The sequence below is a fragment of the Bos grunniens genome, chromosome 2 (genome assembly GCF_055505025.1).
Source record: "Bos grunniens cultivar Pamir isolate PY7600 chromosome 2, Bosgru_T2T1.0, whole genome shotgun sequence".
NCBI lineage: Eukaryota > Metazoa > Chordata > Mammalia > Artiodactyla > Bovidae > Bos > Bos grunniens.
In genome coordinates, this window is record NC_141166.1 from 24,802,428 (window position 1) to 24,946,606 (window position 144,179).

General features: G+C 41.6%; 1 protein-coding gene and 1 pseudogene across 2 annotated transcripts; both read left to right on the top strand.

Annotated features, from left to right (window-relative positions):
* The first annotated feature begins 35,051 nt into the window (after window positions 1-35,051).
* AP1S3 (adaptor related protein complex 1 subunit sigma 3) lies at window positions 35,052-102,135 on the top strand. Of its 2 annotated transcripts, XM_086365797.1 has the most exons (5): window positions 35,052-35,408; window positions 83,253-83,431; window positions 85,198-85,306; window positions 94,085-94,222; window positions 100,208-102,135. In XM_086365797.1, exons 1-5 carry the CDS (start codon window positions 35,115-35,117, stop codon window positions 100,241-100,243), a joined length of 756 nt encoding a protein of 251 aa, XP_086221923.1. In that variant the 5' UTR covers window positions 35,052-35,114; the 3' UTR covers window positions 100,244-102,135. The 2 variants fall into 2 exon arrangements, with proteins under 2 accessions (XP_086221923.1, XP_086221933.1); XM_086365807.1 differs by lacking the exons at window positions 83,253-83,431; window positions 85,198-85,306 and having other exon boundaries at window positions 35,100-35,408.
* Window positions 102,136-141,241: 39,106 nt separating this feature from the next.
* Window positions 141,242-143,193, top strand: LOC147377771 (proteasome subunit alpha type-2 pseudogene; annotated as a pseudogene).
* Window positions 143,194-144,179: the final 986 nt, after the last annotated feature.

Sequence of the window (144,179 nt, forward strand, 5' to 3'; positions counted from 1 at the left end):
TGATTTAATCCATTCAACTTGAATGGCTTCTGTTCTTACTGTTGTATTATCTTGTATAGCTCGAACACATTGCTGCCAAAGATTGTTGAAGTCAAGTTTCTTTGAGTCCTACCTATAGTTATCTAGTAATAAATACCTAGGGTTTCCAAGCATAGGTATATAAGTTACCTATAGTTTCTGGATCTTTGCTGTGCTGATTTTGGCACCATTTTATTTTTGACATCTGAATTCTCTATGATGCCAGATGATCTGTTTATTAGGAATGCCTGATAAACTACGTTTTTTTCTTAAATCTTCATAGACTTCTATTCTATGCAATAGGAGGATATTGAAAAACAGTGGCAGGGCTGGGTGAGGAGTTACTGCTGCATAAATGCCCATGTCTGCTGGACTCTTGGGTTTCCCTGGTTGCTCAGACAGTAAAGAATCTGCCTGCAATGAGGGAGACCTGGGGTCAGTCCTTGAGTTTGGAAGATCCCCTAGAGGAGGGCATGACAACCTACTTCAGTATTCTTGCCTGGAGAATCACCGTGGACTGGCAAGCTGCAGTCCATGGGGTTGCAAAGAGCTGGGCACGACTGAGCAACTAAGAACAGCACAGCACGTATAGATACCTTCCTAGACTCTTAATAGGATCACATCCCCCAAAACCCACTATTTTGGTGGGAGAATCTTTCTTCCCCAACCAGTGATTTTGGTTCTCCTTTACAGTTTTGCACATTTTGTATTAAATTTATTCCCAAATGTTTTTTTCTTTTCATTTTGTTGATTTGAAAGCTTCTCATTATATCCTCTAATTGGTAATTGTATATATGAAGGTTATTGATTTTTTTTTCTCTTTTGAAATTATACTTAGCTTCTTGACTGATTTTTTTTTTTATTGAGTGCTGACTGTTTTAAAAAATTTTGTGTTTCTGCCTCTGCTCCCAAAAAACCTGTTAGTTTTCATAAAACCTGGACATCATTGATATACAGTGATTTACTTGAAGAATTTTTCCTGCTACATTTCAACCCAACTTGTAAAAGTAGATCAATGAAAATTAAGAAATGTACATTTCAATATAGTGTTCTCTCAAATCTTCATATTTAACTAGGTTAAAAAAAAGTCAAACTTTTAACCATTGTTTATAAATATTAAACAGATTATACTTACACGAATTTGAACCACTCAAAACTTACAAAAAATATTTAATTGGAGTATAATTACTTTACAGTGTTGTTTTAGTTTTTACTTTACAACAATGTTAATCAGCCTTATGTATACATATATCTCCTCTCTCTTGAGCTTCCCTCCCACCTCCCCCATCTCACCCATCTAAGTGAGCTCCCTGTGCTATACAGCAGGTTCCACCAGCTATCTGTTTTACACACGGTAATGTATATATGTCAATGCTACTCTCTCAATTCATCCCATCCTCTCCTTCCCACCCTATGTGCAGTCCATTCTCTATGTCTGCATCTCTATTCCTACCCTGCAAAATAGGTTCATCTGTACTATTTTTCTAGATTCCATATGTCAACTACAAATTGGCACTTACCAAGGAAGGGCATTTGCTAACAACAGACTGGTTCCAAATAGGAAATGGAGTACGTAAAGGCTGTATATTGTCACTTTGCTTATTTAATTTATATGCAGAGTACATAATGAGAAACGCTGGGCTGGAAGAAGCACAAGCTGGAATCAAGATTGCTGGGAGAAATATCAATAACCTCAGATATGCAGATGACACCACCCCTATGACAGAAAGTGAAGAGGAACTAAAAAGCCTCTTGATGAAAGTGTAAGAGGAGAGTGAAAAAGTTGGCTTAAAGCTCAACATTCAGAAAATGAAGATCATGGCATCCGGTCCCATCACTTCATGGGAAATAGATGGGGAAACAGTGGAAACAGTGTCAGACTTTATTTTTGGGAGCTCCAAAATCACTGCAGATGGTGACTGCAGCCATGAAATTAAAAGACGCTTACTCCTTAGAAGGAAAGTTATGACCAACCTAGATAGCATATTCAAAAGCAGAGACATTACTTTGCCAACAAATGTCCGTCTAGTCAAGTCTATGTTTTTTCCAGTGGTCATGTATGGATGTGAGTTGGACTGTGAAGAAAGCTGAGTGCCGAAGAATTGATGCTTTTGAACTGTGGTGTTGGAGAAGAAACTCTTGAGAGTCCCTTGGACTGCAAGGAGATCCAACCAGTCCATTCTGAAGGAGATCAGCCCTGGGATTTCTTTGGAAGGAATGATGCTAAAGCTGAAACTCCAGTACTTTGGCCACCTCATACGAAGAGTTAACTCATTGGGAAAGACTCTGATGCTGGGAGGGATTGGGGGCAGGAGGAGAAGGGGATGACAGAGGATGAGATGGCTGGATGGCATCACTGACTCGATGGACATGAGTTTGAGTGAACTCTGGGAGTTGGTGATGGACAGGGAGGCCTGGCGTGCTGCATTTCATGGGATTGAAAAGAGCTGGACACGACTGAGTGACTGAACCGAACTGAACTGAACCAAAGGAAAGGCATTTGCCATCTGCCTCTGAAGGGATGGAATCCTGTGCTGCTGTAGCTGCTGACCTTCAACACACCCAAAGGGTGTTCAGGATGGGGAATGAGGCACTCTGTGCTCCAGGAAAACTGGTGCAACAGATCTTTAGATAGACATTCTCAGGAACTAATTTCATGATCCCAATCTTTGCATTTCCTCATATCTAGAAAAACACCGAATCCCTTCGTGGTGACATCAGCTTCCTGTGACTGGTAGAGTAAGATAAACACTTGATTTCATGAACTCTCCCTTAACCGAAATCACATATATTGATCTTCCCCCACTATCTCTTTAGAGCAGTCTCTCAGAGCCATCTGAGGTGCTGTCTCCCAGGCTGCAGCCCTCATTTTGCCCCAAATAAGACTTAACTTGCAATTCTCATGTTGTGCATCTTTTTTAGTCGACACGTATGCCGCAGGAAGGCAGACCCCTTCCAGGGCCCAAAAGTGGGCTTTTGTCTAACACTCGGAAATGAATTGTCCAAGGAGACACGTGATGACAAAGCAAGAGATTTTATTGGGAAAGGGTGCCAGGGCGGAGGGCAGTAGGGTAAGGGAACCCAGGAGAACTGCTCTGTCACTCTGGCTTGCAATCTGGGTTTTATGGTGATGGGATTAGTTTCCCAGTTGTCTTTAGCCAATCATTCTGACTCAGAGTCCTTCCTGGTGGTGCACGCCTTGTTCAGCCAAGATGGCTGGCAGAGAGAAGGATTCTGGGAGGCGGTTGGACATGTGGTGTCACTTTTTGACCTTTCTTGAACTCTACCGGTTGGTGGTGGCTTATTAGTTCCTTATTCCTTATCTGGACCACCTGTCGTAAAACAACTCATGCAAATGGTTACTATGGTGCCTGGCCAGGGTGGGCTGTTTCAGTGTGCTTCCCTAACACATTTATGTGTTAATATATGATATTTGTTTTTCTTTTTCTGACTTACTTCACTCTGTATGACATACTCTAGGTTCACCATTCAAAACTTGAGCAACCTATTGGGTAAAGGGTAAAGAGAAAACTCCATATATTTTTCAGATTGCCAAAAGGCAGTAGACAAAGACAGTCCCCCCCGCCCCCAATCTAAGAGTTTATGTGTTAAAGTGTATTAATTAAGGATTGTACACAATTAAGCACCTAATTGTGTTGAAAATGCAATTACACACTTAGGAGAATTCTCACTAGTTACAAAGTTGTTTCTGTAGTCCTATAATCATTTTAATTGTTCCTTAATCTCCCAATGTAAACTATTTATCTGCATCCTAATGAATTCAGTGAAAGCTTCTAATTAAATCCAGTGTTGAATATTTCCACCTATTGCCTAAGCCTCAAAACTAAGTCATGGCAGGATTCAGAAGGGCATTTACATCTCAGAAAATAAGATACCATTATAGAATTTATCTCAGTGTTTGTGCTCAGTGTCTAGAAATCAAGTATCCAAAATGCCATAAAAGGAAGTATGTGTACTTCTTAAAGCTTTGTTCCCTTTTTTAATCTTTCCCAACATCAGAGAGTTCAGAGTTAATTCAATGGAAAAAAATGTCCAATATATTCTTCTATATACCTTTGGTGAAATGAAAGAATATTGGGTTATTACTTAGAGCCGACTAGTGCTTTCAACAAAGTCAAATTAAAAAGTAGAGCATTGAAGAACCCGTTTTTCAAAGAGGGTAAATATTGATTCATGTGTTTATTTATTTATTCACTTTTTCAAATATCTTCTTCACATATTTAGTTTCTGGCACCGTTTTAAGAAAAACACTAGGAATATAGCAATGGATTTTATATCACATGACAGAATGAGGGAAATCATTCGCTGAAATTTTGGTTGTCCAGGGACTATTGATAATCTATCTGGATCTTAATTAAAATTACAGGGTCTTTGTGTGATACCCAGAGTTTAACAAGAAGGAAAAGTCCATCTTCCAGGGAAGCTTCCATTAATTGGAGATGACTCCTTAGTTGGTGTTGATACAGGAACACTGAGTAGGATATGAAGATGGTTGGCAAAGGACTAATTAGATTGGTTAGTAAAACAGCCCTATGGGATAAAGATATAGATCTATGTCTAGATATACAACTTTAATAAAGTCATTCTCTGGAAAAAATGACAAAACTGAGTAGGAAGTTATGCAGCAGCTACTGCATACTAAGGATTTTTAAAACATGGATCAGTTCAGTTCAGTCACTCAGTCATGTCCAACAGTTTGGGACTCCATGGACTGCAGCACGTTGAGTTTCCCTGTCCATCACCAACTCCTGGAGCTTGCTCAAACTCATGTCCATCAAACAGGTGATGCCATCCAACCATCTCATCCTCTGCCGTCCCCTTCTCCTCCTGTCTTCAATCTTGCACAGCATCAGGGTCTTTTCCAATGAGTCAGCTCTTTGCATGAGGTGGCCAAAGTATTGGAGTTTCAGCTTTAACATCACTCCTTCCAGTAAATATTCAGGACTGATTTCCTTTAGGATGGACTGGTTGGATCTCCTTGCTGTCCAAGAGAATCTTAAGATTCTTCTCCCACACTGCAATTCAAAAGCATCCGTTCTTCAGTGCTCAGTTTTGTTTATGGCCCAACTCTTACATCCATACATGACTACTGGAAAAACCATAGCTGTGACTAGACTACCTTTGTTGGCAAAGTAATGTCTCTGCTTTTTAATATGCTGTCTACGTTGGTCATAGGTTTTCTTCCAAGGGGTAAGTGTCTTTTAATTTCATAGCTGCAATCACCATCTGCAGTGATTTTGGAGCCCAAGAAAATAAAGTCTCTCACTGTTTCCATTGTTTCCCCATCAATATGCCATGAAGTGATGGAACCAGCTGATGGTGATTGCAGCCAAGAAATTAAAAGACACTTATTCCTTGGAAGGAAATTTCTCAGTTCATGTACTGCTGAAGCCTAGCTTGGAGAATTTTGAGCATTGTTTGCTAGTGTGTGAGATGGGTGCAATGTGTGGTGGTTTGAACATTCTTTGGCATTGCCTTTCTTTGGGATTGGAATGAAAACTGACCTTTTCCAGTCCTGTGGCCATTGCTGAGTTTTCCAAATTTGCTGGCATATTGAGTGCAGCACTTTCACAGCATCATCTTTCAGGATTTGAAATAGCTCAACTGGAATTCTATCACCTCCTCTAGGTTTGTTTGTAATGATGCTTCCTAAGGCCCATTTGACTTTGCACTCCAGGATGTCTGTTTCTAGGTGAGTAATAATACCATCATGGATATCTGGGTCATTAAGATCTTTTTTGTATAGTTCTGTGTATTCTTGCCACCTCCTCTTAATATCTTCTGCTTCTGTTAGGACCATACTGTTTCTATCCTTTATTGTGCCCATCTTTGCATGAAATGTTCCCTTGGTATCTCTAATTTCCTTGAAAAGATCTCTGGTCTTTCCCCTTCTATTGTTTTCCTCTATTTCTTTTCATTGTTCACTTAGGAAGGTTTTCTTATTTCTCCTTGCTATTCTTTGGAATGCTGCGTTTAGATAGATATATCTTTCCTTTTCTCCTTTGCCTTTTGCTTCTCTTCTTTTTTCGGCTCTTTGTAAGCCCTTCTCAGACAACCATTTAGCCTTTTTGCATTTCTTTTTTCTTGGAGATGGTTTTGATCACCACCTCCTATACAATGTTATGAACCATGAGGAGGTCCATGCCATTTCATCTTTTCATCTTTAATTTACAGCTTTTCCTACATTGGCTCCCTCTAACTGTAATCTTAAAACCCTTTAATAAGCTTGTTTCTTACCATTTGCCATATTTTTATAAAAATGAACTTGAAAATGTTCACCTTCAAAGAATAGCTTCTTGCAAGCTGAAAAAAATACCAACAACCTCACAGATAATACCACTCTAATGGTCGAAAGCAAAGAGGAACTAGAGAGCCTTTTGATGAGAGTGAAAGAGAGAGTGAAAAAGTTCACTTAAAACTTCAACATTAAAAAAATTAAGATACCTGGTCCTATTACTTCATGGCAAATACATAGGGAAAATGTGGAAACAGTGTCAGATTTCACTTTCTTGGCCTCCAAAATCAATGCAGATGGTGACTGCAGCCACAAAATTAAAAGATGGTTGTTTCTTGGAAGAATAGTTATGACAAACCTAGACAGCATATTAAAAAGCAGAGACACTACTTTGCCCACCAAGATCCACATAGTCAAAGCTATGATTTTTCCAGTAGTCATGTATGGATGTGAGAGTTGAACCATAATGAAGGCTGAGCTCCAAAGAATTGATGCTTTTGAACTGTGGTGTTGAAGAAGACTCTTGAGAGTCCCTTGGACAGCAAGGAGACCAAACTAGTCAATCCTAAAGGAAATCAGTCCTGAATATTCTTTGGAAGAACTGATGCTGAAGCTGAAGTTCCAATACTTTGGCCACCTAATGGGAAAAGCTGACTCACTGGAAAAGACCCTGCTGCTGGGAAAGACTGTCAGCAAGAGGAGAAGGGGACAACAGAGGACAAGATGTTTGAATGGCATCACTGGCTCAATGGATACGAGTTTGAGCAAACTCCTGGAAATAGTGAAGGACAGGGAAGCCTGTAGTCCTGCAGTCCATGGGGTCTCAAAGAGTCTGTCACAACTTAATGACTGAGCAACCAGCTATGCTGAAATTTGTAAAAAATGGTAAAAGTAGGCATAGAATTGAATTATATTTTGTTTTTGAATCCAGTGCTTGTGTTTTAGCATGGATGTGTGTGGGTGTGTGTGCTCAGTCGTGTCCAACTCTTTGCAACCCAATGAACTGTAACCCACTAGTTCCTCTGTCCATGGAATCTTCCAGGCAACAGTATAGTAGTGCATTGCCATTCCAGGGGATCTTCCCAGCTCAGGGATCAAACCCACATCTCTTGTGACTCATGCATTGGCAAGAAGATTCTTTACCACTGTGCCACCTTGGAAGACCTTTCAGTATGGGAACATCAGTCACTCAGTGGTGTCTGATTCTTTGCAACCTCATGGACTGTAGCCCACTAGGCAGCGGGGCTGGCCCAATTCTGACAACACAGCATCTCAGAACTCTGTGTTTTGTTATTTGTTGCTTTCTCTTTGCATGTGTGATTTTCTCTGTTGAATTTCCGGCAGTTCTTTAAAAATTTTTAGTTTTCCTGGTGGTCCGGAGATAAGGACTCAGTATTTTCCTAGCAATGGCCCTGGGTTCGCTCCCTGGTCAAGGAACTAAGCTCACAAAATCTGAGTGGTGTGGCCAAAAAAAAATTTCGAATCAGAACTTAACTAATTTCTCTACTGAAAACATATTTGCTAGCATATGATTACTTATTTTATTTCTTTAGTTGTGCTGAGTCTTCATTGAGGTTCAGGGGCTTAGTTGTCCAGCAGCATGAGGGATCTTAGTTCCCAGAAAGAAAGAAAGTGAAGTTTCTCAGTCGTGTCTGACTCTTTGCGACCCGATGGACTGTAGTTTACCGGTCTCCTCAGTCCGTGGACTTTTCTAGGCAAGAGTACTGGAGTGGGTCACCATTTCCTTCTCCAGGGGATTTTCCCAACCCAGGGATCGAACCTGGGTTTCCCGCACTACAGGCAGACGCTTTACCGTCTGAGACCAGGGATCAAACCCATGTCCCCTGCATTGGAAGGCAGGTTCTCAACCGCTGTGCCACCAGGAAAGTCCCAGCACATGATTTTAAATTGTATTCATTAGAAACCAAGCCTGTCTGGATATAAAGTTACATGTTTACACCACCTACTTCTTTTTTTTTTTTTCTTTTCTTTTACCACCACACTGCTCCTTCATCTTCCAAATGGCCTGGTGTTACTGCTTCTCTTGTGTGAGGTCCAGTTTTTGTTCACGTGTTGTCCAGAGGAGATAGAGGAGGAAAATAACGGAAGAGAAAGGGTCGTGGTGCTTATTCTTTTTTAATCTTGGTGCTAAATTCTTTATTTGGGTTTTTTCATTTAACCCTTTTAAGAACCCTTTCTGGTAGGAACTATTTTAATTCCTATTTTGCAGATAAATAAATGGTCCTTAAATACTGTTTTGTTTTGTTTTTCCTACCCAAACATTGATTCTGGCATCCTAGAGGAAGCCCAGGGGAAGTGCTAATAAGCACCTTCAAAGACAGCATGGGGTAGAAAGAGCATGTATTTTGGTTTGAATTCCAGCACTGCTGTTCACTGGCTAGGTTAACACTGGCGAGTTATGCAAACATCCTGGCTGTTCATTGCTTTAATTACCTGTAGAATCAGTGCAATAATATTGTATATGTGAAAGCATAAAGTTTTTGAAGTAGCTAGCCTAGCATTCGTACTAGATATTAGTTTCTCTCTCCTCTTTCCCTTCACTAGAAGTGATGGAGTTAAAGTGGAGATTGAACCTGCTTTGGGGAGGCTGATGGGGGATAGAGGTGTGTGTGAGACACGTTCCTTGAAGCAAGGCTCACTTTAGGGTGGAGAGTTAAGGTGTGTGGCCTGATGGCATCCTGAATTCCTGGTTCACAGCCTAAAGAGAACACTGGATGCTTTAACAAAATGCCTATACTGGGCAGGGCACGCAGGTGTTCCTTAGCCCAGGCCCAGCGGTACTTGTTATCAGTTAGAGAAAAATAAACATAAATCTGAATAAGCAGGACTGCGGATTATGGGTGAGGCCGCCTCTCCAAAGGTGGCTACGAGTGATCTGTAGTCATGAAGGGCAAACACCTTCCATGGGCCGGGAATTGACCTGCTGGCCAAGAAGCGCATAGGGGCCAGAAAGGAAGGGAAGGGGCTGGGAGAATCTGGAACCTAGGAACACTGCTCAGTGGGATCTTGAATCTTGAAGTGAGTTGCATTTTGATTCATTCAAGCATTCACTCAACATTGATTCACTCAACATGTATTCATTAAGCAGCCACTCTGCAGAGCTGTGGGGGTTCAGAGTATTGGTGGTGACCAAGACCATGGGCTGTGGAGCCGACTGCCTGGACTTGAGGTTCCTTTAGGAGCTGTGTGGTCTCAAACTGGTTATTTAACCTCTGGCTTAAGAGTTCTTTACCCAGGTGGTGGGGACAGTAATTGCCTGCGGAGGGTCTTGTAGTGAAGGTGAAATGAGTTAATATATGCAAAATGTTTTGAACATTGCCTGCCACATTCAATGCCCAATAAATTTGCACTTTTTTGATGCACCAGCCTGGGCCAGAAGATTAGAAATTCAAGGAATAATAATGTATCTCAGAGGCCTCCAAAACACTCAGAGGCCCCTCGTGCCCAGCAGGTGGAGTCTGGGAGTCCTTATCCAGGGAGAGATAGTGTCAAGCAGGTCCTCCACCCAGTTCCCAGCCCTGCTTGATGAGAGGGTATTTGAAGAGTCCAACATGCTTCCCATGGTTTCATGTCTGAATCTGTCTTCCCTGGTTCCTGACTGGCCTTTTGTACTCAGGTCTTTTTTGGGAACAGAGACCACAGTGTTCCCAAACACTGACAGCCAAGCTTGGGGAGTGCCATATATTTGGACAAGTTGCAGTGGGGACTCTTTCAGGCCTGGGAATTTGGGTAGAAGTTTTGAAAGTTACTAGTTGAACACAGCTGAGAAGAGCCTACAAGAGCACCGAATCCAATCCCCTAGTTCCTTCTTGACCCTGAGACCGGGTGAAGCTCAGTGACATAACCACCCAAGGCAAAGGCAAGACTAGAACCCAGATCTCCAGTCGTCATCACAGGCTCCTGAAAGTTGAGAGTTGAAATGGCCGCTGGATAGTACATGGACCAAATGTACTACGCTCACCGATGGTAACACCATGTCTCATCAAGGCTGAAAGACAGCTCATTACTGACCCAACTTCTTTTTTTTTTTTCCTGCAGATCCATTTATTTTATTAATGTTTTTTATTGTAAAAGTCACATAATATAATACATACTCTTTTAACCATATTTACCTGTACATTTCAGTGGCACGAAGTACATTCATATTGTTGTGCAACTCTCACTATCATCTATCTCCTGAACTTTTCACTTTCTGAACTGAAACACTGTTCCCATTAAACACTGACTCCTCGCTCCCCACCCCATTCCCAGCCCTTGGCATCTACCAATGTTCTTTCTGACTCTATGAATTTGACTATTCTAGGTACTGTCTATGGGCTTCCCAGGTGGTTCTGGTAGTAAAGAATCTGCCTGCCAATACAGGATGTAAGAGGTGCGGCTTCAATCCCTGGGTTGGGAAAATCCCCTGGAGGAGAGCACGGCAATCCACTCCAGTATTCTTGCCTGCAGAATCCCACAGATATAGGAGCCTGACGGGCCACAGTCCAGAGGGTCACAAAGAGTTGGACGTGACTGAAACAACTTAGAATGTATGCCAATGCAGGAGATGTAAGAGACACAGGTTTGATCCCTGGGTTGGGAAGTTCCCCTGGAAGAGGGCATATCAGTCCATCCAGTATTCTTGCCTAGAGAATCCCACGGACAGAGGAGCCTGGTGGGCTACAGTCCATAGGGTTGAATGTGTCAGATACAACTGAAGCAACTTGGCAGGCATGCATGCAGGTAACTTATGTAAGTGGACTCAAACTGTACTTGTCTGCACCTAATGTATATTGGAATGCATTTGTAAGGCTAACTTCCTATTTCTTAGTGCCACTGAATCTGAGCTGACTTTCTTAAGTTGTATTCGGAAATATGGCAACTAATTACAGAGAAAAAAAATAAACTTCTTAAGAATGGCTCTGGTGCATAAAGAACATTTTTACACTTCTATAATTTTCTTTTTTTTAATGTGAAATGTCACTTGTTTTTATTAATAAATAAATGGACTCTTTTCTCATATAGGTTATCACAGAATATTAGGTAGAGTTGCCTGGACTAGACAGCAGGTCCCCATCAGTCATCTGTCGTATATAGTAGTGAATTGTGTTCATTCCAAGCTCCTGATTTATTCTTTCTGTTTCTAATCAGGGGAAAACCAGGTTCATGCCAGTCGCTATTACTCAGAATGAACACACGGGGTCTCTCCTGCCATGTTTTGGCTGAAATCAGCTCACTCTTGGTCTTCTTTGAAAGCTATACTAACATCTAACTCTCCTAAGACTGTTTGAATCTAGTCTTTAAATCCAGCAGAGACAGAAAAGATTATTTATTCCTCTGAGAGCTTCATTTCACCAGAAATCAGTTCAGTTCAGTTCAGTCGCTCAGTTGTGTCCGACTGTGACCCCATGAATCGCAGCACGCCAGGCCTCCCTGTCCATCACCAACTCCCAGAGTTCGCTCAAACTCATGTCCATCGAGTCGGTGATGCCATCCAGCCATGTCATCCTCTGTCATCCCCTTCTCCTCCTGCCCCCAATCCCTCCCAGCATCAGAGTCTTTTCCAATGAGTCAACTCTTCGCATGAGGTGGCCAAAGTATTGGAGTTTCAGCTTTAGCATCAGTCCTTCCAAGGAACACCCAGGACTGATCTCCTTTAGGATGGACTGGTTGGATCTCCTTGCAGTCCAAGGGACTCTCAAGAGTCTTCTCCAACACCACAGTTCAGAAGCATCAATTCTTTGGTGCTCAGCTTTCTTCACGATCCAACTTTCACATCCATACATGATCACTGGAAAAACCATAGACTTGACTAGACGGACCTTTGTTGGCAAAGTAATGTCTCTGCTTTTGAATATGCTATCTAGGTTGGTCATAACTTTCCTTGCAAGGAGTAAACAAGCTCTGAGCTAATATGTATACTCCTCTTTTTGCCTGGAAGTGTAGTTTAATGCAAGAGAACTATGTGGGCAAATGTTCAGTGATTACATATGGAAGCAGTGGTAAATGTGGAAAACTCCCTATTCCAAGAAAAATGATTTCCTGTGTTGCTTATGGGGGACTCAGATAAGCAAATAACTCCACTGCCAAGGGCTGAGATGGGTGACACCATTTATAAAAGGATTCAGAGAAGGGAGACAGGAGTAGGGGACAAACATTCTATTCATGAATTTGTTAGTCATTGGAACTAATGAGATTTGGGTGCCATTTTGTTTTAAGTTTTTAAAAATTTTTGGCTGCCCTCTGCGGTAGGTAGGGTCTTAGTTCACCAACCAGAAATCGAACCCTGTCCCCTGCATTGGAAGCACAGAGTCTTAATCATTGGACTGCAGAGAGAAGTCTCTCCATTTGTCTCTTGTTGTTCAGTCACTAAGCCATGTCTGATTCTTTGCGACCCTATGGACTGCAGCATGCCCGGCCTCCCTGTGCCCCACCATCTCCCGGAGTTTGCCCAAGTTCATGTCCATTGCACTGATGATGCCATCCAACCATCTCATCCTCTGTTGCCCTCTTCTCCTTCTGCCTTCAATATTTCCCAGCATCAGGGTCTTTTCCAATAAGTTGGCTCTTCACATCAGGTGGCCAAAGTACTGGAGCTTCAGCTTCAGCATCAGTCCTTCCAATGAGTCTTCAGGGTTGATTTCTGTTAAGATTGACTGTTTTCATCTCGTTGCTGTCTGGGGACTCTCAAGAGTCTTCTCCAGCACCACAGTTCTGAAGTATCAATTCTTTGGCATTCTGCCTTGTTTATAGTCCAGCTGTCTCAACCGCATGTGACTGGAAAGACCATAACCTAGATTATACGCACCTTTGTCAGCAAAACGATCTCTTTGCTTTTTAACACATTGTCTAGGTTTGTCATAGCTTTCCTGCCAACAAGCAATCTTCTAATTTCCTGGCTGAAATCACCATCTGAAGTGATTTTAGAGCCCAAGAAGAGGAAAACTGTCACTGCTTCCACATTTTCCCTTTCAATAGAAAGCCATGAAGTGATGGGATTGGATGCCCATGATCTTAGCTTTTTTAACATTTAGTTTTAAGCCGGTTTTTTCACTCTCCTCCTTCACCTTTATCAATAGTTTCTTTAATTCCTGTTTGCTTTCTGCCATTAGAGTGGTATCATCTGCATATCTGAGGTTGTTGATATTTCTCCTGGTAATCTTGATTCCAGCTTATAACTCATCCAGCCCAGCATTTCTCATGATGTGCTCTGCATATAAGTTAAATAAACAGGGTGTCAGTAAACAGCCTTGTTGTATTCCTTTCTCTGTTCTGAACCAGTCAGTTGTTCCATACAAGATTCTAACTATTGTTTCTTGACCCGCATACAGGTTGCTCAGGAGACAGGTAACATAGTCTGTTATTCCCATCTCTTTAAGAGTTTTCCACAGTTTGTTATGATCCACACAGTCCAGCTCCAGGGCCAACTCAGGGGCCCAGGCACCCCTCACCAGGTCCCAGACCAACTGTTGCTTGCCCAAGGGCACCATGAACAAGGTGTACATGAACATGCCCATGAACGTCATGCTCAACTCCCAGCAAGCCAAATCGTGCCCCATCAGGGGCAGTACCTGCCTTCCTGCTTTGCAGGGTACACCATGCAGCCAGACTCAGTGCCCATCACCCCAGTGCCCCTGTTCCTGGACGGACTGCAGACGGGCTACCAGCAGATCCAGGCTCCTTTCCCTCACACTAACGGCAAACAGAAGATGTACCCAGTGGTGACCATTTAACACAGAGTGTGGCCAGGGTCCTGGACAGAAAGAGGCAATCGGGAACTATGGGCTTGGGAAGGATTCCAGCCTGGAAGTCTGTACTTGTCAGTGTTGTTTATGGCATGGTTCTGTCAGATGGCTTCATTTTCACCCAAACTGTATGAAAACATCTTTCTCCAAATGAGTGTTTCTAGATATGTTTAGGGCTTCTCTGGTAACTCAGCTGGTAAAGAATCTGCCTGCAATGCAGGAGATACCGGTTTGATTCCTGGGTTGGGAAGATCCCCTGGAGAAGGGATAGGCTACCCACTCCAGTATTCTTGGGCTTTCTGGTGGCTCAGATGATAAAGAATCTGCCTGCAATGTGGAAGACCTGGGTTCAACCCCTGGGTTGGGAAGATCCCCTGGAGGAAGGCAAGACAACCCACTCTAATATTCTTGCCTGGGGAATCACCACGGACAGAGGATCCTGGTGGGCTACAGTCCATGGGGTCACAAAGAGTTGGACACGACTGAGTGACTAAGCACAGCACAACACACAGCCAAAGGCTATAGCATAGTCAATGAAATAGAGGTATATGTTTTTCTGGAATTCCCTTGTTTTCTCTATGTTCCAGTCAGTGTTGGCAATTTGATCTTTGGTTCCTCTGTTTTTTCCAAACCCAGATTGGATGTCTGGAAGTTCTTGGTTCACATAGTGCTGTAGCCTAGAATGCAGAATTTTGAGCATGACCTTAGGAGCATGGGAGATGAATGCGATTGTCCGGTGGCTTGAACATTCTTTAAATACTGCCCTTCTTGCGAATTGGGGTGAGGACTGACTCTTTCCAGTCCTGTGGCCACTGCTGGATTTTCCAAATTTGCTCACCTATTGAGTGTAGCACTTTGATAGGGTCATCTTTTAGGATTTTATATAGCTCTGCTGGAATTCCATTGCCTCCACTAGCTTTATTGATAGCAGTGCTTCCTAAGGCCCATTTTGTTTAGAAAGGTAAAAGAAGTAAGGTTTTTTAAAAATAAAATTCTAGCTTTACCAGAGTCCTCAAGGCCTGCCTCACTTGGGACCAAGATATTCTCCAACTGATTTTGGACACACACAGCAGAAAATGTCATTGAGCAGTAGCAGGGAGCAAGATTTTAGTTCCCAGACCAGGAATCCTAAACCATTAGACCACAGAGGCCAGCAGCTAGGGTCTGGATCCCTAGTCCATGCCTGCCTTGTCAAGAAAGAATTCAGTCGAGGAAGCAGAAGGTAAGGAGAAAAGGAAGAAGTATATTGGTAAAGAAAAGTACATGCAGAAAGATCCACAGGCGGACTCAGAGAGAGAGTCACGCCTTTGGGAAGTTTAACTCCTTTATATTGTTCTGTCCCTAAATCGTGTCCGACTTTGTGCAACCTCAAGGATTGCAACTCGCCAGGCTCCTCTGTCCTCCATTATCTCCCGGAGTTCGCTCAAATGCATGTCCATTGAGTTGGTGAGGCTATCTAACCATCTCATCCTTTGCAACCCCTTCTCTTTTTGCCTTCAGTCTTTCTCAGTATCAGGATATTTTCCAATGAGTCAGCTCTTTGCATCAGGGGCTCAAAGTATTCAGTTCAGTTCAGTTGCTCAGTCGTGTCCGACTCTTTGTGACCCGATGAATCACAGCACACCAGGCCTCCCTGTCCATCACCAACTCCAGGAGTTCACTCAGACTCACGTCCATCGAGTCAGTGATGCCATCCAGCCATCTCATCCTCTGTCCTCCCCTTCTCCTCCTGCCCCCAATCCCTCCCAGCATCAGAGTCTTTTCCAATGAGTCAACTCTTCGCATGAGGTGGCCAAAGTACTGGAGTTTCAGCTTTAGCATCATTCCTTCCAAAGAAATCCCAGGGTTGATCTCCTTTAGGATGGACTGGTTGGATCTCCTTGCAGTCCAAGGGACTCTCAAGAGTTTTCTCCAACACCACAGTTCAAAAGCATCAATTCTTCGGCGCTCAGCCTTCTTCACAGTCCAACTCTCACATCCATACATGACCACAGGAAAAACCATAGCCTTGACTAGACGGACCTTTGTTGGCAAAGTAATGTCTCTGTTTTCAATGTGCTATCTAGGTGGGTCATAACTTTCCTTCCAAGGAGTAAGCGTCTTTTAATTTCATGGCTGCAGTCACCATCTGCAGTGATTTTGGAGCCCAGAAAAATAAAGTCTGACACTGTTTCCACTGTTTCCCCATCTATTTCCCATGAAGTGGTGGGACCGAATGCCATGATCTTCATTTTCTGAATGTTGAGCTTTAAGCCAACTTTTTCACTCTCCACTTTCACTTTCATCAAGAGGCTTTTGAGTTCCTCTTCACTTTCTGCCATAAGGGTGGTGTCATCTGCATATCTGAGGTTATTGATATTTCTCCTGGCAATCTTGATTCCAGCTTGTGCTTCTTCCAGCCCAGCATTTCTCATGATGTACTCTGCATATAAGTTTAATAAGCAGGGTGACAATATACAGCCTTGACGTACTCCTTTTCCTATTTGGAACCAGTCTGTTGTTTCATGTCCAGTTCTAACTGTTGCTTCCTGACCTGTATACAAATTTCTCAAGAGGCAGGTCAGGTGGTCTGGTATTCCCATCTCTTTCAGAATTTTCCACAGTTTATTGTGATCCACACAGTCAAAGGCTTTGGCATAGTCAATAAAGCAGAAATAGATGTTTTTCTGGAACTCTATTGCTTTTTCCATGATCCAGCAGATGTTGGCAATTTGATTTCTGGTTCCTCTGCCTTTTCTAAAACCAGCTTGAACATCTGGAAGTTCACGGTTCACGTATTGCTGAAGCCTGGCTTGGAGAATTTTGAGCATTACTTTACTAGCATGTGAGATGAATGCAATTGTGCAATAGTTTGAGCATTCTTTGGCATTGCCTTTCTTTGGGATTGGAATGAAAACTGACCTTTTCCAGTCCTGTGGCCACTGCTGAGTTTTCCAAATTTGCTGGCATATTGAGTGCAGCACTTTCACAGCATCATCTTTCAGGATTTGAAATAGCTCAACTGGAATTCTATCACCTCCACTAGCTTTGTTCGTAGTGATGCTTTCTAAGGCCCACTTGACTTTACATTCAAGGATGTCTGGCTCTAGATGAGTGATCACACCATCGTGATTATCTGGGTCATGAAGATCTTTTTTGTACAGTTTTTCTGTGTATTCTTGCCACCTCTTCTTAATATCTTCTGTTTCTGTTAGGTCCATACAATTTCTGTCCTTTATCGAGCCCATCTTTGCATGAAATGTTCCCTTGGTATCTCTAATTTTCTTGAAGAGATCTCTAGTCTTTCCCATTCTGTTGTTTTCCTCTATTTCTTTGCATTGATTGCTGAGGAAGGCTTTCTTATCTCTTCTTTCTAGTCTTTGGAACTCTGCATTCAGATGCTTGTATCTTTCCTTTTCTCCTTTGCTTTTCACTTCTCTTCTTTTCACAGCTATTTGTAAGGCCTCCCCAGATAGCCATTTTGCTTTTTTGCATTTCTTTTCCATGGGGATGGTCTTGATCCCTGTCTCCTGTACAGTGTCACGAACCTCATTCCATAGTTCATCAGGCACTCTATCTATCAGATCTAGGCCCTTAAATCTATTTCTCACTTCCACTGTATAATCATAAGGGTTTTGATTTAGGTCATACCTGAATGGTCTAGTGGTTTTCCCTACTTTCTTCAATTTCAGTCTGAATTTGGCAATAAGGAGTTCATAATCTGAGCCACAGTCAGCTCCTGGTCTTGTTTTTGTTGACTGTATAGAGCTTCTCCATCTTTGGTTGCAAAGAATATAATCAATCTGATTTCGGTGTTGACCATCTGGTGATGTCCATGTGTAGAGTCTTCTCTTGTGTTGTTGGAAGAGGGTGTTTGCTATGACCAGTGCATTCTCTTGGCAAAACTCTATTAGTCTTTGCCCTGCTTCATTCCGTATTCCAAGGCCAAATTTGCCTGTTACTCCCGGTGTTTCTTGACTTCCTACTTTTGCATTCCAGTCCACTATAATGAAAAGGACATCTTTTTTGGGTGTTAGTTCTAAAAGGTCTTGTAGGTCTTCATAGAACCATTCAACTTCAGCTTCTTCAGTGTTACTGGTTGGGGCATAGACTTGGATTACTGTGATATTGAATGGTTTGCCTTGGAAATGAACAGAGATCATTTTGTCATTTTTGGGATTGCATCCAAGTACTGCATTTCAGACTCTTTTGTTGACCATGATGGCTAATGCATTTCTTCTGAGCGATTCCTGCCCACAGTAGTAGATATAATGGTCACCTGAGTTAAATTCACCCATTCCAGTCCATTTTAGTTCGCTGATTCCTAGAAGGTCGATGTTCACTCTTGCCATCTCTTGTTTGACCACTTGCAATTTGCCTTGATTCATGGACCTGACATTCCAGGTTCCTATGCAATATTGCTCTTTACACCATCAGACCTTGCTTCTATCACCAGTCACATCCACAGCTCAGTATTGTTTTGCTTTGGCTCCATCCCTTCATTCTTTCTGGAGTTATTTCTCCACTGATCTCCAGTAGCATATTGGGCACCTCCTGACCTGGGGAGTTTCTCTTTCAGTATCCTATCATTTTGCCTTTTCATACTGTTCATGGGGTTTTCAAGGCAAGAATACTGAAGTGGTTTGCCATTCCCTTCTTCAGTGGACCACATTCTGTCAGATCTCTCCACCATGACCCACCCGTCTTGGGTTGCCCCACGGGCATTGCTTAGTTTCATTGAGTTAGACAAGGCTGTGGCCCTAGTGTGATTAGATTGACTAGTTTTCTGTGAGTATGGTTTCAGTGTGTCTACCCTCTGATGCCCTCTTGCAACACCTACCATCTTACTTGGGTTTCTCTTACCTTGGACATGGGGTATCTCTTCACGGCTGCTCCAGCAAAGCTCAGCCATTGCTCCTTACCTTGGACGAGGGGTATCTCCTCACCACCGTCTTTCCTGACCTTCAACGTGGGATAGCTTCTCTAGGCTCTCCTGCACCCGCGCAGCCATGGCTCCTTGGATGTGGGGTTGCTCCTCCCGGCTGCCACCCCTGTCCCGGGCGAGGGGTAGCTCCTCCTGGCCACTGCCCCTGGCCTCCGGTGTTGGGGCGTGGGGTAGCTCCTCCCGTCGGCAGCAGTCCCTCCAATGAAGACTCAGAGTTGATTTCTTTTAGGATTGACTGATTGGATCTCCTTGCAGTCCAAGGGACTCTCAAGAGTCTTCTCCAACACCACAGTTCAAAAGCATCAATCCTTTGGCACTCAGCCTTCCTTATTGTCCAACTCTCACACCCACACATGATTACTGGAAAACCATAGCTTTGACTACATGGACCTTTGTTGACAAAGTTTCTGCTTTTTAACATGCTCCCTAGGTTTGTCATAGCTTTCTTTCCAAGATGCAAGCATCTTTTAATTTCATGGCTGCGGTATATGGGGACAGTTTCTTGGGTCTTTGTCTTCCTTTAGGCCAATCATCTTGTTCTGTCCCCCTCTGGCTAATTTGTCTTAAGATACTCTCCTGAGCAGAGCACTCACTCCTCAGCCAAGATGGATCTTGACGGGAAGGCTTCTGGGAGGAGCAAGTCTGGCATTATTCTGACTTTTGACCCCAAAGAGGCTTTCTAGCATGCGTAGTGTCTCCCTTGCCCCAAGAAGTGGGGGGAGGGAGAGTGGTGATCCCTTAATCGTTTACTCAAACAGGGTTTTTTCCCTCTTTGTTCTTGCCTTGACTGTTATCTTAAGGTGTTTACAGGAGACAAAGACTGTCTACCCTGTTTCTGTTGTTATTTCTATTTTGAAATGCAAACAGGAGGCTGATGGTAAATGCGTTACCTGGAGCCCTCCTATCTCCCCTCTCAGAAAAAGCAAACAGGAGTCTAATTGTAAAAATTCAGCCTGAAGCTCAGGTCTTGGCGTCCCATGAGATGCAAACAGGAGGCCAGTTGTAAAAGTGGAACCTGGAGGATCTCCTGCCTGACAAATGCTCTGCTCCCTGGTGTGCTCCAGCTCCACCTGCCTCCCTTCTGTCCCTCCAAGCACTCATCTGTTCTCTCCCTTCCCCTTTACCTGGCAGGTCCCCTTTCAGCCCACAGGTTAAATGTCTCTTCATCAGAGAGTCTCTCCTTTTATTCCTCTTCTAGGTAGATTCCCCATTACACTCTGGTCTCTGATTTTATCCATCATAGAACTTATCACAATTTCCAGTGATAATGTTTTTGCTGGTATACTGGTTACTTTCCATTCTCTACTAGATTATGATCCACTGGGATGCTGTCTCTTTCATCCAATGGGGCTTATGCACCTAACTCAGTGCCCAGCACATAGTCAAGTCGCTCTGTCATGTCTGACTCTTGGCGACCCCATGGACTGCAGCCTACCAGGCTCCTCCGTCCTGGAATTTTCCAGGCAAGAGTACTGGAGTGGGGTGTCATTGCCTTCTCCAACTAGTAGGGGCAAAGTACAGGATAGTACAATTGGGCTTAGCAAAGAAAGGAATGGTGGCGTATTGATGTGGTGCTTGTGAATAAGGAAGTGACTCTGGGGTCTTCACAAGCTGTGAGGTCTCTAATCATTTATGTTAGAAAGTGAGGGGTAGTTTCTACCTTGCCTTTGGAGTGCTCTTGAGGAGAGCCTCCTATAGGGAGCATTCCAGACAGAAGTGAACTGAAAAATAACTGCCTTTGTGTGTGGATGCCAGGACAGAGGGCAAACTCAGAACTCCAAATTTTCTACTGGTCTTGGGGGACAGAAAGTTTGAATGAGATCTTTGTTTTTGCCTAAGAAATAAATCACAAACTTTTAGTATCAACAAGAACTGTTTTGTTTTTTTTTTTAATTTATTGGCTGCACTGCACAGCCTGTGGGATCTTAGCTTCTTGACCAAGGATCAAACCTGCTCTGCCTGCATTGGCAGCACGAAGTATTAGCCATTGGATGCGCAGTCATGTCTGACTCTTTGTGACCCCATGAACTTGTAGCCTGCTGGGCTCCTCTGTCCATGAGGATTCTCCAGTCAGGAATACTGGAGTGGATTGCCATGCCCTCCTCCAGGGCATTTTCCCAACCCAGGGGTGGAACTCAGGTCTCTCGCATTGCAGGAGGATTCTTTACCATCTGAGCCACCAGGGAAGCCCAGGGAAGTCCCCCAAACAGTTAATTTTTTTGAAGCACCCTGATGCTGGGAAAGATTGAGGGCAGGAGGAGAAGGGGACAACAGAGGATGAGATGGTTGGATGGCATCACCGACTCAATGGACATGGGTTTGGATAGACTCCAGCAGTTGGTGATGGACAGGAAGGCCTGGCGTGTTGTGGTTCATGGGGTTGCAAAGAGTCAGACACGACTGAGCGACTGAACTAAGCTGAACTGAATTATGTACCAGGGGCTTCCCAGGTGGCTCAGGGGTAAAGAATTACCTGCCAATGCAGAAGACATATGAGAGTTGGGTTCAGTCCCTGGGACAGGAAGATCCCCTGGAGGAGGAAATGGCAATCCCATTCCAGTATTCTCTACCATCTGAACCACCAGGGAAGCAGTCAATCCTAAAGGAAATCAACCCTAAATATTCATTGGAAGGACTGCTGCTAAAGCTGAAGCACCAATACTTTGGCCACCTGATGTGACGAGCCAACTTTTTGGAAAAGACCCTGATTCTGGGAAAGATTGAGGGCAGGAGGCGAAGGGGGTGACAGAGGATGAGATGGTTAGATAACATCACTGACTGAATGGACATGAATTTGAGCAATTTCCGGGAGAGAGTGAAGGACAGGGAAGCCTGGTGTGCTGTAGTACGTGGGATCTCAAGGAGTCACAATTTAGTGACTGAACAACAACTGGTATTTTTGCCTGGAAAATTCCATAGACAGGTGAACCTGGTGTGCCAAAGTTCATAGGGTCCCTGAGAGTCGGACACGGCTTAGTGATTGAAACAGCAACAACTATGTACCAGGCACCACACTAGATATTTTTCAGGTACGATTATTGTGGTTCATGGTCACAACAAGACTGAATTGTATGTTGATGTTACATCTCCATTTACAGATGAGGAAACCGAGGCACAGAGAAGCTAGGCAATCAGTCCAAGGTGGCAGAGCTAGTGTGTGGTGAGACCAGGACTGAAATCAAAGCCTGTAGTAGAATCTGAGCCCTCACTCTAAGCCCTGGAACAGAGATCCTGAGACTGCGTTTCTCTAGGCAGGGGAGAAGTAGCATGGGCTCTTCTCACTTCTGTGCCACCAAAATTTGGAGTTCAGTGGCTCTAGTGAGCAGGGCCAGAGTTCTCACAGCTTCCCACTGCAGGACCTTTCTCATGGGTTTGAGTTCACCCTTCCCATCCTTGGGACTCTGACCCATGTTTAAGGTAGAGACTGCATACCTCAGTCTGAAGAAGGGTATGAATGATGTGTGCAGGACTGGGAAGCCTCTTCAGAATTGTGGTTGAGGGCTTCCCCATGGTCCAGTGGTTAAGATTCTGAGTTTTCAACACAAGGGGTGCAGGTTCAATCCCTGGTTGGGGAACTAAGATCCCACGTGCCATGTGGCATGGCAAAACAAAACACAGAATTGTCCTCTAACGCACTGGAAGGTTTGGAGTTGGGGATGAAGGGGACAAGACTAAAGAAAGGCTCAAGTCTGGATAAAACACGTGCTGGGGGCTGAAAGATGATGGTCTTAGAAGCCACAGTTACCCAAATCTGAACCCCGGCTCTATCTGCACTTTACCACTGAGGGGATGTTAACAATTTTTCATCATTCTGAGCCTCAGTTTCCTCATGTACAAAGGAGAGATAACAGCATACACAATATCTGGAGCAATCTCAGTACTTTTCAAAATGTGTGACCAGGGTGGAAACAAAATGAAACAAGTGTGACCAGAGAGGAAATGAGTAGCCAAAGAGGAAAAGCATGTGGTTTAAGAAAATAGATAAAGAAGGGACTGAGCCTGCATAGAAAACCTCACCACTGAATGAATTCCGGCTAGTTGTTTGCTTCACCCAAGTCTTAAAATCCTAGATCAAAAGGGCAGTATGTTTATATTAAAGACAAAATTAACAGCCATTATCTAGTACCTACTAACACTATTTTTAGAGTACTGACCCATAATAGAAAAAAGCCAAGTGATTGACAAGGGCCTAATTTCCAAAATGTACAAACAGTTCACACAAATCAACAAGAGCAGCAGCAGCAACAAAAACATCCCAATCAAGAAATGAGCAAAAGACTTGAATAGACATTTCTCCAAAGAAGACATACAGTTGGCCAATAGGCAGGTGAAAAGATACTCAACTTTGCTAACTATTAGAGAAATATAAATAAAAACTACAATGAGGTATCACCTCACATCATTCAGAATGGTTATCACTAAAAACCTACAAATAATAAACGTTGGAGAAGGTATGGAGAAAAAGGAACATTCCTATATTGTTGGTGGGGATGTAAATTGGTGTAGCCACTATGTAAAACAAAATCTAAATGTATAATCCCGAAATCCCATTTCTGGGCGTACATCTAGAGGAAACTCTTATTCAAAAGGATACATGTACCCCAGTGTTTATTGCAGCACTGTTTACAATAGCCAAGACATGGAAGGAACTTAAATGTTAATCAACAGATGAATGGATAAGAAGATGCGGTATACATAAACAATGGAATACTACTCAGCCATATAAAAGAATGAAATAATGCCATTTGCAGCAGCATGGACGGACTTAGAGATTATCGTACTAAGTGAAGTAAGTCAGATAAAGACAAATATCATATGATATCACTTTTATGTGGAATCAAAAATGTGATACAAATGAACTTATTTCCAATGAACTTATTTGCAAAACGGAAATAGACTCACGAACATAGAAAACACACTATGAGAAAGCAGTGGAGGGATGAACTAGGAATTTGTAACGAACAGATACACACCAGTATATATAAAATAGTTAAACAACAAGGTCCTACTATATAGCACAGAGAACGACGTTCACTATCCTATAACAAGCCATAAAGGAAAAGAGTATGAGAAACGTAAATTTGCTGGTGGTCCAGTGGTTAGGACTCTATGCTTTTACTGCTGAAAGCCTGGGTTCAATCCCTGGTCAGGGAACAATATCCCACAAGCTGTGAGGCACTGCCAAAAATGAAAAAGAATATACACACACACACACACACACACAATGAATCACTTTGCTGTACACCAGAAATTAACACAACATTGTCAATCAATTATACTTCAATAAAAATGCAATTATAAACATATAACCCATATCAATGGATAACTGTATTAGATAAGGCAATACATTTAAAGTCTTCCACTGATATCACAGTAAGCAGTTAGTAAATGTTAATTATTATTATTTAAAAAAGCCAGCATGTAATTAAGTATTTTGATGGCATAACATTATAAGGACAGAAATTATAAGGCAGAAAACCTGATCTCTTTTAACAAAGGAGGGAAAGCATTCTCTCACAAGTTCCTGAATGCAACAGACAGTGAGCTGACATTTTCTTAGGTGATCATCTCCCCTATGCATTGACATCACTGAGCCTAAACACTCTTGAGACCATGTGATCACCCAAGTCCTGCTTGTGTGTGCAGACTGTTACTCTGCCTATTGCTTGAGTTTTGTGTGAAAGTCAAGTGTGGCTTGCACTGCTGGGGACAAGCTGGCTGGAGACACGGAGCTACCATTCCATCCCACTCAGCTCTTTCCATGGCTTTGAAATATGCTTAAAAAATTTTTTTTTTCTGTGAAACATGCTTTTAAGAAGGCACATCAGACTTTGGAAAAGGTGTTTTGATCAGTAAGGAAATAAGTCAGCTTTTAAATAAAGTTAATGCTGGACTTCCCTGGTGGTACACTAGTTGAGGGGCTCCCCCATTGCTCAGCAATAAAGAATCGCCTGCAATTCAGGAGATGCAGGAGATGAAGGAAACTTGGATTTGCTCCCTAGGTTGGGAAGATCCCCTGGAGGAATGCGTGGCAACCTGCTCCAGTATTCTTGCCAGGAAAATCTCATGGACAGAGGAGCCTGGTGGGCTATGGTCCACGGGGTCACAAAGAGTTGGACACAGCTAAAGTGATTGAGCATGCACGCACAGTGCTTGAGAGTCTGCCTGCCAGTGCTGGGGACAGGAGTTTGATTCCCTGGTCTAGGAGGATTCTACATGCCCTGGGACAATTAAGCCCATGGCATGTAGACATGCCCTGGGACAATTAAGCCATGCAACAACTACTGCAGCCTGCATTCTAGAACCCATGCTCCAGAACAAGAGAAGCCACTGCAATGAGAAACCTAGGCAGCAACAAAGACTCAGCCCAGCCAGAAATAAAAAATAAATAAATTAATTAAAAAAGATAAAGTTAACACTAATTAAATTAACTACTACTAGTAGCAGCAACTGTAATTATTGAGTGTGAACTTTTTAATCCTATGCTCAGTCACTCAGCTATGTCCACCTCTTTGTGACCCCATGGTCTATAGCCAGTGTCTTTAGTGAAAGTGAAAGTCACTCATTCGTGTCCGATTCTTTGTGACCCGATGGACCATAGCCTGCCAGGCTCCTCTGTTCATGGAATTCTCCAGGCAAGAATACTGGAGTGGGTACCCATTCCCTTTGTTCCAGGGGATCTTCCCAACCCAGGGATTGAACCCAGGTCTCCTGCATTGCAGATGGATTCTTTACCATCTGAGCCACCAGGGAATCCTAATTTCCTACGAATCCCTGGAGGCATGACAATGGTTATCTCCATTTTGGAGATGAGGAAATAGAGGTGCAGTGAGGTTAAGCATCTTGCCCAAATTCACCTGGTCTGCACTTAGGGCATCTGATTGCAGAAACTCCTCCTCCGTAAGACAATCCTAGCACATTTCCCTGGGCCATGTTAACTCTCCACTCTTTCCCTGTCCCTACTCACTTGAGGACTAGGTGATTCTGACTCTTCATCACCCTTCCCACTCCCTGCCTTGGATTTTGAAATCATTGGCTTTGAGGTTCAATCCCTTGCCCAACATATACATGGATCTAATGATTCTGAAGGCATGCTCATCCTACACATGACCATAGGATTACCTGGGGAGTTAGACTAAATCCTACAAAACCAAAGGTTGTTGCTTATCAGGAACATCAGGACTAAGGATTCTGCAGTGATATGAAATTTAAATATCAACCATGGAGTCCAGTATATTTCACAGGAGACCGGCAATGATGATGGGCTTCCCTGTTAGCTCAGATGGTAAAGAATCCACCTGCAATGCAGGAGACCTGGGTTCAATCCCTGGGTCTGGAAGATCCTCTGAAGGGAATGGCAACCCAATCCAATATTCTTGCCTGGAGAATTCCATGGACAGAGGAGCCTGGTGGGCTACAATCCATGGGGTTGCAAAGATTCGGTCATGACTGAGTGACTAACACTTGCACTTGGCAATGATGATACCACTGTGGCATTAAGCTTCAGTGAAGGCCCCTCCTCCCCAGTTATAAATCTGCCCCCAAACAACATATCTATGCCTTAGGCAACTCATCAGCATCACCACTGGATATCGTGAGTGGCCACAAGAGCTTCCTGGAGCATGGCAATTGTTTGAGCATTCAGAATTCCAAAGTAGGGTGGGAATAAGTAAGGAGAAAATGGTGGCATAAGTCAGACAAAAGTGCAGTGCTGTTGTCAGGAATTATGCCAATCCTTTGAAACCAAGGCAAGTCTCTGAACATGACTGGAGGATCAAAGGACAGCTCTCAAGGAATTGTTTCAAAGGCTCTTGAGCTTAGTTGGCATCCATTACACTGACATATTCTGCACTTTTAATCGTAATTGTAACTGCCAGCCAATGTCAAGTTGTATCCGCATTCCATTTTCTTTTCTCCTTCAGTGAAGCAGTGATAACCATCAGCCTACTTTAGTTGAAGTATCTTGTATTTGACCAGATTAACAAGATGAGAAACCCAGGAACTACTCCTCCCATTCCATTTATTTTTACTTTAGTTAGCCTTTAACCAAATTACCATTATGATTAGAAAAAAAGAATAACCTTATTCATTTCCTGACAAATCTTCTTTGATGACATTAGTAAGTCATTTATTCCAAAGATTCCAAAGTCAGATTCCAAAGATTACTTTTAAGAATTCAATAGCTATCAGGAAGCATTTTGCTTAATCTCACACACACACACACAAATGCGTACTTTGTACCTTTTTTCTTTTCTAAAGACAATCTGGAAGTTACAGTGTGATAAAGAAACATTTGAATAGTATTAATCAATATATATTAATATATCATTTGGTTAAGTACCATTAAACCTCTGAGGCAGAGATGCAGGTAACCACAGGGATATTTTCCTCATTCTTTAATAAGTTCACATTCTCAGGGATTTGCAATGTCTGCACGAATCCTTCAGTATGTCAAGATGGGATGTTAGAGCAGCCCACTCTTAGTGATATGCACATAGCTATGCTTTTAAAGCCCATTTGTGGTCTCTAGAGAAAATAGATGTAATTAACTCATGGAGGGACCAATAGGGCTTGGCAGTCCAAGACTTTCCCCGAAGAGGGAGGAGCCTACTCAAAGTACCCCCACCAAGAACTTGTAGGGGTGACGGTGAACCTACAGCATCTGACTTTCTGGCTTTCCCATCTTCCTCAAGGATCTGTCCCAACCTCACCACAGCTCTGGCTCTGGAGTTCACACCCTCTTTCTATAAATCCCTACGGCATGAAAAACATGTTGGAAACACACTTATACAGAAATGGAAACAACTTGAAAGTTTGTGTACTGCTTTCTCAGTAATCAATAAAAGACATTACCTGAAGGAACTGCTTGTGGAAACTTTGTTTTCATTGGAATATGTGTGTGTGTGTGTATGCACATGTGTGTTAATTCACATGCATGTCAGTAAATTAAATCACATTCACACACTGAATTTCTTGGCCAAGTTACTAGTTTCTCTTCAGATCTCAAAAAAGACACTTACGGTCCCACTTGATTGGGCATCCAGTTTGAACAACTCCTTCTGGCAGCATGTCCTTATGCCTTGCAGCCAAATACCTTTTCAAGTTTATCTCTTTCAAGGACAGCTTTGTTGCAGCCACACGCTGCTAACCTTTTCCACTGCTCCCCCTCCTGACATCCTTGCCCCTGCTATAAAAACATCAATAGATTCTTGTTGTCTAAAACTGAAACAGGAATTATTTGACTGACATTGTGCTGTGCTGTGCTTAGTCATGCCCGACTCTTTGCAACCCCATGGACTGTAGCTTGCCAGGCTCCTCTGTCATGGGTATTCTCCAGGCAAGAATGCTGGAGTGGGTTGCCATGCCCTCCTCCAGAAGATCTTCCCAACCAAGGGATCGAATCCAGGTCTCCTGCATTGCAGACAGATTCTTTAGCAGCTGAGCTACCAGGGAAGCCCTTGACTGACATTAGTGCCCTTCAAAAATTGGTGCAAAACCACACTAGCGGCTTTGAAACACTATCTTAATTCACACCACATCTCAGCTAAACTTGGAAGTGAGCGTGAAAATGAGAGAGGTCCAGACACTGACTTGGGTAAGTTAATGCTGTTTGCTCAGTAGCATCTGACTCTTTGTGATCCCATGGACTGTAGCCTGCCAAGCTCCTCCATCCATGGGATTCTCCAGGTGAGAATATTGGAGTGGGCTGCCATTCCCTTCAGGGGATCTTCCTGACTCAGGGATTGAAACTGTGTCTCTTAACTCTCCTGCATTGGCAGGTGGGTTCTTTACCACTAGCATCATCTGGGAGACCCCAACCTTGTTTAAACTGAACTTTTATTTTATTTATCTATTTATTTATTTTAGACTGCTTGGGATCTTGGTTGCTGCAAGTAGGCTTTCTCTAGTTGCAGGGAATGGGGGCTACTCTGTAGTTGTGATGTGCGAGAGCTTTTCATTGCAGTGGCTTCTCTTATTGCAGAGCAGGGGCTCTAGAGTGAGAGCTTCAGCGGTTGTGGAACAAGGGGTTAGTGGCCCTTCAGCACATGGGATCTTCTTGGACCAGGACTGTGTTTGCCACATTGACAGGTGGATTCTTAACCACTGGACCACCAGGAAAGTTCTGAAATTTATTCTTAATTCAAGAGTTACCTGGGGTGTTTGTTACTGGTGGGAATGTAGACCAGTATAAACTGGGACACTCTTTTTTGATGGATATATAGAGAGAGGCTTCAAAAGGTTTATTCTTTTGAAAAATAGTTTGAATTTTATGAATTTATCCTGATGTAACCAGAAACTTGGAGAAAAATTGTATGTACAAGGTTTCCATTGTAATATTCATAAGAAGTGGAAACAATCTCAGTATTTAGTTGTAAGGACTTAGATTTCTAGAATTTCATGATGGGTTTCTTATAAGGGACTAGAACATGAATAGCTCAAGAATGGACTATTAAGTATTATGTATTTTTCATTAATTTTTTTTTTTTTTGGCCCTGTCTTGTGGCATGTAGGATCTAAGTTCCCAGACCAAGGATCCAACCCACGGTCCGTGCAGTAGAAGGGCAGAGTCCTAATCACTGGACCAGCAGAGAATTCCCTGTGTATGTGTGTGTCTAACTAGAAGTTGATATTGAGAGATTCTCACAAAATAACGTTACATAAAAATGTATTACCAAGCTTCCTGGTTGAAGCTTGCATCATCTCTCACTTGAAACATTGTAAAGACCACTTAAGTCTCTTTGAATCCTCTTTTGTCTGCCGCCCATGCGGCTGTCCAAACCACAGCAAGTGGGATTGTTAATAAACATCTTTAAGCCACAATTTTGGCCCTTGTCTACTTGCAAGCCTTCAATGGCTTCTCATTTCTTGATTTCATATGCTGCATCTTTAATCCCGCCTCCGAGGCCCTGCGTGTGCTCAAGCTTCTTTGTCCAGTGCTCTGAAGCTCCATCGGCTCCAGGACCCTGCGCGCTGTTTCTTCCGTTCAGCTGCTTCCTTCACGCTGGCTTCTGCTACAGGCCTCAGGCCTCATCTTATACCTCCCTTCCTCTGAGAAACCTTTCCTGACTCATTTACTCCCTGAATCATCTTACCCAGCCAAACGGTGACAACCAAACTGGTTCAGGTAACTGCAAAATTCAGGCTTGATCTGAGACTCAAAAAGTGTCATGAGGACCTGATTATCATCTTGTCTCTTGGCCCCCATTTCTTTGGTGATGGCTTCAAAGAGATGTTCCTTCTTCATGGTGCTAAGATGGCTGCAACGGCTCCAGCTTCCTCCTTTAACTTCAAATCTAGTGGGAAAAGTGGATATACTTCTCCAAGAGGATTCCAATTAATACCCCAGAATTCAGTCTTGATGGCTTGGGTTACTTAACTCCAAGCATATGCCTGTTCCAGGACCAATCACTGTCTCTGTTGGGGAAAAACACTCTGATCTGCCAGGATGCTGTCGGGCCATGTGCTACTCCTGAAGCGAAGAGTTATGTGTATGTTGGGTCTCCAAACCAAAACTGGGATTTCAGGCAGCAGGGAGAATGGATCCTGGAGAGAAAAGTAAATGTCTGTCAGGATTTCTAACGTGTTTGCATAGCACTTTTTCTTTTTGATAATTATATACTAATGTATGTTATTTAAAAAAAATTATCTTCCCTATAGCACTGCATACTCATCTTGAGAGGGACCATTCATATCTTTCCCCCTGTCTCACTGTTCTATGCCCAAAGGCCAACACAATTCTCGGCACAAAGCAGATGCTCAATTAATATTTGTTCAGTAACTGTTGCCCTCAGCCCCCAAAAAAGCCCCAAACAAGAAAACAATCAGTAGAATATAAAAGAGTACATATGGTAGGATTCTCATTTTTGTTTTAAAAACTAAATTTTGCTCTGTCCTCTATGCCTGTAAAATGCAAATCTAAAAGGAAATACACCAACTATAACAGTGGTCATTTCTTTTTAAAAAAAAATTAATTAATTAATGCATTGTACATTGGCTGTGCTGGGTCTTCGTTGTTGCTCAAGGGCTTTCTCTAGTTGCAGTGAGCAGTGGCTATTCTCTAGTTGCTGCTCTAGTTGCTATTCTCATTGCAGTGGCTTTTCTTGTTGGAGAGCACGGGCTCTAGGGTGTGCAGACTTCAGTAGTTGTGGCGTGCAGGCTTAGTTGCCCTGCTGCAGGTGGGATCTTCCTGGACCAGGGATCGAACCCATGTCTCCTGCATTAGCAGGCGTATTCTTAACCACTGAATCACCAGGGAAGTTCCAACAGTGTTTATTTCTTGATGGTAAGATTAGGAATGAGGCTTTAGAATAACACTCTCCTATATTTTCCAAACCTACAGTGAACCTATATTATTTTTTAACTGAAAACGTTTTGAAAATATTCTTTAGAGATACATTGGATAAGGTTCTTTTATTTGGAATAAAACTGTCCAGTTTTGAAAAGAGAAGAAGTTTTCTAAAAACATAAGGTCACAAGTTTCCCCATGACAAGGTGAATTCCTAGACAATTCAGAGGGGATTACTGGGGATGTTGATTGCTTAAGACACTAATAGGAACACACTGAAGAACAGCGGGGCTTTAGTCAAATGCATGCTGCCATGGAGGAATTGCACAGGCTGGCTTTGAAGCTGGCTTCTTCTTTGTTCCTTCTATATTGTAAAACTAGCAGTTTGACTTTTCTCAATTTCCAGACAGTCAGTATTCTCGTTTATGGACTATCAGCGTTTTACTTTATTATCATGTCCTTGATTTGTAACGCCACCCCCTTCCTCTTCTGTGAACCTCATGGTGGCTTTTGTATTCTCTGTTCTTTCTGTTAATGTGCAGTTATAGAGTCATCTGAGAAGTGAAACTCACAAATCGAGTTGATCTAATACCAGGGCTTTGTGCACAGAATTACACGAATCAGCTCACAGACGACCTGATCTGAATCATGTGTCACGTACCATGCTTTCTGGCTTCTGCTTATGACAGCAGATTTAGAATCAAAGGCACTTTCAGGACCATCTCCCCAGTAAAGCATCTTGATTTACAGGGCCTCTGGGTACTCCCTGGGATTGGCCTTCTTAATAGTAGACCTGCTGTGAAGGTCAAAAGGGAGCAAAGATGGGCTAGGGAAGTCAAGACTCAAAAATGCATGCTATTCCACTACGACCCATGGGTGTTCTGAATAAACATTGTTTATTCCCCAGTGTGTGTCCTGTGTGGCTCTACCAGGTATGAGGCTTCAGTAGGAATCAACTTGAACCTCAGTGCCTTGATTCCAGGCTCAGTTCTGCCTCTGATTAGCTGTCTGTGCTTGGTTTGATCTCAATGCCTCTGAGATTCAGGCTCTCATCTGTACAGTGGGCAAAGAACTCCTTCTTTTGGAGGCTGTTTGAGGGCCAGATAAGACCACTTATGTAAAGTGTCCAGCCCCAAGAGTGATTTAGGGTGTGGAGGGAAGAACATTAGTGAGAAATAGCCCAGGAGAGCATCCTCTGCCCCTCTCAGCAAGGTCATGTGGGAAGACAGACAAAGGATGCTCTGATTCTCAAACCAAACTTTTCCTAGTCTGGGCCACATAGTAAGGGAATTTTCTTCTGCTTTTATCTTTTACTTAACTGTCATGACAAAAGCATCAAGATTTCTTTAGCTTTAAGCCTCACCTTTAGCATTCCCATCTCTTTCCAATGGCAACAATATCCTTAAAGCAGAAGCTTTGCAGAACGGGCAAGGTGAATGGGACAGGGGTGAGCCCTGAAGTCAGATAGCAAGCAGGAGGCACAAAGTTTAGACTGAAGCCCAAAATGCCCAAGATAGGAAGAAAATGAACCTTGGGGGTAGATTTTGCTTAGAAAACAGCTCTTCTAAATTTACAGTAAATTGCAGATCCTCTGTCAGGAGGCAAACTCATCCCATAGCCTGGGGTTTAATTATTTCTTAAATAATCCTCTTCTAGAGTACTCGGAGAAGGCAATGGCACCCCACTCCAGTACTCTTGCCTAGAAAATCCCATGGACGGAGGAGCCTCGTAGGCTGCAGTCCATGGGGTCACTAAGCGCTGGACATGACTGAGCGACTTCACTTTCACTTTTCACTTTCATGAATTGGAGAAGGAAATGGCAACCCACTCCAGTGTTCTTGCCTGGAAAATCCCAGGGACGGGAGAACCTGGTGGGCTACTGTCTATGGGGTCACACAGAGTCGAACACGACTGAAGCGACTTAGCAGCAGAGTACTCTGGGCAGATGCCACCACACCCGGGGTGGAAGCCATCAGGACAAGGAGGCAGTGAGCTTGTTGAGAATTTCCAGGTTTGAAACTGTAATCTTGGGGGTTTTAGTAAACGAGTTGCCTTAAGGTAGGAAAGACCCATTGCCTCTTGCCCACCTTTTGACCTCCTCTCACTTAACTCCAGCCACAGAGGTTTTCTTTGAGATCTTTGAGAAGGACAATCCTTTTTTTTCCCCTTCTTTTCTTCAGTGCACTGACATCTCACCTCCACATCTCATGTCACCTCCCTGGGGGAAGCCTTCCCAGGTGCCCCAGCTAAATAACTGTAGCTTCCCCTGTTCCTGTCCAGCAACCTGTACTCATCTTCTTGGTAATGTTCTCACCTACTTAGTATTCATTACTTTGTAATGATTTATTTACTTGTTTATTATTTGTTGAGCCAAAAGAGATTATAAGCTTCCGAAGAAAGTATCTTGCTGGTTCCCAGCTGGATCCCCTAGTCTCCTTGTGTAGGGCTCTGATTAATGTGGCTTCAACAATGCATGGACGTGGCTTGCTGTTTTTCAGTTGCTAAGCCACGTCTGACTCTTTGCAAACCCATGAACTGAAGCACACCCAGCTTTCCTGTCCTTCACTACCTCCTGGAGTTTGCTCAAACTCATATCCACTAAGACAGTGATGCCATCCAACCATCTCATCCTCTGTTGCCCCTTCTCTTCCTGCCCCGAATCTTTCCCAGCATCAGAGTCTTTTCCAATGACTTGGCTCTTCACACCAGATAGCTAAAGCATTGGAGCTTCAGCATGAGTTCTTCATGAATATACAGAGTTGATTTCCTTTAGGGTAAACTGTTTGATCTCCTTGCTGTCCAAGAGATTCCCAAGAGTCTTCTCCAGCACCACAGTTTGAAAGCATCAATTCTTTAGTGCTCAGCCTTCTTTAAGGTCCAACTTTCATATCCCTATATGACTGCTGGAAAAATCATAGGTTTGACTGTGGGACCTTTGTTGGCAAAGCAATGTCTCTGCTTTTTAATACGATGTCAAGGTTTGTCATAGCTTTTCTTCCAAGGAGCAAGCGCATGAGGGATATGGAGCTTATATCTCCAGGTCACCTGGGCTGGATCACACCGTACAAGGCAGATCTGAGGATTTTTACCAGTTTTGATTTCCAGAAACCACTCAGGCAAAGGTTCTTAACCTTTTCAGGGTCACAGATCTCTTTAGGTATTTGGTAAAACCAACCGACTCAACCAAAAGAACATAAAAATGCACTCAAAAACACGACGTACAACTTAGGGTTTGGAGACTTCTAACGCCCCAGGTGGCAACTCCAGGCTTAAGAAAAACCAAGGGGAGAAGAAGAAAGATTAGGAAGTCCACGCCGGAGTCTTAGGAGAAAGTTCTTAAAATCGGGTCTGCTTAAAATGACCTATGTTCTTGGATTGTACACACACATACACACACATACGAAGAAAAAAAACAACTCGGTGGCAAGAGATCGCTTCTGGTTCCGGCTCTACCAAATGCTTCCTCCCTTACGTGGTTCAGGAGAAGACAACCAGTGACACTTCCCGCCGCAAGTGTCTGGGGAAATCTCTTAGCCAGGTCTGATCAACGTTTGCGGAATGAATGAAATCACATTCACGGCGCGGGTGAATCAAAAGAGTAGTTTCTTTCGCGCTCCCCGCGCAGGGTTCCTCAGTGCGGAACCCGCAGAGCCCTTGGTGCTCCGCGCACCGCAGGTCGGGCCGGATGCCGAGGTCTGCGCGCAGGTGTATTCGCACCTAGGGCCGCCCGCGCGGCGCGGAGCGGGGCGGAGCCAGCTGAGGCGGGGCGGGGCCATCGGAGGCGGGGCGGGGCCATCGGAGGCGAGGTGGGGCGGGAGGAGAGAGGAGAAAGAAGGGAGTCGGGAAACTGGGAGGAGAGGGGAGGAGAAAGGAGGGTGAGAAGTGATGAGGAAAGGGGAAGAGCCGGAGGAGGGAGAGGAGGAGGGGAAGGAGGGAGGTGCGGCGGGTTGGGGGAGGAAGTGCGGTAGGGAGGGAGCAGGAGGAGCGGGAGGGGAGGGAGAGCTGCGGCGGGGGGCGGAGTCTGCAAACTTTCGCTTCGAGGGCATTGTGGGAAGCAGCCATGGTCTGATGTGGGCGCCTCACCTGTCAGCCGTGCCGGCTCCAGCGCTCGCGTCTCGCCCTCGCGTCCCCCGCGCTCGTCCCTCGCCGGCCGGGGACGGCGGCGGCCCGGCCACCATGGTGAGTGCGGGAGAGCTGGGCGGCGGCGCGGACCCCAGCGGGTGTGTGCGGGCGCCCTCCCCAAGCACCTGCCGCGCCGGGCCGGGCTAAGGGAGCAGCCCGGTCGCGCCGCGCGGTCCCCCACCCCGCCATCCCGACCCTGGCCCGGGACACCAGGGACTCCAGCTCGGGTCCCTCGCGGCCACGGGGCGCCGCTGCTTCATTCATTCGACCGTTTTTGCTGAGCGCTTAGTCTGTGCCAGGCGCGGTGCCAGGCGGCGGAGACGTCGTGGGGACCCGGTGGAGCCCTGGCTGTTGGCGGCTTATCTTCTAGGAGGAGGATGTGGAAGGAGGGAGATGAGTAATAGACCAGTAAAATCGAGATAACTTCCGAGAGTAAGTGCTGTGAAGTCTCAAGTACAACCGGATGCAGGGATGGAGAGGCAGCTATAAAAGAGGGGCAGGAAGCGAAGGCCTCCTTGAGGAGGTGACATCTGAGCTGTTGGAAGTCCTAGGGGGGCATTGCAGGTAGTGGGAGCAGAGAGAGCAAAGGCCAGAGAGGAGGAACCCTTGCTTCTAGTGGGACAGGTAGTCAGGTACCAGATAAGACATCCTCATAAGCCCAGTTAAGGAGTTTGGATTTTATTCCAACCGAGTGGAAGGGGACCAGTGATCCAGGTGAGAGACCTGGTTGCAGTTGATGGAAGCAATAGCTTCAAGCACCTCTTGATCTTGCCTTCTGTCAGGGTAGTTTTTTTTTTTTTTTTTTTTGAGTATGCAGTGGCCTGAACAGCACTGAGTTCCACTTCCCCAGGTGAGCTCACTTCCCAAATCAAAGGAGGAACAAAAGTGACCACACTCTGCACTTGAGTACCCGCTGCAGGTGGAGCAGGAAGGCCCCGAGGGTTACAAAAGTTGATGGACAAGGAGGGCAGCGGAGTGCTGAGCTCCTGGTCCAGAAGATCACAGATGGTGGTTTCTAGGTTTGGCTGCATAGACTGGAGGTGCTATTGTTGTTTGTTGAGGGTTCCTTGTAAATACAGCATGGTGCAAAAAGGAACCTGTAAATAATGGAGCAACTCTCCTGGCTTGCTCAGGTTTCCCAAGGAACACAGTGACGTATGTGCAGCACACTGCATCGTTTGCCTCATGAAGAATGGAATGAGGCCCTGGAGTTTGTGATCTGCAAAAATCTTCCATCCAGAAAGCTGGTACAAGTTCTGGACAACACTTACAGTGGAGTTTTATTTTTTCTTGCTGGTGTCAATGATGAGTTGATCAAAAATGTGCAGTTTCCCTAGTTTTTCATCAGACCTTGCCCAATGGGAGATATTGATGTTTTTGAGTACTTGTGATAACCAACTCTACCTTCTACCTTCATGATCTCAGTTCTTGCAACAAGCAACCAAATGAAAGTATTATGCTCTTTGCATTTTACCTGCTCTGGCCTGTCCCAGCAACATGGCCTTGGATCATGCCTTGACCTCTCTATGCCAGTTTGCTCATTTATAAAGTAGAGATAATAACTGATTCTAACTCATAAGGCAGTGGTTCTCAAAGTTTGGTCTGGGTACACTTAGGAGTCCCCAAGGTTTTTTAGAGTCCAGAAGGCCAAAACTCTTTTCATAATAACACAAAGGTATTATTTACCTTTTACACGTTCATTCCTACATTAGTATACATGATGTTTTCTCAAGGTTAACCTGACCTGGGAGAGTGCAGCAGAGTGAATGCAAAAGCAGTAGACCAGTCCAGCTGTCTTCTATTGAGCCAGACTTTAAGGAAATTTGCCAAAATGTAAAACAATGCCAATCTCCCCTTTTTTTTTCCTTTGGAAAATATTGTTACTGTTCATATAAGAGTTTCTGTTAATGTGTAACAGGTTGATTATAGTTTTTAAGTGAATTAATAAGTATCTAAATTTTTTCTGTACTTAAATTCACAATACAGTAAACATCAATACAACTTAAACAAAAAGTCTTTGGGGCTGAATTTTAAAAAATATATATATATATACATGTTTTGCTTTGTTGTTTCATTTAATTAATACCTTATTTTTATTATTTGGGGCTGAGTTTTTAAGAGTGAAAAGAGTCCCAGGCAGGTTCTGTGCATGAATGCAAGTGAAAGCTGGTAGACCAGCTTTGCCCATTGTAAGTGCTCAGTGACTGTCACTTCTATCTTTTATTACTGTCATGTGGCAGAGAAGCATAAGTGGCCCTCCCCTTTGCCCAGCATCTCTAGGCTTTTTAGTGAGGATTGCTTTGTTTTTCTTCTGCTTCGTTCCTGACTCTTGCTGCTAGGAAACTGGAAGATGCCAACATCATCCCGCTGGTACCTACACACAGAAAATGGTCCTTGGTTCCACTGGGCCAGTGATCTAGATTTCAAGGGCAGAAGTTTCATACACTTTGCATCTAGGGGCAGTGCTTATAGGTGGGTAGTTCTGTTTGCATCAACTTTGTACTTTTGCACCCTGCCTTTGTTTTAGAAATCTCTATCTTGGGAAATACAGCTAGGGTTATTGTGTTTTCAGAGATCCCCACTGGCTGTGAGCCCAGTGCACTTAAACACTTAACTGGGGAGAATTTACTATTGCATGGTTGCCAGTGTTGACGGAAGAAGGAGGATTTTAAAACTTTGCTCCTTTATGTATTTGTTTTCCCTTGGACAGAGGAGCCTGATGGGCTATCGTCCATGGGGTCACAAAGAGTTGGACATGACTTAGACCACCACCATCACCAAGCAGATATCAGTGAGGATTTACAGGGTGAAGTTTGAAAGGCTTTGGGAACACCCTTAATAAAAATGCATGTGGACTTTGTTTTATGTAGTCATCATGCTTCTGAAAAGTTGAGGTGACTTTTAACATCACATTGTGAACAAAATTGGGAAATTACCCATTGAAAGAATCTCGTGGTGACCCTTTTTGAAACATCAGTAAGCACCTTCTTGTGTTGCAATTCCAATTCTCATAATATATGTTATTATCTAAAGTAAAATAGACTTATGTTAAAAAAAAGTCAAGGATTTTTTTATGTGATTTTGTTCTTTGACTTGAGAGAGATACCTTCCCAAACTGAACTGTAAAGTTATTCCTTTATCAGAATTCATGTTTGAATCAGCATAAGTCCTTCCTTTTCCTAAATAGGGTAATTCCAAGCTTCCATGTGCATCATAATCTCGTTGTATTACAGAGAAATGGGAACAGTGAAAAGGAGTTGCCAAGAGTAAGGGTGGAGATATCTAACTCTGAACCTGGAGACCCTGCTGTGAGTCCCCCTCCCTACCCGATGTATCATTTTTATTGTCTCAGGTTTAAATAAATTGTAACTAGCATGTATTGTTGTTTTGGTTGGTGGTACATATCTACAATGGAATATTTCTCAGCCACTAAAAGGAATGAAATTACATCATTTCATTCCTTTGGCATGGACCAACGGCATATACATTCCATGGAATTCTCCAGGCCAGAATACTGGACTGGGTAGCCTTTCCCTTCTCCAGGAGATCTTCCCAACCTAGGGATTGAACCCAGGTCTCCTGCATTGCAGGCAGATTCTTTACCAGCTGAGCCACAAGGGAAGCCCAAGAATACTGGATGGGTAGCCTGTCCCTTCTCCAGGGGATCTTCCCAACCCAGGAATTGAACTGAGGTCTCCTGCATTGCAGGTGGATTCTTTACCAACTGACCGATGACGGAAGCCATAGCTTTACAACACTGTAAAGCAACTATCAGTTTAGTTCAGTTGCTCAGTCGTATCCTACTCTTTGTGACCTTGTAGACTGCAGCACGCCAGGCTTCCCTGTCCATCACCAACTCCCAGAGCTTGCTCAAACTCATGTCTATCGAGTTGGTGATGCCATACAACCATCTCATCCTCTGTCATCCCCTTCTCCTCCTGCCTTCAGTCTTTCCCAGCATCAGGGTCTTTTCCAAGGAGTCAGGTCTTTGCATCAGGTGGCCAAAGTATTGGAGTTTCAGCTTCAGCATCAGTCCTTCCAGTGAATATTCAGGACTGATTTCCTTTAGGATTGACTGGTTGGATCTCCTTGCAGTCCAAGGGACTCTCAAGAGTCTTCTCCAACACCACAGTTCAAAAGCATTCTTCAGTGCTCAGCTTTCTTTATAGTCCAACTCTCACATCCATACATGACTACTGGAAAAACCATAGCTTTGACTAGACGGACCTTTGTCAGCAAAGTAATGTCTCTGCATTTTAATATACTCGCTAGGTTTGTCATACCTTTTCTTCCAAGGAGCAAGCACCTTCTAATTTCATGGCTGCAGTCACCATCTGCAGTGATTTTGGAGCCCAAGAAAATAAAGTCTCTCACTGTTTCCATTGTTTCCCCATCTGTTTGCCCTGAAGTGATGGGACCAGATGCCATGATCTTTGTTTTTTGAATGTTATAATGTTTGAGTTATAAACCAACTTTTTCACTTTCCTCTTTCACTTGCATCAAGAGGCTCTTTAGTTTTTCTTCACTTTCTGCCGTAAGAGTGGTGTCATCTGCATATCTGAGGTTATTGATATTTCTCCCAGCAATCTTGATTCTAGCCTGTGCTTCCTCCAGCCCGGCATTTCTCAAGATGTACTCTGAATATAAGTTAAATAAACAGGGTGACAATATACAGCCTTGATGTACTCCTTTCCGGATTTGGAACCAGTCTATTGTTCCATGTCGGGTTCTAACTGTTGCTTCTTGACCTGCATACAGATTTCTCAGGAGGCAGGTCAGGTGGTCTTGTATTCCCATCTCTTGAAGAATTTTCCACAGTTTGTTGTGATCCACACAGTCAAAGGTTTTGGCGTAGTCAATAAAGCAGAGGTAGATGTTTTTCTGATATTCTCTTGCTTTTTCTATGATCCAGCAGATGTTGGCAATTTGATCTCTGGTTCCGCTGCCTTTTCTAAATCCAGCTTGAATATCTGGAAGTTCAGGGTTCATATACTTTTGAAGCCTGGCTTGGAGAATTTTGAGCATTACTTTGCCAGCATGTGAGATGAGTGCAATTGTGCGGTATTTGCGCATTCTTTGGTGTTGCCTTTCTTTAGGATTGGAGTGAAAATTGACCTTTTCCAGTCCTGTGGCCACTGCTGAGTTTTCCAAATTTGCTAGCATATTGAGTGCAGCACTTTCACAGCATCATCTTTTAGGATTTGTAATAGCTTAACTGGAATTCCATCACCTCCAGTAGCTTTGTTTGTAGTGATGCTTCCTAAGGCCCACTTGACTTCGCATTCTAGAATGTCTGGCTCTAGGTGAGTGATCACACCATTGTGGTTATCTGGGTATGAAGATCTTTTTTGTGTAGTTCTTCTGTGGATTCTTGCCACCTTTTCTTAATATCTTCTGCTTCTGCTAGGTCCATACAAAAAAAAAGGCAAAAAAAAAAAGCTTTTTACATCTAAAGAAAATTCCAATTTGAAGGTGAGGAAGCCTCTTAACAGTAATGACTACACTCCTCTGAGTGTGATCTGACTGCTGGCAAGTACCTACTGTGGGTAGAGGGCTTGGGAATAGACACTCTGTGATGTTCTGTTCTCCCAAGAGGGTTCATCTACAATAGGCCCTTCTCATGTGTCTCCCAGCAACACCAATGAGACTTGTATTTACCCCTCACTGGGATTGTTACTTCTGAATTCCCATGACTGGTTTTGTGACAAATACTGTCAACAGCTTACAATTTTTGTGTGGTATTTTATTAAAAACAGAGGGAAGGAAATGGTCAGCTGATTGTGTATTTGCCGCAAATACACAGCTGCTTTTAACATCTGTCCTTTCAGGTTCCATGAATTATTTTATTACAGATTAAGACATAAGGATAAAATAACCCCTAACACAAGTAAAGAAACCTCCTGTGGAAACTTCCCTGGCGGTCCAGTGGTTATAACCCTGTGCTCCCTGTGCTGGGGAAATAGGTTCAATATCTGGTTGGGTAACTAAGATCCTACATGGAAATAAAAAAAATAAAAAAAAAAAAGAAGCCTCCTGAGTCCTCAAAGATTAGCATTCCTTGACATCTCTATAAATCGTTCCTTCAATTTTATTTTCTTGTTACTACGCAGAGATTCTCCCAGTGAGCTGAGGCTTCCCTGAGGTTCCTTCTTTCCTGGAGTCTATCTTTGCGTCTCTGACAGTCTCCCTTTCTGGTGTATCTAGTTTTACTCTGATGGAATTCTTTCCCCAGGAGAAATTCCCTTTCCATGGTGTGAAGTCCCCCAAATCCTGTGATGTTAAAGAATGCACACAGAGATCAGAGGCAGACGCCCCTAAAATCCTCTCTGAAGTGTACTGAGCTGTCTTGCCAGCATTCTGAGTAGCTAGAGAAAATGAACTTCTTGCTAACATGGAATAACTTAAGAATTTTAACAGTGGAAAGGGGGTACTGAAAATTGTTTCGATTAGAAATGAAATGCGGCTGACCATTATGAGGAAGCTGGCCTTCAAAAAATCTCCCACAAAGTCCAAAGTCTGAAAACTTCCCAACAGGAAGAACTGGGTTCTAGCTCTCTCTAAATGGTTTTTGAAAACTGCCTGGGGAAAAAGAATATGACCACTCATGAGTCCCTCAGTGTGATAGAGTATAGACCTGTATTATATTCAGTCGAGAACACAGGCGTGTGGGATTCTGTGTTTTATGTCCTTGTATCTTCTCTAGCAGGGCTTCTGGGCTGGTAAGAATGGTGGGTGTGTGGCAAGGTTCAGCGGGCAGTGAGATGCTCCAGGAGTCTTCCTTCCATGCAGGGCCTATTGAGGAACTAAAGTCACATGTGGTCTGCAAACTGTGGTGCGTCTGCCCTTTGTATAACCACCCTTGTCAAGGGGGGGACTTCTAGAGATAAAAACAATCCATCCAGCTCATTGTAGATTAAAAGATTTTTTTTTTTTTGCATTAAAACATCAATGTATTTGGGTCCAAGATACAAAATTCACATAAACTTTAAAAATAAAACCCTAAGAAATAGCTTGTTTCTGACTAGTTTGTTGTTGTTCAGTCACTAAGTCATGTCTGACTCCTTACAACCTCATGAACTGCAGCTTGCTAGGCTACCCTGTCGTTCACTATCTCCTGGAGTTTGCTCAAACTCATGTCTGCTGAGTTGATGGTGTTATCTAAGGATTTCATTCTCTGCTTCCCCCTTCTCCTCCTCTCCTTAGTCTTTCCCTGAATCAGGATCTTTTCCAATGATGAGTCAGCTCTTTGCATCAGGTGGCCAGAGTATTGAAGCTTCAGTTGCTTAAGGCTAACCCTCCAGGTCTCACACACCTACCTGCCTTTTCTGCTATTACAGTTATTTGGGAAGAGAAATTTGAGACAGTGTTCTAAGGCAGATGTCTGAAACATCTTTTCTGTAAAGGGCCAGACTGTAAGTATTTCAGGCTTTCTGGGCCCTATATAGTCTCTGTCCCTATTACCCAGCCCTTCTGTTGCAGAGTGAAAGCAGCCATGGACAAGAGGCAAATGGCTTTGATTGTGTTTTAATAAAGCTTTATTTACCAAAGCAGGTGGGAGAGCCAGAATTGGCCTGGAGGCTGTGGTTTGATCTGTAGACTCATGTCCTACCTCAGGTTCCATTAATTCACTCATGTGTGTAGTTTCCCTTTTTGGGACTGCACTGCAAGACGTGCAGAACTTCCCCAACCAGGGATTGAACTCGTGTACTCTGCCTTGGAAGCACAGAGTCTTAATTACTGGACCACCAAGAAAGTTCATTCATGTGTATATTTGACAAATATATTGAACACCTGCCCTACGACAAGCAATGTTTCAGGCAGGACTAGCTATGTAATTTTTGGTGTGTGTGTGCGTGCCAATTCACTCATTCTTGTCTGACTCTTTGTGGCCCTTTGGTCTGTAGCCCACCAGATTCCTCTGTCCTTGGGGATTCTCCATGCCAGAATACTGGAGTGGGTTGCCATGCTCTTCGCCAAGGGATCTTCCTGACCCAGGGATCAACCCTGCATCTCATGTCTCCTGCTTTGGCAGGCAGGTTCTTTACCACTGGCGCCACTTGGGAAGCCCGTAATTTGTGGCACTCAGTGAAAAATGAAAATGTGGGAGCCCTTGTTCAGAATTTATTGGAAATTTCAAGATGATGTCTGCAGAGCATTAAATCAAGGATGGTGCCTTTGTGAACCTATGGCCCCAGTGTCCACAGAAACCAGCCCTGGATCTGGGCCACAGAAGTTCTATTGAATAACCCGGAAACTCTCCTGGAGGCCACTTTCTGGGTAGGGTGGTGGGTGAGGGGAGTTCTGTAAGCTTTTTTAATATATATTTTATATCAAGCACACAGAAGAGAGTTATACTCCCAAAGCATTTGTTCGTCATCATCTCATTTTTACTTCGTGAAAGTTGTAGGTGTTTCCCAGGCAGGTGGCGCAGGGACCCTAGCAGTGTTGGTTTTGGTGGCTCCGTCACATCCTGCCACCCTGTCCCTTCTTGTCCTGAGGTGGTGGGGCCGTTCGTCCAGCTGCCTCACACTGCGCTTGGTCACTTCCTGTACACGTTCCGGCTGGATGGAGAGTTCAGAGCCATATCTGTGCCCCCGCATCTGCTGTAGATTAAATCCTCAGGTTAGTGCTTCTACTACTGATGTCACGTTTGCATGCCCGTGGAGCCCTGGGCGCAGGATGCCATGTCTTCTCTAGCCCCTCCCAGTTCTGCCTGATTGTTAGGTGTAGTGTCACTTGTCAGCTTAGATCCTGTACATTATTTCCCCATTTGTGTGAAATCAGGACACACATATGCCTACATACAAATAGCAAACTTCCAGAAGAGTATGCTAGAGACACTGATTGTTTTGGGGAAGAACTTTTAGCATCTGGTGTTGAAAAAGATTCCCTTTTTATTGTGTTCTGTTAGATCCTTTAGTTTTTTTATATTTGAATGTAATACCTTTTAAATTATATGAAATGTGACTTCAAAAATATTTCCATTTATATTACTTCTTCAGCAAAACTCTATTTTTCCCTGTGTTTTATAACTTCTTAAGCTTGGGTGTGTCTGGAATTGGGATGGAAGCAGAATAAGTTTCCTTAAAATACACACACATGGACACAGATGCATATACACACACATACATGTACACACACATGCGTGCACACACCCAGACACTTTGTTCTTTTCTCTTTAAGTTGGGCTCTTGGCCAGGCTTCCAGGAGCCCTCTTTTTACCTTGCATTTGAAGGAGCATTGAGAATAGCTGAGGGGAAAAAAAGTGATCCAGCTTTCTCACTGAAATGACTCTGAAAGCTTCTGGTAATAAGATAAAATATTTCCAGTCACTTCAGCAGACGGAAGCATTAAAGCACAGATATGTTTGTCTGATGGTCTTGGGTTGGCCTTGGTGGAACGTTCTAGCAAGATTGAGAAGTCTTGTCTCTGAAAGAGTCAGGAAGGATTAGTCAAGGCTGGAACCAGATTCAGATGATCAGGGGATAGTTCAGCCCCCAGTTTTAGTGTCTGCTGCCCATTCACAGCTTCCCTTGGCTTCCTTAAATATCAGGGCAGCAACTTTTCCTTATGCAGGTGAAGCTGCTTTAGGCCTGAAATAGATAAACGTTCAAGTGTCAGAACTTCCTTGGGCTTATATACATGTTGAGCTACACGTTCCTGTGGGGGTGACATGCATACAGCGTTTCAGGAAGGCTGTCTGCATTCAGTTCTGAAGGCAGGTATGGGACATGGGTGTGATGTGGTTGGAGGAGAATGTGCTGAGGCACCCAGCCTTGGGCCCGTGTGTGCAGGCTTCGTAATCTGGGTTGCTGTGCTCTTTGCTGTTGTAACTGGGCCCACTTCCTAAATTTCCCTGAAGATTGAGTGAGCCAGTCCAATCCTGGCACACATTCCATCAGTGGTAACCAGGATATTTTTAAAAGAAATAGGAAAAAGCTAAGGAAACACTTAAAAATAGATTGCAGAGACTGGGGAGGTGGGAGAAGGTAAGGGCTGTGCGTGTGCGCGTGCTCAGTCACTTCAGTCATGTCCGACTCTTTGCACCCCTATGGACAGTAGCCTGCCCTGGCCCTCTGTCTGTGGGATTCTCCAGGCAAGAATACTGGCTACTGGAGTGGGTTGCCATACCCTTCTCCAGGGGATCTTCCTGATCCAGGGATTGGACTTGCGTCTGTTATGTCTCCTGCATTGGCAGGCAGGTTCTTTACCACTAGCACCATCTGGGAACCCTTGAAGGTAAGAGTCACTGTACAATGATATCATGTTAAAAATGTGGTTCTAAACTCAGTGTAGGACTTCCCTGGTGGTCCAGTGGTTAAGACTCTGCCTTTCAATGCAAGGGACGAAGGTTCGATTCCTGGTCAGGGAACTAAGCCTGCATGCCACAGCTACTGAGATGGCACTCCACAACCAGAGAGAAGCCCATGTACCACAACTAAGACTCGACACCACCAAAAATAAGTAAATAAAAAACAAACAAACAAAAACTCAGTGTATGTGTCTCAAATAAGTACTTGCCCTCAGTTTCTTTGTAAGAAGACAAGTTCTCGATTCTAAGTGCCCTGAGTATGAGTCCTACCTTTATAAGTGTGTTTGGCCTCAAGGTTTGGATACCTTAAGAATTCAGAAAATCTAGCCTGTGTTGACAATCTTTGCCAAAACTAAAGGGAAAGAGGGAGGCTTGACTGTATAACAAAGCAGGTCTGTCTCTCAGATTGAACCCAAACTTTCACAAAATTTGATGGTTGTACCATCTCTTAAATTTTGTTCACAACTGTCCACATGATTGTCAAGGTAGAAAGGCCCTGGGGACAGACTTTTAATGAGTGCTGAGTAGGCTGCAGCAGGAAGAAAAAAGATGGTCCTTAATAAACGTTTAAGTGGTCATTACCAGGCAGGGCGCTGAGTTTAGCATAATGATAGCCTTCTGAACAAAGTTGTTCCTGACCACAAAAAAATTCACATTAAGCAAGATCAAATAAGCATCACTATGAAATATGAATAGGGTCCCAAGTTGTTAATGTTTCATTCAACTTCAAAGTCATATTGAAAATTGCTTGGACGTTCTCCTCCCTGTTCCTAGGATCTTTTTTCTCCTTGAATGATTTGAAACAGAACCAAAGGCCTGTCTGCCTATCCGAGAGACTTCAGGAGAGAATCTAATTAGGAACATATTGACTGTAAGACAAAATTTAACTACTGATAGGTATTGTTGATAGACGCTAAGTTGATTACTCTGTCAAGAGGAAATGATAAATGAGAAAAGAATACATGAATCACTTTTCAGAGTTTTTTTTTTCCTTCTTCGTCTGTTAATCCTTGTGTTCTTAACTGGGGAGGTTATTAGAAAAGAAAACCCCGCCAGTATCTGTTTCTTGATTCCAAGAAACTTGTGGTGTTGGGAAGAAATTTCTTGCGTGCATAGCAAACCTAGATGAGTATGCTGCTGCTGCTGCTGCTGCTAAGTCGCTTCAGTCATGTCTGACTCTGTGCGACCCCAGAGACGGCAGCCCACCAGGCTCCCCTGTCCCTGGGATTCTCCAGGCAAGAACACTGGAGTGGGTTGCCATGTCCTTCTCCGATCCATGAAAGTGAAAAGTGAAAGTGAAGTCGCTCAGCCGTGTCCGACTCCCAGCGACCCCATGGACTGCAGCCTACCAGGCCCCTCTGTCCATGGGATTTGCCAGGCAAAAGTACTGGAGTGGGTTGCCATTGCCTTCTCCGAAATGAGTATGGGAATATATAATTAAGCTCTGAAGTATGTCATTCAGATTACATAATTGCTGCAGGAATTCTGTGGAGGAGGACAGGGGAGGGGCTCATGGGAGAGACAGGTGTGGGGCTGAGGCTGGAAAAGCAGGTGACCCTGCCATTAGCTTTTCAGGAAGACTGCATATCTGGTATATATGTGAGTGGGAAAGGGTTAATAAGGAGACAACACAGAAAGGTAGTATTAGGAAATTGAAGTCCTGGAGGAGGGCTTGCTGAAGGTCTGCCACAACAAACTGGTTTCTTATTGATTGTCCCATCTCTAACTCTGCCCTCTAGTCACCCCTGCTAAGAAATTCTTTATCCAGTATTATCAGAATGTATCCAGTATTATCAGAATGACGTTTCTCATGTAGGGACTTTCCAGAAAATGAAAATGGATGAACTTTTTATTTTAGAGTTGAAAAAAATATCTTCCTTAAGTGTTTAAGGAAATGGGTCAAAAGTAGCTTGAGGCTTGTCCAGAGTCAGGAGGAACCTCACTTCACTTAACTGCATGGTTTTGGAGGTGACTTGCCTTCTTAGCAGACAAGAAACAATGTTACTGAAGTTGCAAGTGTGTTGCAAGGGATGTGTGTGTATGTATTAATATTTTGTCTCTGAATGGGCTAGTGTCCTTGTGTATCTCTAAGAAACCATCTGCTGTTACTTTTCTTCATTACTTTAATGAATGTTTTGAAAATGAAAGCTTATTTTCTTTAACTTTTTATTTTGTATTGGAGTATAGCCTATGAACAATGTTGTGATAGTTTCAAATGAACAGAGAAGGGACTCAGCCATACATATACATGTATCCACTCTCCCCCAAACTCCCCTTCCATCCAAGCTGCTGCATAACTTTGATTAGAGTTCCATGTGCTATACCGTAGGTCCTTGTTAGTTATTCATTTTAAATATAGCAGCATAAATTTGTCAATCAGCAATATGTGAACCATGAACTTCCTGATGTTCAAGCTGGTTTTAGAAAAGGCAGAGGAACCAGAGATCAAATTGCCAACATCCACTGGATTGTAGAAAAAGCAAGAGAGTTCCAGAAAAACATCTATTTCTGCTTTATTGACTATGCCAAAGCCTTTGACTGTGTGGATCACAATAAACTGTGGAAAATTCTGAAAGAGATGGGAATACCAGACCACCTGATCTGCCTCTTGAGAAATTTGTATGCAGGTCAGGAAGCAACAGTTAGAACTGGACATGGAACAATAGACTGGTTCCAAACAGGAAAAGGAGTACGTCAAGGCTGTATATTGTCACCCTGTTTATTTAACTTATATGCAGAGTACATCATGAGAAATGCTGGACTGGAAGAAACACAAGCTGGAATCAAGATTGCCGGGAGAGATATCAGTAACCTCAGATATGCAGATGACACCACCCTTATGGCAGAAAGTGAAGAGGAACTCAAAAGCCTCTTGATGAAAGTGAAAGTGGAGAGTGAAAAAGTTGGCTTAAAACTCAACATTCAGAAAATGAAGATCATGGCATCTGGTCCCACCACTTCATGGGAAATAGATGGGGAAACAGTGTCAGACTTTATTTTTTTTGGCTCCAAAATCACTGCAGATGGTGACTGCAGCCATGAAATTAAAAGATGCTTACTCCTTGGAAGGAAAGTTATGACCAACCTAGATAGCATATTCAAAAGCAGAGACATTACTTTGCCAACAAAGGTTCGTCTAGTCAAGGCTATGGTTTTTCCAGGGGTCATGTATGGATGTGAGAGTTGGACTGTGAAGAAGGCTGAGCACCGAAGAATTGATGCTTTTGAACTGTGGTGTTGGAGAAGACTCTTGAGAGTCCCTTGGACTGCAAGGAGATCCAACCAGTCCATTCTAAAGATCAGCCCTGGGATTTCTTTGGAAGGAATGATGCTAAAGCTGAAACTCCAGTACTTTGGCCACCTGATGTGAAGAGTTGACTCATTGGAAAAGACTCTCATACTGGGAGGGATTGGGGGCGAGGAGAGGGGACGACAGAGGATGAGATGGCTGGATGGCATCACTGACTCGATGGACGTGAGTCTGAGTGAACTCCGGGAGTTGGTGATGGACAGGCAGGCCTGGCGTGCTGCAATTCATGGGGTCGCAAAGAGTCGGACACGACTGAGCAACTGATCTGATCTGATCTGAAACTCCCTAACTATCCCTCCCCCCTTCACCCAAAACCATAAGTTAGTTCTCTAAGTCTGTGAGTCTCTTTCTGTTTTGTAAGTTCATTTGTATCATTTATTGTTAGATTCCACATATAAGGGATATCATACAATATTTCTCCTTCTCTGACTTAACTTCACTCAGTATGGCAATCTCTAGGGCCATCCATGTTGCTGCAAATGGTATTATTTCATGATTTTTAATGGCTGAGTAATATTCCATTGTATATACGTACCACATCTTTTTTTCATAGAAGCATTAGGCAAACATCACTAGAAAGACAGAAGAGCATGGTGCTTCGAAGGACTGTTGGGACTGGAAGATAAGGGACTTTGGTTCCTGTACCCAGCGTTACGAATAACCATGACCTTTATTTACCAGATTACCTAACTCTTTGGAGACAGTTCTCAGCTGTTACATGAGGTGAGCATGGGCCTGAGAAAGAATCTTAAAAATCCTTTCTGGCTCTCACAGTTTGTATCGAGCTACAGGAAAATTGTTTGTCTCCCCAAACCCAGTATACATTATTTTCTGCATGTGTCAGATTCAGAAGCAAGGCTGGCCTTATTCTAAATCGTTGATCCATATGTTCTTATGTTGCTGATGATCAGGATCTGGGCTTGTCTTAAGTGCAGCCCGCAGGTGGGGTTGTCATGTACCATGAAGGCGCAGCAGCTGTACCAACAGAGTTCACGTCACTGCATATGGAGTCATTGCACTGCTGGCCCATCAGTTTATGTGTGTGTTTTAGGAACAGGAGTAAGTGCAGTTTGGGCTTCAATCAAGTCAAGTGTGAAAGAAACACAGCATTATTATTTTGCTCTAGGTACATATTTACTGAATACCAACTGTGTCCTGTACTCGGAATTGGAGATGATTAAGAGAGAAGAGACAGAAATGATTATGCTTCTGATTCCACAGGGAGGGAAAATGTATAAATAAAGCAAGTTGCATGCTACCCTGAAGTATGGATTTCTTTTAAGAATGTTGAAAATAGAGATGTAGTCGGGAAAGGACAAAGTACATGGGGAAGTGTAAATTTTATTGGTGATTCTGAAAAGGTGTTATAGGCTTGGTTTGGTTAAGAGTGTATTTCAGGCATTGGGAAAGAAGGAGGAGCTGGGGTGTGAGAAGGATCCTAATAAGATGTGTTTCAGTTCCTGAAAGCAGATTGGTGTGGCTGCCTGTGGGATTGGGTGTGGGGCACACACATACTGAAATCTCCTAGAAACCTACTCCCTTAGAAAAAGTGGACGCATTTGGTGGAGGATGTTGAATGACAGAGAAGATTTGCTTCCTGTCATTTGTCAGGAGGACAATCCAGAAAGGTCTGGCTTTGTTGTTGTTGTTGTTGTTGTTCAGAAAGATTTTAAAGTGAAATATAAAGTTTTATGTTCATTTTCTTTCATATGAGGTAAATTGAACACCGACGCCCATATCTCAGAAAAACTTGAATCTATCTTTTGTAATTTTTTTCACTTCCTCTGTATTGAGATGAACCTCCTGATCATGAGCTTCGTTGTTGGAACAATGTCAAATTGCTGTAATTTTTTTTTTGAAATATAACTGACATATAATAATATATTAGTTTTAAGTCTATAGCATAATGATTCAGTATATGTATAAACTGTGAAATGATCACTGCAATAAGTCTAGTTAACATCTGTGGTCATTTTTTAAGGAAAAACTATAATAATCATTATATTTTTAGCAAATATTTATAGCATGAATGCTTCCATAATATACTTCCAACTTAGAATTATATTCTGTGCTAGAGTCTTGGGTATGGAAGCTAAAAATTGGGCCTTGAAAGAGTGACCAAAAAAAAAAAAGACACAAATTCTTATGGGGTCACACAGAGTCGGACACGACTGAAGCGACTTAGCAGCAGCAGTAGCAAGATAAGAAAATGGAAATGGAAAAGAACTTTTCTTTACAAAGCATCTTTTTTCTTTCTAATTTTTTTGAGGTATAATAGACCAAAGCACCTTGGGGTGGTATTTTTTTTGTAACATGCTTGAAAGATCTATAATTAAACATCAATTTTATCACCAACTGCCATATTTATTTATGGGTGCCAGAGATTTTATAGTTTATTTTGTAGTGATACATTGCTAAAATTAGGTTAGATTTCTGAATTTGAAGTAACTACTTAAAATGTTGGGCAAGGGAAAGAAATGAGAAAATAGAGTGTGCTTTTCTTTCATTGCCTATTTCTCTACCAGGTGATGTAAAGAATGGTTATTTCTTGCAAAAGTGACCCCCAAATATCTTTTGCATCCTCCCCTAAAAAAATTTCATGCTGTTTGGTAGATCTAATGAAAAAAGAAACAAGTGTTCAAAATTGAAGATGTTAAGTCCGTCTTCAGCCCTCTCTGCACATGACTAATTGCCATGACCCTAAGATGGGCCAGGCCAGCCCTGGGTGTGGTGTGGTGTTCCCTGAGCTGTGTAGGGAGATGGAAACCACCAGGTAAAGAACAGGTGTACTCTAGCAATGCATATTTATTTATTAATACTGCCCACCCTTACTCACATCACATTATAAGAATAGAAAAAGGCCCTAAATATAATGAGATTTGAGCAGAAGGCCAGATTCACTATCATTGTAATTAGCCCTGAAATTACTCTGTTGGCAATTAAAATAGATGTAAACTATTTCCCTGTGACTGAATCTGTGACCATTAAATAATGTCTTCAAAGCAGCTGATGGTTTTTAGAGTTTTCTGGGATAAGAATCCTTTCAAAAATCTGCTAAAATTTCTGGACTTTTTCCTTAGAGTGATGCTCATAAATCCAAAATATATTTTTAGGAAGTCTATCAGTACCCCTTTCTCTTCCAGATTATCCCTAGATGTCGGGCATTTCTTGTCAAGCTATGGAGTTCTATGTGAATTCAATACCTAGCTCTGCCATCTATAGCTTGATCACTCCAGGAAAGTCTTCTAAGTGTCAGCAATGTAATTTATTATTATGATTATTATTATTGTCTTCAATGTTGGTACATCACCTTGGTATGTGAATTAATGCATATAAACGTGCCCAGCATTTTGCCTGCCATGCAGTGGGCCATTTTTACCGATAAATAAAATTGTCATGTAGAATACTGCACTCATATTAGTTGGTCAGCAGGTTCGCGTCTCCTTGGAGGAAAGACTCCCAGGTAAGTTAGAAGATAATCAGAAGATTTTGTGGGGATCTTAGGACTGGAGTAGCAAGAGCTGGAGCACCAGTGCCAGTGTCTCCAGTGTCATCTGACTCATAGCTCTTGCATCTGTCTCCCCTTGAGGTAAAGAAGTCAGCAGCAGACACTCAAAGAGGCCAGATGAGACACCTTTGCTCCTGGAGATGTGTTCACAAATTCTTCCAAGTTGTCTTCTTTTTTTGAGGCCTGTAAACAGGCGCTGCTGTGAAGAGAGCCTTCTTTAGGCAGGCTACTGTAGAGAAGATCCTGGAGCCACGTTCTAGTTGTCATTCCAACCATGTCGTCCTCTGACCATACCACAGTTATGTTGACTGGAACGTGTCTTCTGCAGAGGAGTAATCACGCTGCCTATGGGCTATTTTAATTGCCAAGTTGGGGGATTGCATGTAGTCATTTGTGAGCAGTCTGCAGTACTGTGGATTCTAGTGTCATGCATCTATTTAACAGAGACTCCAAAGACTTGTGCAATGTAACAGCAGTCCTGTCTCCACTGTACATATATGTAGATTGCCTTCAATTGTGTGGATGATGGGAAGACCTTAGGCTCTACAGTCAGGTCTGGGTTGGAATCCCTGTTGTTTACTATCCTTAGCGCTCAGTCGTTAACGTAGGTATTATGGCACGTCTATCCATGGCCTTAGATGAACTCTCACTGTCTGTTCACTGCTGGTGATTATCTCGATTGTGATGGCTTGTGGCTGCTCACATTTCCTGCTTCTCTTAGCAACGCTGCATGTTCATGCCTGGCGTTGCCCAAAAAAGGGCCATTGGATCTGTTGATTTGCTTCTGACAAATGACCAGCGGAAGTAGTTTTTTCAAATGTGTGAGAATGGAAAAAAAATCATCCACTCTCTGTCATGGAGATTTATCATAGAATATATTACTTACAGGGCTTCCCAGGTAGCACTAGTGTTAAAGAACTGCCTGCCAATGCAGGGACACAAAAGATGCAGGTTTGATCCCTGGGTTGGGAAGATCCCCCGGAGGAGGGCACAGCAACCCTCTCCGGTATTCTCACCTGCAGAATCCCGTGGACAGAGGAGTCTGGCGAGCTGCAGTCCATAGGGTCACAAAGAGTCTGACACTACTGAAGCCACTTAGAATGCATGTACACATATTACTTACATCCTAATTTAAGCGATTAACCTAGCTCATGACAAAGTTCATTGTGGTGATATTATGTTCTATGGAATGTGGAGTAATGTATAGATAAAAATGGTTTATGTACTTGGGTTATTTGCTGTGGAATTTTGAGCATTTTAGATTTTAGTTGACAAGGACCCATTGCCTTAGTTTTTCTTACAAGGTTCAAATGCTAGGTTGGTTTTACAATATATGCAACATTCATCTTAGGTTCATTTCTACCTCAGTCCTTAGGAATTTGAAGTTAGTTCATAAACTAGGAGGGAAAGTGATTGTTATCTGTGAGTCAGACCCTAAAGAATCATTACTTGAATCTGTCTAAAATTTAACCCAGTCTCTTTGTTTCCTTTTGGGTTATACCCAAAATCAACCTGGGATGGTTTCTCCAAGAATTAGTTCCTTCAGACTCTTCCTGTCAAAAACAATGTGTCCTATCCTGGAGGCCATGGCTGGAATTTACCAACCAAGGAGAACCAATGACTGTTACAGTGCAAAAGAGTCTCATAAGTTTTGCAGAACTCATGGTTCTAGAAAACCATAGGTTCTGGTTTATAGAACATTGATACTGACTTTCAGAATCAATGGTATTGTTCTAACTCTGTCTATCCTATTGGTAGAATGAATTAAAAGTACAAAACTCTGAGTCAAAAGCCAAATCTCATTCTTTTAAAATAAAGATCAGGTCTGTTATTATTGTCAGCCTGGTATCTCCTCTACAGCCTTAGGACCCTTATAATTTTTTTGTTTAGTGTATGAGCCTCGTTTTGATTGAAATATAACTACATTTGAAACATGAAACTATATATTTTGCAAATGGTGGTTGTTTCCATGATCAGTGAGAATTTTGTTTGTAATATTTGGTAGGGTCATTGGAAAACCAGAGGGTTGCCATGCATGCCCTCCTCCAGGGGATTTCCCTGACCCAGGGATTAAACCTGCATCTCCTGCATTGCAAGTGGATTCTTTACCACTAAGCCACCTGGGCTTCCCCCAGTATTTCGTAGTGTCATTGGAAAATCATCCCTGGCCACATGCCCCTGATTATTGTGGCTAGAGAGAGGCCAGGGATGGTTTAAATGTTACCTTACAAATAGATTCAGTTTCAGAATTAGGTGATGTCTGAGAATCAGAAAGCCCAGCCTTTTGTTATTTTTGCCTCTTTGTTAGCAAACTCCGTTCTGATGGGTGTGGTCTCTGCTCCTAGGGTGTGGACTAAACAGTGCAGAACAGAAAACGAGTCACAGGGAGCAGCTGCTTCCCATTGTTAATGGACGAAAGAAGGAACAGATTGTGAGACACTGAGTGATGCCAACCATGTACACCGTGGTCTTGTCTCTGATTTTTCTTTGACTTGCTCAGCACAGTCTTGCTCACAATGAGAGTCACAAAGGGTCAGAGCCTGGGGGACGGAGAGGGCATGAAGCCCAGGCCACTTCCATATTCTAAAGCCACTGGCATGTGACAAAATGAAAGTGTCCAAACAAGGCTATAAATATTGTGGCACTCTTTCAAGCCTTATGCTTAACAAGATAATACATGCAGTGTTCATAAAATGTTGTGCACTTTCACTGTGCCATTTGCAAAGTATTTTAAGAATTTGTAAAAATGTATTGATTCACTGTGTATGCCAGGATCTTGAACTGGTCGTGGGACACAGGCTTATAGCCATACAAAGAATGTCTCTATCTTTCAGCCTCACTGGGGTTTTTCTGTGGCAGCCTGAGTGATGCATGATTCTAAACCTGAGATGCTTTGTGGTGTGAGGCCCGCCCCTTCCTTCTCACCCTTTCATCAGTGGAGCTTCCTCTGAGTCTGAGGTTGATTTGTCTATCTTTGCATCCAACACATCGGCACGCGAAGTATCCATATTTTGGAAAATGGCTTGTAGGAATGATGCAGGGACTGTGTCAGAGTGGGCTTAGCCAGGCTATGTACTCCAAACAAGGCTATAGAAGGTAAAAATATTCAGAGTCAGGGATTTGCTGCCAGTCTGCTGGCTTCCAAGCCCAATATCACCTGTAGCTGTGTGACCTTAGACAAGTTTCTTAACCTCTCTTGTCTCTCAGTTACCCCAACTTAGGAAGTAGAAAATACCTTTCTCTGTGTTCATTGTGGAAATTAAATGATGTAAAATACTTAGCACAGGCGTGACTGGCAGAAATGATATTCCAAATTATGCAAAATGGTAATAAATTCCTATTTGTTATATTACCCATTTTTCTTCCCAAGACTTTAGTTTATTTGTTCTCTTGCTCTTGGGCTCAGGCAGGTGATGAAGGCCTGTGAATATACCATGTAGAGATGCTGTGCTCCATCTCTAGGCATCAGTTTAAAAAAACAGGCTTTGGAAGTCATAGAAAAGTCACTCAAGTAAAGCTTCATGGAGTTCTCTGAAGCCTCCAGACTCTCTTTAACCAGAGTTGTTCAGATTTTGCTTTTTACTCTGTAATTAACTTTTATTTAGATTCAAGTTTTCCATGTTTAAGAAAAATCTCTCAGGGCAAGGGAACCAAAATTTACTACACCTCCCTCACAGCAGATAAACAATGGCTCACACATCGACATGCATAAATGGGGAGGACTTTGACCAATGAATATGGTATCTGTGTTACTCTAATATTTGGTTTCTGAGAAATATGTAAAAAATGCTTTATGACTGCTGATTTGAGAATCATCCTCTGTATCCCATTATTTTAAAGAATGTGTGGTTATCTTTGTCTTGTGTGATAAATGGCTAGTGTCAGATGTTTAGAGGTGAAAAATACCTTAGAAGTTATTGCAGGTCCAATACCCCAGAGATGCTGGCCAACTTGCCAGTCATATAGAACTGGTTTTTGGAGAAAATCTGGACTCAAAACCACATGGTAGGCCACAACACGATATTGCTTTTCCTCAGGTTGTTATTTTACTGCTGCTGCTGCTGCTAACTTGCTTATTTTACTGGGTCAGTAGTAAATAGAGAATATAAACAGTGTGAGACTTTATTTTTTTGGGCTCCAAAATCACTGCAGATGGTGACTGCAGCCATGAAATTAAAAGACGTTTACTCCTTGGAAGAAAAGTTATGAACAACCTAGATAGCATATTGAAAAGCAGAGACATTACTTTGCCAACAAAGGTCCGTCTAGTCAAGGCTATGGTTTTTCCAGGGGTCATGTATGGATGTGAGAGTTGGACTGTGAAGAAAGCTGAGCGCTGAAGAATTGATGCTTTTTAACTGTGGTGTTGGAGAAGACTCTTGAGAGTCCCTTGGACTGCAAGGAGATCCAACCAGTCCATTCTGAAGGAGATCAACCCTGGGATTTCTTTGGAGGGGATGATGCTGAAGCTGAAACTCCAGTACTTTGGCCACCTCATGTGAAGAGTTGACTCATTGGAAAAGACTCTGATGCTAGGAGGGATTGGGGGCAGGAGGAGAGGGGACGACAGAGGATGAGATGGCTGGATGGCATCACTGACTCGATGGACGTGAGTCTGAGTGAACTCCGGGAGTTGGTGATGGACAGGGAGGCCTGGTGTGCTGCAATTCATGGGGTCGCAAAGAGTCGGACATGACTGAGCGACTGAATTGACTGACTGAACTGAAGCTACTTATACACAGGAGACATGGGTTTGATGCCTGGGTTGGGAAGATCTCTTGGAGGAGAAAATGGCAACCCACTCTAGTATTCTTGTCTGAAAAATTCCATGGACAGAGGAGCCTGGTGGGCTACAGTTCATGGGGTGCTAAGAGTTGGACATGATTTAGTGACTGAGCACACACATATACAGCTTTATGACACCTGAAAACTACTAGATCATATATTCTTAATTTCTACAGCTTATATTCAAGGGACCCTAAGACATAAACATGATTCTCACATTCCAAATAATCACTAAACTGAAAAGCCCCAGCATTTACAATTGTATATAGATGGAAGTGTTTTTGGATGAGGCCAAAAACAACTCTAGAGGAAGGTGGACAAAGAGCTTGAATAGACATTTCTCCAAAGAAGATATCCAAATGACCAATAAGCACACTATCACAGTGCTCACAATCACAGTTCATTCAGTTCAGTTCAGTTGCTCAGTCGTGTCCGACTCTTTGCGACCCCATGAATCGCAGCACACCAGGCCTCCCTGTCCATCACCAACTCCGAGAATTCACCTAAACTCATGTCCATTGAGTCAGTGATGCCATCCAGCCATCTTATTCTCTGTCGTCCCCTTCTCCTCCTGCCCCCAATCCCTCCCAGCATCAGAGTCTTTCCCAATGAGTCAACTCTTCGCATGAGATGGCCAAAGTATTGGAGTTTCAGCTTTAGCATCAGTCCTTCCAAAGAACACCCAGGACTGATCTCCTTTAGAATGGACTGGTTGGGTCTCCTTGCAGTCCAAGGGACTCTAAAGAGTCTTCTCCAACACCACAGTTCAAAAGCATCAATTCTTTGGCGCTCAGCCTTCTTCACAGTCCAACTTTCACATCCATACATGACCACTGGAAAAACCATAGCCTTGACTAGACGGACCTTTGTTGGCAAAGTAATGTCTCTGCTTTTCAATATGCTATCTAGGTTGGTCATAACTTTCCTTCCAAGGTGTAAGCGTCTTTTAATATTATGGCTGCAATCACCATCTTCAGTGATTTTGGGACCCCCAAAAATAAAGTCTGACACTGTTTCCTCTGTTTCCCCATCTATTTCCCATGAAGTGATGGGACCAGATGCCATGGTCTTCAGTTCAGTTGCTCAGTCGTGTCCGACTCTTTGTGACCCCATGAATCACAGCACGCCAGGCCTCCCTGTCCATCACCATCTCTCGGAGTTCACTCAAACTCACGTCCATGGAGTCGGTGATGCCATCCAGCAATCTCATCCTCTGTTGTCCCCTTTTCCTCCTGCCCCCAATCCCTCCCAGCATCAGAGTCTTTTCCAATGAGTCAACTCTTCACATGAGGTGGCCAAAGTACTGGAGTTTCAGCTTTAGCATCAGCCATGATCTTAGTTTTATAAGTATTCAATACCCATTAGAATGGCTATTTTTGTTTAATCCAATGACAGATTTTTTTTTAAGTAGAATCAATGAACAAGTGAAATTGTGTACAATGTAATCCCCAAGGATTTACCCATCAGGAGGCTACAAGAGAGATTCATCCACATCAGATGGGCAATGAAAATTTCTGAACTTGCTGCCCTGTTTTAAAGGAAATTCAAAGGCCAACAAGACTACACAGAAGTTTCTAAAGCTTGCTGAAGGGAGAGTTAGCAGAAGAGGTGGAGTCCCGAAAAGGATAAAAGTTAGAATGACTACTATTTTTTTTACAATCAGAAAATAAGTATTGGTGAAGATGTGGATAAATTGGAACTCTTGTGTACTGCTTAGAGGAATGTAAAATGATGTGGCTGCTATGAAAATAGTATGATGGTTCCTCAAAATATTAAACATAGAATTACCATATTATTAACCAATTCTGTTTCTGAGTGTGTACCCCAAAGAATTGAAAGCAGAGACTTGAAGAGATATTTGTATACTGTCTTCATAACAACATTATTCACAAATGGCCTAAAGGGGAAAGCAACCCAGGTGTCCATCCGTGGATGAATGGATAAGATGGACTATTTATATGTAGTGGAATGTTATTCAGACTTAAAAAGGAAGGAAATTCTGACATGTTTCAACATGGGTGAACCTTGAAGACATTACGTGAAGTAAAAGAAGCCAGTCACAAAAATTATAGTACTGTGTAATTTCATTTTTAAGAAATACCTAGAGTGGTCAAATCCATAGAGACATAAAGTAGAATGGTGTTTGCTAGGGGTTAGGGAAAGAAAGAGTGAGGAGGTATTGTTTAATGAGTGCAGAATTTCCTTTGCGGAAGATGAAAAAAGTTCTAGAGCTGGATGGTGGTGATGGTTCCACAACATTATGGGTGCCTTTAATAATACTGAACTGTTCACTGAAAAATGGTTACAATGACAATTTTCCATGTGTTTTTTTTACATAAAAGTTTAAAAAAACCTTAACAATGGAGCCAAAATTTAAACCACAGTAAAAAGATAATGTACTTCTGGAAAGAATATTGCAGTCAATGGGTCTGTAAGGGAGGGATCTTAAAGGGTTTTAGGATTTAATTATCACGAGTTTGTACCCATCACTAAGGATTTGTTGAATGTTTCTGTAAAGTATATATATAAATTTTTAATTCAGGACCACATCTTTGCATTTAGGCAAGTAGGCATTACATTACATGATGTGCTGTTTCAAGAAAGGAAAAAAATACTGCTTCTTTGGGTCAGGTGCAAACTTAAGAGTAGTGCATGGGATTGGGGTGGGGTCAGGTATCATTTATTTTTCCCTCTGTCATAAATTAAGCTATTTAACCTAAATTTTCACTGCTCCAGCTGCATTTTGCTTTGGTCAAAAGACAACTGTGTTTGTCAACAGCTTAACAGCTTTGTGACTTTGGGCTGAGGCATTTTCTATAAAACTGACTACCTATTAGATTCTGTCCAAAATTCTATCCTGTTTTAGCCTTCTGTGAACTCTCCTGTCTATTACTTTGGGATTTTAAATAAATACACAGATTTTAAAAATATTGCTCTCTGCTCATGATCCATATAGATCTTTTCTAATTTACATAAAAAAAATTCCTCCAAGTTTCATTTTGAATGAACTATAGGAAACCCTGTGGACTCAGTTATTAGCCCTGACTTGAGAAAGGCCATGGTTGAAGATGTAAAGGTCTCCTGATTTTAGAAGGTGTTCTGTTACATCATTCTCAGTATTACTGATAGAAGCATTATTGGGAAAGCTGTTATGCAGCCCTTGATGCTAGAGCTGATGAAGTCAGTTATTCACTCATTCTGCACCTAGTGGACATGGCTGCTGTTCTGTGACTTGAAGGAAACATAGGAAAAATTCTAAGAAGAACAGAAAGGGACGGATGATGACAAAGGCTTGGATCCTCATACTGAATTTAGTGGCTTGTAAATTAAAACTTAAGTTCTTCCAGGAAAACAAAAAAGTAAGATGGCTACCTCTAGTAATGGCTTTAAGAAAACCCTTAAATTTCATCCTCACGTACAGCTTCAGGGGTCCTTAGGTAGAGGCTTGTTTTCTGCTTTTGTACCTTGGTAATTCTTACAATCTTAAGTGCTCAGCCCAGTCTACTTTTGTGTTGTCAGGACATTTCTTTTGGCCATTATTTTGTTTTCTGATTGTTTATTATCTCTGCCTTATTTTCTGGGAGGAGGGTAATGTTGAATATTTTGGAAGAACAGATATTAGGTAGCCAGTCAGAAAGTTAAATGTTCATTTCTTTATTTGAAATTCAACTAAATGTTAAGTCCCCATGGCAGTTACTTTATGACTGTTAGCCTTACCAATAAATGGGCCAAGGGAGATTTTTTTTTTGACTTTGCTGTGATGGATCATTACATCTTTTTTTTCTTTTTATAATTACATTTACAGGAAGGAAAATTCATAGTGTTTTCATGTTGCTTTTAGTGTATTGTCCTAGAATTATCTATCATAGATTGACACCAAATGTACTTGTATGCTTTATTTCCAGAAAAAGTTAATCCCACCGGCAAAATCTATTAAATGTGACACAGAGATGGATTCAGACATAGTTCAAAACCCATCAGTATTCTAAATGTTAATCTTCTAAATTCTTACAGTTTCATTGTAAGTTAATTAGGTAATTACATTTTACGTGTTATGTTTTCTTTTTTGGTATTATGGAACTACTATTAAGTAAATCTGTGCTTTGGCTTCACACAAGAATTGATTTGCCAAGGAACTGCATCCATTCATTCAGATGGTATTTCTTGAGGACCTCAGTTCAGTTCAGTCACTCAGTCATGTCCAATTCTTTGCCACCCCATGGACTGCAGCATGTCAGGCTTCCCTGTCCATCACCAACTCCCGGAGTTTACTCAGACTCACGTCCATTGAGTTGGTGATGCCATCCGACCATCATATCCTCTGTCATCCCCTTCTCCTCCTGCCTTCAGTCTTTCCCAGCATCAGGGTCTTTTCCAATGAGTCAGTTCTTCCCATCAGGTGGGCAGAGTATTGGAGTTTCAGCTTTAGCATAAGTCCTTCCAATGAATATTCAGGACTGATCTCCTTTAGGATGGACTGGTTGGATCTCCTTGCAGTCCAAGGGACTCTCATGAGTCTTCTCCAGCACCACAGTTCAAAAGCATCAGTTCTTTGGAGCTCAGCTTCCTTTATAGCCCAACTCTCACGTACATACATGGCTACTGGAAAAACCATAGCCTTGACTAGATGGACCTTTGTTAGCAAAGTAATATCTCTGCTTTTTAATATGATGTCTAGGTTGGTCATAGTTTTTCTTCCAAGGAGCAAGTGTCTTCTAATTTCATGACTGCAGTCACCATCTGCAGTGATTTTGGAGCCCAAGAAAATAAAGTCTCTCACTGTTTCCATTGTTTCCCCATCTATTTGCCATGAAGTGATGGGACCAGATGCCGTGATCTCATAGTTTTCTGAATGTTGAGTTTTAAGGCAGCTTTTTCACTCTCCTATTTTACTTTCATCAGGAGGCTCTTTAGTTGTTCTTCACTTTCTGCCATAAGGGTGGTATGGCATATCTCAGATATCTGCATATCTGAAGTTATTGATATTTCTCCCAGCAATCTTGAGGACCTACTATGTGCTATTCCAGAACCTACTATGTACTATTCCAGAACCTTCTGGTGTTGAGAGAGCTACTATATTCTATATTTTCCTAGGAATAACTTAAATTTTAAAAAATTTTGACTAATACATAATTATTATAGAAAAATTGGGAAAAAATGTAGAAACATAAAGAAGAAAATAAAAACTACCTGAAATGATGCCTTTGGAAAATCGTTGCAATGTTGTTTATACTATTACTTTTTTCTTCAAATATTATAAAAAGTAAACATGAGCAATATTTCAGCATATATATATAAATATTTGCATTTATTTTGAGTACTGAAAGTATAAAGTTAACTTTCAAAAGTAAGAAAAGTAAAAGGGAGAATCTAAATGATATAAAATGATATGCAGTAAAATGATATAAAAACAGCTGAGTGATATAAATGGTATAAGCATACTCAGTTAAATAATATGAAAATAAACATATGGAAAAAGAATTCTTCATTTATGTGAAAAACTGAAATATGACTATGAATTTCACAAGCTATGCATTTTGCCTTTACTGGTGTGGTTACCAGGGGATTATCTGGGTTATTTGGGTTTGGCACTGTCAGCAGTGAAAGCATTCGCTCAGTTGGAACCTGTCTGGTTTCTTTTTAACTTGGCAGGCATACCTGCTAGAGAGCTGTGCAGTTTTTCTAGTGTTTATACTCAAGTCTGTCTTTATTTTTATTTCTTTAGAACTTAAAAGTTTGACATTCTTTCTCTGTCTCTCATTTGGTAAAATCTCTACTTAGTACAGAACCAACTCGCCTGGAACCTGGATTCTATACTCGATCAGTCAGTGTTAGGAATGGAGATTTCTGGTCTACTCGGAGTAGTGAAGGCACAGAAGGTATTCAAATTTAATCTCAGATTCATCATCACTTGTAAAAGTTTGGAAAAAAATAATAAATTGTTGTGTGTACTACTTGGGGAAAATAAAGCAAAAGACACAAAAATTCTCTAAGGTGTCGAAACTAAATAGGTTGAGGTATAGCCTGTGAGAAACCAAAATACATTTTCTTAGAAATATAAGTGGTCAGATGTGGTTCTGAATGACAATGAGGTATTAGCCTATACTTGTTAAAGTAATTTGGAATGGTATTGGATACACATCTAAAAGTATCTAGTGAATCACTTACCAAGCAGAATGAATTCTGAGACTAATTTTGTCTTGACACCAGAAATCTAGCACTGGATATTGTAAATATAAAGGTACAATATTCAGAATTGTTTTGGAAGACTGTCCATCAACATAATGGTAAAACTGTAATGGTAACTGTTTCCTACTTCCTATGCCCCACTGATGGGTTTAAAGGCTTCTGTTCAACATTGGCCTTTTCTTTGCTGGCCATCAGAGGTCTTTCTGTACTTGTTTCTCCAGGAATGTTTTCTCACAGGTTTGTTTTCCTTGGCTTATTGTTGTACATGTATGAGCTTAAATCCTGAATAATTTCAGCTGTTAGTTTAAGGTGGTTTTCAACTAACTAGAAATGGAGTGTTCATTCTCTACAGCACTGCTGCAAAATTAAGTCTTCTCCTTATTCAGTATTCAAGATGGACATACAAGCACAATTTTCAGATTTTACCATTAATATCCTTCCTTTCGAAACTCACCTTCTTTTCATTTCCTTCAGAAGATTCTAGTCTTTTCCAGCTTCTCCTAGTTTGGAATTAGTGACCTGGAAAACTGGAGGAAAAGGGATTATGGTACTGGCAAGCAGGCATGCTCACTTGAAAGTGCATTGTGGAGATAATTAGTGGTTCCATCTCTGTGTTGACAGCAGAGATCTGCAGCCGCTAATTTGGATGTGTGCACCCACTAATTTGGATTTGGGATGTGTGCCTAGCCACTGGCTACTCTGTCATGCCAGAGTCATGGGTGGAACCTAAATTAGGAGCATGAATCTAGGCATCAATTGGGAGATTCTCTGTGTCTAGCTTTACCTGGCTTGTGTCACACATTGTTTTTTTGTTAAAGGGCCATTATCCAGCCTATGGAAAAGGGAAGATGCAGGGTGGGTTGGGAAAAAAATTCAACATTCTACTTGAGTTTGAATAGATATCCTTACACTACACATTTGTGCGGTCCATTCCACCTTTCAAAAGTCAGGAAAATTTTGCTCATTCTAAAGTATTTTTTGGATACTTAATTTTCACACCAAAGATAATCAGTGACCTGCCATCCTGGGACTTTTAAGAACAATTTTCCTTGAGTCTATTCTATTACCTTTACCCTCATGCTTAGGTGCCATGCTTTTAGGATAGAACTCATTAATTATTGTATGAAGTAAAAACATTTACATATGGAATTCTGTGCAGTAACATTTAGTGACACTATAAACTTGCACCACAGTCTGTAATTTTTGCCTCCTCTTGATCTTCTTGGATGTAAATTAAAAAGCATAACTGGTTGCATTTAGCTTTGAATAAAGGTTTAACTTTCTGAAAGAGGAAGACTGATGAATGAATTTATGACCTGTTCAAAGATAGAAGATCTTGGAGTTTGGTTGGATTGTCTTCACTGAGAACTAGTGGTTTACAAAGAGAAAAACCTTGACTGCTGATAGATGTGTTTGTTTGCATTTGACAGTATCATTGCAGTTTAAAGTTACTCTAAATGGGGTTCAAGCAGTCATAGAAAATGGTTTGTCTGAACTATCAACTGATATAGAAATTTTAACTGATGGAAATGTTTAGACTTTAACAAAATTTAAGTAGATTGCAGTAATTGGAAAACTATCTTACTTTGATTCCATCTTATACTGGTTTATATAGCCAAGGATGTAGATGCTTATTTATTGCAGTTTCATCTGTAAAAATGCTTAGTTGTTCAAATATATTTCTGGATTATGTAGTGTGCAGAAAGATTTTTTGTTTTGTTGTTTTTTAGAACTGTGATGGCGGAGAGGACTCAAAACTTCAGAAAAAATGCTTCTTACCTAAACTAGTGATGGTACTCAACAGTTTACCTGACACTGGGTTTCAAAGAATAAAATAGTTTGCCTTTGTTGCATTTGAGATTAGTGTGGTTTGGGGCTAAAATTGTGTAAGTGGTACTGTTTTTTAACTAGTTTGCATATTGCCTAAGAATGTAATTTGTAGTTTTAGAAATTGCTTTTAAAAAATAGGATTCATTAATGGGAATCAGAAAGGGAAAATTACCATTAGTAATTTTTACATTGTGTTTTATGAGAAAATACTTTTATTTGTTTATGTTAAAAACTTTGAAATGGTTAAAACAATCTAGAAAATAAATCACTATTTTTTTTTTTTTTTACATGTTAATGTTAATTAGGTTACAGCCTGGATGGGAGGGGAGAGTGGAAACGTGTATATATGGCTGAGTCCCTTCACTATTCACCTGAAATTATCACAGCATTCTTAATCAGCTATACCCAATACAAAATAAAAATTTCAAAAAAAATAATATTAATTGGGACCGTCTGTATAAACATCTGGGCTTCCCTGATAGCTCAGTTGGTAAAGAATCCTCTTGCAGTGAAGGAGACCCCAGTTCGATTCCTGGGTCAGGAAGATCCTCTGGAGAGGGATAGGCTACCCACTCCAGTAATCTTGGGCTTCCCTTGTGACTTAGCTGGTAAAGAATCTGCCTGCAATGTGGGAGACCTGGGTTTGATCCCTGGGCTGAGAAGATCCCCTGGAGAAGGGAAAGGCCAGTATTCTGGCCTGGGGAATTCCATGGACTATACAGTCCATGGGGTCACAAAGAGTCAGACACAACTGAGTGACTTTCACCCACTCACATATAAGCATCACAGATTACATGGTTTATTATTGGGATGTGGTTCATTATTGTAAAATTCTGAGATACTCCCAGTCGACATAGTGTTATTATTTTTTTTCCTGAGTTATTTTGAAATGCTCTTCTAACGTGAATCCAGAATTTTAAAAGAAATAGATACACAGCACAAGGGCTGTAACTAACGCTATCTTGCTGTCCAACTCAGACAGCATGCTAGGCCTCCCTGCCCTTCACCTACTCCTGGAGTTTCCTCAACTCATGCCCACTGAGTTGTTGATGCCATCCAACCATTTCATTCTCTGTCACCCTTTTATCCTCCTGCCCTGAATCTTTCCCAGCCTCAGGGTCTTTTCCAATGAGTCTGCTCTTCATATCAGGTGGCCAAAAGTATTGGAGCCTTAGCTTCAGCATCAGTCCTTCCAGTGAATATTCAGGGTTGATTTCCTTTACGATTGACTGGTTTGATCTCCTCATAGTCCAGGGGGCCCTCAAGAGTCTTCTCCAACATCACTGTTGAAAAGCATCAGTTCTTTAGTGCTCAGCCTTTATGCTCCAGTTTTCACTACTGGAAAAACCATGGCTTTGACTATACAGACCTTTGTCATCAAAATGATGTCTCTGCTTTTTAATATGCTGTCTAGGTTTGTCACAGCTTTTCTAGATATTCAGGAAATACTTGCTGAATTAATACATGAAAAAAGGAGAGAAAGGAAGAAAGGTAAAATTCTATGCATTTTCAGTAAGAAAGCAAGCCCAGCAGGCACAGCTGTACCTTCTTTCTCTCCTTTCATGACATTCTTCTCTCTACCTCTAGAAACAGGGACTTCCTTGCCAATACAGGCACTGTTTTAGTTATCACCTCAAAAGAAATAACGGCCTTTTCTCTCAGTAATGTTGTAGACCCTTGACAGAGCTCTAAGGGAGTTTTTTCCAAGTTCAAGGTCCTCACTGCTCCCCATTTATATGAGAAGCGATAAGGGCCCATGTTTGATCTAACTTAACTGCATAGATAGGTTCAGATGATCTTTTTCTGCTAGCGAGAAGCTTCCAGTATAATAAACTTCTCTTAATACTTTCTTCACTTACTTTGATGTCACTGCTGTGATATGTTTAGTAGTAGAGTGACTCAGAGTGATTCAGTGGTAAAGGCATTATTATCTTCGGTTGAATGTTTATTTCTCTTATTTTAATTTCTATAAGCACAGGCCTTTTGACCTTACCTGCTCATTTTAAAAGTTGTTCCAGAAAAAAAAGTAGCTTCCCAGGTGGCTCTAGTGGTAAAGAATTTACCTGCCAGTGCAAGAGATGAAAGAGGCAGGAGATCAATCCCTGGGTTGGGAAGATCCCCTGGAGTAGGAAGTACAGCCACTCCAGTATTCTTGCCAGGAAAATTCCACAGACAGAGGAGCCTGGTGAGCTGCAGTCCATAGGACTGCAGAGAGTCAGACAGGACTAAGCACAAACACAGAGACACAAAGAAAAAAATTTGTTACAGAAGCGTTGGTATCAGATAGGGCAGGGAGAGCTTCAGGGTCTACCTTCTGGTCACGAAGATGGTCGATACCATATTGACTTCAAAAGCGGGCAGATCCAGCCTCACTGGTGCCAGTGTCTGTATCTTTGCTGTCTTCTCACGGGGTGATGTTGCAGAGCAATTTAAAAAGTGGGTATCAAAGATATATATATATATCTCCACATAATATAGGCAAAGATGAATACAGAGAGATAGAATCAGGAAAGGAATATGTCTATATTATATAGATACTGTCTTAAAAAATAATATAACTACTGTAAAAATCTTTATACCAATACATTTTTTTTACTTAAAAAAAAAAAGTGGGCTCTAGAATGAAAACCCAACTTTGGAACCTTCTTGCTGCTTAACCCAAAGCAAGGTACATGACTCTGTTGGACCTCGGTTTCCTTATCAATCAAGTGAGGGTAATAATAGTATCTACATCTTACAGTTTTAATGAAGGGTAAATGAGGTGATGTGATGTGCTTAGTGTGGTGCTGGCACATTTTTCAACATGTTAGTCATTATAAGTGGGTCTCTGGCATTAGTATAAGATTTGACTGTCATTATTTACATAAGCGAAAAAAAAAAAGTAGTGGTTTTAGCTTTGCTGGATAAAAGTGGTTTTAAGGTGCCAAGTGCAAAGAGCCTTGGGCTGAGGAGGTGGTTTTTAACACTGCTTCTTCTTAACTATGCAACTGAGGGTCCAGTCACCGGCAATCTGTGTTAAAATGAGATTTGTACCAAATCACCTCTGTTATCCTTCCTAATGTTACTACATTACTTCCTGATGTCATTTTGTGAGTCTAGGAATGAGTGGTGGTTTCATTTTAAATACCTCACTGGGATAGACACTGAATAAATATTTGCTAAGCTGATTGGAATCTGCTGACTTTATCTCTGGAATATAGACAATTTGGTTTTATGATTTTGAATTGTAACTGACATGGGAAACAATGGTGGTGATTTGAGGGTTGTTTTTTTTTTTTTAAGACGTAAAATTAAAAGCCAGAGACAAGTTTTGTACTAGGGCTATTGGTAGAAAGTATCACACACTGAGTGGCTTAAATGATAGAAATGGATAGTTTCAGTTTTGGAGGCTGAAAGTACAAAATCAAGGTTTCAATAGGGCTGGTTGCTCCTGGGGATTCTGAGACATTGGGGCTTCTCTCGCAGCTCCCGGCGCTTTGCTGCCAAGCTTCTGTGTTCCTTGGCCTCTGCTGCATCGCCTCACTCTCCGCCTTTATCTTTACACAGTGTTCTTTCCGTATGCATATCTTGTCCAAATTTCCCTTTTTTATTATTTTTTGGCCATGTGGTGTGGCATGTGGGATCTTGGTTTCCTGACCAGGGATCGAACCCATGCCCATTGCAGTGGAAGCGCAGAGCCTTAACCACTTTACTGTCGTGGAAGTCTCCAAATTTCCCTTTTTTGTAATGAAACCTATCATATTGATAGGTTAGGGGCCCACCCTGCTCTCGTATGATCTTAACTTACTATTACGTCTTCAGTGACCAAGGTCCCATTCTGGGGTACTGGAGTTAGGACTTTAGCATATGAATCTTAGGGTGAGGCAAATCCAGCCCCTCACAGGCTGCTTGTCCTGTCCTTTTCATATAACTAACCATCTCTCCATCCTCCTTTCCTCATAAACTGTATTGTGAGATGCAGGTGGATGGATAACAATTTTATTTATTTATTTCTAACACCAAAACCATTTTGTTTTGGGGTGTAGCCGATTAACAATGTTGTGGTAGTTTCAGGTGAACAGCAAAGGGACTCAGCCACACGTATACATGTATCCATTCTCCCCCAAACTCCCCTCCCATCCAGGCTGGCACATAACATTGAGCAGAGGTCCATGTACTATACAGTAGGTCCTTGTTGGTTATCTATTTTAAATATAGCAGTGTGTACATGACCTTCCCACAGTCCTTAATATCCTTTCCCCCCAGCAACCATAAGTTCCTTTTCTAAGTCATAACAGACAATTTTAGGAGCATCTTTAAAGCTTTACATAAATGACTGCTAGCTAATTCTCAGCAGTTGAACTTTTAATATGTGGATTACTCATGACTTTTATTTCCATCTTATTTCCTTCTTTTTATTTTTTCTCTTACCGTTCCTCTTACTCTCCTCTTCCTCTTTCCTCCTCACCCAATTCACCTAATTTTCCTTTTTCACTGAACATTTCACTATAAATAGATAGTTCCACCACCAGATGGTGTGCAAGAATTGAGAAAGGATTTGAAACACACTGGCCAGTGTAACAGCTTTTCAACATTTTATCTCAGGAAGAAGGTTGACATAATAAGCCAAAAATGAGGTTGTGTAGATTTTGCTTCTCTATATACACTTTTTCTCTTCCTGTATTTGTGGAAACAGAACCTGAGCTGGAAATCTTGAGGGCAAAAAAAAAAAATCTTGGTGAGTAAGAGTTCATAGGTCACTGATCTGAGAAGAGTTTCAACAATAATATTAGACTGAAAGGTGGAAGCCGGCTCTGAGGTCTGAGGTCTACTTCCTCAAATAGATTCTAAAACCACAAAAAAGGGGGAAATCAGCCCACGAGTGCCATAGGCTTCCCAGGTAGCTCAGTGGTAACGAATCTGCCTGCCAATGCAGGAGCTGCAGGAGACTCAGGTTTGATCCCTGGATTGGGAAAATCCCCTGGAGAAGGAAATGGCAACCCATTCCAGTGTTCTTGCCTGGGAAATCCTATGGACAGAGGAGCTTGGTGGGCCACAGTCCATGGGGTTACAAAGACTAGGATATGACTGAGTGACTGAGCATGCACATTGAGTGCAATAAAGCTATAAATGGCATTCATGAAGTGAGGGGCTTCAACTGTCACCTAATTCAGCAGTTTCAAATGAGGCCTGCAGCCCAAATGCAGCTCATGACCACAGCCACTCACAATGTGCTTGGTTTGACTTGCACAGGTTTTGTTGCCATTATCCCTATTAATTGCCAATATTAAAATAATCCCAGTATTTCACATAATCGTCTAGGTTTCAGGCTTCTTTTGGGGAAAAAAAAAATTTGAAGACCTGGCAATACTGGCTGAATGTTTTTCTTGGCAAAACCTTACTATGGCTGAGTTGAAGCTGTCCCTTCAGTTGGAACTTGTGATTTCCAGTTTGATTTTGTGTCTTCATTCTCCTGTTGAATTACACTGAACTTTCACCCTTGTTGAAAATATTGCCTGCCTCTGCCCAGCCCATGAAAGGTATTTGGATACCTGACCCAGCTCTCCTGTTTCTTAGATGAAGAGATGAGGCTCAGAGAGGGGAGCTGGCAGCTGATTCAGTGCCATACCTGTCCTCGATTTCCCCCATGAAAGAGAAACTGGTGGTTAAAGAGTGAGTGTGACCCACCAGAGACAAGTGATGTGGTTCAAGCAAAGAGTCAGGAGGGAAGGTGAAAGCGTGACTTGCTCTTACTCAACTATAGAAAAAGAAACTGGAGCCACATGCACACACAAGTGAAAAAATGAGGAACCCCAAGTAAACACCTTACAGGGAACTTGGAGAGAATTCATAAATACATGATCAGAACACCACTGGTCAGGTATCAAAAGGAAGAAAGGAACTCTAAAGAACTTACACATTTGGGCTGTCTATGGAAGAAATTCATTGTTTAAGCATTAGGAAGGCGATTGATGAGCCTGGGTGATTGAGAAGGCAAGATAGAGAGTTATCCATTAATTAATATTATCCAAAGAAACAGCAGACTGCCTTTCTGGGTACCTACGAAATGACTGTCACAGACACTTTCCATCAGAACATGGGAAAAGTGATGGAGGAGATGTGGAATGATTCCAAAGGCAGAAGTAGGGAGTTTTTTGCTTGCCTCAGTGAAGATAAATGGGACTGTAAGTGGGTGGGGCTGACTCCCCATGATTCCTTAGCCATAGCAAGTATTTACTGAGAGCTTACTCTGTGCTAAGCTCCTCACTAAAAGATAGTATCCTCTAACATTACTGATGTCATTTACTGTTGTCATCCCTGGTTCGTAGATGAAGAGACTGAGAAACAGAGAGATCAGGTAACTTTTACAAATGATGGAACTGGGATGCAAATACAAACTCTCAAGCTGCCTATCACCAGAATCTTCCCACTTAACAACCAACCTGCTTTACTGCCCCTGGCCCTGGCCAAGGTTGTGACCTGGCCTAGTGATAAATACCCCTCATGTCCTGAGTCTAATTTGAGTTGTGTTGTTGAGTCGCTAAGTTGTGTCTGACTCTTTGTGATCCCGTGGACTGAGGCACACCAAGCTTCCCTGTCCCTCTCTCCCAGAGTTTGCTCAAACTCATGTTCACTGACTCAGTGATGCCATCCCACCATCCCATCCTCTGTCACCCCCTACTCTCCTTGCCCTCAGTCTTTCCCAGCATCAGGGTCTTTTCCAGTGAGTCAGCTTCCACATCAGGTGGCCAAAGTATTGGAGCTTCAGCTTCAGCATCAGTCCTTCCAATGAATATTCAGTGTTAATTTCCTTTAGGATTGACTGGTTTGATCTCTTGCTGCTCAAGGGACTCTCAATAGTCTCCTCTGGCACCACCGTTCAAAAGCACCAATTTTTTGGCACTCAACCTTCTTTATGGCCCAACCTTCACATCTGTACATTACTGCTGGATGTGAGAGTTGACCTAGTGGTAAATGTGGGCTTCTCTGGTGGTTCAGTGCTAAAGAATCCACCTGCCAATGCAGAAGACATGAGTTTGACCCTTGGGTCAGGAAGATCCCCTAAAAGAAAATGAAAAACCCACTCCAGTATTCTTGCCTGAAAAATCCCAGAGGACATTTGCGACCACGGGGTCGCAAAGAGTCAGACATGAATGAGTGACTGAGCACAAACATGTACACACAGTGGTAAATGCACAGCATGTCCTGGATCAAGTCTGAAACAATGGTGGAGGTAACACAGTTTTGACTAGATGGCATATAATGAGTTTGATAAAACTATAAAATTTAAATTTCCAGGGAATTCCCTGGTGGTCCAGTGGTTATGATTTGGTACTTTCATGGATAGGGGGCTTTGATCCCTGGTCAGGTAACTAAGATCTTGCAAGTTCTGTGACATGGCCCAAGCAAACAAACAAACCACTTCCAGCATGCAACTAGTTAGTTTCAAAGGGTCACTAAGGTAGAAAACTGGCCAGTTGTCAATGAACCTTTGTCCTAAAAACATGGGTATCTGACTTCTGGGAAACTTTGGTCTGACACATCTTCTTTTTCTACCTGGAGTGTGCTGGTAAAATAAAGGTAGATCAGTTCAGTTCAGTCGCTCAGTCGTGTCCTACTCTTTGCGACCCCGTGGACTGCAGCACGCCAGGCTTCCCTGTCCATCACCAACTCCCGGAGTTTACTCAAACTCATGTCCATTGAGTCGGTGATGCCATCCAACCATCTCATCCTCTGTCATTCCCTCCTCTCACCTTCAATCTTTCCCAGCATCAGGGTCTTTTCAAATAAGTCAGCTCTTCCCATCAGATGGCCAAAGTATTGGAATTTCAGCTTCAACATCAATCCTTCCAATGAATATTCAGGACTGATTTCCTTTAGGATGGACTGGTGGGATCTCCTTGCAGTCAAAGAACTCTCAAGAGTCTTCTCCAACACCACAGTTCAAAGGCATCAGTTCTTCAATGCTCAGCTTTCTTTATAGTCCAGCTCTCACATCCATACATGACTACTGGAAAAACCATAGCCTTGACTAGACGGATCTTTGTTGGCAAAGTAATGTCTCTACTTTTTAATATGCTGTCTAGGTTGGTCATAATTTTCCTTCCAGGGAGTAAGTGTCTTTTAATTTCATGGCCGCAGTCACCATCTGCAGTGATTTTGGAGCCCCTCAAAAATAAAGTCTGCCACGGTTTCCTTTATTTCCCCATCTATTTACCATGAAGTGATGGGACTAGATGCCATGATCTTAGTTTTCTGAATGTTGAATTTTAAGCCAACTTTTTCACTCTCCTCTTTCACTTTCAAGAGACTCTCTAGTTCTTCACTCTCTGCCTAAGAGTGTGCATTCTGCATATCTGAGGTTACTGATATTTCTCCCGGCAATCTTGATTACAGCTTGTGCTTCATCCAGCCAAGGTAGATCACTGGTAATTTGCTTTACCTTTTTACCAAGAAGGCAGCTTGGTTTGTGGAAGAGAGAACTGGAGCTCAATGAGAAAGTGAGTAAATGAGGCTGATGAAGAAGCAGTGGATAGTCTGTCTTTCTATTTTCTGGAAACCCCTCCAATAGATCAAAGGGAGATGCCTGAGAGGCAGCAGTCCTAGGGGGTTGGTCTTGTCATATTTAGAGAAGGCTTAGAGGAAGGAAATCGGGGCTAGTTGTTTTGTTTTAATTTATTTGGCCTCGTCAGGTCTTAGTTGCAGCATGCAGAATCTTCTTTGCCTCACGTGGGATCTTACGCTGTGGCTCACGGACTCTCTAGTTGTGGTGTGCAGGCTCCAGAGCATGGCTCAGTAGTTGCACTCGGGCTTAGTTGCTCCATGGCAGGTGGGATCTTAGTTCCCTGACTAGAGATTGAACCCATGTCCATTGCAACAGAAGGCAGATTCTCAACCACTGGCCACCAGGAAAGTCCCCAGGCACATTGTTAAAAGGATCATTCTTACTTGCAGATATAAAGTTGGGCCCTGAAGAAATGAGTGCCCAGACCAGTCGTGTGTAACATTTGTGTAACTGATCTAGCAGAGAGAACAGAGCAGCTGGAGCTCTTGGTGTATAAATGCTATTAAACTCTTCTGGCCAGAGAACTATTAAATCGGTCAGGATAAGCGGCCAGAAGATTGGGCAAAAAGCAAGCGATAGTTCAGTTTACTGAATCTGGAGAAATATCATCCCAGTTTCAAGCTCATGATGCTCAACAAAACCCCAAACCACAGTGTTCTCCAGCCCTTGTAGAAAACTCAGTTCCCTACTCAGAATATTAAGACAGAGCTAGTTGCCATTTGGCAAAATTCAACAGTTCCACCTATATTTACTGAGTCCTTGTTATGAGCAAAATGTGGAGTTAAACATCATTCAGGAAAAAAAAATGCAAAATGGTAAGAGAACTGAGAAACCGATAGTATGAAAAGAAGCTTCAGAAGAGAATGTCTTTGCTCCACAGAGAAAAGCTTGGGGTGGGGGTGTGTGTGTGTATAGGGAATTGTTAGTACATGAAGAATAGCACAGAATCTCCAAAAAATTTCGTCTGTCCTCTCTTTTTAAAAATTATGTTAGAAGGACTTTCCTGGTGGTTCAGTGGTTAAGAATCCACCTTCAAATGTGGGGGATGTGGGTTTGATCCCTGGTCCTGGAAGATTGTGCATGCTGTGGGGCAACTAAGCCCCTGTGCCACAACTCGAGAGCCTGTGAGCCACTGCAGCTAAGACCCAAGGCAAGCCCCAAATAAATAAATATAAAAAATATATTAAAAAGTTGTATTAGGAAGAGTAGCATTCTGGTCAAATGTTATGTGCTTGAAGTAAAATCAGGACGTAGAATATATTATTCCACCTGGAAGCTAGTAAACTAATGGCACTCTTACTCATGAGGTTGAAAAATAAAACTGCATCAGATAAAATCAAATGAAAGCTCATAAATGATAGTTACAACAGTTAATATATTTATGGATGTTTCCCCTCAAGTTTAGAGTTTAATATTGGGAGAGGGGAAGATATCCCAGAATATGTTTTTAATGTCACTGTTAAATATATGTAATCTACCATCCCTTATTTATTGATTTTTAATTCCATTAAACATTTTAAATATAGATAATATATGTGCATATTTTAAAATCTACTTGGGTAGATCTACTTTATAATGAAACACAGCAACTCTTCTTCTTTGCTATGTTCTTCTCCTAGAGGAATTAGTTTCAATAATTGCAGCCTTTCCTTTGGTGACAACCCACTCCAGTATTCTTGCCTGAAAAACTCCATGGACAGAGGAGCCTGGTATAGTCCATGGGGTTGCAAAGAGACACGACTGAGCAACCAAGCAGTTTGGGTATTTCCATCTATATTTCTAAATAATATGCTTATGCTGGCATTTTCCCACTCATAATTCTTTACATTATCTCCTGACTAATGGTAGCTGAGCATGTACTTCTCTTCTGCTCACACACATACGTTCTCATTTCTCTTTCTCCCAAAGTAGTTTTAAAAACTAAGATTATGATTTCTTGCTTGTATCATTTCTTTTTCTGAAGTTGTTAAGTATGTTTTCCACTGTCTGGTTTTCTATATAGCTATCATTATTTTTCCCCCCAGTCATCTGACAGATCTTAGATATTTTTTTCCAACTATAAAAAGGAATGAAATGATCTATAAATTCTATCACTCCCTTCCCCACCTCTTCCTCCAGCCTCCCCCACTTCCATCCGAAATGGTTGCTTTCTTGATCTGGTATGTGGCTGTCGTTCTGGTCTTTCCTTTCACCACCATTTTGCCTTGGGGTCCCTGTACTCTAGGTTCTTGTTGTTCAGTCGCCCAGTCATGTCCCACTCTTTTCAACCTCATGGACGGCAGCACTCCAGGCTTCCCAGTCCCTCACCGTCTCCCGGAGTTTGCCCAAGTTCATGTCCATTGCATCGGTGATGCCATTCAGCCATCGCATCCTCTGATGCCTCAAGAATACTGGAGTGGGTTGCTATACCCTCTTCCAGGGGATCTTCCTGACTCAGGGATCAAACCTATGTCTCTTATGGGTCCTGCATTGGCAGGCAGGCTCTTTACCACTGTGCCACCTGGGAAGCCCGTACTCTAGGTAACCATATCTAACTCTCTCCTACACTTTGCTGAGAGACATCTTCCAGTGGCTTCTTAAGGAAGATATTTGTTGTTGAGTTCTCAGTTGTGTTTGACTCTTTTGCAACTCCATGGACTGTAGCCTGCCAGGTTCTTCTGTCCATGGGGTTTCCCAGGAAAAGATACTGTTAGTGAATCGCCATTTTCTTATCCAGGGGATCTTCCCTACCCAAGGATGGAACCTGTGTCTCCTGCATTGGCAGGCAGATTTCTTTACCACTGAGCTGCCAGGGAAGCTGGATGCAAATTTCTTCTTTATTTTTCTCTTCATTTTTAGTCTATGCAAGGGTGAAAAGTCAAAGGTCTCTTCCTCTCTTTCACTGAGTTGATAATTTGGTTGGATGTAGACATCTAGTCTTCCAACAGCTGCAGGTGAGGAGTCCTATGCTCTTTGATTGCTTATCTGTTGAGTGTGAACTTTTTGTCCTCCTGGAATCTCTTAAGCTATTCTCCTTATCATAAGAGTTCTTTCATGCAATGTCCTTTTAAAATTCTTTGTGCTGGGCACATGATGAGCCTATCTAATCTGACATCTCATCTTGTTAGACCTAGGACAGTTTTTGAATTCTTTCTTTGATATTTTCTCCTATTATCTCTGTTTTAGCTCTCTGAATTTTGCACCTTCTGGGTTGACTCCTCAATAGTTTTGTCTTTTCCTCGAATTTTCCTTCTGTTTTTCTGTTTGTTCTTATTTCTCGGAGAGTCCTTTGGCTTTATTTTGGTTATCGTACTTTTTAATTCACAAGAGTTTTTTTTTCTTGTCTCTTTTCCTCCATAGAACCCTGCTTTTGTTTTACTGATCTAGGAACTCCATCTTCTTTGAACTCTCTGAGCATACTCATGTCTGTGTGTGTGTGTGTAACAGTTTGTCCTGTTCCGTGCTTTCTTACTGTATCCACTACTTACTTTTTTTTTCTATTTTTTCTTTTCAGTCTCTTTCTTTGACATTAGAGACTATTCTCAGATGTCAGGAAATCCTTGGTCTCTACTCATATTTAAAAGTGGGTGCTAAGATGCTAATGGGCTTCCCTCATAGCTCAGTCAGTAAAGAATCTGCCTGCAATGTGGGAGACCCGGCTTCAATTCCTGGGTTGGGAGATCTCCTGGAGAAGGAAATGGCAAGCCACCCCAGTATTCTTGCCTGGAAAACCCCATGGACAGAGGAGCCTGGCGAGCTCCAGTCCATGGGGTCACAAGAGTCGGACACGACTGAGCGACTAAACCACCACCACGAGATGCTAATAGACAGTTCTGGGGGCATAGTCAGGTGGCCCGGGAGGCTCTGTTGTTAGTACCTAGAGATCTTTTCTCTGCCATTAAGTGTCTTCAGGGAGGAATCATTCAGTTTCCTAATTAATAATGAGCTTTTTTATACTACAGGGTTTGGTGGTAGAGGCAAGGAACATGGTTCTCACTTGATGAAGATGTATATATAGCTTTGCAGCTCTGAATTATGTTTAAGATCCAGGAGGGTTGCAGATGTCTGTAAATATTTCTTTTTGTGGACTTACTTGTGTAAGTCCCCTGAGAGGTAACGTAAGCCTTAAGTAAAGAAGAAGTGTGTGTGTGCATGCGCATGTGCTCAGTTGTATCCAACTCTTCGTGACCCCATGGAGCCTGCCAGACTCTTCTGTCCATTAAGTTTTCCAGGCAAAAATTCTGGAGTGGGTTGCCATCCTCCAGAGGATCTTCCTGACCCAGGAATTGAACCTGCATTTTCTCCATTGGCAGGCAGATTCTTGACCACTCGGCCACCTGGGAAGAAATATGGCTTTGCACAAATTTGAGCTTCTCAGGTTGGGTAAGTCAAGCCTTGTTGGCATTGCCAGCTGCTTGCTACCCGTTACTGACTGGGGGCCAGAGGAAGCTGAGCCAAGAGTTGCCCCCGCTGCCTGGACTCCACTTAATTTCTGTACCCTTGAGTAAAGCAGCTGGGAACTTACTGTGGGGTGTGTGTATATGCATGTGTGCTGTGTGCGTACACATGCATGAGTGTTCTCACTTAACTGTAATCCCCCAGGAACGCCACAGGTCATCCATGCCAACCACTCTGTAGGTAGACCTTTAGCCAGTGTCCCTGTTTTTAGAACTTTGCGGGGCCATGGTACCCCCAAGTGCTGCTCTCAGGCTTTCTCTGCTTTCCTCTTTGGAATCTACCTCTTAAGCTACAATTTTCCTTAATTTGCCAAGTTAGTTATTAGTCTTCTATCTCCTTCCATCTTCCAAAGAATTGTTGAAATCTCTTGGCTGCTATCACATCTCCTGCCATTCTCCTGGCCTTTGAGGGTTAATGTATTAAAGAAATTTTGCTATTGTCATTTTAGTGGCATTTTGGGAGATAGAAGAGGTAAGGGCTTCCCTGGTAGCTTAGTCTGTAAAAAATCCACCTGCAGTGCAAGAGACCCAGGTTTGATCCCTTTGTCTGGAAGATCCCCTGGAGAAATGCCTACCCACTCCAGTATTCTTACCTAGAGAATCCCATGGACAGAGGAGGCTGGTGGGATACCGTCCATGGGGTCACAAGAGTTAGACACGACTTAGTGACTAAACCACCAACCACCACCAGAGGATATTAAGGCCTGTGGTTTAATTCAATATGTTTACTTTTTTTTTTTTAGACTCTTTGTCATGATTAAAAGCTGTTCAAGGTAAAGAAGATAAAGATGTTTTATGTTGTAGGTTCATGGTGCACATAGCAGGTACTCAGTAAATATGTATTGAGTAAATAAATAATCTGTACTTTAAGGTCTCTGAAATACAATTAATTTAGCTGCCAATGTGATTTCCTCTCAAATCATCTCAGGTTAACCTTGAATGAGGGAGGGAGATCTTGATGAAGCCAGATGCCTACCAGAGGCCAGAGCAGTTGGCCCAGATATAAGAAGTCAGCCTTGCTCATCACACTGCATTGGATTTTAGGGTTATTTCTGGAGTTGGCATTTCCCAAAAGAGGATTACCAGTCAGCCTCTCATTACTCCCTTCTCAGCAATGTTATTGAAACAAAATGCCTGGGTGTTGTTTTCTGAAGTCAGATGAAGTTTGTTCATGACGTCAACTTGAATTTAAGTCGACTCTGAGTATATTAGAAAAAAAAAACTTTCCAATTGCCTTTTTTTTTCATACTCTTTAAGCTAATGCTAATCAAAAATGGTATTTGATTAATCTCTTGAAACGTATTATCCAAATATGCTTTGAATGACTAAGTAGATAAATTGGATAACATTAATTGCTGCTGCTGCTGCTGCCGCTAAGTCGCCTCAGTCGTATCCGACTCTGTGCGACCCCATAGACGGCAGCCCACCAGGCTCCCCCGTCCCTGGGATTCTCCAGACAAGAACACTGGAGTGGGTTGCCATTTCCTCCTCCAATGCATGAAAGTGAAAAGTGAAAGTGAAGTCGCTCAGTCGTGTCCGACTCTTAGCGACCCCATGGACTGCAGCCCACCAGGCTCCTCTGTCCATGGGATTTTCTAGGCAAGAGTACTGGAGTGGGGTGCCATCGCTTTCTCCGACATTAATTGCTAGAGGCAATGAACTTCCGTGAGTCACTACAATTCGTTCCACCAGTTTTCTCATGCTACTTTGGTCAGTTTGAGATGTTAACAGATACCAGACACCACAACACAAGCTAATTTTTCCTCAGAGCAGAACCTGAGAGAATGAAATCTTTCAACACTGTTTTAATCAATGCAATGATTGGATAAACTTGAATCTATTTGTTGCTTCTTTTGAATCTGAAACGCATTTTTATATTTAAAATGACTTCATGAATGTGGGTATTATGTTCTTGATCATCGTTTCTCTTTGAATTCATTGTTAGAATGAAAAAGAGTTCTTTGTTTATTTTCTACCTTGTTGATCCCTTTAAGAAGGCAGGCACTTGATCTTGAGAGAAGGTTGTAAGAGAACTAGAAAGTAATCCACAATTAAACTCAGCAATAATTCCAGCTTCTCACTGGAACTTTGGGCATTGATCTGAGCTCTTTAAATTAAAAGTGACATTTATCTGTGAAGCAGTCCTGGAGGAATTGTAACTGATAGTTTTGAAATCTGGTAATAGAACCAATAAGAAGACATGAAACCAGGTAATTTCTTCTGGAAGGAAAAGACTCCAGATACACTTTAAAGCCTGTCTTCAAATATATGGAGAATTACTTATTATTTCAAGGATAGTGATATATTGTCTTTTAATATGCTCTGTGGATAAAATCAGGGAAAATCGGTTTAAATTGTAACAGAAGAGATTTAGGTTACATGGGAAGAAGAAAATGTTCTGACAGAAAATGCAAAGTCAACACCCAGAAAATATGTGAATTTCATTTCTCTAGCAAAGATCTGACCATTCACTTGAAATAGGATTGAATAGTCTTATCTACTGGTGATAATCCAAAGCTGAACCTTGTTCTCAAGATCCTGAGGTTTTATTATTCTATTCCCATTCAATTTTGTACTTTTAGAATGTCACTTTTATGATGATCTCTTCTTAGAAGTTAAAAATATCTTTCTCTCAATATGATTCTTAGAAAGTAGTAGTAGTTTCATTATGGAATTATCTATACCTGCACTGATAGTGAAATGGGTGTTTAAGAAAATGCTGTGTTCTAACTAGGTGCTTAAAATTCCAGACTGAGGGTGATTTTTCTTAAAATGTCTAGATGAGCAGGACTTTATAACTTGCTTTCTATTCATTTTCTAGGTCTTTGTTTTTCAAGACCTTGTTATAAGGTCTTGTTTTTTTTCCAAGAAAGAATATAACTTATTAAGAAGACCTCAAATTCTATAAGTTGGGGGTAGGGGATGCCCTGAAGAAAGAGCCTGGTTTCTTTTGATCTTCAGGTATCTCCACCTGCTGAGTTTGTATGACATATGACATATGCTGTGACATTCAGAGCCAAATCTCTTTAATAAAAAGAGTTGAATATTTGTAAAGTTTGAGAATTTTAATTATTTTCGTTCCTAGTATATATCATTCCCTCCATGACACAATTAGCCTCAATAATGAATTTTATTTTGTAAAAAACAAAAACTGCAAAATAAATTATGATTCTGGAATTGATCTTTTCATACTGTAGACTGAGAAAACTTAATCTCTTATAAAATGAAGATTATATCATCTGAAAATTTCTGAAAAACAAATCTTTGATACCCGCCAGGTTCCACAGTACGTTTCTACATATCACAGTGTCTTCTATTCATTTAAAACTTTTAAAATTCACTGAAATGGGAACATGCATTTCAAATACACATTTTGAAACTTAATTGAAAATAAAATCAGGCTTCTCCCTAATGTGGTCAACACTATCTAAATTGTTAAATATTTATTGTGATGCCAAAGATAATTTGATTCTAAATGTCTCAGCCAAATAATCCTCAAAGAACTTACATTTGAAACTTAGTTTGAGAAAGGTGCCAAGAACACCCAATGGAGAAAGGACAGTTTCTTTAGTAAATGGTTAGGAAAACTAACATCCACATACAGAAGAATGAAATTGGACCCTCTTCTCACTTCACATACAACAACCAACTTAGAATGGTCTTAAAAGTCTTAAATGTAAGGCCTGAAACTGTTAAACTGTAAAACTACTAGAAGAAAACATACAGAAAATATTTCTTGACAGTGACATTGGTTTGGCCAATGATATTTTGGATATGACTCTAAAAGCATAGGCAACAGAGGCAAAAATAGACAAATGGGATTGCATCAAACTCTGTACAAAGCCTCTGCACAGCAAATGAGACAACAAAGTAAAGAGACAACTTATGGGATGGAAGAAAATCTTTACAAATCGTACATCTGTTAAGAGGTTAATACCTCCAATCTGCAAGGAATTCAAACCAGTCAATAGCAAGGAAAAAATAACCTGATTAAAAAATGGGCAGAGGACTTGAAGAGACATACTTCCAAAGGAGATATGTAGATGTCCACTAGGTATATGAAAAGATGCTCAATATCACTAATCATTAGGGAAATGTCAATCAAAAGAACAATGAGATATCACCTTATACCTGTTAGAATGTCTGTTATCAAAATGACAAGAGATGAGAAGTGTTGGTGAGGGTGTGAAGAAAGGGGAGCCCTTGCACACAGCTGGTGGGAATGTCCATAGGTACAGCCATCATGAAAAATAGTGTGGAGGTCCTAGAGTATGATAGTTACTTCTAGGTATAGTTCTGAGGGAAATGCCACATCTGGCTATGTTTGTAATGGAAAGGCGATCAGTTTCTCAAAGAGGTAACTGCACCCCCATGTTCCTTGCAGCATTATTGACAGTAGCCCAAATATGGAATCAACCTGTGTCCATTGTCAAATGAATGGGTAAAGAAAGTATGGTGTGTGTATATGCATACATACATACATATACATACAATGGAATATTATTCTGCCTTGCAAAAGAAGAAAATCCTGTAATTTGTAACAACATGGGTGAACCTAGAAGACATCATGTTAAGTGAAATAAGCCAGGCACAGAAAGACAGATACTGCATGGGGTTACTTATATGTGGAATCTAGAAACATCAAACTCATAGAAGCAGAGAGTAGAACAGTAGTTGCAAGGATTGGGGAGGTGGGAGAAATGGAGAGATGATATATCTCTATAATGAGTTTGTGACTCATAAAATGAATTAAGAGAAACTATCTCTCTCCTGTAGTATAAATAAGCTATGTTTGCACTGTATACATTTCTTTGTTCTTTTTGGGTTAAATGTCATTTCCAGATGGGATAGTTTTCATACTGTAAATATTTTTCCTCTTTTCCAACTTATAATCCTTTGAAAACCCTGCTGCTTAATTTTAATATCTATGGTAGAATGATTTATCTGTCCAAATTCCATTTATTTTCTGTCCTTTATTTGTTCTAGATACATTTCATATTGCTCTTCAGTCGACAAGGGAAGTTACGGCTGCAGAAATGGTACACTACTCTCCCTGACAAGGAAAGGAAAAAGATCACGCGTGAAATTGTTCAGATTATTCTTTCCCGTGGTCAGAGAACAAGCAGTTTTGTTGACTGGAAGGAGCTAAAACTTGTTTATAAAAGGTGTGAGTAACTTTTTGAGAACTGAATTTCTCATTACTGTTTGGTTTGTTTAATCCTAAGCATTTTAGATTGCAACACCAATTCCATCATTTACTGTAACCGTTGAAGGCTGAAGCCCAAATGTTTGTACCAGTAGACTAAACAGAAGAGAACTCTCACTTATTGAATGGTTTTCCATGTACTAGGATGGATTCTAGATACTTATTTAAGATAATTTATGTGTTGATAAGGTATGCATACATTCAAGAAATATCTTCTGGGCATCTGTTATATTTCCAACACTATTCCAATGACTGTAGATGCAGTAGAGAATGACAGAGCATTCCTGGTCTCTTGGAACATATTCACCTATTAAGTAAACAAAACAGTTTCAGTTAGTAACATGCTATAGAAAAAAAGGTTAATGCAGAAGAAAGATGAGAAGCTCTTTGTTATTCACATTTGCAGATGAGGAAACTGAAGTTACAGAAAATTTAAGTAAGTAATCTAATTAATCCCCAGTTGCAATAATTCAATGGTAACTGGCAGAAAAATCCAGATTTTTTTTTCTGACTTTAAAGCCTTTATATCTTCTCATTGCTGCACCTGGTTGCCATGGCATGACCATACTAGAAAGGGACCTCAATTTCTAGATCAGGAAACTGAGGCCTTGAGAGGTTAAGTTATTTGCCCATAAAGACCCAGATAACTGATGCCTAAGCCAGGATCAGAACATAATTGATCTGACCCTGCAGAAGCAAAATGCACATTAGAAGGGCTCTCATAAGGGATGTTTACAAAATCAGAAGGGGAAAGACAAGGGTAACATTGAAGGCTATATTTAATGGAGTAAATTACCAGTAAGTGCCTGGGCAAAGCTTTTTCTGCTGGGCCCTGTGTCAAAGCTTCTCATATGAGCATCATGAGAGATGTAAGTGAAGGCACCTTACAGTAATAAGCATCCCAGGGATGGAAAGGCAAAAGGGAATACTTGCTTCTCTCTGCCTGCTGGTTTTTACAACTTTGGGTTCCGTTGTGATTTAAACTGTTACATGAAGAATAGACTTCAGCAGTTTCCTCAACAGCTACTGTGTACAGCTACTGGATGAACAACAGTGAACAAGGCAGACTCAGTACTTGCCTTTGGGAAGCCACTGATTTGGTCGGAGAGAGACAGGCCATGAAACACAGAGTGAATGGTGCTAGACACTCTTTGGGGGAAGGGGAGGCACAGCAATGCATGACAGGGGCATCCAAGGCAAGGACATCCACGCTCAGAGCTACAGGAGAAGTAGGAGTGAGCCCCATGAATGGGGAGGGGAGGAGTATTCTAGGCAGAAGAAACACACATGGGAGGGAGGACCTGACAAGCTGAGGATGGGATATACTGTAGTACAGTGTGAGGTGAGAGGGTGGGCAATGTGGGCCCCTGGGCCCCTTGGTCAGGGGTTTGGACTTTAGACAGGACAACTCACCATCCAAAGAAGCATGAACAGACCCCGGTTAAAGGACTCTGTCCCCTGATCACAGCACCTCAAGGTACAGTTTCGTTGAGGATCTTTCACATAATGAACAGAAATGATCCAGTCACCACCGTGTTTTTTCTATATGCTGCTTTACATTTTGGGAGGGTATCGAATGTGGTGAATGATGTTTCCCTTTTGAATGTGAACAGGGAGACTGCCTGGAGAGGAGGAGGTAACTGCATATTCATAGGAAAAACCATCGTCAGGTTGTATAATGTGTCATCCTATTTTACGTTATCTTTTTTTTTTTTCCTTTTCAAGGTATGCTAGTTTATATTTTTGCTGTGCAGTAGAAAATCAGGACAATGAGCTCTTGACCCTAGAGATTGTGCATCGTTATGTGGAGTTGCTGGACAAATACTTTGGAAATGTAAGTGGTGTCCTGGTATTTAGAATGAGTTGGTCTCCACCCCAACTTTGACTTCAGTTCTAAGTCTGTCATCACATTTCTTCTCTCTCTCTGTCAAGTCTAAGGTATGAACTGTGCTTGTACCAAGGACCAGAAGGCTTTCCCTACTTCCCATAATTCTTAGTAAATGGAAGGTCCAAAGCTTATCAGAAGCAGGTGGCGTGTGTATCTCCAGGCCCGAGCCACAACTAGACACCTTGCTTTCATGAACTAGAATTTAGTTGTGAAGGATTCCTTAATATTTTGTCCCTTCATCTCCATGGACTGTCTTCTCTTTTCTGTTATGACTTTTTAATCCCCTCTCTGGTTTCTTTTTTTGGGGGGCTTCCCTGGTAGCTCAGATGGTAAAGAATCTGCCTACAATGTAGGAGACCTGGATTCAATCCCTGAGTCGGGAAGATCCTCTGGAAGGAAATGGCAACCCACTCTAGTATTCTTGCTTAGAGAATTCCACTGACAGAGGAGCCTGGGGCCTGGTGTGCTACAGTTTGTGGGGTCACAAAGACTTGGACACGATACACTCGCTGCTTTCTTTCACTAAACACCCAAGTGTTTTTTAATATTGTTTGTATGTAAGACAAGTAAAGAAAGAAGACCAGAATCCTTTCCCTTCACATTGCTATCCAGCCTCCATGCATTTACCTCCTAGTAACATACTCTCAGAGCTGCCCTTATGCCAGAACTTGTTTGCTTTGTGGCAGCTAATGGCTTGACTTCACTTTTACTCCTCCAAGGAAATCTTAGTGGTCAACGCCAGTGATGATTCTTTACTCTTCACCTGCCTTCACGTCTCTGCAGCCCTGCACCCTTGCTCATCACAACCCTGTCTTTAAATCAGCTCCTCTCTATCTCACCCTGACCCTGAGTTCTGCTGACTCTCAACATGTGTTTCTCAAGACCCCAACTTGATTTCTTCCCCAGCTCCCTCCCTCCTCCTGCCTTTGAAATGCCCTCTTGGCTGTTTTTCCTCTCCTGTGTGTTTACCAGACTTTCTGTCCTGGAAACCCATCACCAGGTGACTCTTCCTCCCTTTGCTGGTGACGGTCTTCACTGGGCTTCTTCGTGGTCATCTCAGCCTTAATGTGACAAGGACTAAAATCATCTTCTGAAAACCTCTTCAGTCTTGTGATTAGCATTATTATGTCCCAGGATCTTTCAGTGCAAAAGGACAGTGTTTCTTACATCTTTCTCCACTCTTTAGTTAAGTCTCCCTCCGTCTATTCAAATTGAACTGAAACTTATCTCCTTGTTTCACTCTCACTGGTATTACAGTTTTGCTTTTTTTTTTAACCCTCCTCTCTGCCCCTTTCTGTTTCTGGGCTCATCTCTGCTTCCCTTTTCTGGCTTGTTCATTATCACCATCCTTCCAAGGCACAGATCTCAGATGACATGCCTGCTCAGTCACTTTCCTCCAGCTTTAATGGATAAAATTCAAATTTCTTAGCCCTGCATTTCCTTGTTCTGCACATCGATCCCAGACCCACTTCTCCAACCTTCTCACTTTTCTGTCTTTTTATCCGTGGCATATCCAGTGCTCCAGCAACATGGAACAGCCTTGTATTATCCTCAACTTGTACAGCATTTGCCTGACACCAGATTGCGAGTCTCCAGAGATCATGACCAGGGACTTACGTGTTTGTTTTTTCCAACACTTGGAACCAGCTCTGGGCCAAGTTATAGCAAATGTTCTGGAAACTTTTTATTTAGTTCGCAGTCTCAAGAAATGAATTAGTGGACTAGGAAAATGTGTCCTTCTCAGTAATACTCTCTTCCCCACTCCCTTGTTCACTGAAGATTTTTAAGTACTGTTAGGAGAATTTGCTTCCATAAGAGTTTTCTGTAGTGTATTCTATATAACGGAATGAATAGCATTAGAGGTACTGGTTAAGGTTTTATAAGATTTGTTGCAACAGTTTTCACAAAGATGAGTACTTGGAAGTTTTCCAGATTAATTTGCCCTCCCTCCCTTCCTTTCTGTCTATGATTCTTCCTTTTTTTTTTTTTTCCTTTGTAAATGGTGTTATAAGACCTAAATATTGCTTCAGAAATTTCAGTTTGTTGGTCAGTGTTTAGAAGTGATAAGACAGACCATTTTTCTTTTGCTCTCTCCTGGTTAACCAAGTTTATTTTCATTTTTTAAAGAGATATTTCCAAGTATTTAATGACATGTTTTCAAACTTGAGTTTATTTAATTTTGTGCTTTCAGTTATTCAAATGAATTCTGACATCACAGTACTTTCTTTTGAAATAAACTGCCGACTTGGCCTTTTGCAAGAGAGTTCTCCTGAGGCTCAGAGTTTCCCATAACCTGCCTTCTCCCCCTCATTTCTGCACTGTGGTGGGACCTGTTGTGTTTTCTTAGATGTATCCAACAGTGATAATGTGAATTGGGATTGAATCTCAATCTTATTTGACCAAATATCAGATATTTCAGAACACGTTGCTTTCTCAAGGGAATTTGAATCACCTTCACTTATTCTAAACCCAGTTAAAGGATAAGCAGAATCAGAATGCATTCCAATTTCTCCGACATTAATTTTTCATTCTATTTTGGCATACCTTTAGAAGCCCTGTCTTTGTCATGGACCAAAATTTAATGCACTAAAAAAATTCAATGAATCTTTCATTAAGCTAAGAGCAGCTTAAGGCTCTGTGCCCAGTAGGTGTTTGGTTTTTATTAATTAACTGTGATGAATAAACCCAGCAATACTGAGTCTCATGACATCATCTCAGGTGTAATATATTTCTCTTTGGTCGTCTTTTCCTCTGTGTTAATACTGAAGGTTTCTTTGAATTTTACCCTTACACTCTCCCAGAAAAATACCTGTACTGAGCTTCTCATAACCCTAGAAAATATTACCTTCCTGTGACAGATGAATCAAAATCTCAGGCTACTTATTTAAGTTATGTATTTTTTTTTTCTTTTAGCACTTTTCAATTCCCAGGAGATTTATAGGGATTAACTAGTTAATCTTTTGGTCTTCCTTAAGTAGCATGAAGCCCAATTTATAGAAGCTAAGCGGCAATGCCTCTTAGGGTCAAGAGATAAGGGTCAGATTGAGGATTTAGACACCTGCCAATTTCCCATTATGGGCTGCCACATGAGATTTTACTGATGGTGTGGATGTTGCTGTCCCAGAGAGGTTTGATCTTGATTTAGGGAGTTTTCCTGTTGTCAGCAGAGGGATGCTATATGTCCTCCTGGACCCTCGTGTCAGCCGGCTCTCTCAACCAGACCCATAATTTGGCTCATCATTGATTCACAGATAAGAAAAATGATATGCACAAAGTTTAATAGAAATATTTACTTTGCTAAAGCTCATGGGGGCTATTGTGAGGATCAGAGCTATAGTGTAATTGACAGTACTTTGTAAACTGTCAGTTGCTGTGTCCTCTATGCTTGGCATTATTGTTTTATATATACACTTATGTACTGGCTGTATGTAGCTTGAACTTTTTGTATTTTCTTTAGAACAGAATTCAGTAAAGGAAGGTCCTTCTTAGAGTCTATCCAAAAGGATTTAATTATTGATACTCTCCCTACATCATGTGTTCTGCTATAATGGAAGTCCCTCAAGCCAAATTACAGGAAAATCATAGTCAAGCACAAGGCTAGGGGATCAAAGAGAACATTAAATGACCACTGCTTCTTCCTTTTATAAGCTTTCTTCCAGAATACAGAGACATGAAAAAAATGAGAAAAGATAAGGAAAGGGGCTCATGTGTTTATTAACACAGAAGCCATGTGCTTTTGCATAAAATGGAGGGCACTCATTTGAGCATCAAGGGTGTATTTCTGATATAGTGGGGCAGCACCCTGAAGGTAGAATTAGAAGTAATGTTTGAGTAATTAGATAGTAGCTGAAAAAATCTGCATTAGATCTTAAGTTCTCGTCTTACTCTCAGGTACAATAACCCTTTGGGGTTAGATTCAAAGAATTGCGAATAGTATTTTGGAATTGCTGTATATGAGTCTTGCTCATTTGTAACATTCTTTCTAAGGCGGATAGAACTTGTGCAGCACATCACAAGTTCCTTATGAACTAGTAACTGTATAATCAAAGTGTGCATGTATGTGTGTACGTGGGTGTTGTGAGTATCTGGCTTTGCCTGTCACCTGACCTTATCCCATCCCTTGCAACTTGGCGCACTAAATTAATTGCCTTGTGGCTGCTGGTGAAGTCAATAGCCTTGGGGATAGTTGCTGCTCGGAGACTGGAGAGTGGGGTATGAGACGTTCCCAGAGGACTTGCATTAGTATCTGTCAAGTTCACTTCACAGGATTCTGGTTGCTGGTTTCTCCTAATGAGGTTCCTGTCTGTCCTCGACTCCTGGTCTACACCTGCCTTGAACTCTGGGGTTCCCCAGCTCTTGCTACTGTAACTCCTGACCTCCCGCCTCTTCTGACCTCTGGTAACTGCTTACTTCTTGTACCTTCTTTGATGTGCATGAATGTCTAATCTATGGTGCTTTCTTCCTGTTTATCTATATTGTTTAAAATTGTAATTTTTTATGTATCCTAGATGTATACAGTTTTTTAAGTAAAAAAAAAAATGGGATTGCATTATGCATATTATTCTGCAACTTTCTGTCATTCCTCTTACTAGCCTGTCTTAGAAACTGTTTCCATGCCTATCCATGGAAATCTACTATACTCTTTCCAACTTAAACATAGAATTTCCATGGTATATAATACAATACCAAGTAGGGGTAGACCATACTTTATTTAAGCAATTCTATTATGGCTGTACTTTGAGTTGCTTCCAGTTGTTATTACAAATGATGCTACTGTCATCCTTATTGTTAATACATATTATTGTGCATTAGTTTGGGTATAGCATAGGAATAAATTCTTTTATTGGGTCAAAGAATTATTGGGTCAAAGGATTTGTACTTTTGAAATTGATGGACACTACAATATGAGCCTTCAAAATGGCTTGTAAAGTTTATAAATCCCACCAACAGTGAGTGTGAGTTTGTTTATCCATACACCTAACAGCAATGGGTATTCTCTCTTCATAATAGTCAGATGGTCATTAATTCAGTTTGCATTTTTCTGATAACTAGTGAGGCTGTGTGTGTCATTGGATGTGTATTGGCCTTTTCCATTTCTTGCCTTGTCTATTAATTGCTTCTTGACAGCCTTTATTTGATTTTTTATGCTGTGGTATTTATCTTAGGGATCTGCAAGAATTCTTTCTATATCTTGGGCTTTCCTTGTGGCTCAGCTGGTAAAGAATCTGCCTACAAGGCAGGAAACCTGGGTTTGATCCCTGGGTTGGGAAGATCCCCTGGAGAAGGGAAAGGCTACCCACTTGAGTATTCTGGCCTGGAGAGTTCCATGGACTGTATAGTCCATGGGGTCTCAAAGAGTCAGACACGACTGAGCAACTTTTACTTCACTTTCTATATCTTGGATAGTGTACTTCCCTTTCTATTATGTATGCTGTAAATATTATCCCCAGTCCAGGGCTCTACTTTTAACCTATACTCTGATCTTTCCACATTTTTGCCTGAGAAACTTGGTTCCATTGTCATTCAAATTCCTGGAGTAAAAGTGTTCTAGAAATAAAAGAATAGGTTTATAAGCTGAAAACATGTACTTTTGTAATGCCATCTTTTTTCTGATGGTTGTTCTTAAGAGGAAACCCTAACGGTCTGGGGAAATCCTAGATTATAGTATTATGTCCCAGGGAACAGATTCTCATTTTAAACTATACATATATGCATATATATATATATATATATATGTTTGTGTATATGTGTCGAAAGACAGAGAGAGGGAAAGAGACAAAGAGCCAGACCCTGTAGGGAGAGGGAACTTAGATGTGTGTGTTACACACACACAGTTGTTGATTTCTTTTTTCTTTTTCTTTTTTTGGGCCACACCATGTGGCATGTGGGATTGTCCCCAACCAAAGATGGAACCTGGCCCCCTGCACTGGGAGTGTGGAGTCTTAACCACTGGACCAGGGAAGTCCCACACTTGTTGAATTGATGATATTTTCTAACGAATGAAGAGACCATAATGTTTGCAGATTAGTTAGGTTAATTTATCTGAGCTGGCCATATATTATAGTGATTTTGTACTTATTTGTTCTTATGCTTCTAGGTTCAGATGGAGAGTCTGCAAGTTTATTGACCTAAAGCATAAATATATAGAGCAATTTGTTAAAATATTGATATCCGTTTTATGTAAAGTCATAAAAATCGGAGGACTGTAGATCTGGGAAGCCATTAGTCCCCAGCAGCATAAAAGCAAGGCCTGTATCATGGCTGATTCATTCATTCATGCTGCAGACATTTATTGCATCCTACTATGTGCCAGGTTCCAGAGACACAAGGATGACTAAGGCAAGATCTATGCCTGAGCTCACAGGACAAGGGGAAGTGATTGATAAGTAAGTGTATACTCAGTCACACAAGATGTAAGAGAGAACATACAGGAAGTGATGCAAAAACCTCAAAGGGAGAAATGAGGATTTGGGGGAATCATTTTACTCATAACTTTTGAATTTGCCTTTGGAAAATGAGCTTGATTTTGTCAGCAGAATAAAGAAAAGGACATTTAGAGAATGTTCCAGGAATTTCTGGAATGTGCAAAGAGCAAAGGCAGGAAAGAACAGGGTGAGTTTGTAGAATGCGTAGCTGTAGCATGGGGTGGGTGCCAGCACAGGAAGCCAGCGAGCAAGCCCCAGGCCAGGCTGGAGAGATTCCTATATGCCATGCTGAGCAATTCAGACTGTCCTGGACAGAAGACCTCACACAGGAAAGGAGCTAGATGAGCACTTTAGCAAAACATTAGTGGTCGTTGGCCTCTTGTGGGCACAGACACCACCGAGAAGGTCACTCCTTCTAGGATGCACTCTCTTGTGTCCTAAGCATGAGATAGTGCAGGTCTGAGCAACAGCAGTGAAAATATGCAAGAATGGAAGGGTTATGAGCTTATGTACAAGATGGAATCCATAGGAGTTGGTGATCAAATTGAGAGGGATGAGACCAAGGGAGGGAGAAAAGGGAGAGGGAGGGGGAATGGAATAAATGTAGAATAAATGAGATTGAGCTGTTAGATAGAGGTTGCAGCTACTAAGCAAAGTAGGGACTAAAGGGAAAGGAATATGCTTGACTTCAGTTTGGGATTCAGAGACTTGGATGGAGGAATATGGAGGAAGAGATGTCTGGTTAGTGGGTAAAGATACTGGAGGAGCACTGCTGAGAGAGATCAGGCCCAGGCATCTCAGTTTGCTGTTACCTGCATGCAAGACACAGCTGCAGAGGGTCAATGAGATCATCCAGGTGAATGTATGTGTCCCAAAGAGGCTCTCTTGAGAAACATTAGTCTTTAAGAGGAAAGCAGGTCCCTAGGATGTGAGCATCAGAGAAGGCAATTGGACCCCACTCCAGTACTCTTGCCTGGAAAATCCCACGGACAGAGGAGCCTGGCAGGCTGCAGTCCATGGGGTCGCGAAGAGTCGTACACGACTGCGCGACTTCCCTTTCACTTTTCACTTTCATGCATTGGAGAAGGAAATGGCAATCCACTCCAGTGTTCTTGCCTGGAGAATCCCAGGGACGGGGGAGTCTGGTGGGCTGCCGTCTGTGGGGTCGCACAGAGTCGGACACGACTGAAGTGACTTAGCAGCAGCAGCAGCAGGATAGAGATTTTTTTGCTTTGTCTGTTGATGTGTCTCAAGCATTTTTAAATACTTTTTAAATGAATGCAAGGTTCAGGGAGAGATAAATCATCCAAGGAGCCTGGAAAGAATCCTCAGAGATGGAGGAGGAAAGCAGGCATTGAGTCGTATTGGCAGCATCAGGCAGCCATCAAGAGGAGATTTTCAAGCAGGGGATTGGCGAAGTGTATCAGTGCTGTTGAGCAGTGAAGGTGAGAGAGGCCTGAAAGCTTTCGGTGAGCAGACATTCTGGAGGGTATGGAAAGGGAGAGTTGAGGACTATGTGGGAAGGGAAATGGGAGGGATGGGGCCTCACTGGCTGGCTGGTGGAAGCATTGGAAGTGAGCCTTATTTGGATTATGCTCTTGCTACTTGCTACGTGTAACCAAATCTATCAGCCTCTGCATTGGTCTGTGACAGTGGCAGTGGTTCTCCACGTGTGGTCCCCACACCAGCGTCATTAGCCTCACTTGGGCTCCCGTTAGACATTTAGTCTCTCAGGCTTTAACCTACTGAATCGGAAACTCCAGAGGTGGGGCCTAGTAGTGTGTGTTGCAGTGAGCATTCTGGGTGATTGGGTCACACTCTGAAGTTTGAGAACCACTTTTTTGAGACATAGTTTTGAGAAAAATTAGCACAATTGAGCTAATTTGCCTCTGAAGAATGAGCTTCTGAGAGTTCTAAAGCTAGGAGCCAAACTTACAGACCAGTGATCAGGAGCAACGAAACTGCCCTCATGACTGAAGTCAGCGAGGACTCAGCTTTTATCTGTGCTGATGGAAGGAGGAACTGAGCAGCTCCCCACCTCGACTGAGCCTCGAATTTCTTGTTGTGACATTAAACAGTATTATCTGTGGACATGCTCTGCTTTAATAGAATGTGGTTTTATTTTTTTTTCAGGGCTCGGATTCCCCTAGTTCTGCTTTTCTGGCCTTAAAAATACCATCTGATGTTTTTATCTTTGGTGTGCCACATGGGTGTCACCGTTGCAAAGCTTGAATCCCTGGCACGTGTTTCCCCTGATACTGCTGCAAGTTTATCAACACATTTCCTTTTGTCTTACCAGGTCTGTGAGCTAGATATTATCTTTAATTTTGAAAAGGCTTATTTTATCCTGGATGAGTTTATCATCGGTGGAGAAATTCAGGAAACATCCAAGAAATCTGCTGTCAAAGCCATTGAGGATTCTGATATGTTACAGGAGGTCAGTACACCTTTTCTCGTGCCCTGGGAAAAGACGGTGGTGGCGGCGATGTATTAGCTGACACTTACTGTCTACTTTGTGCTGGGTATAGTTTCTAGGTAAGTCACATGTATTAACTTATTTAATTATCACTGCAATTCTAAGAGGTATATTGTTACCCGCTTTTATTTATTTTTTTTTTTGGCTCTGCCACAGCTTGTGGGATCTTAGTTCCCTGACCAGGCATCACAATGTAGGCACTCAGCAGTGAGACCACAGAGTTCTAACCATTGGACCACTAGGAAATTCTCTAGCCTCATTTTAAAGATGAATAAGCTGAGATACAGAGAAGTTTAATGATTGCTCAATGTCACAGAGCTAGTAATCGTGGAATAGAGATTTGAACCCAGGCACTTGGGCTCCAGAGTCTTTGCTTTTCATGTTCGACCTTATCAGTGAGGATCCCTCCCTCTCAAAAAGATATTAAATACTTGGTGCTATTCTTTTCAAGAATAATTTTATGGGAGGTATAAAAAGACTTGCATTAAAATACCCGTGTTGCCCTGGGAAAGAAGAATAACATCGTTATTCTATTTGCCAAGGTTACTAGAGCTTTATTACTGAAAGTGGCATTTATCATTTTAATTAAAATTTCCTACCTTCCTGGAGAGGCTGTGTGTGTGTGTTCCTATTTGCATAAATAAATTGGGAATTCTGTAGCTTGCTGTCAAGGAATAAATGGGCCCTGAAGCATCCATTTGGTTATGCTCCTGACTCTGTGATACTTATATAAAATACTATGGGGCTTTTCTTATAGATCCAGTCTGGATTTCCATCATCCCTAATAAGGGAACTTATCTACATTAGCCCACAGTCACTATGAGAAAAGAGTGCTTCACTGCACTGACCTTTGCCCTCCCAAATGAGATGATCTGCCTAACCCCTGATCCAGCATACCTTTGAGGGCCTGGCTTCCATGCCTGCTCTGCCACGTCTAGGTTCTTCTTCTCACAGCATCGTTGAGTCTATCTGTCTTTCTGTTTTCATGACAGCAGGTCACAACATCTTAGAGCACTACAAAGTATCTTTTAGAAATTGGTGGTAAAGCCATTCTTGCTGCTGTTTGAAAATAAGAGCCTGCTTGAGTTAGTAAAACAACATTAGGAATGACTTCCAAATAACGGTTTTGGCACATCTTTGAGCTGATGACTTGCTCCTGCCCATCCAGGGAACCAGTCCTCAGGTGAATGGATACTGAGAAAGATACAGGGTACCCCTGAGCCTCTCTGCTTGCCTATTAGGAACCTGCTGCATTTATTTCTAGATGTGTTATCACCTCAAAAAATGCATTTAAACTTTCTGATGTTCATTTGGCTTTCCCCAAATGCCACAGGAAGGGTATTTTACAAGGTACTTGAGAAATCACTGGTTTGGAAATTCCACAGAACAACCTTTCTTAAATATGCCAGGGAGTTATTTATAATTCTGTCCTCAGGGCCCTTACTGTGGAATCACCTTATAGGAGAAACAGGCATTTAACAAGGTCTTTGGAACTTCAGTAATTAAAGCCTCTTGAATTAGGGCCAAGATACCCCTAGGTTATTTTGAGTTTCCCCTCCATAGGAAATAGTTTTAAAGGGCTTGCAGGTTGTATGGTGCTTCTTGTTCCAGTTAAATCTGGGAAGCAGGGAATGTCTGCTATTTCAAGAGAGAGACCCTTCACAATGAAACATTGATTGGTTGTTCATATCCCTGGTTATTGAGTGGAAGGTCTTGATAGGTAGGTCTCAGGGGGCCCCCCATTTAGCCGGCTTGTGAGCAGGGAGTATCATGACTGTCCTCTAAAACTCTCAATGAATTAGCAACACCTGCCAAATAGAAACAGAGTCACCAGTGTTCTCTTGGGATCTGGTACTTCAGCTAAGTCCGTGAACATTTGAGGAGCTGGTTGAAAAATTGACTGTGTATGTATGGTTTGCTTTGTGTATCTGGTCAGAGCCACTGAGCATGAATAGACACATGTAATATAATTGGATAAAGAGAAAAAATTATTGCTTTCTTTTTTCCCTGTCTTTTGGACCTAAGCATGTATTTGTACTTGCTGATGTCTAAGGGAGGCCTTTGTAATATTCCTTTTACTTTTAGTACAACTGAACATCTCAAAGTAGCCCTGGACTTTTCCCTGACCCCTACCCAATAAAAGTTTTTTAGAATAAAAAGACTGTCTTTTTGTTTTTAGTGAGAAAATGCATAGTCTTAAACCTCTAAATTCTCAAAGCTTATTCTGAGTGTACTGGGGCTAGACATTGAAAATATGGAATGATGGAAGAGATTAACTGGTTGGGATGACTTTAAGAGGTACCTTATTTTGAAGGTACCTGTAGACACTGGTACAAAATGATTAGAAGAAAAAGGACACTCTGAAAGGAAGAAGATGGTATTGTTGTTCAGTCACTAAGTTGTATCTGACTCTGCAACCTCATAGACTGTAGCATGCCAGGCACCTCTGTCTTCCACTCTCTGCCAGAGTTTGTTCAAAATCATGTCGATTGAGTCAGTGATGCTATCTGACCATTTCATCCTCTGCCACTCGCTTCTTCTTTTGCCTGCAGTCTTTCCCAGCATCAGGGTCTTTTCCAATGAGTTGGTTCTTTGCATTGGGTGGCCAAAGTGTTGGAGCTTCAGTTTTAGCATCAGTCCTTCAGTGAGTATTCAGGGTTCATTTCCTTTAGGATTGACTGGTGTGATCTCCTTGCTATTCAAGGTACTCTCAAAAGTCTTCTCCAGCACCACAATTCAAAAGCATCAATTCTTTGGTGCTCAGCCTTCTTTATGGTTCATCTCTCAGCTCCATATATGACAAATGGAAAAACCACAGATTTGACTATACAGACCTTTGTCAGCAAAGTGATACCTCTGCTTTTTAATACACTGATCCTCAAACACAGAGGTTGGTGCTCTTGGGATCACCAGTGGGGGTGACAAACATGTTCTGAGCACAGAATTAGAAAGCAAGTTAAGAAGGGAGGGTCAAAGGGTACCTCCTTAGGTCAAGCAATGAGATACCATGTATGTGTAGGTTGGGATTCATGAGAACTGACTAGGTATAATCCAACACTGTCTCCCTGAAAAGCACAAACATATTAGGCAGCTAAACCAAACCATAATACAATAAAATGTAGATTCCTAGTGCTGAATGCACAAGAGGCACTGCTGTGCGGGATAGAGAGCTGGAGTCCCATGATACCCTAGTCCTTGTGAAAGGCCAGGGCAGAGCTCTTTAAGCTTATGTGGCCTAAAAGTCTATTCCAACTTTTAAAGGGACAAGCTCCAGAAAATACCAACCACATATGTCATTGGCTTAAGTAACTTGAGTAGCAGCAAAGCTAGAGTTCTAAAGGGCAGCCAGTCTTTAGCAGATTGATTCCCTCAGTGGTGTGAATCAGTGCCAGTAACTAGAGACCAGAGAATTGTGAGGCCAGTGAAGTGACAACTCCAGGGCGTTTCCTGGGCCAGGCCCCTTCCAAGGCTGCAAGCTCCTATGGTCACATTTGCAAAGGTAAGGTATCTTAGCTGCAATGACTTTGTGGCCATTTAATGAATATGTAAGCTATTATAGAAGTGTGTCAGGCATTTAATTGATGAAACCCATATGCTTTTGTGACTTTTAAACATTTTTTAGAAAATTTATGATCCACTCCCATTTTTTCTCATTCTAATTAAACTTTATACCCGACTCTGTATTTGTAATTTTGTGTACTTTTTTATTTTAAAATTTTTATTTCTTTTTAATATTTATTTATTTAACTAATTAATTTATTTTAATTGGAGGACAATTACTTTGCATATTGAGGTGGTTTTTGCCATACACCGACATAAATCAGCCACAGGTGCACATGTGTCCCCCATCCTGAACCCCCTTCCTGTGTCCCTCCCACCCCATCCCTCTGGGTTGTCCCAGGGCACTGGCTTTGAGTGCCCTGCTTCATGCATGCACTGGTCATCTATTTTACATATGGTAATATACATGTTTCAATGCTAACCTCTCAAATCATCTCACCCTCACCTTCTCCCTCAGAGCCCAAAAGTCTGTTCTTTACATCTGTGTCTCTTCTAATATTTATTTTTATTTGTTTGTTTATCTTCCTGTGCGGGGGTGTTAGTTGCGGCATGTGGGATTTAGTTACTTGACCAGGGATTGAATCTGGGCCCCTACATTGGGAGCACAGACTCTTAGCCACTGGACCACCAGGGAAGGGCCTGTATACCTAGTTAAATGCTATAAACTCTAGGTACCAAGAGACAGTCAGGGCTCCTGGCCAATGTGATAGCCCAGGTTTAAAGACATGGACAATATCTGGGACTCCCCTTTTGGTCCAGTGGTTAAGACTACATGCTCCCAATGCATGGGGCACGAGTTTGATCCCTGGTTGGGGATCTGAGGTCCCCCAAGTCACACAAGGCATAGCCCCCCACCCCTCCTGAAAAAAGATATGGGCAATAGCTATAAGAGGAGATACAGGGCAGAGGTCTTAAGGTGTGGGCTTGCTCATCCAGGAGGTGTAATAACTTTGTAAGAAAGTGGATGATGACATGTGAGTATTTTCAGCAGAGGGGGACTGGAATTCTAAATAGAGCTGGTGGAAACAAGAAACCTGATTTCTAAGCCTACTATCCTCTGAGCAATCTTGCTTAGCCACGGTTTGGTCTGTTTGGCCCTTGCTGGTGGATGTCTTCACCGGCAGGTGCGTGTGAATCGCGTCCCCTGGAGTTCAAGCTTAAGACCAGGTTGAACATTACTGATTGTATGTGATTTACACAGAAGCAGTAGGGGTATTACCTAAGGCTGGCCCCTTGAGTTCTCTGACTGATTCAACCCAGAGGTCACTGTGTTGTATAAGTATATGTTTATAACAGGGACAGAGTGGAAGAGGAAGCCCATCCATCATGCATAATAAAGGGTTTGCAACATCAATGTAATTTTTAACTCTGCCTGTAACTGTGAATCCATTTAAACTTTTTTTTTTAAGTACTGGGAAAGAATTATGGTCTTGTGGCATGTTAGCAAACTTGGTAAGTGATGAGGAGGATGAAGAAACATAATTTGTATACTTTGGAGGATAGCCTTTTCAAAATACATGGAAGAAATTTAAAGTATTATGGTCTGTTTATCCTTTATGTCTTGGAAATAAAATACTCTGTATCTGTAATGATACATATGGCTTACCCAGTGGCTCAGCAGTAAAGAATCTTCCTGCAGTGCAGGAGATGCAGCAGGAGCCGTGGGTTCAATCCCTTGGCCAGAAAGATCCTCTGGAGAAAGAAATGGCAACCCAGTCCAGTATTCTTGCCTGGGAAATCTCATGTACAGAGAAGCCTGGCTGGCTACAGTCCATGGGTTTGCAAAGACTCAGATATGACTTAGCAACTAAACAACAATGATATGTATGTCATACAAATACCATTCAGATTTCTCTCATACCTGTTCCTGGAAGTGGTCGTCATGGTCATTTTAGCAGGTGCATTTTTCTGAAGTCAACAGTGATAGCTTGGCAGCTGCTGCTTAAGCATTTCTCTTATTAGGCATTGATTTTACAGTCAAACTTAGCTTTTCCTCTGTTGAAAGTTATTTAATTCCAGCCATAGAGATGTGTATATAAATTACACTCAAACTTTGAACCACTTTTCTTGATTAGAATGCAAATATTTATGACCATATACACTTCCCAAAACTTCTTTTTGAAAATTACCTGGCCATCCAGTGGTAGGACTCTGCCCTTTCACTGCTGTGGGCTTGGGTTCAGCTCCTGGTGATGGAAGTAAGATCCTACAAACTGTGAGGTATGGTCAAAAAAACCCCCAAACACACACAAACGATCAAACAAAAGCTTCTTTTCACCAGTGGCATAATAAATGAGTAGAAGAATGAAGTGATTTTCAAAATTTTCAGTCTCCTGAAGGATGTGGTTTAAGGGGGAATCATTTTAATCTATTGTTCTCTTTCAGACAATGGAAGAATACATGAACAAGCCCACCTTTTAACCATACATCTACTTGAAAACCCCAAGTGCTACGTGTTATGAACCTGTAGATAAGCAGTGCCTTGAATTTAATTAGACAACAGAGCCTCTGGCACCATGCCAAAAATAGCTTAAAAGGGATTTTTTGTTCACTAGCAAAAATTATAAGTTGTTTGACATAATATATTTATCATTATTCATATCTGTATTATACTGTATATGACTGCTTGGATGTTAAAAAACTGCTTCATAGTTCAATAGACTGAATGTTTGCAGTGCTTTAACTCCATGTCATATTTTTGAGCAAATTTAAATAAATTTGTTGCAGAGTGTTTTGTTGCATTTGATCCTCTTCTGACAGGATGAAAACTGTATTATAATCCATGATTTTAAGTGTAAAGTATATCTTGTAATACTTTTTATAAATGTTTAGCTTTTTAAATTGTGTAGTGATTCACATGTTAATAGTTCAGAGTTCATACATGATGTTAGACATTTTTAATACACTTAGTGCTGTCACTTCAATCCAGATACAGAGTATCTGATTTTGATGTCCTGAAGTCATTAATTTTTCAGGGCTGGAATTAAGGAAAACAACCAAAGATAGTATAGGACTTGAGTGCTTTTGTTATTGTTGTTTTAAATTTTATTTTATTTTTAATTGGAAGATAATGACTGAACTTAAATGTTTTTGATGCCTTAGAAGCTGCTATCTAGGCGAGGTTTTAATTTTACCTTTTAATTGAATATGAGGGGCATTCCAATAAGGTTGTGTTTTCTACAAGCTCTATGTATTTATTAAGATTTTGATACATCTGAAAATAAAGTGTCTATAACTTCCCTTATCATAAATAGTGTAATAAAGATTAATAATGGTAGCAATAATAATTATTAATACTGCTATTTTAATTATCTTTTATGTTACAAGTACCCTTAGTTGCTTGAGATATTTTTGTTTCCAGTATGTTTTCATGTATATCTAATATATTTGAAGACTTACTGTTTATTAGGCTTGCTTGGAACATTGAATATTATTGTTGCCTGAGTAGTATGTGCCTTTCTCCTTTTTCTTTCCTCATCTCCCAAAGGAAGTATTTGCTGCTGCCTATTATTATTGTGACTATGTCACACTCATGCTTCCTGAAATGAAAGTTCTATATAACCAGGTAATAAAAGTGATCAGACCCTCCAGGGAGAACTAACTTCTACTGTTCTGTCTTGGTGCCCTGTTTTGATGTCTTACCCGTGCATTTTCAGTGTCCGTTTGAGGTCAGATATCATCATGTGGCAGTGGTTAGGGACCCTCTAGAGTTCTTCCTAAGAGAATAGTGTGCTTGCTGTTGGAGAATCCAACACGAGAGAAAAATGTCCTCTTTAATCGATCTTTCTAGACATACTTAGGGTGAAATGGCTGGAGAAGAGTGGAAGAACATGAGTAAAAATGCAGCGACTCCAAAACAGAACCATCATAAAACAGAAATAACTCAGATTAGTCTATGAAGAACTTGTAAGACTTAATATCTGACACTTCCTCAGCTTAATCATGTATTTACACGTAGGGCGTCAGATTGAAGTTTGTCATTTTTCACCACTTTTGGATGAAGGTATTGATTGAACCTCACTCTCAAATGTAACACATACACTGGAGAAGTCTGTATCAGACACTGTCTGACTGTAGATGGGCCTCCTCAGACTTCATGTCTGCAGCACACACGGAACGTGAACATAACGATATGGCACTCTGGGGTAAATCTGAGGGATCCTGGGTACGTCTTACATGGACCTTGGTGAAAATAATCATGTTTTCTTTATATCATTTAATGTAATAAAACTACTAAGGGAAAGGAAAGATAATAAATATTAAACTTGTATAAAACTTCCAAATAAAATTTTTTTGAGTTTTTTAATGAGGAATTGGAGTGTGTTTTTATGAATATATATTTTTTAAAATCAGATTTTATGTCTGAAATTGCTATTCATACTTTCTAGTGAAGTCCTTATAACCTCTTCATTTTCTATGTAATCACCACCAAGGAGAAACTTCATAAGCACGTGACAGCGAACGAGAGAAGAGAATTCATTGTTCTGCACCCACTGGCTTTCTTCTCACCATTCACCTACATTTTGATAATTTGATCTTTTTATGTGTGGTAAATCATTCTTTAAACTACTAACTCCTTTTCTTTTATTAGCAAATGTAAAGTTGACATTTCTTATGACCAGTCAAGTGAATTTTTAATTCACACTTTTTCCCACATCAAGTCTCCTAAAATAATAAAAAGTTTTCCCTCAAACATACACACATGTTGTTCTTCTACATCTAATAATTCATCTTTAGGATTTGTATTACAGTATCCATGAAACATCACTCATGAACTCTGTTTAGCTTTACTTTTCTGTTGTAATTAATCAGTAAACTTTATTGGTAAACGTTTTAATTTCTTTTCCACATGGTCCCTGCAATTTTACATTAAGTTCATTAGATCCTCTGGAATGTAAGTAAGCAAGCCAATTATTTGCAAAGGGAGGGTCAATAAATTTTTTTCAATCCTTATTTTAACTCTTGAAAAAATCCTGACCTTCAACCATGTTCTGTGGTATTCAATGGTGATAATCTATTTTGTCACATAAAGCTAAAACTAGAAAGAACTGTAATAACCAGGGCCGAATTAGATTGACTTTTTGATAGTACTACTTGATAATGGAATTCAAGCCAGCTATTTAATACGGAATTCAGATGTACTTTTACTTTTGATCAGTTCTTTGTGAATAAACTCACATATTGACTGAATCCAACTGACTAAATCTCCTTGCGTCTCTGTTGTCCAGTGCATAACTTACACTGTGTTTCCATCACAACTTACTTGTTTCAAAGTGTTAATTTACTATTACTTTTTCACTTCCACTTTGATTTGCTGCTGCTGCTGCTAAGTCGCTTCAGTTGTGTCCGACTCTTGCACGTGTGCGACCCCATGGACTGCAGCCTACCAGGCTCCTCCGTCCATGGGATTTTCCAGGTAAGAGTACGGGACTGGGGTGCCGTTGCCTTCTCCATTTGATTTGCTACTTTACAGAATAAGTAATGTAAGCATATCTCTTCAGAGCTTACTAGCACAGTTCCTAATAACAATAGATTAATATGAGATGATATGTTTATGATTTAACTATCTTCTAGATTAGACCAAATTGTTTTCATGTCTGTGGCATGTCCTCTGTTTAACTAATAGTATTATTCAAAAGTGGTAATTTTTCCTCAGTCCTTTGGAAAATATTAAGTGTTTCCATGGAGGTTGTCTGCAATTCTATGAGTTAATGTGGGCTTTTGTAGTTGGTAGCATGATCTTAAAACTAACTTTATGAGCTACACCTGATATCGCTAATTTTGAAAAGAACTGTGCTTCTTATTTTATTCTTATTTAAAATGTGAATCTTGCATATAGTGGATGTTTAGTAGAAAGATGCCAGCATGTTTACTTGATAATAATTTGAAGTAAAGAAAACATTTAAGCTGAAGAAGAGGAAGAATTATGGGAACTCTCAGTTGCAAGTGTAAGATAATTCTCATACTGCTTTATTAGTGATTTAAACTATTTTATGCAGTTTTCTTGAGGGAGAGAAATCTGTTGAATTTATGGAGCCTCTAGTTTTAAAAAAACATTTTTACTCTGTTGTGGAAAAATATCTGTGAAATTTGAGACTATATAAATGTGAAGAAAAATAATGGACTTATAAGAGGTTTATGGTCAAAAATTAAGTTTTAAAAATAATTTAGGCTTTTATACTTTTAAGAATGACACAAAAATAAATTTTAAAATTATAAAAATGTAATTTTGAAAATGAGTGCAGTCAATATTGGAAGCAGTAAAATATTAATTTCCATTTAATAAAAAAACTAAAAATGTTTTAAAAGTATAAATATTACTTTCACTTATGTGTGTATGTGTGTTAGTTGCTCAGTTGTGTCCAACTCTTTGCGACCCCATGGACTGTAGCTCTTCAGGCTTCTCTGTCCATGGAATTCTCCAGGCAAAAATACTGGAGTGGGTTGCCAGTCCCTTCTCCAGGGGGTCTTCCTGACCCAGGGATTGAACCCGGGTCTCCCACATTGTGGGCAAATTCTTTACCATCTGAGCCACCAGGGAAGCCTTATGTAGGATAAAATAATTTTGGAGAATCTGTACATGATGATTATGTTTTCATGTTTTTAAAAATAAGCAGTTTTATTTCTTGAAGTGTATTTTTAATGATCTTTTACTGAGTCAGTTCAGCTAATTATAATATTAAAGCTAAAAGTGGAACAATGGATGTACAAGTGAATAAACAAAGGCACATAATAAGAAAAATAAAATCAATTATGTTCTACTTAAAATATCTAATCTTATATGATGATAATGGTGAAGAAAATGTGTACATACTTCCTCTATTAGTTGAATACTTCATTAAAAATGTAAGAGCAGACAGCAAATTAAGTTGCAAGAAAATTTAAATTTTTACCTACATGCAAAGAAGCTCAAAAATGACAAATCATAAACTAAAAATCAGACTCATTCAGGGAGTGTTACCTGTGCTTATATTTTATTTACACCCTCTCTGCTCTCTGTGCTTTCTGTATTCAAAATCTTACAAGCATAATTACTGAATTTTTCTGAGGCAGCCATCCAAATGCTATTCAAATATAAGTTAAACTTTTGTGAACTTTTGAATTGATAGAAATAATTGCTTATTCTTTCTAAAATTTCTGTATATGATTTTCATCTATCAGTCTCTCCGAGTAAACAAGTGGGCCATCGCTCACTGCTAAGGATGTTCTGAGCCATAAGACTAAGTGTCTTGATTATGTTTAGAGCATCAAAATGGACTAGGAATTGGGAGCTTTCATACCCATTCTGGATGTACCACTGACAAAGTTCATGAACTTGCTCTTTGAAATGGATGGAATGTCAGAATTAGATGGGATTGTGGAACTGAGCTAGTCTAAACCATTCACTATACAGAAGAGGAAAGAATAATCATTACATTGACATCTATGCTTTGATTAGGTCCCAGTGCTAGTCATTTGCTTAATTAAACCTTGTCTTGATCAAAGATCTTAAACTTCATGAAAGTATTTGATGAGTTTGTTTCCTGGTATGAAATAAAAGTCTAATGACATTCAAGCATGTTTTTCACCCTTTTAAATGATACAAGTGAAGTATATTGAGTGCACTTTAGATAAAGCATGCCATTATAGGAGCAGAAAGAAGGGCAACTCTTGGAATACAGATAAAGAGTGAATCACCAAGGTTGTGTTGTTGAATTTTGGAGGTGGAATATCTTATGTGTTTTAGGGGAGAGAAGAGAACAGAAGTGCAATACATTTTGTGGCTAATGTGAATAAAAGAGATTAATAATCTAGAAAAATCACTGAATTATGTGACATTTCCTGCTTTCAGTTAAAGTTTGTCATTTCAACCTTTTTTATAGCTAACTATGAAATAAAAGGAGAAGGCAATGGCACCCCACTCCAGTACTCTTGCCTGGAAAATTCCATGGGCGGAGGAGCCTGGTAGGCTGCAGTCCATGGGGTCGCACAGAGTCGGACATGACTGAGTGACTTCACCTTCACCCATGCACTGGAGAAGGAAATGGCAACCCACTCCAGTGTTCTTGACTGGAGAATCCCAGGGACGGTGGAGCCTGGTGGGCTGCCGTCTATGGGGTCTCACAGAGTCAGACAGGACTGAAGCCACTTAGCAGCAGCAGCAGCAGCAGCAGCAGCAGCAGCAGCAGCATGAAATAAAACCTTCCATTTGGATCTGAGTCAAGGACCAGTGCTGGATGAAATCAAAACACTGCTTGGAAAATATGGTCAAGACAAGATGTTCATTTACCAAATCATTTCGTGTTTCCTCCTGGGCTTACTGCTAGACTTCACTTCCCACCCTTCTTGAAGTTTGATTTCTCCATAATGGAATCATAACCAGTGGCATGTGGGTCCAAGTAACATATGCCCAAGTGCAGGTCTGGCTATTGAAACACTCCCAAGTGTAACCCTCCATTCTCTCATCTTTCCCGGTTTATAGCTGAAGGAAAATACGCCAGAATACAGAGAAGGCAAAGCCCTGAGGTGGAAGGAACCTAAAAAAGTTTTGTTTGGAAAGCCAACCAAGCAGGAACAGTCGCACTGTACTGTTATGTGTGATGGAAATAAACTTCTCTGATGTTAAGTCCCTGAACTCTTCAGTTCAGTTGAGTTGCTCAGTCGTGTCCGACTCTTTGCAACCCCATGAATCGCAGCACGCCAGGCCTCCCTGTCCATCACCAACTCCCAGAGTTCACTTAGACTCACATCCACCGAGTCAGTGATGCCATCTCATCCTCTGTCGTCCCCTTCTCCTCCTGCCCCCAATCCCTCCCAGCATCAGAGCCTTTTCCAATGAGTCAACTCTTCGAATGAGGTGACCAAAGTACTGGAGTTTCAGCTTCAGCATCATTCCCTCCAAAGAAATTCCAGGGCTGATCTCCTTCAGAATGGACTGGTTGGATCTCCTTGCAGTCCAAGGGACTCTCAAGAGTCTTCTCCAACACCACAGTTCAAAAGCATCAATTCTTCGGTGCTCAACCTTCTTCACAGTTCAACTCTCACATCCATACGTGACCGCAGGAAAAACCATAGCCTTGACTAGACTGACCTTTGTTGGCAAAGTAATGTCTCTGCTTTTGAATATGCTATCTAGGTTGGACATAAATTTCCTTCCAAGGAGTAAGCGTCTTTTAATTTCATGGCTGCAGTCACCATCTGCAGTGATTTTGGAGCCCCCCAAAATAAAGTCTGACACTGTTTCCACTGTTTCCCCATCTATTTCCCATGAAGTGATGGGACCGGATGCCATGATCTTCGTTTTCTGAACTCTTATGCTTGTTTATTACAGCAGTGAGCCTACCCTAATACATGAAACAATTGTGGGCTACCATCAGCAGGGTCAGGATTTGTATAATCAAGGTTATCTTCAGAGAGTGGAAAAGTATAGCACCTTTTAGAGTTACACACACAATGAATGTACACACAATATGTAGAAGAAGTAATCAGGTAATAAATCTGATTGAGAGAGTAGTCTGCCAAGAAGTAGAAACAGTATTACCATCCACTCAACATGTCAGCTTTGCAAATTGGGTGCCACAGGCTACCCTGAGCCTGCATACAAATTTTGTTTGGCCCTCACTGTATAATGGAATCAATTGTGTGATTTCATATAAAAATTAGATTTCCCTTTTTTTTTGCTTTGCTTTGCTTGGAAAATTGTAAGAACTGGCCACATAGGGAGGGCCTGCATGTCTACATTCAGGAATCAGCAGAAGGTGGGGGAAGTGCACTGCAGACTTCCACAGTCCCCACTGTTATACCTGCCTAACCTCACTGATGGTACATGGGCTTGCCACCCTGTACTAAATGTTTACTCTGCTTCAGTGGTTGCTGATGCAACTTCTTACTCTGACTTTTAAGACCTTCCATGATCTAACTTCCAAGTCATGCATCCCACCCTTCCACAGGTTGATGTGTTATTCTTCTTGGCTGTTGCTTGTTCTGCTTTTTCCTTTTACTGGAAATGTTATTTACTCCATCTCCCTACGTCCAGGTTCTTTAGTACCCAAGTGTCACTTTCATGACTCCTGTCTTATTCCAGCCTTCCTTCCTCTGAAAATTAGAAGATGAAATTAAAAGATGCTTGCTCCTTGGAAGAAAAGCCATGACAAACCTAGCCAGCATATTAAAAAGCAGAGATATCAGTTTATTGACAAAGGTACATGTAGTCAGAGCTATGGTCTTTCCAGTAGTCATGTATGGATGTAAGAGTTGAATGATAAAGAAACCAGAGTGGCGAAGAATTGACACTTTTGAACTATGGTGTTGGAGAAGACTTTTGAGAGTCCCTTCGACTGCAAGGAGATCCAACCATTCAATCCTAAAGGAAATCAGTCCTGAATATTCATTGGAAGGACCGATGCTAAAGCTGAAGCTCCAATACTTAGGCTACCTGATGCGAAGAACTGACTCATTGGAAAAGACCCTGATGCTGGAAAGATTGAATGCAGGAGGAGAAGGGGATGACAGAGGATGAGATAGTTGGATGGCATCACCAACTTGATGGACATGAGTTTAAGTAAACTCCGGGAGTTGGTGATGGACAGGAAGGCCTGGCGTGCTGCAGTCCATGGGGTCGCAAAGACCTGGACACGACTGAGCAACTGAACTTCCTCCTCTAAAACCCCTTTGTTTTATAATTGTGCCTCCCAGGATGCTTATCATTTTTAGTATAATAGTATAAATATTTATGGACTGGACCTATCACTTGCAGCTATGAACAGTCCTTGCGAGCTGGGTGTGTGTGTGTTTATGTTTGTGTGAAAGAGAGACAGAGAAGATTGCTTTTCTGAATCTCCTAAAGGGCCTATTAAAGACTTACAGTCACTGACACAGTTTCTCATACAGATATCCCTCACTTTTCAAAAGTTTGCTTTACACCACTTAGCTTTTACAAAAGACCTTTATTAGTTCCTGTTGTTGATATCCAAAATGAATCTGAAGAGGATTTTCAATTTTACAAAAAAGGCAAAAAACAAAAATAGGCTACTGTGTGTGTTTCGTGGGGAGCTGCTTCCCAGGTGGCACTAGTGGTAAAAAACCTGCCTGTCAATGCAGGAGACTTAAAAAAAGAGTCTGATTCGATCCCTGGTTTGGGAAGATCCCCGGAGGAGGGCACAGCAACCCACTCCAGTATTCTTGTCTGGAGAATCCCTTGGACGGAAGAGCCTGGCAAGCTACAGTCCATAGGCTTGCAGAGTCAGACATGACTGAAGCGACTCAGCACACAGGCATGCATGTGTGTTTCCCGGGAAGCTGCTACGGAGGCAGCAGGCACCCAGAGTGGTGCCACAAAGCTCCTTCTGTGGAGCTACAAGCAGCATCTCAGCATCAAGCTGCCGTAGCTTTGAACTGTGTGTATAAGTACCTGTGCTTTATCTCCGTTTATTTATGCATCTGTGAGCAACATGTGTCCTGAGGTAATTGCTTCTCTGCATTTATGCCATTATGGCTTACAAAAACTTTCATAAGACACCCTGCTTTTGCATAATGGAAGAAACCTATAGTTATCAAACCAGAACCTGAGACCTCCCCTTTAAGAAAGTATATTTTTCAGCAGTTCCCTGGTGGCCCAGTGGTTAGGACTCAGCGCTTTCACTATCATGATTCCCAGTTTGATCCTGGTTGGGGAAATAAGGTTCCACAAGCTACACAGTATGGCCAAAAAATAAAATAAAAAGAGTTTTCTTAACACTTCCAGATGGGAATGTTTTTGAAGAATCTTAAGAGAATCATTAGGCCAGCAAGCAGTCTGCTCATTTCTAGAGTATGTCACCAGAATAGTTCATTTTTCATCAAGAGAGTTTATACTATCTCTTGTTTGTCTTGGTACAGTTCACTACAATTCTTGATACTATTCAGAAATAGCATTAAATTACTGTATTTCTGAAGGACAGTAGAGTCCCAAAACTTCGGGTGACACTCTGTTTCCGCTTTGTCTGCAGAAGGTGCCCAGATGCTTATCAGTGCCTGTTACTGTTGTTCAGTTGCTAAGTCATGTCCGACTCTTTGCGATCCCATGGACTGCAGCATGCCAGACTTCCTTATCCTTCACTGTCTCTAGCATCTTGGTCAAATTCATGTCCATCGAGTTGGTGATGCTGTCTAACCATCTCATCCTCTGCTACCCCTCTTCTCCTTTTGCCTTCAGTCTTTCCCAGCATCAGGATCTTTTCCAATGAGTCACCTCTTTTCATCAGGTGACCAAAGTCTTGAAACTTCAGTTTCAGCATCAATCCTTCCAATGAATATTCAGGGTTGATTTCCTTTAGGATTGACTGATTTGACCTCCTTGCTGTCCAAGGGAATCTCAAGAGTCTTCTCAAGAGTTTGAGAGTATCAATTCCTTGGTGCTCAGCCTTCTTTATGGTCCTGACACACAGTAAAATATCAATAAATGTTTGCTAAATGAAATTGGATGACAAAAAGCTAAATTCAATATGGCAGCTAATTGGCTGCACTTGTCCCTGTGATAATAGTAAAGTGACCAAGGTTAAAGCTGAGTACTTGGTGGTGGTACCATAATGGTATGTTTAGTTTCTTGGGAAAGAGGAAACAAGGAAAGAACACAAGTGATTTGGGACCAGAAGTTAACCTATTACACTTCCAGGTCAGTCTTAATTCAATACATTTTGTGTGAGTGACTGAACTTTTTTATATTGATGTCATTCATCTGAGTTGTAAACCCATTGTCAGCTCTTACCAGCAACATGAGAGAATCTAATGGTTTATAGATGTGATTGTACAAAGAACAGCCTCCTCAAATATATATATTTAACTTCTATCCAAAGATATGCACTTGTTGTGTTTTTAATTGTGTCACATAGACTATATATGACTCTGCTATGTGATTATTACAGAGGTTGGCTTTTTTGTTAGAATAGAACTTCCCTTTCTGATTTTTTTTTTCTAACTCCTGGAATAGAAAACAGTGATATGCTAGATCCCCTCCATCTCTTCAGCTTTCCTTTGTCTTCTGCTACAAAAAATGAGTTGACTAGATTTTTAGATACCATGTGAGATCTGTGCTAATGCAACTGATGTGAAAACAAAGCTATGAGGACACATAACGGAAACAGAAAAACACCTTCCAAAGAAGCTTGCTGTAGCAGAAGGTGGTATTTACCTTGGTAATGATAGCTACCAATAAATTACATTTCACAGTAGACTTAGCTAAGACATAACTCATAAGAGACCAGAAAGGCAATTTCTTTTAAAAATTTAGGACAGATGAGTAGGGAAGGAAGTAAAGACAGCAAGAGAATAGGTTATTTCGTGCTGGTAACTGTAAATGTTGTCCATTTATTGATTTTTTCATCTCATGCTCCTGTTAATAAATTGAAAAGTAGTAAAATAAGAATTAGAATGAGCATAAATTCTAAAGGAAGTCTGAGAGCCAAACAGGATTATCTTTTATGAGTGCCATGACATAAAAAGGTTGGGAAACTGCCATAAACTACCTAGTAAAAACTAGCCTTACAAACTTGACCTTACAGAGAAGACTTAGAAAAGAAACCTTATTAATATGACAGTCTGGAAACCCCCAAAGCTTGAAGCTCTTCAGTCTCTAATACATGCGCCTGACCCTTAACCTGAATACCCTAGAAAGCTCTTTCCTGCCTTGAGAGCATCCTGCTCACCGTTGACCTGGCAATTCTCGGGCACCATCTGGGCCCCAGTTCAGGTGTCAGCTCCTGTGAAACTGCCTGCATCGTCCCTCCCCAGCATTAACGGGTGACATCAGAGGCTACAGGAACAGAGAACAATGTGGCTCAGAGATACGTGACCACATGTGGACAAAAGGGTACATCTAACTCAAGATTGCGAGTGTCTTCAGGGCAGATATAGCTACTTACTCTTTGTTCCATAAGTAAATACATTTGAACTTCAGGTGGAAGTTAAGGTTAAAACTCTGTTCAGGGGATTCCCACCGAATCCATGAGAATTTAGGCTCCTACTGTTTCCCTTTTTAAAAATAATTTTTTTAAAAAAGATTTCTAAAAATGTATTATTTGACTGCAACAGTCTTAACTGTGGCATGTAGAATCTTCATTGTGGTGAGTGGAATCTAGCTCCCTGACCAGGGAACCCAGGCCCCCTGCACTTCGAGCAGTCTTAACTGCTAGACCACCAGCAAAGTCCCCCTATTGTCATATTTTATTCCTTAATGTTGTAGATAAATTCATTTGAGAAGATCTTTCTCTCTTTTTCTCATGACTTGTACAGAAAGGGTTAACTCAGCAGGTCTGCATTGCTCAAACCCTGCACATTCTAAATAAAAGCCCGCCTCCAGAGCTGGCTGGCTCTAGGGAGAAAACCTCTGGCCTTGGGAATGTTCTGCCTGATAAGAGTGTTTTTCATGCCTGAGGGCTGGGCCATGCAACTACAGCATGACAGTTTATCCTGACAATGGGAGTGATGGGAAACACCTGTCTTTTTTTGAACACTGGGGCTCATGTACCCTTTCTATTTATTTTTAAATTTGTATTTATTTAGTTTTGGCTGAGTCTTCGTTGCTGTGAGTGGGCTTTCTCTAGCTGCAGGGAGCGGGGGCTACTCTTCGTTTCAGTGGCTTCGCTGGCTGCAGAGCACAGGCCCCAGGTGTACAGGTTTCAGTAGCCTCAGCACACAGGCTCAGTAGTTGTGGTGCATGGGCTTAGTTGTTCCGTGGCACGTGGGATCTTCCTGGACCAGGCATCGAACCCGTGTCCCCTGCATTGGCAGGTGGATTCTTATCCAGTGTGCCACCAGGGAAGCCCTAAAAGCCTGCCTTTTTACTTCGGGTTGGGGAACATCCCTGACTGACAACACTTAGCAGGTGTTGTGCCCATCTTTGCTGGGAGAATTAAAGGTATTCCCGTGTGACATCATCAAGTGGGACACACAGGCTGCACCTGGTTTCTCCTGGGCTTTGCCCCACATGCCTCTTCCCTTTGCTGATTTTGTTTTCTGTCCTTTTACAGCCATAAACTGTAACTGTCACTTTCACAGCTTCTGATCCTTGGGAGTCCTAGTGAAGCATCCAGCCTGAGCGTGGTCTTGGGGACCTCAGATAACAAGCTTATTCAGATGCTATGACTTAGGAGTATAGTCAAAGCTATAGTTTTTCCAGTAATCATGTATGGATGTGAGAGTTGAACCATAAAGAAAGCTGAGTGCTGAAGAATTGATGCTTTTCTCTTGAGTTCAAGAGTCCCTTAAACTGCAAGGAGATCCAACCAGTCCATCCTAAAGGAGATCAGCCCTGAATATTCACTGGAAGGACTGATGCTGAAGCTGAAGCTCTAATACTTTGGCCACCTGATGCAAAGAGCTGACTCACTGGGAAAGACCCTGAGGAGAAGGGGCAACAGAGGATGAGGTGGTTGGATGGCATCACTGACTCAATGGATATGAGTCTGAGCAAACTCCAGGAGGTAGCGAAGGACAGGGAAGCCTGGCGTGCTGCAGTCCATGGGGTCACAAAGAGTTGTACGTGATTGAGTGACTGAACTGAACTGATTGAAAACAAATCATTATGGAAATCAGGAAGGGGAGAGTCTAGGAAGGTGTTTTGGGGATGGAGAGGAGGTGGGGTCATTCCTCTTTGCTGGGATTACATGATCAAAACTAGAGATGACATGGCTGGGGAAAAACTCTCAGCTCTGTTTTTCCTTCTTAAAATTTTTATTTCTTTATTTGTTATATTTGGCTACACTGGGTCTTTGCTGTGCGAGGACTTTCTCCATTTGCAGCAAGCCGGGGCTGCTCTCCAGCTGTGGTGCATGGGCTTCTTGTGGTGGTGGCTCCTCTTGTAGTGGAGCACAGGCTCTAGAAAGCATGGGCTTCAATAGTTGGGGCTCGCAGGCTTAGCTGCCCTGAGGCATGTGGAATCTTCCAGGAGCAGGGATTGAACCTGTGACCCCTGCTTTGGCAGGCAGATTCTTAACCACTGTACCACCAGGGAAGTCCAGTTCTGTTTCTTCTGACATTAAAAATATCTCCATGTTCTCAAGGGATGAGATAAGCAAAAGGTAAGTATATATAAAACGGACAGTTTGGGTGACTTGAAGTTCTAACTCTGCCTGTGGAAGCTTATCTATCAGCCTTGCTGGGACTGGTCCCTTAGGGAAATCAGGAAAGGCAGACCTGCATGGGAGCAAGGGGAGGGTCCCTTTCTCAGCTCTTTGAGACCCCATGGACTGTAGCCTACCAGGCTTCTCCCTCCATGGGATTCTTCAGGCAAGAGTACTGGAGTGGGTTGCCATTTCCTTCTCCAGGGGATCTTCCTGACCCAGGGATCGAACCCAGGTCTCCCGCATTCCAGGCAGACGCTTTAACCTCTGAGCCACCAGGGAAGCCCTTCTCAGCTTTAAGGCCAAGTTAATCTCTTTGCATAGTCCACTTTCTAAACTCTTGACATTAGCACCTAGAATCTCTGAGTTGATCAATAAGGTACCCAAGGTCTTATTTGGATGTGGAACTTTGGGATTCAGATCCTGATGCTGTTACCTGCCAGTTGTGTGACTTTGACAGGTATGTTACACCAGCCTCAGCATCCCATCTATGCTCAGGACAGGGCGTGGAACCCTAAAAGTGCTCCATCAATGCTGGTCTTGGTTTTTCTTCTGGATTATCTTTAGGGAGGAAATAGACGGGCCCCAGGCTGAGCAGCTGAAATATGTCCTGTGGACAGAGACTCTAAGATGAAGATAATGGCAAGAACAAAGAGGAACTGAGTCCTGCCCAGGTAAGAGATAAAGAGATCACATATTTCTCATCGTGGGAAACTTTATTTTCAAGGTCAAGGAGAACTTCATATGTACATGTGCACAGAAAATGTCGCTGCAGGCCAAGAAGGGAAGGAGTGCCACCCCATAATATGTGGTGTCAACCTATCCATAGTCCTCTATGCTGGAATCCAATCCATCTTGCACACATACACAGGGAAGGACCCTGAATTATACCAAGTATGAACTCAGAATCAGGCAAAGCAAGATGGTTGGCCAGAGGGAAACTAGAAGACATCCCCTATATAAGTGATTTAAACTACCACAAGGGCAGGGCTCTGTCTGAACCCACCCATATGTATCTATCCACCTGTACTGTTTTTCCTCCTAATAAACACCTTACTTGTTTCACTACTTTCTGTCTCTGTTGAAATTCATTTATACATAGCAGACAAGCTAGGGCCTTGTCACCAGCCATTGGCTTGAGCTTGTGGTCTAGTGGTTAAGTCCAGTGCCACAGACTGGCTTCAATCTCTGGTCAGGGAACTGAGATCCTGCTTCAAGCTTCTGACAGTTGAGGGCCCCAAGATCAGTGGAAACAATGGAAATAGTGGGAGACTTTATTTTGGAGGGCTTCAAAATCACTGCAGATGGTGACTGCAGCCATGAAATTAAAAGATGCTTGCTCCTTGGAAGAAAAGCTATGACCAACCCAGACAGCATATTAAAAAGCAGAGACATTACTTTGCTAACGAAGGTCCATCAAAGCTATGGTTTTTCCAGTAGTCATGTATGTGAGAGTTGGACTATAAAGAAAGCTGAATGCCGAATAATGGGTGCTTTTAAACTGTGGTGTTAGAGAAGACTCTTGAGAGTTCCATAGACTGCAAGGAGATCCAACCAGTCAATTTTAAAGGAAATTAGTCCTGAATATTCACTGGAAGGACTGATGCTGAAGCTGAAGCTCCAGTGCTTTGGCCACCTGATGCAAACTGACTCATTGGAAAAGACCCTGATGTTGGGAAAGACTGAAGGCAGGAAGAGAGGGGGATAACAGAGGATGAGGTGGTTGGATGGCATTACTGACTCAATGGACATGAGTTTGAGTAAGCTCCGGGAGTTGGAGATGGACAGGGAAGCCTGGTGTGCTGCAGTCCATGGGGTCGCAAAGAGTCAGACACGACTGAGAGACAGAACTGAACTGAGATTAATCTGATAAACAGCAGACAGGCTGTCCCAACTGTCATGTTGGGGGAGAAGGTTTATTTTGCCTAAATAGCTTCAAGAAGAAAACTAGAGCATCCTGTAAGTTGATTGCAGAAACTGCACTTGAACACAGGGCTTCCTGGCTCAGTGGCAATGAACCCGGCTGCCAGTGCAGGAGATGCAAGATGCACAGGTGAGGCAGGACGATCCCTTGGAGGAGGGCATGGCAACCCACTCCAGTAATCTTGCCTGGAGAATCCCATGCCCAGAGGAGCCTGATGGGCTACAGTCCTTGGGGTTGCAAAGAGTCAGATACAGTTGAGTGACTGAGCACACACAATTCCTACATATTGAATTCAAGGAAGAGGATTCCTTTAAGGCAGACGTGGTGGTCTTTCTCCTCCCCTTTTCCCCACAGGCTCCTTTCTGAACTCCTGCCTGCTGTCGTGATGGAAGCTGCAGGCCTGCCGCTGGCCAGGACGAATTTCTTGCTTCACTGGACAAAGCAAGTGTGAGATTAATATCACCCCTGAGGCCAAGAGGATAAATTTGACTCAAGATGAACTTTAATCATAGGCAAACTCTAGGTTTAAAACAGTCTCTTCCTTTGACATATTCTGGATAATTCCCAAATGAAAATCTAATTTTTACACAGCTTCAAAAGGCCACGGGCTAGTCATGGAGTGTAACATCCTCAGTGCACTGAGGGTCTGATATGACATGGCACCTTCTGTGATTTGGCTAGGTTGCCTGTCCACAATACAGTTCAAAGGATGGCAGAAGGAGGCGTTTTATTTCTCTGGGGCCATGGGCTCCACTTCCAAACTCTTAAAAGTTGTAGTAAAATGGAAATGATAAGAATTTCTGGCATTTCTTTAATGAAAATATGTGATATTTAGCAAAAAACCCAAAACTGAGAATAATGCCCAGTGTTGGATAGCATGCGTAAACAGCACACATGCTGAAGAAGCATTTGTTGGTGCGTGTAAATAGCATTATAATGACCCTATCCTTTGGCCGAGGAATTCTGAGAATGTAATGCAGGGTTGACCATGAACTAAATTCAATCTGAGGACCGGTTTTGTATAACCACCCAGTTAAGGATGGATGTACACATTTGAAAGATTACACATTAAAAGAGGAAAGACAAGAAAAAGGAGGAGGAAGACTGCATGCCCCACCAAGCCTAAAATTTTTGCTATCTGAACCTTCCACAGCAAATTTGGCTACTTCTACCAACAAAGGTTCGTCTAGTCAAGGCTATGGTTTTTCCTGTGGTCATGTATGGATGTGAGAGTTGGACTGTGAAGAAGGCTGAGTGCCGAAGAATTGATGCTTTTGAACTGTGGTGTTGGAGAAGACTCTTGAGAGTCCCTTGGACTGCAAGGAGATCCAACCAGTCCATTCTGAAGGAGATCAGCCCTGGGATTTCATTGGAAGGACTGATGCTAAAGCTGAAACTCCAGTACTTTGGCCACCTCATGCGAAGAGTTGACTCATTGGAAAAGACTCTGACACTGGGAGGGGTTGGGGCAAGAAGAGAAGGGGACGACAGAGGATGAGATGCCTGGATGGCATCACTGACTCGATGGACGTGAGTCTGAGTGAACTCAGGGAGTTGGTGATGGACAGGGAGGCCTGGCGTGCTGCGATTCATGGGGTCGCAAAGAGTCGGACATGACTGAGAGACTGAACTGAACTGAACAATATGAAATATCAAAATGAGCAAAGATAATTTTGGCAATAGTTTTGCAGAAGTTCAAAAGATTAGGACCAATCTAAATGCTCAGGATAGGGGAATGGTTATGTTTTAATAGCGATTAAGTATTGTTGTTGTTGTTCAGTTGATGAGTTATGTTGACTTTTTGTGACCCCATGGACTGCAGCATGCCAGTGTCCCTGTCCATCACCATCTCCTGGAGCTTGCTCAAACTCATGTCCATTGAGTCGGTGATGCCATCCAACCATCTCACACTCTGTCACCGCCTTCTCCTCATGCCCTCAAATCTTTCCCAGAATGAGGGTCTTTTCCAATGAGTTGGCTCTTTGCATCAGGTAGGCAAAATATTGAGTTATTAAATATTAATATTAAAGATTAAGCATTGGGCTGTCAAGTATGGGGGTTGGCCAAAAAATTCGTTTGGGGTTTCCATCCCATCTTATGGAAAAATCCAAGCGAACTTTTTGACTAACCCAATAATTCACGTGGGTGTATTTTATGACCACTAAAGTGACAGCTAGTGAGGGTTACAGGTCCGTGACTGTGAATTTTGTCCATCTTTCAGACAAAATTGCATGGCTCACATACCTCTTCCCACTCTTCAGTGCTCAAAGCAGATGTTGGATAAACTGCATATTTAAAAAATTGATGATGAAATTAAGGAAGAGACCCTGGCAGTTCAGGACACTCTGTGCTTCTTTGTCTTTTAAGGAAGCTTCTCCTTTTCCTGGCTGCCTGCAGGACCCCTTTCTCCACACTCTGCAGAGTATGCTGTGGGTGGGTGGGATTCTTATGCTCCTTAATTGATTTATGTCATTTTGAAAACTGATGCTGTAAGGCATGTCACACATATCTCATTTCTTGTGACTTTTGTGGTTATTTCTGTAAAAGTCTGGCTTCAGAGCCTCGCCCGGGAATATAATCATGGTCATATTTGTTTTGTTGAAAAACATCAGATATAGTTTACATTGTTTGCCCTTTTTCAGGGAAGGAGACAATGTTGACTGTTTCAGTCTCTCCAATGAAGAATTGGAGAGTGAATTTTTAACCCAGGTTCTGTGCCAGTGATATCTTTGGGATTGAGCAAAGCGCAGATACGTTACCACCTCTTTGTTACCCTAAACCCTGCCATGTTCCCTGGTGCCTGTAAAATAATGTCCAAATTCTCTGTCATGCCTGAGGTCTTGTCCCAGTCTCTCCACCTCAGTGATTGCAGTAACCACCCCCATGTAACCCAACACGTGATGTTGTTGCTAAGCCATGTCTGACTCTTTGCCACCCCCTGGACTGTAGCCTGCCATGCTTCTCTGTCCATGGGATTTCCTAGGCAAGAATCCTGGAGTGGGTTGCCATTTCCTTCTCCAGGGGATCTTCCCGACCCAGGGGCTGAACCTGCATCTCCTTCATTGGCAGGTACAGGCAGGAGGATTTTTTTTTACTGCTGAGCCGCCAGGGAAACCCAACATGTGTGACAGCCTCTGGTTTACTTCTGCAATTTTGCAAGTATGGTATATATAAATACCTATGTGTTATCTCCTCAGAGCGTCCTTTGTTGACCATTCCAGTTAAGCCCCAATCTATCTCTTTCCCCCTTAACGCTTTCTTTCCCATATCCCTGTCTTTATTATAATTGAAAAGCTTTTAAATAAGTTTAAGGTAGACTTATTTTCAGCAAGTGACTTTCCCAGTAGATAGTGAATTGCAGAGTTGAAGATGGAACCCACATCTTGGGACAGATTCCTAGTTCAGTGCTGAAGTTAGACCAGAATTCCTTATTCAATGTCATGTTTAGACTAGAGTTCCTTATTCAAGGTCATAATTAAATATTTAATATGAATTTGAATCTTAGCTCTGCCACTTATTCTCAGTGGGACATTGGGTTCTCAATTTTTTTCATCAGTGGAACTGAGGAGGAGAAAAATCCCTCTTTTCATTTACGACTTTTGTGGGAATTGAATGAAGTAAAGCTTCTAGGAGCTTGGTTCAATGTCTGAGGTTTAGAAAGACCTCAATAACTGTCAGCTAACCCTGATAGCTCTGTTGGTAAAGAATCTGCCTGCAATGCAGGAGACCCTGGTTCAATTCCTGGGTCAGGAAGATCCACTGGAGAAGGGATAGGCTACCCACTCCAGTATTCTTGGTCTTGGGCTTTCCTTGCGGCTCAGCTGGTAAAGAATCCACCTGCAGTGCAGGAGATCTGGGTTTGATCCCTGGGTTGGGAAGATCCCCTGGAGAAGGGAAAGGCTACCCACTCCAGTATTCTGGCCTGGAGAATTCCATGGACTCTATGGTCCATGGGGTTGCAAATAGTCAGACACGACTGAGTGACTTTCACTTCACTTCAATTAAAACCAGTTACTTCCCCGGTGGCACTAGTGGTAAAGAACCCGCCTGCTAACGCAGGAGATGCAAGAGATGCAGGTTTGATTCCTGGGTCCAGAAGATCCCCTGGAGGAGGGCATGACAACCCACTTTAGTATTCTTGCCTGGAGAATTCCATGGATAGAGGAGTTTGGCGGGGTACAGTCCGTAGGGTCACAAAGAGTGGGACACAACGGAAGTGACTGAGCGTAAACTCAGGTACAGGTACTTGAATGAGTGGAATTGAGCTATTGTGACAGACCCTCTTCTGAGACATCCACACCACAGTCAGAAAGTAAATTGATCCAGGATGCTTGTGAGTGGGTAGATGCTAAATGCATTGAAGAACTCTGCCAAAGAAACAGCTGAGTGAAAGGCCAAATTCCTGGCTCACAGTATTTTTAAAAATGGATTCCTGTCTATTCCTGGTTTGGACAAGAATGCACCCAGAACGGAAAAATGGAAGTTTGACATGAAGAGGAGGGCCAAGGGAAGACTGTGCTTTTGTTTTTCAGGTGCTTTGGAGCCTGCACGGGGCCCTCTGTGGACAAGCCCTCTGCACAGGCCCTAGGGCGAGAGAAATCGTGGTGGGTTCAAGCTAAACCTGGGCAACCCCGAAAAACGTACCATTCACCGAAGGGCTCATCTCCAACTCCTCTCTACAAAGACCTGCTTGGAGCTCCTCCTTGCTCCCTACCTTCTCCAAGGGGCCTCTCCTGCTCTAGCAGAGGTACCCTGCCATAGTGCCGAGTGACCCATTTCTGTTCTGTTGGCAAATCCATGCAAACATCCCAGTCATCTAAGCAGTTCTTGGCCCTAAGAGGCCCTGCCTCAGCTCAGGTAGGATGTGCCTAGCTGAAGATCTGGGGAGTGACACAGAGCCACAAGCCCACAGTCACAAAGTTTGTCCTGAGCCAAGCCTGAGCTTTTCTCCCTCTCTGTCGACCTGTGCTCAATCTTTACTCTGTATTCTCTCTTCTCTGTTGTTGTTCCCTAGCTTTAAAAAAATATATTTATTTATTTATTTTTGACTGCCCTGGGTCTTCGTTGCTGCACACAGGTTGTTCTCTAGTTACAATGAGCAGGGCTACATTTAGTTGCAGTGTGGGGGCTTCTCACTGTGGTGGCTTGTCTCGTTGCAGAGCACAGGCTCTAGATGTATGGGCTTCAGTAGCTGCAGCACGCAGGCTCAGGACTTGTGGTACATGGATTTAGTTGCCCCATGACATGTGGAATCTTCCTGGAGCAGGGATTAAATCTGTCCCCTGCACTGGCAGGCAGATTCTTAAACTATGAACCACCAGGGAAGTCCTTGCTGTCCCCTAGCTCTTAGAGGTGGAATGTCCACCTCTGATCTTGGGCTGTGTTTGCATTCTTCTCTCAGTCATGTGTGGCTCCAGAGCCTTCCTGGTAGGTGACCTCCTGGACTTGACCTCAGAGTCCTCTGAATAATTCCTTCCGACAGTCTGAAGGCTGAGATTGGACCTCGCCACAGCCACTTCCCCCGGCTTAGTTGCTCTGCCACATGAGAGATTTTCCTGGACCAGCGATGCACTGGCCTACAAGGCAGGGGATTCTTTTTTTTTTCTTTTCATTTTCACTGAGAACTTCACTGAAGTTTTATTCCATTACCTTCTGCCATTTTTTCAGGCAACATCATAATTCTGTCTTCCCAAAACTTTCTATCTTTTTGGGCAAAGAACTCTTCTAGGTGATTTTTACAGTCTTCCAGGGAAGGCAGGCAGATTCTTAACCACTAGACCACCAGGGAAGTTCAAGAGTATGCTTTATTGGAGTGGGTAGCCTTTACCTTCTCCAGGGGAATCTTCCCAACCCAGGGATCGAACCCAGATCTCCTGCACTTCAGGCAGATTGTTTACCATCTGAGCCACTAGGGAAGCCCCACAGGAAGGCAGGCAGATTCTTAACCGCTGGGCCACAAGGGAAATCAAGGAGCATGCTTAGCTTTCAAAGAAACTGCAAGATTGTCTTCCAGACTGTATCACTTAGCATTCCCACCAGCAGTGAATGAGAGTTTCTGTTGCTTCACACCTTTGCCAGCATTTTGGACTGCCAGCGATTGCCTCTGTTGCAAAGAGGAAGTTGAGACTCAGGTGAAGTAGTTCCACAGAGTCTATAGAGACAGGGTTTAATCCCTGACCCAGAGTCTGCTCGATGTGGACTCCGTGTTCCCACTAGCAATCTAGGGTGAGGAACACACCTCTTGTTGTCTAATCTGCTTGTGTCCCCTGTCAGAGTGGCAGGAGAGGAGCAATGTCACCTCTCTGGACAACTGTCCAGAAGGGCTAAGAAGGAAACCCACTCTCTGTTGCTGTGGGGCTGATTGGGGAGTCTAGCCTTCACAATCTACCCCTCTACTTTGTTCATCCCTCTCCCTTACCTCCAGCCCACCTCTAAGATCTGTCAGGTGTCTCTTCCAAAGATTTTAAAAAATTCAGACTATTTTTGTCACCTCTGCCTTTACTACCCTTGTTCAAGCCACCAGAGATTTAAAAAACAAATTATATACTTTGTAAAGGTTATTTTCCATTTATAGTTAATACAAAATGTTGACTGTAGTCCGCATGTTGTACAACATATCCTTGAGCCTATCTTACACCCAACAGTCTATACCTCCCCCTCCCCAACCCCTTACTTCCTTGCCCCCCTGATAACCACTAGTTTATTCTCTGTATCTGTGAGTCTGTCCAGCCACCAAAATTTGCTGCCAGGATATCATAAAGGTCCTTTAGCTGGTCACTTCCATTCTTTCTTTACTACAGTTCATCCTGTAACAACAAGAGTGATCTTTTAGAAATAATAAACACATCATGGCATGTCTGTTCTCAAAAGCCTCCAAAAGCTTCCCATCACATGTTAAACCAAGTTCAGATACTTCATCTTCATCTGCATGAACCTGGCTCCTGCCAGACCTCTGCTTTCAGGTCACTCTCACCTTTGGTTTACTGGGGCCATGCAGGTTTTCACTCCTGATTTGTGATGGAGCCCAGCCAAGATCAGCAGACTCATCTAGCTAAGCCCCTGGACATGTGGGAAGCACAAGCTCAGTGTTGTACTCCACAGAGGTTTCACACTTGCTTTTTATAGGCACCATTTGGCTATAAAGAGCCAATTATCTGTTATTGTATTACTACAACACAGGGAACAGAGCCAATATTTTATAATAACTATAAATAGAGTATAACCTTTAAATAGCGTGAATCACTATACTGTGTACCTGTAACTTACGTTAAATTGTAATCAATTATACTTCAATTAAAAAAAGAGAATGTAAAAAAAATGAGTCCATTGTCTGGCTTCCTCACTTTACTGATTTGTATTTAATGTCTCCTACTCAAAGTGGCTGTTCCTGACTTTCCATTTCTTTATTTTTTATTGCAATTTTTAGCAAAATATATTTTGTTTTATTTGTCTTATTACTTTCTACTTCTTCAGAAATTCTTTCTATTTCCTTACTTTGCTTTAGTTTCTTCTAGGAGTTATCAGTATCTAAAGTGATTGTATATATTCATTATCTGCTTATTTACTGTCAGTCTCTTTCAATAAACTACCTGAGAGCAGGGATTTTGTCTTATTCATTACTGTATCCCCAAGGTCTGTAACAGTGCTCGTGTAGATAAGAGGCTCAATGAACTTAGTTTTTAATTTTTAAAGATTTATTTATTTCATTTTTGACAATCTTTGTTGTGGTGTGCAGGCTTTCTCTTGTGGCAAGCGGGGGCTATTTTTCTAGTTGAGGTGCACGGGCTTCTCATTGCAGTGGCTTCTTCCGTTGCAGAGCACCAGCTCTAAAGTGCAGGCTCCGTAGTTACGGCTCATGGGCTTAGTTGCTCTGTGGAATAAGAGATCTTTGTGGACTAGGGATCGAACAGGTGTCCCCTGCATTGCAAGGTGCATTCTTAACCACTGGATCACCAGGGAAGCCCTTGATAAATATTTGTTGCATAAAGGACTGATATTAAATTCTTTCCCTCTCAACCTATGTGTTACCTTCAGGGCGCCTTCTCTGATTCCGCCTACTCAATGGTGATGTGTACTCAGACCTGGTACTTCTTCCGTGTCCAGAATTTCCCTGGCTTAGCACTTTCATGCTGCTTGTCTCTTTATCTGTATTCATCTTTAGACAATAAGTTTCTGGAGACAGGGGCTCAGTGCTGCTTGTTCTTTTATCCCTAGGGTTTAACACAAAGTCTTTGAATATTGTGCTAGGTGCTAAATATTTTCTGAAGTTATGGGTCTCAGCACACAGCTTGTTCTGGGATGAATAAATTTATCTATTGTGCTAAGGGAAGAAGCAAATGGAAAAATACCCCAAAGAGGAGAATAACATTTCCTTATGCTCACTTGTTTTCTTTGTATAGGATTTATTTTATGAAAATTGAAAAATTTACTTTTAGTTGACTGAACTGTCTACCCACAGATGATTTAAAATTGTCCCTGAAGAGGGAATGACGCAGAAAAACAAGAATAACTGGTGTTGATGTGTGAATTATACCCTTCAAAGACACTCAGCAGCCTGCGTTATCAGTTACACCAGGCTCCTCTTCCTTATTGTATTTATGACGTGAACTTGGATTCAGAAGACTAAATATAGCTTCAGGAGCCCCAGGCACTTCATAGGAGACATTGCCAAGAGTTTATCTCATGGTTTCTTTCCATCTAGCTCCCATTTGAGCCTGTCCCTTTTAATCTGGTTTAACTGGATAAACCAGGAACAAGAAACGTTTTATTACAGATAAACTTATTTAAGGTTATAAAGCACCTCCACCTGTGACTCACAGTGCAGAACATATTCAAAGCTGGTTTTGTTTTTGTCGCTCTTTTCCTGCCCTTTCTTCCTTTTCCTGTTCCTTCTCTCCCTCTCTTTCTCTCTCTTCTTTCATTCTTCCTCTTCCCCTCTCTCCTTCCTTCCTCCCTCCCTCTGTCCTTTCCCGCCATCCCTCCCTCCCTGCCTCTCTTCTTCCCACCTTTCCTTTCTTCCCTCCCTACCTCCCTCTTTTTCTCTCTTTCTTCCTTTTCCTCCTTCTCTTTTTCTTACCTCCCTTCCTCCTCCTGAAGCCTCACTAAAGAGTAGAAATATATCCACAACGGTAATTAGATCGCTTGACAGGGAGGGTGCTAACTCATTGAGGTCCATGGTGAAGTCAGTCCCTATTCCAAAGGACAACTTGTAAGAGCAAGTCTGTGCTGCCTTGGAAGAGTCCAAAGCTTTTATTTAGTTTGGGGAAAAGGTCCAAGGTCATGGTGTGAAGATGTGATCTATCCTATTGTTTTCTAAGGAGAAAGACCACAATGAATTATAGACATGAGTAGCTAATAGAGTCATGAATTATTCATACTTGTGCACAATTACCACTTTTTAACGCAAGACTGAGAATGTGTGTGCTTAGTTGCTCAGTTGTGTCCGACTGTTTGCAACACTTTGGACTGTGGCCCCCACCAGGATCCTCTGTCCATGGGATTTTTTTAGGACAGACTGAGAATATGGGTAACTAAAGGAGTTGAAATGAAACTCTCATCCTTCTTAGTTATATCTGGCTGGGAGAGCAGACGACAGAATCCATTGAGATGGTTAGCATAGTGCCTACTACCCAGGGAGTGCTCAGTGGATGCTAGCTGCAATTATTTTGTTGTTGTTGCTATTGCTACTGAGTTCTTAGTATATCTATTCTAGAAGCTTTGTATTCATGCACTTACAACAATCTTACTAAGTATATATTCATATCATTTCCATTTTCCATTTGAGGAAATGAAGAGAGAGCAAAAGATCACACTGGTAGGTAAGTGGTGAAGTCAGATTATCCTCATCACAAACATCATCACAACCTTTGTTACTTACACCTGCCTTTGGGTACTATGTATGAAGGAGGATTCTTGCATAGCTATTACACAGGATAGGGCTTTTATTTGAGAGGATTTTAACACAAGATTTATTCAAACTATAAAGCAAGTATAAATTTATTTAGTATAAGTTTATTATAAATTTAGTATAAATTTATTACTGAGACCTTGGAAAAGAAAAAATTAATTTTAAAAAAGAAAATGAATCCTGCTTATTACCTATTCTAACAAGAAGACCTGGATTATTCTCCTATTTCTGGCTTCAAGCCAATTCCAAAATAACATATTTACACCATTCTCAAGGATCTTTTCTATAAATGGTAGCTTTCTTCTTATATAAAGTACTCCTACATCACTTATTATTTTACAACATCATATGACTTAATGATTGCATTACAATTTATCTGTGTACATTTATTTCTACTAGACTGCCTCTTCCAGAAAAAAAACAAAACAACATTCCTTGAGGGCAGCCCTCTTGTCTCATCATCTTTTCATCCTTTGCTCAGTGTCTGATACATAGTAGGTACTCAGCAAATATTATTACTGACTGACTTAAACACACACAGAATCACAAGGATATACTCTAATTTGTCCTCTAAGCTTTTCACAAAAAGACCTCAAAGACTTATAAAATGCAGAGATGTTGATCATCCTGCTATTCCAAAGGACAGCACACTAGTCTACAACATCGATGACATTGTGCCCACTGGAGTTAGATAAGCTGGAATTACCAACTAGCTTAGCCATCTTCAGTTCAGTTCAGTTGCTCAGTTGTGTCTAACTCTTTGTGATCCCATGGACTGCAGCATGCCACACTTCCCTGTCCATTACCAACTCCTGGAGCTTTCTTAAACTCACGTCCATCCAGTTGGTGATGCCTTCCAACCATCTCGTCCTCTGTCATCCCCTTCTCCTCCTGCCTTCAATCTTTCCCAGCATCAGGGTGTTTTCCAGTGAGTCAGTTCTTTGCATCAAGTGGCCAAAGTATTGGAGCTTTAGCTTCAGCATCAGTCCTTCCAACGAATATTCAGGACTGATTTCCTTTAGGATGGACTGGTTGGATCTCCTTGCAGTCCAAGGGACTCTCAAGAGTCTTCTCCAACACCACAGTTCAAAAGCATCAATTCTTTGGTGCTCAGCTTTCTTTATATTCCAACTTTCACATTCATACGTGACTATTGGAAAAACCATAGCTTTGACTAGATGGACCTTTGTTGGCAAAGTAATGTCTCTGCTTTTTAATATGCTGTCTAGGTTGGTCATAGCTTTTCTTCCAAGGAGCAAGTGTCTTTTAATTTCATGGCTGCAGTCACCACTTGCAATGGCTTTGGAACCCAAGAAAATAAAGTCAGTCACTGTTTCCACTGTTTCCCCATCTATTCGCCATGAAATGATGGGACCGGATGCCATAATCTTAGTTTTCTGAATGTTGAGTTTTAAGCCAGGTTTTTGACTCTCCTCTTTCACTTTCATCAAGAGGCTCTTTACCTCTTCTTCACTTTCTGCCATAAGGGTGGTGTCATCTGCATATCTGAGGTCATTGATATTTCTCCCAGAAGTCTTGATTCCAGCTTGTGCTTCTTCCAGCCCAGCGTTTCTCATGATGTACTGCACATAAGTTAAATAAGCAGGGTGACGATATACAGCCTTGACGTACTCCTTTCCCATTTTGGAACCAGTCCTTTGTTCCATGTCCAGATCTAATTGTTGCTTCTTTTTTTTTCTTTTATTTAAATAATTTAAAACCAAATATCAAAATGAATCCACCACAGGTATACATGTGTTCCCCATCCTGAACCCTCTAATTGTTGCTTCTTGACCTGCATACAGATTTCTCAGGAGGCAGGTCAGGTGGTCTGTTATCAGCCACCTTACTGAGACACATGTGAGCCAGTGGGTGGGAAAGAACTCTGATTTCTGGTATCAGTAATAGTATTAGTTAGGATTCAGCCATTAAAACAGATATCAGTCATTTTAGCAGAGAAAATGTAATATAAAGAATTGTTCAAACAGGAAGGGAGGTTGAAAAGGCTAAAATTGAATCTTGATGTATCACAGAGGAAGTTGGCATTCTTAGCAAACAGAGGAAAGATGCTGGAGTTATTGGAAACTCGAATCTTGAAGGAGAAATGAATAATCCAGAGCCTGGCCTGGGTCTCTGACAAGTTTTAGAACTTGGACAGGGGCTGTGGTCCTGCAGAGTTACTGACATTCAGACCTTCCTCTGAAAGAATGAGAGAAATAACAATAGGAAGCATTGTTGGACATAAAATGAGGTTTCACACAAGGGTGTTGGAACATCAGTTTATACTTACCGTGTTGAGAAATTTATTCAGCTTGATCTATTTTAGGAATGGGATGAAGAAGTAAATGTATGAGATGAGATAACATTCAAGAAGATGTAGGATATATTTCAAGCAGATATAGCTCACTTTTATTTCACATTAGAATCAATGTCGGCAGAGATGCAATGTCTACAGAAAACAAGCAGAAAGTCAATAGAAATACAGTCACTGATTCCTGGAGCTGAGAGGCAGCAGTTCTAGAGAAGTAAAGCATTACTCACTCTAGTAAACCTTGAGATTTTATATATATATATATTTGTCTGTATCAGGTCTTAGTTGCAGATGTGGGATCTTTGTTGTGGCACTCAGGTTTCTCTCTAGTTGTGGTATGAGTGTGGGTTCTGTAGATGTGACATGAGGGCTTAGCTGCCCTGAGGCATGTAGGATCTTAGTTCCCTGACCAAGGATTAAAACCAAGTCCCCTGCATTGCAAGGTGAATTCTTAACCACTGGACTACAAGGCAAGTCCTAAACCTTGAGATTTTTATTATACTATTACATACTGAGTTCTACAGAGTTAAAACCAAAGTGCCATATGACGCCTGCTGCTGCTGCTAAGTCACTTCAGTCGTGTCCGACTCTGTGCGACCCCATAGACGGCAGCCCACCAGGCTCCCCCGTCCCTGGGATTCTCCAGTCAAGAACACTGGAGTGGGTTGCCATTTCCTTCTCCAATGCATGAAAGTGAAAAGTGAAAGGGAAGTCTCTCAGTCGTGTCTGACTCCTAGCGACCTCATGGACTGCAGCCCACCAGGCTCCTCCGTCCATGGGATTCTCCAAGCAAAAGTACTGGAGTGGGGTGTCATTGCCTTCTCCGATATGACGCCTACACTTACCCATACTTCATTTTGAGCCTGCTTCTTCCCTAAAAATCCCCTAGAAGAGGATATGGCAACCCACTCTAGTATTCTTGCCTGGAGAATTGCATGGACAGAGGAGCCTGGTGGGCTACAGTCCATGGTGTTGCACAGTCAGACAACGACTGAGCAACTAACACTTCTCCCCTAAAACTCTCCAGTATAATGACCATGAACCACCTGCCTTTATCTGATCTCTAATAATCATGTATGATGCTCCTTTTTTTCTCTAGTAGATGCCAAATGTTTGGATCTCTTTAGGGTGACCTTCTGGAACTGCTTCAGTTTCTTGACACAAACCCAAACTTGGGACATTCCAGACTGAATATGGAATACAAAGGGTTAGAGGCTACCATGTGGATGTTCCCCAGGAGTCCAGAAGACAGAATCTCAATGAGAGTGATAATAACAATACCCAGCACAGAAATGACCCCTCTAAAGAGAGGGGGAAAGGCAGAGAGTTTTGAGATAACACGAAGATGTAGAATTCAGAAGATACAGACTTACGTAAAGTTTAGACAAAGGAGTCAGAGGATAAGACTTGGTCATGGAATATATTAATTGGAAAGACTGATGCTGAAGCTGAAGCTTCAATAGTTTGGCCACATGATGGGAAGAGCTGATTCATTGGAAAAGACTCTGATGCTGGGAAAGATTAAAGGCAAAAGGGGAAGGGGACGGCAGACGAAGAGATTTTTAGATAGCATTACCAACTCAATGGACACGAATCTGACCAAACTCCGGGAGACAGTGAAGGACAAAGGAGCCTGGCATGATGCAGTCCATGGGGTTACCAAGAGTTGGACATGACTTAGTGACTGAACAACAACAGCAGTGGTGGCTCTAAGCATTTCCTGAAGATCAGGGTTCCAATTTCAAGAGACCAAAATGTTATCCTTCCAGAAGGAAAGGGCAATTTATCAGCTTTCTGAAGCCTGTTAAGAGTATATCTGTTTAACTCTTATCCAACATACATCAGGCATCTACTTTTTGTTCTAATTCGCTTTCCTTAGCAGACTTATACTCTAGGAAGTGTCCTCCACTAGTGTCATAGTTCATAGCCTAGGTCCTTCTCTCATGATGTCAACAATTGGTTTTCTGTTACTAATCGGTCCTGTGTACATTTGGATGATGATGTCACACTGAGGCCTAAGTTGGGGCAGGATTTAGCATCAAATTAATTAGGACTAGTCTCTCAAATCAATAGCATATATATGGATATGTTAAGAGGTCCCCAGAGTCCTTCTTACCCTGAATTATCTTTATTACCCACCTACTATAATACCTGAAATGCTGTTGGGTTCATGCCATTTCACTTTAGTTTCAGAGGTTACCATCTTGTAATTATCATGCAATCTCATAAGTTCTTATTGGGGGAATCTTTAGTGCAAAGCATTGTGGTGATGGATGCTCTGAGTAAAAGAACAAAAGGAAAACTAAGATGATGGTAAAGTGAGCTTATCTCTCTCAAGATCCACAAAGAGAACTGTAAGATATAATGAACAGTTAATATTATATAAAAAATGCTTAAAGGTGTGATGAGGACCTTTATGAAATAAAAATTCAGAGAATTAAGTGATCAGTGGGTGCTGGAACAAACAGACATATGACTTGAATTGAGACTTCAGAGGAAGACCAAGGAACCTACTAGATGTCATCAACAATTTAGGTTTAACTGATACCCAGTTTAACTAGACATCCAGTTTCCCTGGAAAGAAGAGAAAGATTTAGAATAGATTAGATGAAATAGATCAAATGACCCAGGAGATTGAACAGTAAAGCAAGCCTGGGCGGAAGGCCCCAGGACCGATGCCAAAGGGGGCTGAACTGTGACATGGCCAAAAATGTCCAAGGTCACATTTGTTTAACTTTTCTGACTCTTGTCAGAACTTTGTTGAACTGTGACCCAGGGGTTACTCAGTGCACCTGAACCTCTGTTTGAATGAGTAAGTAGTGAAATGGCCCTATGCATAACCTGGTAAAGTCCTTGGCAATCATAAAGAAAAAGGTACGCTGGAACTGATCACTTTTAACATGTAAGTGAAAGTTGCTCAGTCGTGTCCGACTCTTTTGCTATCCTCCAGGCTAGAATACTGGAGTGGGTAAGCCTTTCCCCTCTCCAGGGGATCTTCCCAACACAGGGAATGAACCCAGGTCTCTCACATTTCAGGCAGATTCTTTACTAGCTGAGCCACAAGGGAAGCCCAAGAATACTGGAGTGAGAAGCCTATCCCTTCTCCAGCAGATCTTCCTGACACAGGGGTCGAACCAGGGTCTCCTGTATTGCAGGTGGATTCTTTACCAATTGAGCTATCAGGGAAGCCCTTTAACCTGTAAGTAAATGATTATTTACTGCATATGTGTGTCCCTCCCACATTTATATGTTGATGCCCTAACCCTTAATGTAATGGTGTTTGGAGAGGGGCCTTTAAAAGGTCATTAGGCTTAGATGAGGTCATGATGGTGAACCCCCCGTGATGGGACTGGTGTCCTTATAAAAAGAGGAAGAGACAAGAGCTCCCTCTTTCTCTTTTTCTATCATGGGAGGATATAGCAAGAAGGCAGCCATCTGCAAACCAGGAAGAGGGTCATGGTCAGATTTCAAATCTGCCAGCACTTTGATCTTGGATTTTCCAACTTCCAGAACTGTGAGAAATAAATGCCTGTTGTTTAAGCCACCAGGTTGGTAGTATTTGATATAGTAGCCTGAGATAAGACCCAAATCAATACAAAACACGGAACGAAAGGGATTGCATTCTTTTAGCATTTTCCAAAGAGGAAAAAAAACCAAAAAACAAAACCCAAACTCACAACAAAGCTTGGCTATCAGTTGACAGGAGGAAAAACTCCTGCTTTTGGTTTTCCAGTCACCTTGACAATGAAACTGGAGTTTTCACAGCTTCCACTTTCTTTGGGTTGAAATCATCACCGTCAGGCAGGGAAGGAGTAAGCTGTCATGACCCGCACAGACTCAGGGGGGCATCTGGGTCATTCGACCCAGGCTATTACCACTCTCTTCCGACTCTGAAAGGAACAGAGGCTTTGACGTCAGGGGCACATGAGTCATCCTTCCTCTTGGGGACTCTGGCTGAGATTCACAGGCCGCCTTTGCAGGAGCTGTTCTCTTAGTCATTCACAAAAAAGCATGCTGGAAAAGCTGAAGGGAAATGCTTGGACGAACAAGTGATTAAATTTCTATTTTCAAAGCAGAGAGCACACTTGCTTGCTCACAAAAGCAGTCTCATCCATACCACGTGCCCTAAGGGCACAGTAAATACTTGTTGATTGACTGACAAAAGCATCTGCTGGGTTTTTGTAAATCCTAGTGTTGAAACTGAATTTTCAGATATGATTATGTGGTTGGAATACAGAGGTTTGTGCTTATTTACTCCTTAGAGCCATGGAATGTCACTCAGATTCAGAGGGTTTACATCAAGAAGTTAGTAACATCCCTGGCTCTGCTATCGTGAGCATTCTGAAAGGAAAAGGAACAAGGACTTTTCTGGAGCTTTATCTTCAGGTCACATTCAATGAGAGGAAAATGAACTGTGTTCTAAGGATTATTCTTTGTTTTGCTCCAAAGCCCTCATCAGTCTTTCAACCTATTTGAGAACATGTTAGGGCATAGAATAAAAATATCTTCTTACTTGCCAGCACTGTAGAGGGCGATCAAGAATGAATAAAAGGAAAGAGTGTTACTCCTAGATTCCTCCAGCCTGGGATAGGATGTATCATTATTACTTTGCTCCCATTTAACTGGTAGGGAATCTGAGACCCAGAAAGGGATGGTGAATTAGCCAATGATGCCTAGGAACTGTGGTCTAAGACTTCTTCTCTTCTTTACTCTCTTGGGAGATCTCCATGTTTTTCCTTAAAAAAAAAAAAAAAAAAATATATATATATATATATATATATGTATATATTTATTTATTTATTTATTTGGATGCATGGGTCTTAGTTACAGCATGGCAGGATCTTTTGTGGCTTGGGCTCAGTAGTTGTGGCACAAAGGAATCTTAGTTCCCTGACCAGGGATTGAGCACACATTCTCTGCATTGCAAGGTGAATTCTTAACCACTGGACCACCAGGGAAGTCCCTCCATGGCTTTAAATACCTTACATGTCAATGATGCTCACATTTCTTTGTCTAGCCCTAGGGTCAAACTGCATATACAACTTTGTGCTTTACATCTTTCCATGAAGACCTCATAGGTATTTCAGACTTCATATTCAAAATGAAACTCATACCTTTCCCCCCGAGACTTGATCTTTTCTTGTCTCCCTTTGAGGAATCACCATTTGTAGTTATTTAAGCCAAAAAAGTCTAGGTTTTTGGCTTAAATAGGTTCATAGGTTCATCATAGGTTCAGTTCAGTTCAGTCTCTCAGTCGTGTCTGACTCTTTGTGACTCCATGGACTGCAGCATGCCAGGCCTCCCTGTCCATCACCAACTCCAGGAGTTTATTCAAACTCACGTCCATCGAGTTGGTGATGCCATCCAACCATCTTATCATAAGTAAGACTTTAAATTTCTACCTCTGTCCCTATCTCTCCATGTCCAGTGTCAGCATTCTAGTTTAAACTATGATCTCTCCTTACTGGGTTGACAGCATTAGCTCTGAACTGCTTTCTCTTCTTTGTCTCTTGATTCCTATAATCTATTCTCCAGTATGAAAGCTATTGTGAAACTCTGAAAATATTAATGAGATCTTATTCTGATTCTCGTTTTAAAATGTCTACTGGTTCTGCATTAATTTTCAGGTGACATTCAAACCTCCCATCATGGCAGGAGGGTCTTACATAATCTAGTTTATATCACTTCTCTTTCTCCTCTTGCTCTGGCCTCCTTGGTTGTGGCATTGAGTCGCTAGGTCATGTCCGACTCTGAACTAATGGACTGCACCATGCCAGGCTCCCTTGTCCACCACTATCTTCTGGAGTTTGTTCAAATTTATGTCCATTAAGTCAGTGATGCAATCTAACATTCTCATCCTCAGCCTTTTTACTTTTGCTTTCAATCTTTCCTAGCATCAGTGTCTTTTCCAATGAGTCAGTTCTTTGCATCTGGTGGCCAAAGTATTGGAATTTCAGCTTCAGCATCAGTCCTTCCAATGAATATTTAGGGTTGATTTCCTTCAGGACTGACTGGTTTAATCTCCTTGCTGTCCAAGGAATTCTCAAGAGTCTTATCCAGAACCACAATTTGAAAGCATCAATTCTTGGGCACTCAGACTTCTTTATGATCTGACTTTCACATCTGTACATGACTACTGGAAAAACCATTTGTTGTTCAGTCATTCAGTTGTGTCCTACTCTTTTCAACCCCATGGACTGCTGCATGCCAGACTTCCTTGTCCTTCACTATCTCCCGGAGTTTACTCAAATCATGTCCATTGAGTCTGTGATACCTGATATCATCCAACCATCTCATTCTCTATCACGCCCTTCTCCTCCTGCCTTCAATCTTTCCTAGCATCAGGGTTTTTTTTTTTTTTTTTCCAGTGAGTCACTTCTTTACATCAGGTGGCCAAAGAACTGGAGCTTTGGCTTCAGTATCAGTCCTTTCAAAGAATATTTGGGTGGATTTCCTTTAGAATTGATTGGCTTGATCTCCTTGTTGTCCAGGGGATTCTCTAGCACCACAGTTTGAAAGCATCAATTCTTATGTGTTAAGCCTTCTTTATTGTCCAACTCTCACATATGTGTATGACAACTGGAAAAACCATAGCTTTGACTAGATGGACCTTTCTCAACAAAGTAATGTCTCTCCTTTTTAATATGCTGTCTAGGATTGTCATAGCTTTTCTTCCAAGGAGCAAGTGACTTTTAATTTCATGGCTGCAGTCACCATCTGCAGTGATTTTGGAGCCCTAGAAAATAAAATCTGTCACTGTTTCCACTTTTCCCCATGTTTGCTATGAAGTGATGGGACCAGATGCATAATCTGAGTTTTTTGAATATTGAGCTTTAAACCAGCTTTTTCACTCTCCTCTTTCACTTTCATCAAGAGTCTCTTTAGTTCCTCTTCACTTTCTGCCATTAGGGTGGTGTCATCTGCATATCTGAGGTTATTGGTAATTCTCCCAGCAATCTTGATTCCAGCTTGTGAGTCATCCAGGCTGTCATTTCACATGAGGTTCTCTGCATATAAGTTAAATAAGCAGGGTGACAATATACAGCCTTGGGATACTCCTTTCCCAATTTGAAATCAGTCCACTGTTCCATGTCCAGTTCTAACTGTTGCTTCTTGACCTGCCTACAGATTTCTCAGGAGGCAGGTAGCATGGTCTGGTATTCCCATCTCTTTAAGAATTTTTCACAGTTTGCTGTGGTCCGTATAGTCAAAGGAGAAGGCAATGGCAACCCATTCCAGTACTCTTGCCTGGAAAATCCCATGGATGGAGGAGCCTGGTAGGCTGCAATCCATGGGGTCGCTAAGAGTCAGGCATGACTGAGCAACTTCACTTTCACTTTTCACCTTCATGCATTGGAGAAGGAAATGGTGACCCACTCCAGTATTCTTGCCTGGAGAATCCCAGGGACAGAGAAGCCTAGTGGACTGCCATCTATGGGGTTGCACAGAGTTGGACATGACTGAAGCGACTTAGCAGTAGCAGCAGCAGTACAGTCAAAGGCTTTATTTAGCGTAGTCAGTGAAGCAGAAGTAGATTCTGACTTCCTTTAGCTCCTCCCATACACCAGTCTTGCCCTGCCTCTAGACAGATGTGTTTGCTATTTTCTCCACTGGAATTCTTTTCTCTACTTTTCCACAGAGCTATCTCTTTTCCGTCTTTTAAGTGTCAGTTCTAAGGCCCCTCCCTCAGGAAGTCATCTCTTCTAAAGCAAGGTTCCCCTGCCCACCCTTAATCCTTATTCACCACATCATTTGGTTTAATCCCTTTGAAAGACTAACCACAAATGGCAATTATCAAGCTTATTTATTTACTTGTTTATTGAATTTCTGTGGTCTCCCTGCCTCTTTCTAAGTAAGTTGTAAACTCTAGGTAAGCCAGTGCCTTGTCTGTCTTCAAGGAGACAAATGGAGCCCTCACATCCTAGAGGTAGATTTCTTGCGTTCTTAAGTCTAGCTTTACCACTTGCTAGGAGAAAATGTTTAACCTCTTTGTCCTCTGTTACTAAAATTATGGCTTCAAAAGTACTAATACTTGCCTCAAATTTTTTCTGAAGAACTCACTATTCTTAAGACAGCCTTTCCCAAGGGTATGTCCTCAGCAAATTTTAGCCGTCATTATTATCCATCACATACTTACGTAACATGCATTTGCTAAATGACCAATACATTAATTTTATGCATTCAAGGAAGACTTCTGCCATGTTACAGAACATAATTTATTTTTTGAAAAAATATTTACTTATTTATTTGGCTGTGCCATGTCTTAGTTGCAGCATGTGGGATCTAGCTGCCTAACCAGGAATAGAACCCAGGCCCCTTGCATTGGGAGTGTGGAGTCTTAGCCACTGGACCACTAGAGAAGTTCCCAGAGCAGAATTTAGAATACATATCAAAAGGGGTTCCTGCCTGGGGATTGAGAGTACATCCTCAATGTCATCCTCAGAAGGTGTTTGTTTAGAAGCGGGCTGAGAGAGCTGTAGCTGTGGAGAGAGGTGGGAGGCAGTGTGTGGAAATGGAATATGATAATAATAGAAGCTCAAGTTTATTTAGCACTTACTCTGTATTAAGTACTGTCACTCATATTTCTATTTTTTTCCCTCAAAATGACTGATGAATTATTATGAAGTTACATTATGAAGCAATTCTTTTTAATTTCTGTATTTTGGCTATGCCACAGACAATGTGAGACCTTAGCTACCCAATCAGGAATTGAACCCACATGCCCTACACTGGAAGCATGGATTCTTAATCATTGGACCACCATGGAAGTCATGTGAGGCACTTTTTGTGGCTCAAACAAAACTTCCTCAGATGACAGAAGCTGTGGACAGTCCATTTTTCTGCCAGAATACCCCTCTCATCCTCTACCCCATGCCTTGGTTTTACCCATCTTGAATTCTCAACCCCAGAGCCTCATCTGACCCAGATGGAATGCTCCAGATCCTCCTGTAATATGTACTCATCATGCCACCTACCTTTCCTTTCTTATATTCTTCATTGTTGTTGTTCAGTCATTCATTTGTGTCCCACTGTTTGTGACCCCACGGACTGCAGCATGCCAGGCCTCCGTGTCCTTCATTGTCTCCCAGAGCTTGCTCAAACTCATGTCCATTGAATGATGCCATCCAACCATCTCGTATAGCTAACGTTAATTTACATGATTGTTTAATTAATCTTCTTGACTCTATTCTCTACTTTGTGGGGTGAGGTCTCTGTCTTGTTTTTCTCACCATTTTATCTCCAGAGCCTGATACCCAGAGGTGTATCCTCCCCTCCTCCCCATGCTTGGCATGCAGGAAATACTGAATAAGTAAGAGGGTATCCATACCACAGCAGAATGAACCTCATCCTTAAAACTGACTGTGATTCTTCTTTGAAGACTGAAAAATGCAAAAGCCAGTTTTATTTGAATTGCATTTTGGTGCTTATCAGCTCCCACGCTTCTCATTTCCTTCCCAACTGAATTTAAGCCGAGATAATGATGAAAAACAAAATTTGTCTTCAGCTCTAAGAGAAAAGAGAAGTCACGGAAAGAAAGAAATTTAAGAGAGATAGCAGTGGGAAGTGAAAGATCAAACCAGGGCACTTTGTAGCATCTTTAAACTTTTATTCTATTGAGAATATTTAAGGAAAAAAAGAGAAATAATTGTATCTTCCTCTTTGCAACTAAAAAGTCACAATCTGACTCATACAGTTATCTGTACATTCATTATATTTTCTCTCGAAGAAAGACTTTTCTTTAAAATTTTAAATGGCCATAAGAGAAGTCAAAGAGTCAGACATGGCTGAGTGACTGAGCACACACATACAATGGAGAGGTCGTGCTGAGAGCATGAAATGTATAAATGAAAAAATATCACCAATTAACAGTATTTCTGAAGAGTTTGGCTCAACAACAACAACAGGAAATTCAGAAGAAAAGAATCATCAAATAGCAATGTTTTTTCCTTATCACTTTATAACAAAGGTCACTTAGTACTCTTTTATTTCCATTAAAATAAGGATAACTCTAATTCATTAAGAATCATACAAATGATTTTGATCATTCATGCCAGTGATTTTCACTAGGGCTGATGGAATTCAGGAAGAAAAAAGAGTATCACTGGATGCTGCTGCTGCTAAGTCACTTCAGTCGTGTCTGACTCTGTGCGACCCCATAGATGGCAGCCCACCAGGCTCCCCCATCCCTGGGATTCTCCAGACAAGAACACTGGAGTGGGTTGCCATTTCCTTCTCCAATGCATGAAAGTGAAAAGTGAAAGTGAAGTCACTCAGTCATGTCCGACTCTTAGCGACCCCATGGACTGCAGCCTACTAGGCTCCTCCATCCATGGGATTTTCCAGGCAAGAGTACTGGAGTGGGGTGCCATTGCCTTAGTATTGTCAAATATGGCAAAAATAGGGAAATGAGCAAAAGAAGCTAGTTTACTCACTCAAGTGATGGTTTATAAGGAGAAATGCTTCTGATTGAAGAGATTAGGTGGAACCTCTAGCAGAAGTTCAAAAGAAAACATGACAGGTTTGAATTCAAAGACAGTTCGAAGTAAGACATGGATCAAGTCTGATTATGAACATATATTTCAAATATAAAGCCAAATCTCTCATTTGGAATTTGAATTTTTACTAACCTTTAACAAATTAATATTTTAAGCAGCAGTAAGATTTTCAGAAGGGCATATGAAAGTTATATTTGTCATTGGGATTAGATGTGAGAACAATAAACTGAAATTACATTATTGATGTGAGGGTTGGGCCATAAAGAAGGTTGAGTGCCAAAGAATTGATGTTTTTGAATTATGCTGCTGGAGAAGAATCTTTTGAACCCCTTGTACTGCAAGGAGATCAAACCAAAGGAAATCAACCGTGAATATTCACTGGAAGGACTGATAATGAAGCTGAAGCTCCAATACTTTGGCTACCTGATACAAAGAGCTAAATTGTTGGAAAAGACCCCAATGCTGGGAAAGATTGAAGGCAAAAGGAGAAGAGGGTGGCAGAGGATGAGTTGGTTAGATAGCATCACCAACTCAACGAACATCATGAATTTGAGCAAACTCCAGGAGCTAGTGGAGGACAGAGAAGCCTGGAGCGCTGCAGTCTATGGGGTTGCCAACAGTCAGACACAATTTAGCGACTGGACAGCAATAACAACTAGAATTCACCTTTTAGTTATTCAAAAGTTTTTTTTTCTTTTTATTTATTTTAATTTATGCAAGCAATTTAGAAATTTATCCTTCTGAACTCTATATTAATGAGTCAGTTTTGGAAAGCTATTTTCCTGCATAATTATCCATTTCACCTAGTTTTCCAAATGTATTTGTATAGAGGTCTGCAAGTTAATCTTATTTAAAAAATTCTTATATTTCAATGATTATTTCCCCCAATGCATTAGTTTTGTATATTTGTATTTCCTTCCCAGTTAAGTTAGTTAGTGCTTTACTTAATTTGTTAATGTTTAAAGAAACTGATATCTTGTTTTACTAATTACATATGCTGTTTTTCTGTTACCTCTTTCATTAATTTCTGTTTTTATATTTATTCTTTCTTTCTTTATGCTATATTTTGGTTTACTTTGTTGCTGTGATGGTGGTGGTTTTTTTTTTTTTTTTTACTTTTATGAGTTGGGAATTTAGCTTAACATGTTTTTTGTATTGACAAAGTATTTACGGCTTCAAATTTTCCTCAATTAACAGCTTTAAATATATACCACAGATTCTGAACTGTAGTGTTTCAACCAATTATAAAGATTGATATAGACAATGAGTCTTCTTTTGGCTTTGCTTACCTATATTTTTGGCTCTATATCAAAATCTCTTAAGCACTCAATTTTACTATTGTAATTCTTTAATTATATGGATTATAGTATTGATTTCATTATACAGATACTAAAGAGCTTAATAGATTTTTAGAGATTTTATGAATGATAAGTAGGTCTATTTGGTTATATCTTAGAGAGTAATAAATACCTGAGATACCTGAGTCAAAAATAATGCAATAACTTTTAGAAGTTCTGTTATTTTGATTGTGTAGCTCCTTGATAGAAGTGTTTTTCAGTTGAAAGCTTTTAAAACTAGTTTTTTATTTTGAAATGATTTTACATTAATGGAACCATTGCAAATATAATACAGAGTTCCCATATAGTCTTCAACCAGTTTGCCTGTTGTTAATATCTTATATTATTGTGGTACATCTGTCAAAACTAAGAACCAACATTGGTACACTATGCTGTGAACTCTGAGGGGCTTCCTTATGACTCAGACAGCAAAGAATCTGCCTGCAATTCAGGAGACCTGGGTTCAGTCCCTGGGTTGGGAAGATCCTTGGAGAAGTGAATGGCTACTCACTCCAGTATTCTTGCCTACAGAATTCCATGGACAGAGGAGCCTGTTGGGCTACAGTCTTTTGGGTCACAAAAATTTGGACTCGACTGAAAACTGAGAAACAACATTGGTACACTATGCTGTGAATTAGACTCCAGACTTTATCTGGATTTTTCAGTTTTCCCATTAATGTTTTCTTTCTGTTCCAAGATTCAATCCAGGGTATCACACTGCATTTAGAAGTCATATCTCCTTAGTCTCCTCAGATCTGCAACAGTTAAATTGTAGCTTTCAAATTTCCAGGAGGAAGGGCCTTTTAGCTTTTTAAAAAATACATTATTAATATTTTTTTATTTTATTGCACTGTCATTTGAGTTATTTTTTTGTCTTAAGCAATTTACTATTATTTTCCTTGTGACCTAATATTTGATCACTTTTGTAAATACACTATGTGTTTTCTATTGTCAGGGTTAATGTTCAGTATGGGTCCATAAGAGCTATCTTATTAAATATGTTATTTAGGTCTTCTATATATTTATTGTCATTATGATTTATCTTCTACTGAGAGTGGAAGTCTCCTATTATTAGTATGTTTCTATTTCTCTTTGCATCCCCTATGGTTCTGCTTAATAAGGATTAATAAATGTAGTTTGTACCTTACTTAACATATTGATACTCAGCTGTCTGATATTTTTTGTGGATTTTAAAACTTGGTATTCATACGGACCTTTTATCTTTAATGAATTTTGGCTTGATTCTGTTTGAGACATCAAAATCTGAAGACTTGCTTTCTTACTATTTCCATATTCCTAGGATGTTTTTGCCCATTTCATTTTAAACTTCTGAGTCACTTTATTTTAGGTGTGTCTCTTGAATGCATCATGAAGTTAGGTCTTGCTCTGTGAGTATAATAGAGATTTATTTCTTTTAATAGCTGAGTTAAGATCATTCACATTTATTGATAGAGTTTTTGTGTTTTGTTTTAACATTTCCAAATTATTTTGTATTGTTTTCTGTCTTTATTTATGTGATGTGTTTTTTAAAATTTATCATTTGATATTTCTGATACTTTTATAGTTATCTTTTGGAAAGACCTAGATTTCTATGTTTTTTAATTTAATCTTCACTCTCTGGTTTGGGAGGTTTTATTTTTTTAAGATTTTATTTTTATATGTACCATTTTTAAAAAAGCCTTTATTGAGTTTGTTACAATATTGTTTCTGTTTTATGTTATTTTGGGGGGAGGGGCATTTGAGGCCTGTGGGATCTTAGTTCTCCAACCAGGGATTGAACCCCTGCATTGGAAGGAGAGGTCTTAACTACTCAACCATTATGGAAGTCCCCTGGTTTGGGAGTTTTTAATGGTATCTTTTGACATCCAGGCTTCCCTTGTGGCTCAGCTGGTAAAGAATCTCCCTGTAATGCTGGAGACCTGGGTTTGACCTCTGGGTTGACAAGATCCCCTGGAGAAGGGAGAGGCTACCCACTCCAGTATTCCAGCCTGGAGAATTCCCTGTACTCTATAGTTCATGGGGTTGCAAAAAGTTGGGCATGACTGAATGACTTTCACTTTCACTTTGACATCTAGGAGCTTCCCTGGTGGTTTAGATGATAAAGAATCTGCCTGCAGTGCAGGAGACTCAGGTTTGATCTCTGAGTCAGGAAGATCCCCTGGAAAGATAATGGCAACCTACTCCAGTATCCTTGCATGGAGAATTCCATGGATGGAGGAGGCTTGTGGGCTACAGTCCATGGTTGCAAAGAGTTGGACATGACTGAGTAACACTTTTGTTTTCACTTTGACACCCATTGATTTGATGCCCATTTTCACCAGTGAACTCACTCTGCCTTCCTCACCAATTAGTGGTCATGTGAGTTATTTCAATTTTTTGGCAGTTATGAATAAAGCTACTATAAACAACAAAAAAGTGCTGTCCAGGTAAAGACGGCAGAGCACAGTTATCACTTTTCACTGACCACATCCAGCCTTTCTGCTAAACTTGTCCAGACTGAAGACCTGGAGACCTGGGTTTGACCTCTGGGTTGACAGGATCCCCTGGAGAAGGGAGAGGCTACCCACTCCAGTATTCCAGCCTGGAGAATTCCCTGTACTCTAAAGTTCATGGAGTTGCAAAAAGTTGGGCATGACTGAATGACTTTCACTTTCACTTTGACATCCACTTTGAATACCGTTTGGCTGCTGTAGCTGGAGGAATCCCTTCAGTGAAAACTATAGCTGCAAATGGTATAGTATCAGCAACCGAGAAGAAACAGAAATCCATTCTGTAGGATGAGTGTCAAGAACACAGTGTGGAAGCAATGACCGAGCACTGAGGTTTGACGTGCGGTGGCATGAGCTCACATCGCTGAGTGCTGGTGCACAGAGTTGGGAAACCAGCTCAGCCACACTATCTTGTTTCCCGAGAACCCACTGTCACAACTCTGCTGGTACAGAGCATAACTTCTGTGATTCAAGGATACACTCAGCCAGGTGGTGTTCCTTCACTTGGAGGTTTTTCTTTTTTTTTTGGTTGGAATGATGAGGGACGATCATATTTATTTCAGTCACATCCATCTAGGCCTTACTTTGCCTGGAAAGTCACATCAATGGGAAAGAACTATGTAACTGGGAAAACTTCTCCTTAAGAAAATATGTAACCAAGATCTGTAACTTGAAGATGCCACCAGTACAGCCAAATTAACCCTAAAGGAAAGCTTGGAAGGGCAGAGGAGAGAAGATTATGTAGCAGCAGGAATCTGCAGTGAAGCCAGGCTTCCCAGTCTTACACCAGCTAAAGTTAAGAATTAGTTGGCTGCCATAGCATCAGAATAAAGTGACTGAAAAATCCAGAATTTCAGATGAGCTATCTACTGAAACATATTTAAAGTATACTTTGTTTTGCCAACTTGTTGCATATTTATTTCTACATAATTTAGTGGACTGATTTTTTTAAGATGACACTTACAAATCATAATTGTTAAATTTAAAAAGTGTCCCACACCCTTTCATACCTCTGTTCTTTCCTCTGTGATCTTCCTACTGGTTGGAGAATACGTCGGCCATAGTACCTGACTCAAAATTCAGCTCTGAAGGCAACTCATTTATGAATTTTTCCTGGAGTTCCCCAGACTGGGTTGGATGCCCCTCTTACACTCAGTCCTATAGCACATTTGAAGCCTTCCAGGTGGCTCAGTGGGTAAAGAATCTGCCTGCCAATGCAGGAGACACAGGAAACTTGAGTTCAATCCCTGGGTTGGGAAGATTCCCTGGAGGAGGGTATGACAACCCACTCCAGTATTGTTGCCTGGAGAATCCCATGGATAGAGGAGCCTGGCAGGCTACAGTCCATGGGGACAGAAGAGCCAAACATGACTAAGCAACAGAGCACATGCATAATAAATCTAAGTCACAAATTACTTTCCAGCTTTGTCTCTCACTATGGTCCATCATACATTTATAGGTAGGTTTGCACAGTGAATAAGAGAGAGGGCTCTGATATAAAACGTTAGCATTAAAATTCTGGTTCTACTATTTCTAATTATGCGACCTTGGGCAATTTCCTAACTCTGAGTCTCATCCTTTGTAAGCAACATGGAGATTTTAATATCACTCAACTCTAGATAAAATCAGGCATCATGATAATGAAGTAATTTGCTTAGTAAGTTGTCTCACACCAATTAGACATGCTGTATGCCTTAGGTGTAATGTTATTACCATGCTGGAGGCTTCCCTGGTGGCTCAGTGGGAAAGAATCCACCTGCCAATCCAAGATAGGCAAGAGACTCCAGTTCGATCATGGGTTGGGAAGATCCCCTGGA

Coding starts and splice junctions, on each gene's coding strand:
- AP1S3 (XM_086365797.1), top strand. CDS start 35,115: ATGAGGAAAGGGGAAGAGCCGGAGGAGGGAGAGGAGGAGGGGAAGGAG. Junction 35,409..83,252: donor GCGGCGGCCCGGCCACCATG/GTGAGTGCGGGA, acceptor TATTTGTTCTAG/ATACATTTCATATTGCTCTT. Junction 83,432..85,197: donor CTAAAACTTGTTTATAAAAG/GTGTGAGTAACT, acceptor TTCCTTTTCAAG/GTATGCTAGTTTATATTTTT.